This window comes from Microchirus variegatus, assembly GCF_963457635.1.
Source record: "Microchirus variegatus genome assembly, chromosome: 11".
Taxonomy (NCBI): Eukaryota; Metazoa; Chordata; class Actinopteri; order Pleuronectiformes; family Soleidae; genus Microchirus; species Microchirus variegatus.
This window is the reverse complement of record NC_139812.1, coordinates 10,796,593-10,940,771: the sequence shown is the minus strand read 5'-3', so window position 1 is coordinate 10,940,771 and position 144,179 is coordinate 10,796,593. Positions and strand designations below refer to the sequence as shown.

Genomic DNA, 144,179 nt, shown 5'->3' with positions numbered 1-144,179 from the left:
GAGGGACAATGTCATTTCACAGCCCCAATATCTAAAACCCCACCCACAGATGCAGTGATGATGATGATGATGATGGGTGCCGATTGGAGGTGAAGGGCCAATGTTGTGAAGACAGGGCTAAAAAGGCTAGAAACAAACATTGTTTTGAGTACAGTTTGTCCTCTCATGTCATCATGTTGCTTCTCTTGGCTGGGCCTTCAACCATACCACTGCTAGTAATATCACACCGTGGCACAGAACCCAGAAAAGCACATGCACACTGACACCGACACAGACACACACTGGTGGTATTCATTATCGAAAACACACACATACAGACATCCAAATAATCACACATGTAGACACATAATTCTCGAGAACACTGGACATAACAAACCTCATACAGCAGTAGGGGCTGGGCGACGTGGCCAATAATTACTGTTATTACAGTAAAAAATAAAATTGGAGTTGAATTATTACAATAATATGTTAGATAATTAGATAATTGAAAGCCAAGTGATCCGCCAAGGGTCTTTCAATTAGAACAATGAGAAAACACCCAGAAAGAAGCATGGGATCATGGAAATTGTTGCATTGGTGTTGAATTGGTTTATCCTTGACAGCAAAGACAAGTAAAGTAGATATCTTTAAATATAAACATTGCATAGTGCAAACATAGTATTGTGTAGTACTCAATAGTACTGAAACCTTGTTATATTGTTCTTGAATTATTTCCCAGCCGTATACAGAAACAAACTTTAAGACGCCTCACTTTGTCACTCACTACTTGAACTGCTTCACCATGAGTCAATGTGATGACAGTGACGAGGACTATACAATAGGTTTATTTATGGAAACGCAGTGGATAAGCTGCGGAAACGTGTTGAAAACTTTCTCTTTGGAGACTTCGGTGTCTAAGCAGCGAGTGAGAGAGCTGCGTGTCTCTGACCAGGCTCAGCCTTCGCCGACTGATTCCATCGCCACCTGAGTTTTGGCAAAAGCTGACAGGTCCTGTCACCGTTGGCAAAGTAGGTCTCCACATGTCACATGTTTGCACCCTGCAGCCTCTGAACCCACACACGCACAGGGAGTAGATACACACAGTCTACTTGTGTGCGAAGCATGAGAACCGACTACCCAACGAATAAAGGTCAGAAATAATAAATTGCGTGTAAGACATTCATCTGTTTTGTCAGTTAGTTAAAGAGACAATAAAATGAAAGATAATTGAGATAATTGAACTGGCCTCTAAGAATTAAAGGTATCCAACAATTGTGTCCTATATCAACACAAAGCCAAGTTGCTAAAGATCACTAGCCAATACACAACTACTGAACTCTGCTGTAGGTAGGGCTTTACAAGACCCAGCCTGCTAAAGGATGGACTATTAATACATGACTGGATTTGTCCTTGCTTTATCATTCTGGTTGATCTGCAAACAACTGGAGGTTTATTTTGGCTCATGGGACACCACTGGTTTTAAGTCATGTCATGGCAGATGAGGTGAGGTGGGACAGATAATTATACGTGAGTGGATTGTTTTTTAAACTGTCGTCAACCCTAAACAAGGACCAAGAAAGCTGGTGTGTATTGTGTGTTAGACTGATTAGAAAAGAGGAAGATTTGAACAATGCAGATCACAGTGTGTCCACTCATACAGCAATATGGGGTGAATCAAACCCTCACACCTGGCTGCTGCACTGTAAAATCGTAATTATATATCTGGGGATTTTAATTTGCAGCTAATAGACCGACAGGTTGGCCTAGTCATGTTAAGCAATGGTCAGTTCTTAATTTATCTTGTTAATGAAACAACCAGATACACCAACACATGCTCTGTGAATGCTCTCCAGGGACTGATTGTGTAGATACAGCCTATGGGGAACCCAGATAAAAATGAGTCCCCTCATAAATTCACAGCTTTCCACAGGGGTGAATGTTCTTTGGGCAGATTGGGTAGCAGTAACACTAACCCTATCAAAGCAGCACAGACAGGTCAGCCTAAGGAGATACAGACTAGATAGATATAAGGCTGGATTGAGCTGCAGGGTCAACATCAAAAGCTTTTAAGAGATACATATGGGGTGTTTCCAAAGAGTGGAACAGTTTGGTTTGGTTTAATAACCAGCCCCAACCATTCCATTCTTCAGTACACTTCCCTTGGGGTACCAGAGTAATGGTATGGTACGTTACGGGTGGAGCTAGACCCACGACATCACTCCGTTACGACCTGTGTTTCTACAAGGCCTACAGTCTATGATCTTACAAAGCTTGACGTCTTGTTCAGACAAACAGCCACAAACCAAGCAGGGAAAACAGAGCTGCTGGATGTCCTCTGTTGTTGTCTGTTGTGTGTAATTCAATGTCAAATTTGATATTCGTTGATGGCGGATACGTTACGCTATGTCTCTCACATAAGGTAGAGCTTAGATTGGGCCCAAAAAATCAAGCCCGACCCAACCCGAGCCTGTGCACGTTGTGTCCGAGCCCGACCCGGCCCGATACATTGAATGTAATTACGAGCCAGAGACCGTTTTAAACCCGACAATTTTGTGTGTGAGCCGTTAATGTACACTTACGAACACGTATGTCCTCCCCACAGCGGGAGCTTGTTGTACCTGCTGCCACAGTCTAATTTACAACAATAACAGAGCCGCTGAGATCGAACTTCCACGAACGCATATGCTGCTAATGACAATACACTTCCTGGTTTTTAAATGATGCGTTCACGGCCGCAGGTTTTTACACTTTTACACAAGGGCCCGATATTTGCCCTCGATCAAGCATTTGTGTTTTTTCTCCCTCGTCCCGTTCGTGCGGTATGTTCTAGCACATTGTATTGTGGGCTCGGGCAGAGAATCTAAAATCTGACATAAGGCACAGTGCAGACCCTGTAATGGTACTGTTCTCAGTCAAAACACAAGCCTGACCGAGGGCTTCACCATTCCAAACCGTACCATACTGTACCGAAAACATATCATTGTTGGTGTGACAGTGATGATATTTGAGTCAGGATTAAGTAATGTGGCTACATATAGCTGTCTATGATTATGCTGTATAGTGTCCATTCATTTTAACACAAATTGTGGGGATTTATTTTCCCCTGCTAGGTTATTGTTAGCAATATACTGTAGGTATTGTAGCAAGTTCGTACCTGTCAATTTAACCTATTTAAGACAACAACTTCCCCAGATGATAGATTCCAACAAAGCCCCAGGGTACACAGACAAATATATCCTACAAAACTGTCACATCACAAGCACGCCTTATAACTGATTTTACTGGTAACAAACTGATGTTCTAAAGACATGAACAGGCCTGCGGCTGGCGCAACAAGGATGACTCACTTACCCATAATAACACCCTGTGCTGTGATTTGCCTGAATCAATCAAACCTCAACAACACCAGTCAGTCTTCTGTGACACTAACTGAGATTTGAGATGAACCACGTTGTGCGAGTTGTAAAACCAGTTTGCACAATGACTGAATGTGTGCACGTGACTGACAGGAACTCATAGTGCATCATGTCTGTTTGAAATAATTAGGGTATGAAATGTATGGTGTGCTAGGGTATAGGGGGTATAGGGTGCTGTGTCTGTTCTCATTTAAAAACATCTACAAAACGAGTCAAATAATATAGGTACCCATTTTGCTGATAAATAATACATTGTGTTATTTGCGTTGTATATGTTATATTATTTATGTGGTGTATAGCAATATGACAACAAACATAATCCTAGGAAATATCTTTGCAGATTGCAGGTCAATGTTATTCTATTATATGATCTATTCTATATCTATGAAATCAATCCAAATCAACTTCACCATGTGAATGTGGTAAGGCATCAGCTGCAGACCCAGGATTGAGGAAAACCATTGTGACAGAAGCTGCATTCCTGTTGTTATTGTTATGATACAAGACAAAAGTGAAACATTTTTCTTTTGGCAATGGAAAACTGCTCAGCTCAGTGCACTCCAGCTGCTTCAGTTTCCTCCCTCACCAGTCTCCCCTCAGCAAGACGTCTTTAATGCCATTGTGAATGTGACACACGCACAAACCCAGACCAGACTTGTCCTGGCACCACTGCAGCATTGTGGGACCTGGTGGGAGGACATGCTGGGTCAGGGGGAAACTCAACTGTGGCACTTGCTCCCACACCTAAAAGTTTACAGTTGAGAAAGCAAAGACAAAGGGCAGCCATGTAAATATACATTGGCCTTCTGGCTATTACTTTGTCATTATGAGTCGCTCTTCATGCCATTTTAAGTTAATTCTTACCATTTTACAGTCTGCTGGAAGCCAAGTATGTTAAGTTTTTTAAGGGATAGTAATCAACCAAGTTTGTATTTGTTTCAGCAGTGGATGGTGGGGTGCGGTGGAGGCATTAGGGATGTCAGTCATTATATAGTCGTGTACCGCTTAATCAGCATTAATTACAATATTAATCAAGCAGCCAGTATAGCATAAAGCCTTAGCTTAAAGTAAACAAGCAGAGTCTGGTTCTATGTTATCTACGGAAACACACTTCTAAAGCTGACTGTGTACGTAATACACAGCCAGCAGTGTTGTTATTCTAATCCAGACAAAGGAATTACTTTGTCACTATAATTTCAAATGTATATATCGACATTATTGCATTACACGTGTTCTTGGATTTTGCAGTTTTGGGTTTGGTGCAATCTGTGTGATTCACCAGAAATGCTTGAAATGTACTACTCTAGTGGTAGACTGAAAACATATCACTATATCTGTATTATATCCAAACATTTAGAAACAAAGAGAATTTGGGATTTTTCTAAATTTGTCAGGGCAGCCTTAGTTCGTGTTACTCCCGCAATTTTGTAGCCTACAAGTGTCATGGTAAATGAATTGGTTTAATTTAACAAGCAAGTCTGAGACCTAACAACAACACCTGTTTATGGCACATATTATGCATTTGTCCCAAGGGGCTCTATAGGTAGCAATTATAGCCACCACCCACCTGCGCACAAACTCACAGGTTTGTGTAGCTGTTCTTCTTACGACAGTGCAGTTATTTGTAATCAAATAGTGTCCTCATAGGCTACTACAGACATACATGCATACATAATCTGAGTGGTTCATCAAAATCAACGGTCATCTCTTCCCCTGACACACATATATACATATACATATACATATATACAAACTGTCAGTATCATTCTTTCTCCTAACCATGACCCCATCCATTTCCTGTATCTCCTCAACCTCCTGCTCCTCTCCAAGATAGATCAGATTACAGGCCCTTTGGATGATGGTAAACACTGTGGTTAAATGCTGGGGTGGATGTGTGTGTGTGTGTGTATGTGTGTGTGTGTGTGTGTGTGTGTGTGTGTGTGTGTGTCAGGAGAAGAGATGACAGTTGTTTTCGATGTACAACAACAACAACTCAGATTATAGGCTGTTTTGTTTTCCTCTTCTGCTGAATTCAATTTGCAGCCATACAAGCGGTCTGCGCTATGCATTTAACTCCATTATCCTGTAGGTCATGGTCTGTTCAGTCGTGACATCCAGACCGTTGTGCTCCTGCAATCAAGCCAGTAATCTGACTGATCGAAAACACAACCAAACCCCACATCACGTGTTATCTGTGAGATCAACCACAAACATTGAGGTGGCGTCTCGCTGTATTGGCTCATTCAGTGATTCATCTTTTTCGGTAGCGCTCCATTGTTATTGAAAATGACATCTCTCATTCAAATCAGGTCATTCACTGAAGCCTCCTCACTTCAGAGTTTGGGTTGGAGCAGAAACAAATACCATAGAGCTGTTGCTGTGGGCATGTACAGCTGCTGGATTTATGTGTAGCTTTGTTTATTTCAAGTTATCCGAGTGATACTTAAAATGCCAGAATTGTGGATGTTAATCAGAAACACTTATGCTTAAAAAGACTTGGGGAGAATGTTAATCACAGCCTGTATGAGTTTTCCTGCAAGAGTTTAGTAATGTCTTATTTCTTCTGACGTCTAGGTCTGTATTCTCTTATACTGTATAAAAAATAAGGTCACATTCAATATATTTTGCCAGCGATGTTTTCCAATGTATCTGGGTGCCCAAGGTTTTCATGCTAGTATTAGCATCATTTAGCTTAGCATCAGAGAGAATTGCTCTAGGACAGCTAAGGGAAGCTTTGCTGAATCAGCTATTTATCACAAGTTGTCTGACGTAATATACTTCTCGTAAATTGCCGCCGCAGCAGCACAGCGCATTAAAAACCAGCAGAAGATCAGCTTGAATTGATTTCTATGAGCTAGCACAAAACAGTTCCCGGGTGTGGGCCTGAAATTAGCTTCCCCTGTTTCAGAGGTCCGCGAGGTCTGTGAGACGTTATGAGAGGACAAGTTATAAGAGGATGTCAACTGGTACCCACATGTAGAACTCAGCACTCAAATAATACCAGGACATAGAAAGGAGGGCACATTCCAGGTTAATGTGTCAAAAAGTAATATGCATGTTTAGGATGCTAGATTGCCATGGACCCTCGCTACAGTATGAAAGGAACTGTGAGCAGAGGCGCAGCTTGTGAACAGGCAAGGCAGGCAACCGCTTGGGGCCCCGAGCTGATAGGGGGGCCCCCAACACTCGGAGCCTGAGGGCTGTTTTTACTGAAATGTGCAGTGAGCAGCCGCATCCCAGTCCCCCTTAAAAAACAATGGGCGATTTGCAATGACATCTCAGTCGGAAACCTCCCTAAAGGGGCCCCACCTCACTTTAACCTGTGTGAAGTTATCGTTCTGCAAGTTGGAAAATGAAGAGGATTATTTACAGTGTAATGCATATCTTTTTTACTCAGTTTATATATGTTTTTTTTTCAGTTATTTACAGTATTTTATTGTTCTATATATTTGTATTGTTTTATAATGTGGGTTCTTTTATTTTACTATATAGTTTTTTAAAAGCTATTTACAATATTTTATTGTTCTTTACATCTATATTTTCACATACTTTTTAATTTCAAGGTTTATTTCATTCATTTAAAAAAAAAACATATTGAACTCATTCCTTTTTTCATTGGTGTCCGATTATTTATAACATAATGGTGATGAACACTGGTTGGAAGGGCCCCCTGGGAATTTTTGCTTAGGGCCCCTACAGACTCTAGAATCGCCTCTGACTGTGAGCATGTGGGTAATGTTTCCTTTAAGTGGTATTCCCATTTATATTTTTATGAATAGACTGACAGTTTAGCATGGAGTATTTTCAAGGAGCAACTTGGAGCTTTTCAAAGTGAAACATATCAGAGACTGTCAGTGTGATTAAATTGTTAAATTATTAAATGTTTGTGTTGGATGCCTGGTCCTCTATGACACTTTATTTGAATGAACAGGTATACAGTTGGGTTAGCGTTATGTTGCCGTTCATTGAAACAAGATTCAGCAGAAAAGGCGACGATGAACACTGTTTGGTAGCAGTGCTCGTGTGGCGAGTGTTAACAGATGAGCCACATACCAGTGTGACAGGCCTGTTTCTATAAAACAGAAAAGGAGTCCTGTGATCACCCGTTGCAAAGCAGTAGAACTCTGATCTGCTGCTACAAGAGCGCTGAGAGATGGACAGATTGAGAGACGGGGGGCTGGATTCCTCAAACACAATCTTCTATCACACACAAAAACACACCTGAGATCAAATCATCACCTGCAGATAGACATGCACACACACATCTGAGCCCCTTCCCTCGTACATGTGTGCACATACACACAAGTGCAAATGAGTGAAATGGGTGTAACTGTATTGACATAAATGCAGAAACCTGAAGAATGTAACCTAATCGGCTACAGCATCAGGAAGCATGACTCAAACGCAAATATGTAATGTTTGCAAAGTATCTGGGGGTTTGTTTAAATCTGCTGGGATTATACAGGTCACGCCAGGTAAGAGGTGATATCACACACTTTCTTTTTTTATTGTGTATAAATATTCAGTAAATTATGCTAATCTTCAAGCAAAGAGCCTGGGAGACATAAAAATGTTGGTCAAACACACACAAACCCCATGGACATACACACACGCACAAACATACACACTAGCTGACTGAGTTAGGATGCAGGCTTCCCTCGTAGGCATTTCTGTGGGCAGCTGGGACTCTTTAGTGGTCAAGGCAGACGCAGACACAGTCAGAATGAGAGCGGCATGGAAATCTAAGGCCATCATTAGCACAGATGATTCAGCCCCTTTTCACAGGCCGTGTGTGAATGTGTGTGTTTTTGTGGAGGGGTGAGGGGCTGACAGTGGCCGTGAGAGCATCATTTACAAATGTATTAGTTGTTAGAAAGGCTGTGACCCCAAGATTTGCAAACAGCTCATACATTTTGATTTGTTTCCTGCGCAGTTGCCAGGAACCGATGGTATTATAAGCCTTCACTCTGTGTGACAGGGATGATGTTTTCCTCATCTAGACTGTTTATAAAGTAAAGACTTGATCATGAACAGCTTTAAACACAGAATGAGATGCACATGCAGCTACTGAAACTCTTGAGGACAAAGGTCAGTGAGGACGGCTGCAGGTGAACACAGGTGTGTGTGTGTGTGTGTGTGTGTGTGTGTGTGTGTGTGTGTGTGTGTGTGTAATCACAGAGGGTCAAAAGTAACTGCAACAATAAACAACTAGACAGAGGCAGACTGTCAGTGATGCAAAGAATAACAAGAGCAAAGAAAGGGTGATACATTTGAAGGTGATTCGAATTATACATACAGGGTGTTCTGCTTTAACAGACACAATAAAGCTGCAGTGCGTAACCTTCAGTCATTGAAAATGTATAATCTATGCTGTGACTTTTAGCTGAAAATGGACTCTGTCAAATAATGGTATCAGAACTGACTGGGGGAACAAATAAACATTTGTTAATTTTTAAAGGTTGCCTACTTCAGCTTTAAGGGATGTTGGGCTATGTCATTAACGTCATTACAGCGTCTAATGACGCTTTCAATTATATCATGACATCTGAGTTAAGTGTCCGAGCGCCCAATTAAATTGTAGGTCCTTAAATTTCCATCTTTCTTCTTTTTTTCTGACAACTTTTATTCCCTGTTGTCTTAAAACTTAGCAATAAAGATGTTCCTCTCGGTTCCTATTTTGTCACTCTTTCAAACCCAGTGTTGTGTAATGAGCACATCTGTGTGGGGGGAAAAAACATACTGTAGATGGCCAAAAGGATTTCAGAGAAAGCAAGTCTCATAGTGAATTACTTTAAACATGGAGGCTGTTTTTCTATCACTGTAAAAAACATGAAAATTCTGACTAAAAGGGGATCTATTTGAGCTTTAAAGACCCTTCTCTCATCCTGGTGGGGCCGACTTTGCTAGCGTCTTGCCAAATACAATATTAATTATTTTAAACGCAGTTTATACCACGATTATGACTCTGAATGAAAGGGATTGTATTTGGACATTTTTTAAGGAAAACGATAATAAGAGCATGGATGAAAGGAGGTTTCTAGTTTTTTTTTTCTTTAAAGGTGGCAGTGGGGTTATAAAGAAACATCCGTCTTGCCTTTTCTCTGCAGGTGGGATGGAGGCTTAACTTAATGAAGTATCCTTCCTAATATATAGCACTTTTGCTGACCTGGGTAACCTGAAGCTAACACACACACACACAGTCTTCTTCCTTGCTGGTCTGGTCTGGTCTGTCTACCCAACTACCTGAAGCAACGTGGGATATTGGAAAGCCACCCCCATCCTCCCATCTCTTGTTCTCCTCTACCCAGCCCCATTAAAAAAAAAAACTTAAGCTCCTGGAGGAAACACCCACTTCCTCCACATTCCTGAAGGGTTTTCCATACAGGGAATAGTAAACAAACCAGTGAACAAAGAGCGAGGGGGGCAGGGGGGCGTATGAACAAGTTAATGTTATTTCCTTCGTGTAGTAAATCAAATTAAAAGGGGAGAAGGAGTGGTGGGGGTTCTTTTGTGAGTTGTTGGAAGCGTTTACCATCAGCAGCGATGGCGGCAACAGTAGGATAGGGAACAAAGGCCTGGGCCAAAGCCTGCATCACCCTCCTCGTCCTCCCTCAGCTGCTTGGTACACACAGCCCCACAAACACACACACTGGCTTTCAGTGGGAGGAAGGCCTCCTTATCAGCTTTCAGCCTGAGAACCTCTGTGTTGTTCACTGACTCATGTCAAAACCTTGGCCTGAACTTGACGCAGAGGGAGTGCTTTTGTGTGTATATGTGAAAAGGAGGAGAGAATCTGGAGAGACAGGAAGAGAAACAGTCTGTCATCAACTGACAAGTACAAACAGCCAGTTAGCCAGTCGGCCCAAAAAAACAGACAGACCTCTGGCTTATTAGTGGGACTGATAGGCAGGTATGAACTGTTAAGTGATGTGTTTGCTTAAATTAAGTGAAAGGGCAATATTTGGCATTAACCTGACAGAGCAGGTGAGTCTGAATCTTCCAGTGTGAATGGGTGACACTGGCATCCAGCTGTTGACTTTATAAATAGCTGATTTGTGCAGTTGTTTCATGCCAGCACACATACACACAAGACTTTGCCCACACGTACCTCTTGGGCATATTTATTAAAAAAAAAAAAAAAAAAAAAAAATCTGTTTCCTTCCTTAAAGGTCACTCCACTCAGTGTTGACAGCTACTGAGGGCATGTGAATTTGACATCCACCTAATGTCCAGAAACAATAAAAACCTGTTCCAACCTTAGACCTTTGAGCTGTAGAAGAATGTCTCCTGTGCTCATATAACACAGGAGGCACCGTTAACCATGTTCCAGTGTCATGGAGTCCAAAGCAGGATGTGTGAATGACTCATCTTCTATCCTGCTATCTAGCAAGGGCCCGCTAAATGTGAGTCCTGACCTGCTTCTTGTTCTGACGACGTCCCTCTCTGCTTAATCCCTCTGGCAGAGGCCGGCCTGTAGTGGTAGATCCTGCCCCAGCTTGCACACAGGAATGTACTATTGAGAAAGCGCTGTACCACAAACCCTCCCAGCCATTCCAACCCGTAATCAGATCCAGCCTGTCATCCCCCATCCCGTCTCCAATCTCTCTCTCTCTTTCTCCTTCTCCCCCTAAATGACATGCACACACGCAGAAAAACACCCACATACAGAACAAGCACTCAGACACCCACACAGAATCGCAGACACCAATTTGTAGACATGTAAGCTTGTGCAAACAGACTGCTAAAGTCTCCGAGTCTTTATCCTGCGACCAGAAATTGTAGCTCTACAGGGGTAAACAAACATTGGTTGAATTTGCACTACAGAGAGAAAACTGTAGAATAAACTCATACCAAATTTCAATCAAACATATCCATCTGTAACTGAGAGAAATAAACAGCCTAAAGGCCTGGTAACACCAGAGACTAACACAAATGAAGTTCTCCAAACAAGTGAGCTTCTAAAATTTCGGAAAGCTTGTTGGTTAGAACGTTTTGTAGCTTCATCGCAAACAGGAAGACGACTATTAAAAAGACGATGTTTGTGCCATCAACCTTGGTATTATCGGTGTCTGTAAACTACCTCTATAATCCAAGAGAGTTCATCAAAGGTCAGCACTTTCAAAATGGCTTCCTCATGATCATATTTGAGTTCATCAGCGTTTATTGTGAACACATCACCAGTCTCTGTATGATTCTGACTCATGCATAAATGTATCTGTTGCGCTTCCTCCTTTCATTTTCCCACTGATTAGCCCTTGTACAGACTGGTGGTTTATTCCCATGATGCCATACTTGTCCATTGCATTTCCCAGGAAGCAAATATTCTAGATACATGTCCACTTATAGTCTTTGTCGGGAGTTTCAGTTATTTAACAATCAGCAATCTCTTACTCCCTCTATCTCTAACTACATAATCTCCTCATCTCTTTCCACCTGACTGGCTATGATTGCTGCTGATCCTTCCCTCTTCGTCTTCAGTCCTCCTTCCCGCCTATCGTCTTCTGGCTTTTCACTGAGGCGGGATGGGGGATATTTCTCTAAAGCTTCATTTTCTTTCTTCTTCTCTCAGGAAACTCTGACTGTGGGGCTGTTTTGCTGGCTTTCAATAAGCTCTTGGATCTTGTGCCTCTCTGAAAAACCACAGCTTCGATTACACAAAACGAAGCACCACACAACCCTGGGCAACTGAAAGGTGTTTTCAATAATTACTTATTATACGTGTTTGGCGAATCAGAAACATCTGCGGTGAATTTAACTGAAAGAGCCCCAAAACATTCCTAAAATAGGAGTGACGCACGCAGGCTCTGAGACACAAACTGTCTTTCAGACACACGCACACACACTGGAGGGCTACACTGCACCATTGTCAGAATGGGTCTATTTGCAGGGCTGTTTTTTTAGCTGGCCACAGCTGCGGAAATGAATATCAAATGTGGTTCTGCTCCCATAAATCAAAACCGTTTGCCGTGTTCTGACTCTCTTTCCCCCGTTTAAAGTCAATTCACTGGGGCAGTGTGCATTACACTTGCACCCGACAGCTTAACTCTTTCCTCTGAAACAGGGAGCTGGACGTATGGGGGATCATTCTTATTAAGGTTGGGTCACACTAGCATTTACAGTGACAGCATTTTGTGGCCACTCCAATAAAATTGCCGCAATCAATGGATTTGCCCAGGAGGGCAACGTAAATCCACGGCAAGTGATTTACATCATATTCAACTTTGTTGACCTTTGACGAGCATTTGTGCCATTGAATTGTTATCAATTAGTTGTGTTGAGTGCACTGACCTACAAAGAAGCTACGGCAGCTTTTCGTATACTTTTTATCAATCTAAGGATAAATTATTTGTTCTTTTTCCACTTCAGCAGGGTAGTAGAGTAAATGGCAGAAAATGAATACAAAGAAGTTGTTATCGCTATATGCTATGCTCCTGACAAGCTTGTCAGTGGTAAACTATCCACCTCCACCTGTTCAGCCACACAATCAGTCACTTTCTGAATCACAGATTTGTGTAGACTCGTAGATGCACGCCCCTGATCCACTGGTGCAATCAAGTCTTTTAGGTAATGGGAGACATAATTGCTGATGTTTATGGGATCCAATCATAACACAGAATATGTGTGTGTGTGTGTGTGTGTGTGTGTGTGTGTGTGTGTCGGTGAAGGAGGGTGCAGCGTTGAAGAGCGCCGGAGGTCCTGGACTGGGCTTTACCTATGCTTTTCAGGGATTAGTGGGGATCCAGTGCTGTCCAAATCTTATCCTAACCTACTGTCCAGGCCAAACCAACACACCAACTCCAGATGAAGCTGTGGGACAATAGACCTGGCCGTGTGTTAGTTTAACGAGTCTGTGTGCTTGCTAAAAGGGGGATTGGTAAGGCCTGCTCTGATGTCCAAAAGCCCCAGAGGGTGAAGGAGGGAGGGGGGGGGGGGGGGGGGGTGAAACGTTGCCAAAAGGGTAATGCGTTTGTGACTGTGTGTGCATGTGCATGTGTATATTCAAGTGGTGAAGGGTCACACGAGGCCTTGAATGTGTGAGTGTGCGGTACAGTGGAATGTGGAGGAGGAGAGGGGCCACATGCAGCAAGGGACATCCCATTAAGCCGAGACCTAATCTCCACCCTGCATGCATACAGTGCACACACACAAAGGATAACAGTGATAGATAGAGGAAATGCAGTATTTTCATTCATAGTTGTATATGTTTTTTAATAGTTTGATATTTTCTTTTGACTTTTACCACCGTGTATATTTTTGCTACCGCATATCTTATTGATTGTTTTAAATGAAGTTAAATATGCAGGCCATGTGCACTACAGCCAATCAGAGACCGGGACGGAGTGAAGGCATCGCAAACTCAAACATGAATACAACAGCTATGAACCAAAAAGTAGAAAAAGTGCTGCTTCAATTAAAGTTCAGCGGTCGACCTGTGGATATGAAACAAAGCGAAACTAAGCCTGGTGATCACCATTCCGCATGGCATGCAAGCATGTGTTTTTGTGACAGGACTTACACGTTTGTGGGTTACTAACTCCAAGTGGAACATCACATAATGAGTGATTCCTTGTCACCAGTGTAGTGTCGGTTCATTGCAACATCGACACCCATCATCACGAGTGAACAAATCCTGTAGTGTGAATTGCACCGTGTTCGTAAGACTTTGAAAGTCATGTTGTGTGAATATGGCTTAAGCATTATCACATGAGAGAGACACAAAACAATAACATTTAGCATAAAGGATAACCTTGTGTATGTGATGACTTCCATGGTTTGGTCTGTCGATGGTTGTCACACCACTTTGGTTACTTGATCTTTTCCACTTTCAAAAACATACTTTTTGTCTCACTAGACCAAATTGAGAATTATTAAATCAATTTCAGGCCTTTTCATAGGTCTAACAGTTTTGAAGAAGGTCTTTTCCCCATTAGCAAAACTCTAAACTTTTCAAAACATATGTGTGTAGGGATGGTTAAATAAATTCCAGATTACACCTTTAGACTCCATTCAGTCAAAATGAGTGTTTCAACCGCAGGGTGCTGTCAAGCTTAATAAATTTACCCTGAAAGCATGTTCTCTTCATGCAGCATAATGTGTTTAAGCCCTGACTCTGGGCAACATGTGTGAGCAAGTGCCTACTTGTACCCTTGCACACACACACACACACACACACACACACACACACACACACACACACACACACAGCTTTACATTGAGATGTGCAGATTTACAGCTGATGCAGAGCCATAATTGGCAGTTTCTCCAGGAGTGATAATGCAGCTGTGTCATTCCTATACTCTGTAATTAAACTGAGAATTATCTTTGTGTGTGTGGGGGGTGTACGCGTGCGCATTTGTGTGTTTGTGTTTCACGTTGATGTATGTGCGAGAGTCTGTGAGCCAGTCAGCGTTGACTGCCTGTATATGTTTGCCTAGGCCGGTCTGTTTATCTGCTTATGTGTATAAATGACAGAGCCCCCTGTCATGTCAAGTCCCTTTGAAAACTTTTGCAGTAGCTCCAGCTCCTCTGAGAATGGCAACAATAACAACCCCCATAGCACTGGAAGAAGTGATGTCAGCCTCTCCCCTCCCTTCTCACACACACACAAACAAGCGACACCCCCTGGATCGCTCACATCAGACACTGGCACAACATAGCCTAACTTAGCCAGTCCGTACAAAACACACACACACACACACACACAGCTTCTGTCGTTTTTACTCCCAAACTTTTCTTCACACCCTGCGCTGAATAGACACATTCATCGCCGTCTGCAGCGAAACATAAAACAGTGTTAATAAATAAGCAAGGGCCTGCTGAATTACACCTGCCTGGCTTTGCCAATGTACACTTAAGCCCACTCCAGCAACAAGTGTTATCATAGTCAGCCCTGAGGAAGGTGTCATAAAAAGTAAGTTTAAATATATGGATCCTGGAGGGCAATTTGTGTGTGGCTGGAGGTAGATGGCAGTATATTGAGGTTTGTAGGCAGGGCAACAAGTGTAACAGTACCTTTAGCCAGGTGTTAGTGCATGGACTGCAGGCTATAAACACAGAGTATGGAGAATCAGAGGTGATAGCCAGTTTCTTCATAGGGCACAGCAGAGTGGTGCTACATACTGTACAGCGCCAATGGAATAATACCAGTGAGAGAACTTCAGAGAGCTGCTGCTGCTGCTGCTGCATGGAGTCAGTGGAAAATGAAGCTATGCCATGCTCATGGAACAGCCAGACTTGAGAGGAGAGAGTGAGGTTCAGAAGAGAAGAAGGGGAGCCAGAGAAAGATCAGGATGATGAAGAATGAGAGCGTGCATTGTACATAACCAAACAGCGGTTTTGTTTTGTTTTAGGGGGGAGGTTTCAGCAGAACTACATGAGTTCCATATGGACTGGTAAGGAATACAAGATTGGTTCATACACAGTTTTTCACTGCGCAATGTGCGCATACTACTTGAACTTCATATTAACAAAGATTTCTACATGCACGTCACTTTACAGCATTTCACTCCATGTCATCCATCAACACTTCGCTCTCATTGAATTCATAAAATCCTTTTTTTTTTTTTTTCAACAGATCCATCCCGGAGCCTGAGCACTATGCAGCACCTGTAAGTCCACTTGACTCCCTGCCTGTAACCACAGGCGAGGACCGGGGGGGCTGCAGAGTTTTCCCAGGCTCGGCCAAGGTGAATATAAAGGCAGCACTGTTCACTCTGTGCCTGCATCTCCTGCTCCATCTCTTTGAACTGGGCGGTCATGTCAGCAGCTCCCAGCCCCCAACCACCATAGTGCCCTTCATGTGCCCACGGGGAGCGATAGGCTGGTCACAGACGCAGACAGATCCACACAACACCCAGTCCAGTTACACACACACATACAGACACAATCACACACACACACACACAGGTACATACATGTGCGTGGTTGTGCCCTGTCTGCTTAGAGGAGAGACATGTGCAGTAGTCATTAGACAGAAAGAGGGAGGAGGAACGGGTCATTGGCTGTACTTTGAATTTAACAAACACGTGATTTGAGCCCAAGATAACCGTCGTAATATGTAGCCCTCAAAAAAAAAAAAAAAAAATACCTGTTCTGCAGCCAGAAGTCTTCCTCATAAAATCAAGGGCAGGACAAATTCATATTAATTAATAAGCTACTGTATAAATGCTTGCCAAACTATAAATTATTTTTGACAGTCAAGAAGTACAGGGTAAATGCAGGAATCCTGAAGTTGATTTCAATAACTTTTCAAGACCGTCTCCAAATATTTTCAGACCTTATCGTCACGTCAAGCTGTAATCAGCGACACATATTTGACTTACAAAACAGTTTTAGTTTGCAATTAAATCTATAGAGCACAGAACATTAAAAGGAACAAAGCTCAGAAGAATAAATTAAACTCAAGGCAAGGTTTATAAATAAACAACAAGTAACACTTTGACTCAAGTATTCACGATTTGGGAGTTTGTTTCGTGCGATTTCAGATACTATTTCGCACCAGGAGGAAGATGCGTAACGTCACATGTATGCGCGCGGACCCGAGCTGATCTTTTTTTTAACAAACACTGGGAGGAAAATAAATACATTCATGCATACTTTTTGCAGTCAAACTGTATGGAGAAAATGTAATACCTAATGAAATTGTGATTAAGACTTAAGACTTTAATTAAGACCCCGCAGACACCCTGAAGTAAACACTGATTTAACAGTGTGAACAAGCTCAAAAAAATTGGTTTGTAGCACCAATGATGTCCTAGATATTTTAAAATTTACTAAAAGTAAAGACTAGCTAAAGAAAGTAAACAAAAGTCCCTTGAGGCCCATGTCATACTTTCCTCCTCTGCCTGTCCGTAAAAGGTCCACTATTTGGAGTATACTGCATATGCAGTGGTTATTGCACCCTTGTCTTTCTCAAAAGAGATAACAAAAACGATCACTGCCACTGTGATGGAATGAGTATGCATGTGTGGAACGCTGGACTGACACACAAGTATGGATCCGACTCCCCCACTACAGTCACCTGGTAGCAGCTATCTGAGTCAACCTTTTTAACTGTAAATAATTGAACAAGTGAACAAAATCCTTATAAATAAGTGGCTAAAACTCATCAACATGTGCAGATATACACATTTCCTCTTATGCAAACATACAGTAACTATTCAAATACGCACTAATCAGCAGCTCTTTCTCCTTTTCTGGCTGTGGCAGCACTAAGCTGGCAGGTACGGTGTACAGTCACACTGGCACAAAATGAAATATTTCCTCTACCAAAGGTCATCCTGTTATTTATGCAATCCTCATCTGAGTCATACTGGGATTGCTACACAGTGAGCAACGACACAATGGAAGAATTATAAAAAAAATTATTGACTCCATACCGAGTATTTGAAGGACTGATGAAACACACCTGCCGCATGCCAAAATGAAGATTATGGTGTTTGTCATAGCAACAAAGCTGTAAATACAAAAGTCATGGTGACTGCAGGCAAGTGCGTGTGCGTTTATGTCAATGTCTTCTGTGGCAGAAGCAGATGTTTTGGAGAATTTCGAGATGTTTAATGTGTGTGTTTGTTTATCTACAAATGCAAACTGTTCATGGGAAAAGGCAAAGCAACAGTAAGAGAAATAACTGTGACATCAAGACAAACATTGGACATAATGGAATGAATATACATAAAAACTGTTCTTTGTCTTTCTACCGTGACTTCAGCTCAGTCCATCCAAAAATACTGCCTGGCTTGGACTCTCAGGAAGGACCCTTTTCACACAATCTTTCTCTTCCAGAAGGCGCTGCACACACATAAATCAAACATGCTCCCAGTGCTCTCCCCATTATTTGTGACATCTATCTGGACGGGCAGCCGAGTTGTACAGGATGTGGTCATTTACCAGGCTGGGCCAGGGATACAAGCGAATCTTGACACGCATACACACACACACAACTTTTAAGTAGTACCTGGCTCACCGGGCTCAGAACAGTGTTGAGCACACACGAAACCTTGGAAAATGGTACAAGTTTCCAGCTGCCACCTGCTGCTGTACTCATTTTTCATGACTCCTGAATGAGAAAACACTGCACAACATTTAGGAATCAGCAACCTTTCATTTATTTTATTTTTTTTAGTTTATGTAAAAAATGACAAAGCTAATGTGGAAATGAAGAGGTAAGATTTACTCTTGAACTTTAGAATTCAAACTTCATTACAACCAACCAAGGAATATGTCTGGTGTTTGAGTTAGAAAGGCCTTTCCTGAAGACACATTGGTAGAAGCTTGTGATGGGTACCAAGTGTGCTGAACCACACACATACAGTGGTGAAAAGGAATCAGAAACTGGTCAATCAATAATGACTTGTTGCAGAATAACTGAATTGAAGATTTCATGATTTTATGGTGACTTGATTAAGGCATCATTTTCTGCCCCAGTGCAGTGAACTGGCAGGCAGCAATAGTGCATTAATAAATCAAATAAATCCCTATATAACTGACAATGACTGGTAACATTCTCTCTAATCCTTGTGAAAGTGCCAGCATAGACCAAACTGCTATTCGCTGGGTTGTGCAATCGAATAGACCTGAAATTAATTTCTGTTGAAATTAGTTTCATTGCTGAGCTACACACTCACACACAACTTCTTAGGACATTGCATTGATTTCCATCCAGTCTAATCAAAGCATTACCCCTAACCCTAAGCATAACCAGTTGATGACTTACCCTAACCTTATCCTAACCACAATTATAAATCTTAGCCTTAAACTTCATCAGTTCCTCTGAAATGAGGTTCTGCCTCATGAGGAACCAGGTTTAGGTCTCCATGAGGACTGCTGGTCCTGACAAGGTCAGTGTTTATACCGGATAAGGTCTTAAAGAGGTAACAAATACAAGTACATGCACACAAAAAAAGAGAGTTATTAAGACCAGTTGCTGCTTAATATGATGATGATGATGATAATGATGGTAATGATGATGATGATGATGTTGGAGTGTGAGAGAGACATTCACAGCTTGCCTTGTGAAAGTGGAAGTGAAAAATGTAAATGACACACCTGGGAATTCTTCACCAGATGACCCCCAACATTCACACACTCTCCATGAAGAACAGTCAAATTATTGGCGTCCAGAACAGAAACATTATCACATGTGTTCCTCAGAACTCCATCACTTCCCCCATGGGTGTTTGCTATTTTCAACACACGCACTCATGCAAGCTAGCAAGTAGCACCTCTGACCTCAGAGTTTGCTGGTGAGCCGCTAGGCAAAATGACATCACTTCCTTTTGGCAGCTTGACATATGCTTCATCAGTAAAGTTGCCCCAGGCTTGATAGAAGAGTGGAAGAAAAAAAAACAAAAAAACAATAATGATAATAATTATACCTTCACACGTAATGAGCAGAGCCCATGGGCCACAATACATAACAGCTGGGCCTGGGAGCTGTCACACAGCAAGATAGCGAGTGAGGTTTTGCAGTGCTAACCAAAGACAGATGTGAATTATAGCTTGTGACACATTATCTGTATGATTAGTTGCATGTTGGAGGCAGGTCTGGATCTAAGTACCTTCTCCTGTATCATATACTGCAAAATGCTGCCCAATATACTGAATCGCTGAAAGTATATGGGGCAAAAGGTGTTGCAATTGCGTGTTATTGCTTCGTTTAGGAGGGTATTTCAAACCCACGCAAAACCATTTTCCATTTCAAAGTGTTTCTGCGGGACATGATAATTCTTAACAGGCAAATAAAGGCTTCATTATAACCACTTGTGGTTAGCCATCATTACAAGTGTATATGATTCGCAGTTGATTGCGCACATCTGTGTGTGTATGTGTAAACTTGCATTAATAAGTGATGATAATTGGCCATTGCAGATTATTAAGACATGTCAGAAATGGCACCCAAACTCTTATTTGTTTATTGGTTATTTGATTTGCTGTCATCGCAACAAGGCATCTTACTTAAAGCACTTTGTCCGCTCGCTATTTCTCAGTTTTTAGAATTCATACTTGTGCACAAACAAGTTATCTGCAAGTTGTTTTCAAAGCGTGACAAACCAAAGCTATTGTACAGCTTTATGATAGTTTGCTTTCATATTCCCATAGCAACAGAGCACAGAATAGGTTTTTTTTCACTATGGTGAGCTCAACAATGTTTGGACAAATGTGGCAAAAGTGTCACTTCCGGGGAAGCTCAGCTTCTCTGGGGAGTCAATGGAGCAGTAGGCTAGGCTTCTGCATGATGATTGGAGGAACTGTCTGAAAGGCTGAACCATCTTTTTCTAAAGGCTGAATAGCCTTTTCTATCTTAGTCCTGTGTGGATTTTGTGAGGGAAGTCTGTGATAATATATGGTCATTGTGTGTTATTTGCGAGGCGATATAGACCATTTTTGTTTGTACATACTGTAAATAAAAACACTATGATGATACAATTGTAGTTTTACATAATTGCTGTGTTTCCTTGTTCTGGTTGTTGGTTTGTAGAATTTATGGAAGAATAACTGGCCCTGAAATAAAAGACCAGCAACCCCCACTAGTCCCAAGTGAAATGTATTGGTTGATATAACCCTGGAAACAAAACCAACACTATGGTTATCCCTCATTTAATAATAGACTTAAAGGTGCCATATGTAAGAATGTGGCCAAAAACAGTTACTACATTCAAATTCAAAACACCGAGGTCTTTTAGGTTTCGTTTTCTGACGTAACTGGCAACCCGTGGTTACTCGGCAGCTGAGACTCACCTGACTGCAATGATGGGTAGACGGCGGTAGGTGGCGCCACATGCCAAAACATGATTTCAAAACATAAACATGATTTGCAGTCTGCAAAATATTTTTTTAATGCAAATATTTTGGCTGTACTATTGTTGTTGGTGAGTTCAGTTTGTGATATGAACATTATTCCTGGGTCTCTGTGACATATTAGGAGGATTTTATGGCCATTTGCTTTAGATTTATTACATAATGCACCTTTAATAGGCAGTAGTTTAAAAATATGTGCAGTTTATGAACACTAGTGTAAGTGCATGCTGCTATTGTAGTGAAGCAGTCTCATCAGAATATTTGTCAACTGAGAAAAAAAAAGTAGTCAAAAAAACAACAATTAGCTCAAAGTACAACTTGGGTGTGAAATAAACATAATTTGGAAAAGTCCCTGTCATACGATGCTAACATTTTAGCACATGCTATGTATATATATAGACAGTAGACTATGCTGACACGCTAAATTCTCAGCCAGTACTATTTTTGCATTCTTACCAGACAACAGACACCATGCTAACACTTTAGCACAGTTGAGATACAATTATACTTAATTGTATTGTTAATACTTTGACATGCGCTATGTTGAGATCCCATAAACTCCATTCTAATACCTTTACCCTCTGCCTTGACACATAAGGAATGTATGCTAATTTTACACTAAACTAAGTGACAGTCTTCATGATTAGCTTTTTAGCTTGGATGGTGTTCCCTAACTTCCTCTGCATCACTCTGTTGGATGTGTTTTTTTTAATAACACCATTTTACTCTTGCTTTAGTTTTGCGTTCATTCTTAAAAGATAATGAATGATTCAAATAATAGCCTGCAGGCAGAATGAAAAGACTCCCTTGCAAATGCTTGCAAGAAACAGTGCGATTAACATTTAAAAAAAGGTGGTTTCTCAATTAGACGTTTACAGTTTCCTATATTCCATACTATGAATAATCCATAAATGGATAATCAAGTAATCCATGTGAATACAGACGCACACCAAGTTTTTCTTTTGGGCAATCTTTTGTTGGGTTTTTATGACACAAAACTTACTCTGACCTTTTTGAAAGCACCTAAAAAAAAAAACACAACTAAATAAAACTAATGAAAAATCCAAAACTATTTTAAACACAAAGGTTTCCATGACTTCAGAGGACATTGCATTCATTTCCTGGAGACTTACTCTAACCTTAACCATAATAACGACTGGCCTAATCCTAACCCTGACCCAATTTACCTAACCTAAGTCTAACTGGCTAGATCAGATTAGCTGTGTGCTTTAACTTGTCATTGATATGCACTCACCTTTGGGTTAAGATAGTTGAAACCACTGTGATTTACTTTGCATTTAATTTCTTCGATGCCTTTTATCTATCAATCTATCTGTTGGCATTCAAACTTATTCATATCACCAACACTTTCCTCCTATTTTACATAAAAGTAACCACATTAACGTGTACAGTATTATATGCAGGGATTGACAAAATAACGTTTTCCTCAACATGCACTAAAAAAAACGATGTATTCAAAAGATCCATGTGCGCAGTTCATGCTGTTGTTCCACGACATAATAAAGTCAGTGTGTGTAAAAAGTACAGAGAGATGAAAATACATAGAGTGCAGAAGTGGGAGGACCAAAACGAAACCAACTGTTTTCATTCAAACAGTTGACACAGCCACTCATATTTAAGCAGCTACATCTGCATCATGGTGGGGAAAAAAAATAAAAAGTCCAAAATATCCAAACAGTGGACAACACTGATCCCTAGTGGTAGAATAATAGACTCAGTTAATACTAAGTATTGAGTACAATTAACAAACTTCACTCACACTGACATAATTTTAATCCTGGGTTTATCTAGGATTACCTATTTATGTTAAGATAAGATAAGATAAGATAAGATAAGATAAGAAGATAAGAGGGCTATAGTTGCGTAAAAAACACATGGGGGAGAGAACATCTCTATAACTCAGAAAGCCACACTTTAATCTACGTCTCTGCACTAGGTACACTGAGCAGAGGAACATTTTGTTTGAAAAAGTCCAGGGAAAGAACCCTGATTTATGTTGGCTATTGCGATGTGTTCAATAGTTAATTAAGAATGAGATCTATACTTTAGCCAGATGTATAGAAAATGCATGGAGAATGCTGTTTGCAATTTAATGATGACTTTTTTTTTTTGTCGTTTCTCTTTGTACAACTACAAATATGACATTTTCAATGCATATATTGTTAGATGCTATGTGGTCATCTTTGTATCCTGTTTGTGGTGTCTTATAAGCCCTTATGAGCACTATTGGGGCACTATTGAGTGCATGACACTTGAATAAACAAATAAATATATATCCATATATAATATCCATATATTAATCAAATGTACAGCAGGATTTCACCTCATCACTTACTTCAGCCATCTCAATCACAACACTGCCAAATGGTAAGCTACACCATATAGTGAAAATACAGCAAGAACAAATCCACAAAATAAATCTTACAAAATTCATCTAACGTAATCAAATCAGTTGTGAAAAAGTTTGCTTTTCCCTTGGGGCTTAAACAATGCTATAAAATGAATAAAGGCAATTTGAACATAATGCTTTTACATGTGCAATATCTAAATAAAGTATCTCAATCATCCACATCATCCACATATGATCTGACAGCCATGACAACTTTGATATACATTTTTAAATTATTTGTCCATTATTTCTGCACAATGCAAACATGAAGTCAGAATGTCCTGTACACTACTTTAAACGCATGACTCAATTGGTTTTTTTTCCCCACCTGTTTGTTTCACTGGAACAGACATGCAGATATGGGGAGATGCTGCCCCCTGTTGTTGGGATAATTGAAATACTATTCAAGAGGTTTGTACTTTGGTTGTTTTGTATGTCTTATAAAGTGATTATTTTTTTCAAAAGAAGCGGTTTTAATGTATGAAATGTTTAAATCAACCTCAAAAATGTAGGGAATAATGACCCAAACACGGTATATAATTATATAATAATAAAGAAATTCCCAAGTGATTGAGTGTATACTGCATATTATATATATACAATGTATATAAAATGTCTATTAAACGTATTTAAATGACTTCTTATATCATTTGTTTACTGACAATGAGCATGTTCAACTCCAATCGCCCTAAATAAATCTATTTGCGAAATCGGGCTGGTAAGCTGTACGTTGGCTGTCGTTTGCTTCCTACGTGTCGTCAGAAGAGCTTAATCGTAAAGGGTTTTCATTATTTGCAACACAAAAGAATTTTAAGCGGCAGATATCGCTTGCTGATTCAGTGTAAAAATACTGCTCCAGGTGAGGCTCGAACTCACAACCTCGGCATTGCTCTACAATGTACTGTCATATAAGTACCGCGCGCTGACCGATTGCGCTACTGGAGCCCGGTAAAGGGAGAGCGCAGTTGGGCTTATAAAGGAAGACGAAATGGCGGTGTTTGTTATTATTGCGTAAGGTTGTAGTAGTTAGAGCAGGTGTCTCTGTTGCGATCAAAGCCCGGTAACTGTACTGCTTGTGTGTTTATATACAGGAAAATGTGAAAAGTTGAAAGCACTTTGTAACACGAAAGTCTGAATGCTCGTGACGACACGAAACAGGAAATGTAAATAAAACACGCCAATATCAGCTACAAACCCTGCTGAATGTAAATAAAACACGCCAATATCAGCTCCAAACCCTGCTGAATATCTTACTAAAACAGTTTGTCAGTGTAGTTTGCTGTGTCCTGTCCGTCTGTCTCTGGGCTGTACACATGAATGTCTAAATCTATGTCAACGACTTATCTCTTGGTAACATAATCTCGTCGTAGTGGTCTTGCTCGTGTGTAATTAAACAGTCACTAAACCTATATGTCTGAAACCTATACGTCGTAAGACTTGTGTTAGTCTGCCTTGTTTGGCATTTTAATGTCTGACGCGAACATTATTTAAGACTACTTACTGTGGACTCTTCATCATCAACCGAGACATGCCTCATTTTTAAAAGCCTTGTTAGTAGTTGTGACGTAAGATGAAAGTTCATCTTGTCGTTTTCACTTAGTTACACTCTTAGTTGCACACATTCACAAACTTGTTTATATCCGGCGTTGACAGCATGGTAAGTCATTTCTGCCGCGTCCAAAACAACTTCCGCTAAAATATAAGCCACCCCCTTATTTTCCGGTCATGTGACATGTTGCTAAGGGTAACCTACTGGCGATTAGGGTTAGGGATTTCGTTGTTAGCCCGGATGAATTTAACATGATCTAAAAGGAAAAATGTGTTCACCGTCGTGAGGAAAGAGCAGAGCACTGCTGTATCCCTCTGTGCTCCACTTTATATTACTATTTCTGCAGACACTGCATCTTTGTCTGACAGCTTACCAGAAATAGCAAGACTGGCTAACAGTAAAACCAGGCAGGTGCATTATCATCAATTATTGTGAGGTCGAATAACTGTTGCCTTGAATAGAAATGAGAATATCTGTAGATTTAAAGTGTTGGATTTATTTATTACACTTTACATTATACTGATATAATCACTTAACTGAAAAAATTATGCATACGTTCAAAATGAGCCTCAGAATGGGAGACGGGGGATTTAAAACTCCGCTGTAACATTTAGAGAAGGTGTATTGGCAGAGATGTAATATACCACCCACATTATATCCAATTACGTATTTGTGTATCACTTTAAAAATAAATATTGTTTGGTTTTTGCGACCTTAGATGAAGCCGTTTATATGTACTGAACCTCAGGAAAGGGCCTTTCATTACAGAGAAAGCCTTCGTGTTTCGAAAACAGCCAAAATGAACTAACTTTTCAAATTTTAAAGCACAAGCTTACTATACGAAGGATACATACTGTATGGTTTGCAAAAGCCCTTTTTTTCATAGTCTGCAGTCTCACCGTTAAACTGTGTTATTTGGCTGAGGGGCCCCTTTCAGATATAAGTTGTGAATAACATAAACTGTGGTCTATGATTGAGTGGAGACCTATAAAGATATATCAAATAATATAACCAGTATTATGTGGCTTCAGGGCCCGATTAAAATATTGGCACGAATAAAGTAAATAAGAGTAAATATCGAGAGAGAGGCTTGAGCAGGTAAATCTGCTCATCACACCACACTCAAACAAATGCACACACACAGTCAGACGAGTCCATTGCTGTCTGAGGAGGATAACCTTGGCCAGCTCAATAACTTTATGGTCAGTGACTCTCACAGAGTAGCATTGTCCCCCTTTTCCATCCCAAAGGTGTGTTTCCCAGAACAACTGGACTCTGATCTCGAAGTCCAGTTTCCTTTTAACTGTTCTCTTTGTATTCACAGAAAGCAAACACACATAGAATCAGACAGAGGCACCGTGTCAGGACTGACTGGAACTGTTAGAGCTCGGTGTCCATACAAGTCAGTCTTTTTATTATTGTAATTTCATATGAAAATAAATGTTACTTAATAATTAATTTGCATTGTCATCATTGTGCTATGATGATGATGACTTTAATGTGTCTTTGATATACATTTGGATGACATGTAATAGTAGCAATATTCACCATTTTATTAACGTGATAGAAACTTGCCCATTAACACTATATAACACATTCAACCCATGGCTATATGAATCTTGTCTGTTTGGCAGGTATTTGGCCATAAACTCCTAACTAAGTGCATCTACCAATACTTAGATAAGTTGTGAAGGCACTCTGGTAAACTGCAGTGGGCATGAGGGAAAAGTCAGAACCTCTTATAAGTAGATAGATAGATTCCACCTACAACCATACAGCCAGTTCTGCACACATTTAACTGTTTTGAGAGGTCATTCGTGTACAAATTAAACAAAATAGAGGACATAATGCTCCCTTGCCTGACTCCATTGCAGACCTGAAAAGGAGCAGACACACAGTTATCCCATTTTGACCTGCACAGTCTGATGAAAAGTCTGTACCAAATATAATTACAAAGGAAAGTTTTAACAAAATGTTATACTGACCGACAGACCATCATCGTTATCCACCGAGCAACTAAACTCGGTTCACTGATAATGCCAATGTTGGTTTACAACATTAAATATACAGCATTAAATGAACACAGCCAAGTTTGCACACATCGATGTACTTATTTGCACACTTACTGTATGCTCAATAGATAACATTCAAGCCGTCAGTGTGGGATCAATACCGGGTTTGATAGTGCACACGTGCGCACATATGCGTGCACGCACACATATACACACATAGTTTTTGGTCCAGGTTCACTTCCTGCCCCTCTCTCTCCAAGTTCACAACTTTAACTTGTGACAGAGATATTACTGTCTCACTCGGACAACATGGGGCAGCTTAATGTTTAGCCCACACACACACACACACACACACACACACACACACACACACACACACACACACAGGGAAGCATAGGGATTACAAGGGCACATAGATCCATATGCTGCCTTGGGATGGAGACGAGAAAACTAAGTACGAAGAAGACTTACGGTATCTATGACCAAGGTGAGTATTATATTCTTAAATTGATAATTATAATTATTTCTAAATGGACTCTGGAAGACAGCCTGTTGGACACTGTTGTCTATGTTGTAGTCCTAGTGAGTGAAATGGTGCAGTTGTCAACGCTATTGTTTAAATATTGTGGATAAATTACATTGAGAAGCAATACATTGAGACTCACAACTGATGATTTTATATATATATATATATTCTTCTTCTACACAATTGTCTGAGTCACAAATGAAAACCTGTTGGAGATATTCTGTGCCTTTAACTGACCTAAGCTGGGCTATTAGCCTGTTAATCCACATTAGAGATTACACATTGTGTTCTGTGGAGAAGGGTCATATGAAACATTTTCATTAGATCTATATCTAAATAATAATAATAATAATAATAATAATAATAATAATAATAAAGATGATATATGCAGGGAATACTTAGTTGTCTATTCAATGAATCATTAGACTGGATAATAAATTACTGACATTATGATGCAAAAAATTATATTAAAACTATAGAAGTAAAGGTCTTGAATAAAGGCAGTGATGCCTCTAACTTGAGTCAGAAAAATCAACTATGCTAAACTATTTATTTCTCCTGGGGCTCCTGAAAAACACTTTTCATCAGTATAATTTTCAATCATAGACTGAACATTTGGAAGGAGTGACAGGTAATCACAGTATGTGCTACTCAGCTTCAAAGTGATAACAGGTTTTTAAACTTGTCATTGTTATGTTACATATGATTGCACAGTGATGTTGTCACAGTAGATCACAGGTGAACGATGGTTCAGTTCCATTAAGCTTTCTCAGTTAGGGTGTTTTTGTTGGTTCACTGTCACACACTGTCTTTACTCACATGATCTGATCAGAGCCTTTGTTTATGTGATCAGGATAAACTTGGGATATAAACGTATTAATCTGATAGCTGAGAGTGAATTAGATCACTTGATAGGAAACTGTAAAACTACAACATATGGTTAATCAAATTTAATTGTGTTGATTGTGTGCGACTTTTTTCTCTGTTGGTTATGTTTTTATGTCTCACTCTCAACTAAGAATCTGTGCTAAAGCTAAAATACAATCATCATGCTTACAAAACTATGAAGAGGGCCACAAATGGACATTAACGACAGTTTCTTTGTGGCAGGGACCAGAGGTGGAAATGAAGCCCCAGCAGAAGAACACGGCAACAGCTCCAGCCGTCCTTTCTCTGTTTTAGTACGTCTGTATGTGTACGCACTGCACGGCTGCCTATGTGAGGTGGCCTTCACTGCCGTGTGGGACTGGTGCAGAACCCAAGACATGAGGCTGGCAGGTCACAGCAGTCTGTGGGCTCTGCCCATGTACGCCACTGCAATCTATCTCATGGAGGGCCTGAGAGCATGGCTGCTGAGTCAGCGTCATCCACTGCCTGTGCGGCTGGCGGCCTACACTCTGTTCATCTACCTGTGGGAGTTGAGCTGGGGGGCAGGGCTCAGGCTGCTCAGGGCTTGTCCCTGGGACTACTCAGGTTTTAAGTACAACCTGGGAGGATTGGTGACTCTGGAGTACGCACTACCCTGGGCTGTGGCAGCGTTTATAGCGGAGCAGCATGTGATCAGCAACACTCTGAGAATAAGAATGCTCAACTGAGCTGGTATCAGTTTGTTTCCAAAGACGACCGCAAAACATTGACAATTTGTGGGAACTTTCTTGTTCTTGTTCATTTCATGTTGTGACCATCTCCACAGACAACATTTTATATTACAATATTAAAAGAAAAAAACAACAAGTGTGTTGGCCATGATGATGATTTCAAATCTCCAGCTGTTTATTTGTTCTTTGCTTTGCTTTCAGAGTACAATTTGAAATCAACAAAGGTATATTGTTTTATTTATACATTGTATATGTTTTAAGACATTTGACCAAATATGTATGTAACTAAAAAAGAATGAATTGAGTTCTTGTAGGTTCTTTTCCTTGTAATGGCAGTCTGACGGTAGGAGCTGGAAGGCCCCATGTAGTGGGTGGATTGGATCTTCTGTGTTTCCTTTTGACTGCTTGGATATGGAGTGCTGACAGCTGAGTTTGTGTACTTGCTTGAACCCCAAACCTTATACCAAGGTTTGCAGTATAAGAGCAAAGTTCATTTTCATTAGCACATAACAGAAGCATGTAACATATATCAGTGATTTGATTTACATATATGATTGCACTGTATTTGATGTTACATAATCTACTCATACATCAAAAGGTACAGTAGTGCGTGTATTTGTAAAATTAGACATTCTCCTCCCTTAAAACACCCTATAATTGTGAATGGACAGCTCATGGTCTCTTCCGCTCAGGGTTTTGAACCACAAACAGAGCAACTGTCCCCTCATCTCTCTGCCACTGATACCTACAGAAGAGGAAACCAGTGATCAGTTATTCAGGTCAGTGTTCAGACATGGAAATTTCAACATTTTTAATCTCGTGATGTGGATCTTCAGTTTGTCATAGTCATTAATATTGACTCACTGGCTCTGTTCAGGAATAATGAAACTGTCTCCTGCAGAGAGAGTGAACTCCTGCTTATTCATAGTTAATCTGGAGGATCCTTCCTGAGACACAGAGAGAGAGAGAGAGAGAGAGAGAGAGAGAGAGAGAGAGAGAGAGAAAAGGCGATGCGAGCGTAGAAGAAAGATGGACAAAATACATTGTCAGACATTGATACATCACACTCTTGGACAGCAGCACTAAAACTGTTAATGCTTATGAAGTTACAGGGTAAACTGCACATACCAGCTGCCAAATCCACACATCACTCTGTGGCACTGTTGTTTCTGTCTGTCCTGGTCCAAACGCCACTGCCTGTTTGGGTCATAAGATACTCAAAAATAATATAAACTACAATAAGATGATAACATAGTTTTGGATGGATATTGTGTAGACAGTTTTTTCATTTTGATTATTTCATTTACACAGAAAGAATAGGTTATGTTTATATGTCAATTTATTTGTCCAGTTTTTACACTAATTCATCTCTGATTCCTCCAAGTGAACTGCAAAAGCCATTCTAAAGCGTTGCCTTAATGAGACAATAGTAAATATTAGATCTTAATGTGGCTGCTACAGCATCGTGAATACCTCTGTCTCAAACGGAGTTCCAAAAATCTCAATGGATGTGCCTTTGGACAGAAATGGCCTCTGTTTGTCCAACCAGTCCTTGAAGGAGAATGGCGACATCACATTCATGGTGTTCATCTGGAATGGAGGCTGTCTGAACACTTCATCTATTTACCAAATGACAATTTACAGCATTTAGACACAATCTCATAGCAACTAGTGGAAATGTGTAACAGGAATCACTATTTCTTTTTAGACCAACTCACTTGGATCTGGCTTTCCTAATTTGCACTGCATGGATCCCATGAACCTGTACATACAATTTTAACAACAATACTGGCTGTAGTCCAAGAAATAATATGAGCGCATGGAGATGGTTTATACATGTGTTGGAGGAAAGACATCTCACTCTGTGATTATCGGCACCAGCTGGGTCCCAAGATTCTGACAATAAAACCATTTCTCAAACAGAATATCAGTGGTGTTGTCCACATAGTACCTGAAAGCAGCAATACACAGCAGTAACAGGTGATTAAGGCCACTTTGATCAACTTAAATACCTGCAAGAGAAGAGAAGAGAAAAGAGAAGAGTGAACCTCAGACAGTCGGTCTCAGTCAACAGTCGTTTTCTCTCCACCACCAGTCCCACAGTGTTGGCCTGTCTCTGTGGGGAATGAGGTATCCGAGCTGGCAGCAAAAACATCTACAAATGAGGACGGAATGTATGAGATAGGAAAGAGTAAGCGTCACAGGAACCATTAAACAAATTCTACTGTCAAGTATATCTTTATTAATAAAAGAAAAACCTATAATCCTTGAAAGGAGCAGTGACAACAGTAATATGTACGACTTTAAACTTGGACACTAGGAATCTGATTTATTATGAATATTATATTAAAGGAAGGGAAAAAAATCTCATAACTCACCTCTCCCTCTCTGATGTGCACATCCTTGTGCTTTCCATTTTCAATCACCTTCAGACACATGTCGCCCTTTAGCTGATAGAACAACTATTTCAAATTGGAAGCCAAGGACAAAGAAGAATTAATGGAAAACCCTGATGATGTCATACATTTTTTCTGTTGGGGATACTATACATGGATTAGGTTTTTTCACAAGAAAGAATGTGTAGAATACAAACTATGAATGATCTGTAACTTCATTAATTGTATTACTAAGTGTGCACTGCAGAACTGGTGTGTTTCAACATTTTGAAATACATTTTTGAAGTAGTGCAGAAAATCAAACACAACTCAAAATGTCACTTTGGTGTCATTCATTCTCTCCACCTTGAAATCATTAACCTTAAAAATGCAAAGGATTCTGACAACAGTAGGAACCCACAAAAAAAGAAGCTATAACAGTCTGTTGAAATTATTTGACATTGAAGTATTGCAACATTGCAGTGGAGTTTGCCCCTGGCTCAAGGGGGAATAGTTTAATATAACTTTTAAACAAATACGGCCAGAAACAATTCTCTCATAGCAGCTAACTTTTATGAGTTTTCAACCTCTTTGTTAATCAAACTTACTTGTATTTGCCATCAAGTGAGGTTAAATACAAACATATACTACTCACTTTTTAAGATTCAGATAAGGCGAGAAGCACACTGCTCTCATAGCATGAAAGATCACTCAGCACTAATTATGATAAACTACCAAACAAATCCACTATACACATTTAGCATATGACAAATTAGAACTATCTTCTTACCTCCTCCCCCTCCTCAATATGATAATCCCTCCTAGTATTTGGACCTCCAACAAACATGATATTCAACTGCATAAAGTGCCTGAGGAATCAAAAGACAGAATCAAGCACTCACATTGGCATTGGCAATGAATTGTTGAGTTAAAGCACAGGTCGCTCCTCACATTATTTAAGCCTTAACTGTTGCAAAGAGAAACATAATTACACACACATGTGACAATGAGGCTAAAATTACAAGCATAATGTAAAATCTTGTACTCACATGAGCTTGTTGCACACTGGTGGCAGGAAAGCATTTTCGTTTTCTGCAATCCACTTGTCCACATTCACGAGAAAAGAATTGTCGCTCATTTTTTTTATTTATTTTGACCGAGTTCTGTTTTGTACGAATCTATGAACAGACTGCAAGTCTGACCGGTTCAAACAATGAAACTGACACTGAAAGTCCAAAATGCAGAAGTGGTTGTAGGTTGTAGAAGTGGGGAGGAGCTTTGTTACCTAAACAGGTCGAAGGTTGCTTCTACTGTCTTAACTATTAACGTGTTGTCAAGCTGCAATTCTGCAGATCAAGAGGAATGCAGCTCTCTTGAAGTCAAACTGTGCCAATGCAGTAGGTGTCTAGTGGAAAGCCCTTACGGTTAGATCAACGTGTGACAAGAACAGCACTTTAGGACCTTTTCTGGCATGGAAACTGAACGATGGGACCAGTAGGCCTCATGGAGGCCAAAACCTGGTCCTAATGAGACAGAATCTCATTTTTAAGGAACTGGTTAATTTTTGGGTTAAGATTTCAATCATGATTAGGTTAGGGTTTGGGCTGGGCATTAACTGGTTGCTGTTAAGGTTAGGTATAAGGCTTTGTCAGAATGAACAGCATTCCTGCCCTGCCCCCCACATAAAAACAAGCCCACAATTCAGCCCACATTATATTAATGTTAACAAATGAAGATTTATCTGTCATATTAATGCAAACCATATAAAAAATAACAACAATAATTCCTTTCAACCCACTGCATCTTATGTAAATACTTTGTGTTTGTGATACTGTATTAGGTTTTTATTTTTATTTTCAAATTTTACTTCATTTTATTCTATTTAAATTCACCAAAACACCAGGACTAACTCCTTGTATGTACTTGGCAAGAAAAAAAATGTCTGATTCAAATGAATGAAAGTCAATGTGAGTACTTAAAAGGATGGCTGCACTAAGTGGGTGTGTGTTTGAAAATGGTTAAACAAGTGACCTTTTTGTCACCTTTAAAATAAAAGAAATATCTTACAAATGTTATTTATTCATCCATCTGGTTGATTTCCAGTTTCCTTCCATCTACCTTATTTTGTTTTTCTGTGAATAGATGCACCCTGGTGGACACAACAGTACAAAGCAACAAACAACACAACACTTTATTCACATGAAGGCTTTATTTGACCTACAGAATATAGTTTTTACATTACATTGTCTTGGTCACAAATGTCACTGTATAATTGTCATTACCTGTGTTTAAGGAGCTATGTTAGTTATGAGCTCTTCTACTATTAATAATAATTAATAATCACAGTTTGAAGTAATTTATCAAAGTTCTCAGTTCTTCATAACCTTTGAATCAGCCTTTCTTCTGACAATACTTTCTGGCAGGGGGTTCACACCAAGAGGTTGAATGCTGCCCTCCAAAGTTCAAAGCTCCCAATCACAGTTCTCCTTCATGCTCATCCTCATTATTTTGTACTAATATTAATGCCTTAATTGTGGACTCTTCCTCTCTCTCAATGCTCCTCTCATCTCCCCAGCTTGTTTGTTCTTGTCCGGCATCCCTTAATTTATTAGGGACTCCAAAATGTGACTGGGAACGCTGAACTGTGGAGGGTAGCGTTGGACTTCTGAGTACACAGCCGACTGGAACTTACTGGTAGAATTTATCATCTAATTTCCACTGCAGGTATGATAGATGAGGGGGCTCCAAGCCATGTCATTTTAAGTGATGATGACCTTAATCTGTATGTGATGTCATCAAAATGGCTTTGAAACAAAGAATGCTGCATTCACACCGGACGTGGCATGTCAATTTGCAGTGTCACCGTGTTTGGTGTCACATATTTACAAATGGTGAGTCCACATTTCAAATAACTGAGAACAAGCACAATAACGATACCAGGAAGCAGATAGCACATGTGACAGGTCCTGTCACTGCATTTTTTTTTTAAATTACCATTTTCTTGAGTAAATAAAGAAGTTTTCACGACAGCCAAGCTTGGTTATTGGAACCACGCTGATAGGAGGCATATCCTGAAGAGCAGGATTTAAACTTTCCACAAACTTTGCAATTTTTTATCCTATTTTTAAGTCACTGAGACTATTTATTTTAATGTACTTTAACAAATAGGACAATAACATTGTTTTAGTGGTTACGTCGATTTAGGTGGCTCTCTAAAAAGTTTTTTTTTTTGAGGAGAACCACTTAACATAATTTGTAATATGCTGTATACAATTGTTACAACATGCTAACAACAATTACCCAGCAGTTTATATTAATTTACTTACGTACCGTAAGCCCGATGTATAATGCATTAGCTTTAGTGATTATTCACTAATGCCTTGTTCATGCATCTCGTATTTTACTGTATTTTTACTCCTGACCTGACCCACCTTGGCGAGAGAGGTGTCATGTAGCAGCTACAAGCTAACTACGCTAACTGAGCAGCTCGCAGCATCAAGGCCTCCTCAGTAATCACGTGATTTGTGGCCTAGTGAGGAGGCGCCTCCCAGGTGCAGCGCGTGCGGCACGCAGACGCCGTTAGATTTGTAGTTTTGAATAAAACGTCCCGCAGCATTTAAACTTTTGCTTAGCAACTGGCATTCCAAGCCGCCCGTGCGTTTCGTTCACCGCTTGGATATGAGAGTTCTCTCAGGGTTACGAACTAGCGTGTTATCTCACAAGAAGTGATTCCGGTTCAGTGGGAAGGTTTGAACGGCTCTCTGGAAAGAGACCATTGTTGTAATCAGGTCGAGGCTGCTTCAATTTCCACTTGCCGACTCTCTTAGTTTTTGTTTTTCTTGGGTTTACAGCTGGAAAACTGGACGAGTGTTCTAGAGTGTCATGAGAGAGATGTCAAGGTAAGCAATGCACGTGGTACATTCTCCCTTGATGAAGGTTTATGTTCGTGTTACTGAAAATCCTGAAGAATAGGCTAAAAGCTAACGTTAGCTAACTGTCACAACAACCAAACAAGGCCTGTGGCCGTTGTTTCTAGCTAGCCTCGCTTGTTGCTGGGTAACTTAAGTGAAACATGCCTAAATTCGAGTACACTTGTTGGTTATGTTTGATAAAGTATACACTTGTAAATACGTACGACCGGCAGGCGGGTCATTAGTCAAGCAAATTATTCCGTATCGACCAGCGAACGTTTGCAAACTTGCTAATTTGGCTAACTTGGTAGCGCTTCCAGGATGTTTGTAGCATCGCAGCTAATGGTAATTTGCCACCCGCTGACGTTAAATAGTATTTTATTTACAACACGTTTCTGCACTTTATGTTAAACCCATTCTTCGGATTTAGAGTGTGTCCGTGTGTGTTAAGTTGTTGAGGTGCTTGTTTAACTAATGTAAATTGAGCGTATCGGTGTTATAGCATGTAGCTAAGTTTTTAAACATGGGTTCGCGGTAATAGGGATGGGAGGTACATGTAGTACCAAATACACGTTACACATGTGGCCTGTTGATTTGTCAGTTCCCCGTCTTGTTCATTACACCTGGTTAAATTTAAGAAATTGTGACATCAAATGATGACCGTAGTAATAGTGTAGTTGTATAGCAGCTGTCATTTCATGCTCTACACCGTGTTTCCCTGTTGTGTTCCCTCGCAGCACCATGCCGGGTGGGCAGCAGCCTCAGAAACACTATGGTATCACTTCTGCCATTAGCCTTGCACCGCCACGAGAAATTGACCACCAATACACCAAAAAACTCTGTGATGCTATGAAACCTTTTGGGGTGTTTGAAGATGAAGAAGAATTGAACCACAGGTGAGGATCAGTTCATACAATTGTGCTTTGTATTATATGCCATTTCAATCTACATAGTGTTTTTAAATAGCTGTATGTGTAGTTGCTGATTTTTATATTTACTTATGTTTACATTTGTGTGCCATCTCCTACTAATTATGTTATTGGATACAATAATATCTAATCATATTGTATGCTTTATATAGGGCATATTAGCTGTATGGTGTTAACTATTTAAATGGATGCACTTACAGTATTCATTGTTACTGCTTATTTTGCATGCCTTGCTGCTTTGACATATAAGACAACCGAATTTATAAATTTGCAAAGTTGAGATGTCGATATGTATGTTTGTCTCTTGTAAATGTGCTCTACGTGCCTTAAATTGCCCCTCGGGGACAAATAAAGTGCTTTGAATCTTGAGATTTGTGGCGTTGTAGTGAGTGGTGGTGTGGGGTTCAATTCGAACACATTAGGAGACACACATTTGGTCAAGCACAATTTTCGGAAAAAGTAACAGCGCTAGTGCAGAGTCTCTTCATTTCAGTTCATCAGTTTGACTGTAGGTTAAAGGAGTGCATTATGATAATCTCCTGCTTAAAATTGTATCTCATTTCAGGCTTGCAGTTCTTGGAAAGTTAAATAACTTTGTTAAAGAGTGGATTGCAGAGATCAGTGAATTAAAGGTATGTTCTGTGGTATTTTATTAAAAATCCTAAAGCAATATATCACACATTTTTAATTTCTCCTCCATTTTATGCTTCTCCACAGAATCTTCCACCATCAGCTATTAGCTGTGTTGGGGGCAAGATATTTACATTTGGCTCTTATCGTCTTGGTGTGCACACAAAAGGTATTTGCGGCTCTTGAATCAATGCAGCTGTCAATCACTGTCACTACTTTATGCCATGACATTGTTAGAGAGTATTAAACTGTGATTAGAACATCAACTTCTTTACATCTAGATTTAAAAGGAGCAAAGAGTAAAAGACATAACAGGTCATTACTGCCACACAACACTTGACACTGTCTAAACATGCAAGCAAAATTTTTTCTTGAAAAGCTCATGCTGACCACACCAAAGCACATGGCCGGCATGGTCATAGTCACCTGCTGTTGATGTTTTTTTTTTTTAAAAGACTAGTTTGGGGTTTGACTTCTGCCCAAACACTACATTCGGCTGATGGCATTGGTATAATTGTGTCCTTGTGTTTTCACCTACATGGGAGAAAATGTGTTTGACACTTACATTTATGTGTTTGACCATTTGACCAACACTTACCTGTTGTTGCTGATGCTCTGTTTTCTGTAGCCAGTTGCGTTTCTGGATAACATGAATGTGAAACCTGCCCAATCATTTTCCCCTTAAATGTTGGAAATTATTTATATCCCAGTTGTGAGTCATCTTGATTGTAGAGGAGTGCAGACAAAGAAAAGCTACTGAAAAAAAGTTGGTGCATAATATCTACTAAAACAAGTATAGGCTTTAGTTTCTCATAATCTTAGTAGAGCTGTTTACCCTTGATGCTTCACTACACTCCCTTCTACTGTGAAGGGAGTGTAGTGAAGCAACTTTCTTTCTTGTATTTATCAGTTTGATAGTGAAGTCCACCCACCATTTAACCTACTAAGAAACAGATTTCACTGATAAAAATAACTGTTTGTTACAGGAGCTGATATCGATGCCTTATGTGTGGCTCCACGTCACGTAGAGAGAAGTGACTTTTTCCAGTCTTTCTTTGAGAAGTTGAAACAGCATGAAGAAATCAAAGACTTGCGGGTAAGTCTATGATGCTTTTACAGCGTTAAAGCACTGTGCAAGAAATTTGTCTGTAGGTTTCAGAGACAAAGTCTTTTAAAGGATGAGGTTTTCATTGTCGGAGTAATGAGTTTGCTCTAAAACAATTGTAACAGAACTTTGTGTTATAAACATTTAGATAGTTTTTTTTTCATACGTGTCGTCAAGCCAGCCGTCTATTGTCGACAGTGTCATGGGTCGATGCAAGTTTTCCGAGGGCTGGCTTCATTAAAAATGAGTGAAGGCTTTCTACGACCATTTATTTACAAAACAATTGGTATTCAGATGTTTAAAGTTGATTGAAAAAATCCTCTGAGAAGTCTGGATATTTGAGTCTGGAAAAGTATGGAATTTTGAAATAGAAAATGTGTAGGAACTCTGGGTATTTCATATCATAATATTGTCAGCAGCTTGATTGTTTTTGACATTGTTATCTTTTGTTTTGTACAGGCTGTTGAAGATGCTTTTGTACCTGTGATAAAATTCAAGTTTGATGGAATAGAGGTAAGTTACTGTGAAAACCATCATATGTTCTCAGTGACTGATTATCATATTACAGGTTTCAATGTTACCTAGTGGAACATATGGATAATGCATAACCAAATACAGACTGCCTATTAATGATGTCATTGCCATTTTTGAACAGATGTAGGTCAGTATTGTTTTTTTAATGGCTATGCTGTGTCTTCCTGTATTTGTGTCATTGTAGATTGACCTGCTTTTTGCCAGACTGGCCTTACAATCCATTCCAGACAACCTGGACCTGAGGGGGGACTCCATCCTGAGAAACTTGGATATTCGATGTATCCGCAGCCTTAATGGTACTGATTTTATAGACTGGCATTAGACTTGTTGTTTTAGCAGCGCTACAATGGCCATACTGTATAATTATTTCTTAATCACTTTACTTTTATAACACATCCAGAACATATGGGAAACCTATTGTATTATATTGTTTGTTGGGATTGACATGATTGAGCAGTGTTACTCAAGATCTCTCTTGTCCTCAAACATGGCTTGTGACTGGAAGAGAAAAATGTGCATAGATTGTCTTAAGGGTTGCTCTACATTGAAATTAGATTCTTGACATTATTTGTGGTGCACCCCCAATAATAAATCAACTTTTGAGAAACACCAGTGTGATGCTTGTTTAAGATTTATATTTAATTTATTTGTTGTTGTTTTTTTTTTGTTTTTTTTTTTTAATTACAGGCTGTAGAGTGACCGATGAAATTTTGTACCTGGTGCCAAACAAAGAAAACTTCAGGCTGACATTGAGAGCCATCAAACTATGGGCGAAACGTAAGTGGATTCAGAACTACTTAAATTGCAAGTCTGCTTTTACGGTTCCATGTGTTGTAAGCATTAGCCCAAGTTTGAGGAATTTAAGATATGTTAACCTTCAAGTAGCCCTGAGTTGTTGTTTTTAAAAAGTGATATTACGATTGCCTCCATTGAAACAAATTGTACTTGATACAATGAAAACGCAGACTTGTTTTGATAAACAGGCACACTTCTTGCAGCAGCAAAAAAATCTACCTAATGAAGATTTTTTTTTACACTAACACTGGCTTGTAATGATGTGTTCCGACTGCAGGTCGTGGCATCTACTCAAACATGCTGGGTTTCCTGGGTGGAGTGTCATGGGCCATGCTTGTGGCCAGGACCTGCCAGCTCTATCCCAATGCTGTCGCTGCCACACTCGTTCACAAGTTCTTTTTGGTTTTCTCTAAATGGTAAGAACCTGATTCTTTCTAACTTTAAGTTAATGTTTGTACCACTTGATGGCAGCATTGCATTGCATTAGCTTAACCCTACTTTCATCATTTCCATCCTTCAGGGAGTGGCCAAATCCTGTGTTACTGAAACAGCCCGAAGACAGTAATCTGAATTTACCTGTGTGGGATCCTAGAGTGAGTATGACGCCACTGTCACATTTCCCTGTGTTAATAATTTTGCTGTGGTTGTGTGTATTGGTGTGCATGCACAAAAAATACCATCTGGTTAGAGAAGAGAGTTATGAATTTTGTTTGTATTATATAGTAAGTGAAATAGCTATAAGAACACATACCTTTATTAGCCTTTTTCACTGCAGCCACTTAGACACTGGTGGAAAAGCGTAGGTGTTACTGATTACAGTAACAGCTCTTTTCAGTTCAAGTAGTCAGTGTGACAGTGAGCACCTTGAAACTAAGGAGGCTAAATGGAACCCAGCCATTATTCATTTGATCATCTACACCTGTGCTTTTCCCTTGGTGTGATGTCAAAAAGGCTGCTGTGAAAAAGGCCAGTTGTCTTTTATTTCTTTTCTCCTCATTCCTTTGTCCTCATGTGACCACGACATTGATCGGGTCACCCTTCACGAGTTCCAAAGCTCTTAAATCCGCTCGGAGGATGCTTCCCAAAGCAGCTTGGAGCTGGGAAGACTTCCTACTTGGACATCTTTTCAGAAAGAGGCATCCCTTCAGTAAAACGCATAAGCAATTTAATGGCACAGCAGATTTGATATTTGTGTTAAAATCGCTTCACTGTACAACTGCAGTGTCTATAGGTGAATGTTTGTGAAGGATATTCTCATGACGTTAACTCTTGTTTGATGTGCAAGACACGCTACCATTTGATTATTTTCGGGTCCAGGCTTTTAATATATTTATTTGAATTTGTTTTCAGCATTTTTCATAATAAATCAAATTAATCTCTCCCAAACCTATGTGTCTATTGCATTAACTGAAAACACGTGTCATGTGTGTCATGTCCCTTCAGCAATAAACACATTTTAATTGTCAATTGTTGTCATTTTAATGCAGTCATAGTCCGGCCAATCTAAAACTGAAAGTGTAGTTACACAAAGTAAATCAATTCTCAACTGTTTGCTATGTAATTAATCCTGTTTAGTATGAGAAATGATAGCATAAATACACAAGAGTGTTTTGAGCTGACGTGCACAATATATTTATTTTTATTAATTAAAATTAAATGGCGTAAATCCTTATAGAACTAACCCTGTAAATTGTGTAGTTTGTGCTTCTTTATCTTTCTACTCGCTGAATAAAATGCAAATGCGGGGATATGAAGACCTCCTCAGTTGTATTAGAGATTAAGTAAATTGGGTGTGTGTGTGGGCATGAGAGAGAGAGAAAGAGAGAGTGACTGGGATGCCAGGCACTTGTCGCACTTGATGAATGTGCTCACACGAGTTGAAGGCTTGTTTCCTATTCCAAAGCCAACCTTCCCTCCCCTGTACCATATTTTTAGGTGAACCCATCTGACAGATACCACTTGATGCCCATCATCACGCCTGCCTATCCCCAGCAGAACTCCACATACAATGTCTCCACATCAACACGCACCATCATGAGCGAGGAGTTCAAATATGGTAATACAGAATGTAGTGAAACTATGCTGCACATTATATTCTTGCATCATGTTAATTAGTTTTGTCTGCATTGGTGGTCTTTAAATGTGTGTCTTTGCCACGACCAGGACTCAGCATCACAGATGAGATTCTTCAGGGAAAAGCAGAATGGTCCAAACTCTTTGAGCCACCCAACTTTTTCCAGAAGTACAAGTACGTATTGAAACTGATATTGGTCAAAGCTGGACAAATAGAACGTGTCAGACTGCATTTTTCTCTTATTTATGTTGCCGCTCATTGTCAACAACTGGAGCCGCAGTCACCAGAGCTCTGATGTGATGGATGTTCACTGTGTAGTACAAGAAAATGATGCTGAATCATGATTATGAGTGAACACTAGGGTCAAGATTGAGGAGTTAAGCTATTAAGTCACCAGATATTTATACCAGCACAGCAGCCATGTAAGCAATAATAATTACTGTATTTTGGTAGAGTTTTTCAGTTATGAAGGAACTTTTGTGTGGTTTTCACAGATACAGCAATCATTGGTCTAATCCATTTTCTGTTTTTTCTGCAGGCATTACATAGTACTTACTGCCAGTGCATCTACAGAAGAAAACCACTTAGAATGGTGAGTGTTGAAGGACTAGATCTCCTATGTTGCATTATTACGTTTCAGCTAAGACAACTGGGACAGTTGTGCACCATTCCTTAAAGCAAGTATCTGGAGATAATGTGTTTATTAGCAGCACTAATGTAAGTTCTTCGCAATGTTTTTCCCCTAAGGATCGGTCTGGTGGAGTCAAAGATCCGCGTTCTGGTCGGAAACCTGGAGAGGAATGAGTTCATCACTCTGGCTCATGTCAACCCCCAGTCCTTCCCCGGGTCCAAGGAGAACCGCAATGAGTGAGTTTACCTGTGTCTATAGATGGATAGAAAGTAACTTTATTGATGTGAAATTCAAGTGTCCAGCAACATATTTATAACATATTTAAGACCGAGTGTATTGATCCAAGATGCCTATAAGGCTAGTGTGGTTTGTTAAATACTGAAATCCACTGTTGTCAAAGTTTACTTATCAGCAGGCATATGTATGCATTTGTAAGTTTATGCATCAACCCAAGGCCATAAATGTCTTAATTTTGAACATTGTGTTTTTCTGCAACAGGAATGACTTTGTGTCCATGTGGTTCATTGGCATTATCTTCAAGAAAGTAGAGAATGCAGAGAGTGTGAACATTGACTTGACGTATGACATCCAGTCCTTCACAGACACTGGTAAGTCTTATAATAGCAAAAAAGCCATACATGTATATATCGTTTCTGTGTGGTAATCAAGAAAATATGAACCTTTTTAAGGATACAGTATCAAAACATTTTTAAGCCTTTTATTATTAAAATATACTCCAATGTTTTTGGTAACTACAGAAGTGTGTCAGATATAGACATCTTTTTCACATTTTTCTTTTGTTGGGACAAATGTGTGTAACTTGTATTTGTAAATGCCGTGTTCTCTACAGTGTACAGACAAGCCAACAACATCAACATGTTGAAGGACGGGATGAAGATTGAAGCAACACATGTAAAGAAGAAGCAGCTCCATCAGTATCTTCCTCCTGAAGTGGTGCAGAAAAAGAAGAGGGTGAGATTTCCAAGCTCATACACATTTAGACATAATAGTCTTCCAGTTATTTTCTTTCCCTGTTGTAAATGTCATGTGTGTTTCTCTCCCTGTCGTCTTTCCTGCAGAGCATAGCAGAGTTGAACCGTAGCTCTAACGGCGGGAGCTCTAAGCGGATGTCTCTGGACAGCAGTCACCTGGACAGCTCCAGAGACACAGACTCGGGGACACCTTTTAGCTCCCCAGCCGAGAAACCTTCCAAACCTGCATCTGACACAGATGACAGGTACTTGAGATTTATGTTTCCTTTTATTGCTTTACTCTGTGCATCCAGTGGTAAATCCCCCCCCCCCCACTACTGCTATATCCATCTACCATGTGACATACACTAAATTTTGTTGTTTTATTTTTTCAGTGTCAGCCCTCCTAAGCAGCTTTTTATAGAAGGCTCCCCAGCACCCAGTGCAGCACCAGCTGCTACAGACCAGGGGATGTCTATTCCTGTTATCGGCTCAAGTGAGTCACTGCCACAGTTGTTAAATATAGACAAGATATTTTCCTGTCCAGTGTGTTGTTTGGATTATGTGGTTTATAATTGACAGTCGTGTTTCTTTGTATTGGGATAATGTTTGACAACTCTACTAATTCAAGGGAATGGGGATAAAAACATTTGAATAATACATTATAATCCCTCTTTTTCCTCATTGTGAAGAACCTTCAGTTAAAGCAAAGCCTCCTTCCCCTCCAGCTAGCAGTGCCGTCACCACAACCACCACCACCACCACAGTGCTTGGCAGCAGTGAGAATCCCAGTGCCTCCAGTAGCCCCAAAGAAGAGCCCAACGGCCTGGAGGATACGGAGGTCAACGGAGCTGTCACCAAGAGACCACACTCACCTACACAAGAGGACCTGGCCAAGAGGCATAAAGACGCAGAGGTGACGAGGCTGTTTGTAAATGTACACTCAAATTTCAGAGTATGATTTACAGGTTTCACTGAGCAGAGTACAAGTTCTGATATGCACCGTTTTTGCTGCAGGAGGTGCCCAACGATGACTCCTTATTCAAGGAGCCGTATCCACCATCCTCTGACTCTCACGCACAAGGCGATGGACCTAATGTTGTAGGTGTCATCTTGTCTCTTTGTTTTCATTTTTATTTACGTAAATCCACACTGAAAAATGCATACATTTGCTCATATTGTCTCTCCATTATTAGACCCCTCTTTCTGGATCAAAAGCTAAACCCATTCCAACAATTGATACCTCAAGAACACAGGTGACGGCTTTGTTTAAACCATGTCATACTTGAATGCTTTGATAATCATGACCCTCTGTGAAATGGTTACTAAATCTAAAGTGTGTTTGTGTTTGCTACCACAGAGACTTCCCAGCATGGAGCTCCCAGATGCCTCCTCCCCACTCCCAGCCAGCAACAGCTGCCGCGTCGTGAAAAATTCAATTAAACTGGCCCTCAACCGCCACAAGTGAGTGTCCACTTTTGTTCCAGCAGCACTGTGTGTTGATTGTGTGTTTTTCCTTTCTTTCTAAGGTGTTTAATTGTACATTTCCATGTCACGCAGCATCACACCTCCCAAGGCCCCAATTTTTGAGGGTACCCTTGCCACGGACACTCCTCCTACCAGTGAAGAGAAGGGCATGTCCATTCCAGTCATTGGCTCAAGTGAGTTGCATTGAAGTCATGCATGTGCTTATTAGTATCTTTTTCAAAAGTGTTATTTTAGGACGATTTTACTGGCTACCTGTTTCCAAGACATAAACGAGCCTAAAAAATGAAACAAACATTGTTTAATATTTAACACTGAGAAGAAAAGCTATTGTGAAATGTAGTGTTTTTCCAATAGCAAATAATATTCCATAATAGAAATATGAAATAAATGCACAGCACAAATTCACACCTATGCTGAATTGCTGGCTTGAGCACCAACATAAACAATATTTTTGTCTTTTGCCCTCCCTTGCAGAACACGTGTCATCCAAAAACGTGGTGCCCCCTGTCGGCAGCTCCATCCCCACGTTAGTGAGTCGAGGAGCTGACCCGCTTAACGGCGCATCTTCCAAGAGACCCCTCTCCCCCACTCTGGAGGAGCAGGCCAAGAGGCTGAAAGAAACGGAGAAGGCCAGAATCCACATATCCTGAACACGACTAACAGACTGGATATACACACACGCAGGTGGGGCTATACAGTCAGGTCAAACACAGAGACAGTGACTTTACACGAGGACAGGGAGTGCGTCCTGATTAGTTAGTCTCGAGAGTGAAGCAGCAGGACAGACACCTCACCTCAAATCTTCACGGATTACAGATTTGCCAACGGATTGGTGATTCGGTCAATGTTGCCTCTGCCCTGCGTCACTTTCTGCGAGAGGGCATTTAACACAACTTCATGGAGAAATCTTGACAAGAAATAAGCAACATTTTTTTTATACTCTTCTTTCCATGCATACACTGCAGTAATGAAAAAATTACTTATCTTTATTTTCCCAGTTAACACATTTAAAAACAACCCAAAACAGATCTTGCTATATGCACTTCTGGTTTATGCCAATTTTTGTTTTTTTCCTCGTCTCTCCCAAACAGAAACTTGTACAGTAAATGTTTATGTACATAACTTTTTTTTTTTGTCTTAAAAAAGAGCAAAAGATGACTGTTTAAGTCTTTTGAGCATTCTATTGTAGTTTTATCTAAAAAGTAAAAAAAAAGTTTAAAAAATTGTAATTTTTTCCCCCTGTACTGCTTGTGCAAAAAGTGTCTCCAGTGCTGGATATTTTTTGTAAACATTGTATAGGTTTGGATACAGTTGCAGGGGCGGATTTATGGATGGGTTTGCTTATGACAGAACAGCCGCAACTCTTTTGGGCCCCTCATGTTCCCCCAAAGAGGACTCCAGATTATTACTGGAATTGCGGCGTGTTGGTGATGATAGATGCCCAGTGACATCAGTGCTTCTCAGGTCAGACCAGCAGGAGCAAGAATATAACGAGTGACAGCAAATGGAAGCATTGTGGATTGTTTTGGAACTGAACAAATGGGTCTGAAATTTTATTTAGCTCTTGAAAGGTTTAGTACAGAACATTAGAACTATGTCAGAGCGCTCCGCTAATCGTTCCATTCAGCATCACCGGTGTCACGCCAACTGTCCATTGCATAAAAGAAAAGGGTTGATGGGTTTGCTTACTTTTCATGGCGTGTTAAAATCCAGTGTCTGATCAGTGGTTGTCACTTATAGTGAAAACGGTAGTTTTGTGTTTGAACAGATGTTTTGGTCCTGCAAAGTTCCCCTCCAGTTCAACAGGATGACTAAACAGTAAAATCAGTTCAGGATATGGCTTGTACCAAACCCCACACCACCTCCACCACCAACTCTTGAGCACGGTTTGTTTGCTCGTGGTGCCCGATCCCGACCGAGCCGAGTCCTGATCGTTTTTCCCCGTTCGTCATCCATGAAAGAGTTAGTGGTGCTACGTGATGAATGTTTGGAGTCTTTTTTTGACAAGTTGCGACAGTTTGTGTGCGTATGCATGCGTTTGTGGTCAGCAGTGTGTGAGCGTGCATGCATAGACGGTGTATGTGTTGGAGAGGTGGAATTCCCTTCGTTTTGGGTGTTAACTCTCTGCGCCTCCTGTGGAGGTTCTTAAAGGCATCTCCTGGGGCCACAGGTGGGGGTGGGGTAAGGAGACAACTTTTTCCTGGCCTTGGCCCCGACCCTCCATCTTCATGGTGTGAAGCTGGGTTTCTCTGTGTTGGCCTTCAGCACAGAGCTTATATGTATAATAAGTGTAAAGTGATGCTAAAGAAGTGCCCTCTTCATTGGAGCAAGTAGAGAGTAGGGATACAGGCTCTTTTTCCAGCATCAGTTTCCCCAACAAAATGTACAGAAAACTTTTCTTCTTTTTTTTTCAAAACAAACAAACTCATTACTGGGGGTTTTCTTATCACTTTATTTATATTTGCATATTTGTATCGTGATCTTTTTTTAATAGCATTCATAGCAGGTAGGACTTTTTTGAATGAAATCTGCACCACTCTTTCAGACGACCCGTTTTTCTGCTCAGAAACATTTAACAAAACAGGCCATTTAGATGTTTGTTTCTAAAATGTATTGAAAGGGTATTTTTGTATGTGTTTATCACTTCCTTTAAATGAATCCGTACACCAATTAAACCCCTAAAAACTACTCTGGAGTCTGTCTTTTTTGCTATATTTTTTTATTACAAATGTTATGAGGGGATTTTGCACTTTAGTTTCACTCATTGGGATTATCAGAAAGCAGCATTTCTGCTGTGTACCACATGAAAAAACAAGAGGTTCTCTCTTGGAAGATTGTAATTCACCTAAACAGCTATTTCTGACGAGAGCAGATTATTAAAACAAAACTGAAATTTACAAAAATAGAAGTCAAATATTTCCAATGAAAATTGGTTACATTTTCCAAATCCAGTCCTTGGTGTATATATATGCATTTTCACGATAAACAGCATAATGTACAATGTCATACTGACCGTAACAGCATAATTTATGGACACATCAAATACAGACACCACATTTTAAATATGTCAGTTTCCCTGGATTTCTTTTGATATTTTTGCAACAAATGGCTTCAAAATCCTTAAATAGGTGCAAAAAAAAAAATCACCTAATATGTGAAATAAGCTGCCAATCAACTAAAGGCATTTGCGCAAATGGCATGAGATGATATCAATTCACAAGTAGTGAAAGGCACAGTAAACATATTTTTCATAGAACACACAACCCCATGCTTTGTTAAAGCGTCACAGTGCAATTAAAATATATATTGGCACACAAATAACTGGTGTATATTTTCATACATCAGCTTATGAACTTTCTTATTCTGTATATTATACTGTGAGATGAAATATAGAGAATACTACATTTAAATAAACCCTTTTTAATACTAATAGTGTTTAAATGACATGTCTCCTACCTAGAAAAGTCTACCTTAAGTGATTTCCATGAGATGACTATTAAAGTAAATAAAACAAATGATTTAGCAGGAGAAACACTGACCAAAATTAAAGTTTTCTGAGATTTTACACAAAGCATCATCATGTGATGTGAACTGAGAGAATTTTGACATGCTCTATAATCTTCTGAGCATTGAAGTGCAAATGCTGCTAAAATTGCTGTTTGACCATTAGAGGGCAGAAGCTACCACTTGCATGACTGCAACTATGATGTGAAAACAAGGGCAAAACCACTCAAAGATAAATATACACTAATATCTCTAAAGTGATAGTCCTCCTGTAAGGAGATAAAATATCTAATTTTCAGAAAGCAGTTCTTATCGTTTCAGGCAGGACTTGGTTGAGATTTAATGTAACAAGATTCCTTTTTTAAAAAGTAAAAAAACAAACCACCTTACTCTAAGTTTGTGTGACACTTTTTGTGTGACACATTTTCCGATTTACTCAAATGTGTTGAAGATGTTTTGAAATGCATGTCTGTTCCCATTTGTGGCTGCAACAACACCCTCTTCTTATAGCCGTCTCTCATTCTCTCCCCTCTTTTCTTTGGACTCTTATTCATTCTTCCTCTCTTCTCATTTGCGTCCTGCTTTCAGGTTGCTTATGTAGTCTCTGACGGTGTTTTCAATGTTGGGAACAGCATAATTCTGTGCTGCATAGATCCCTGTACATGTTCCTACGGCAACACCCAGCAAAGCTGATGAGCGTAGCTTAGCAACAACGTACCCGGCCAGAAAGCCCTTCAGGAAAGGAGAGGCGAGGAGACTGCCTCCCTAGAGAGGAAAGAAGAAGAGAGATCCGATCAGGTACTTGGCAGTGAGAGCAGTAGTTTCATATGTACAACTATACACTGGCATCAGGGTTTTTAGTTTATAGAGCTGCCTGGCTCATGGGCACAACTCACGGGAGGAACCCCAATATTTATCTCATCCTCCACTCGTCTCTGAATGTCCTCCAGTTGATCCTTCAGCTGACTCAGAGGATCCTACACACACAAGCATTAACAGACACAGACAAACGGTTACTTTTGGTTTAAACAAATTGTAGATCATTATATCAATTCATGAAATATTTCAGATATAAAGTAATGGTTTCTGTGTGCTTTAATGTGCACAATGACCAATGTTCTATCTGGAGCGCCCTGCGTGGTTCTTTAGAGCAGCTAGTACAGTCATAACATCACAATTTGTAATGAACTACACCCATCAGCCACAGCGATAAATTTAGTTAAAAGTTTTAATATTATGTAAAGTAAAAAAAACTGACTCTGAGACAAAATGATTACTGTACTGAACGTTTTACACATTTACACAGTATCTGTCTTATTTAGATCACTTTATTTATCCCCTTCAGTTTCCACAGTTTCACTGAGAGAACATAATAAGCACTACATTTAATGTAACTGGGTTAAAAAAGGAAAATAACTAAAAATACAGGGAATAAAAGAAAAAAAAATAGTGATAAATACCTAAGAATACACACATAAATACATAAATAAGTTCAATAAATAGAGCCCACAGGAATATTGTGGACAACACCCTTCAAGTTAAGTTCTGCATTCAATTCAATGTGACAGCAGGAGAAAATGACTTCCCAAACTTCTTAATAAATGCTCAAATTAAAAATATGTAATTGGCCTGTTAAGCTATGTGTTATCATCTGGACACTATCATATCCTCTAGTCGATTTTTGACGACTTTTAAGTGTTTTATATGACACAAAAACACTCGTATACACCATGTACAGTGTGTATATGTTGGTAGGCTAGTTGGCTAACGACCATTAAGCTAAAATAGCTTGAAAACTGTCTGCCTGTCATTTCATTTTCATTCACAAGCGAAAGTTTATCCATGCTTGTGGAAAGGCAGAGTAAAATATGCGTATTTGATGAATAAACGGGCAAAGCTGATAAAGAACAGGAGACTTGGTTGACATTAAAAAGTTGCGGACCGACCTTGCCATTAGCCATTGCTTCCGTAATGTTGTTGTGCCACTGTCTTCTTCTGGTGTTTCCTCTACTTTGTTAAGAAATGAGCTACCGCCCTCTACTGGTGACACCAGTAGAGGGCGGTACTGCACAGTGATGCTCAACAGCAACTTCATCAGTCAGTTCAGACACCAGGGGGAAGAGACTGAGGGGAGTTTAAAAATAATTGTGAGGGGGAAACCTTTCTTAGAGTAAAGATAATTGATTTAACCTTGGAAATTTTCTTCTGAAAGGTTAAAATATATATTGGATAAATTGGTTCGATAATTAGAGAACAAGTTTTCAGATTTTTCAGCTTGCTAAATGTGCTCCATATAACAAAGAAATCATTCAAACTGAAACATTTTGGTTTGTGAACAAAACAAGACATTTGAAAGCATCATCATTTCCAGGTTTCTGAAATTTTATGTTACTGAAAAACATTTTTCTCAGTAGTTTTCTTCCAATGCACACTATTTAAAAACAGAGACAAGGACGATGCTCAGTTTACAACATTATAATCTGCAGGTCAAGATTATTAGCCCTTTTGACAGGCTTCAAGGTGCTGCCGGCTCACTGTCACAGTGTCCTGACGTCCGCGTTATGGTTCTGGGATTTTGCAAATTAATGGTTATTATTATAATGAGTGCAGGGTGTTGAATTTGTGTCGCTGACAAGGGATAATGAGGTCTGTGTGCTTTACACAATTAAAAGACTCCATAAACAACCGAAGAGGACACAGCAGTCCTTGTTCCTCGGACACACACGGAGCAGAGTGACATACTGTATTTCTTGGTGCTGATGAGCTGGTGGCTTAGCAACCAGATGTCACATGTTACATGACATGTCACAGTCATGTAATAAATGTCCTCTACAGTTTATCCTGCATAATCATAATAAAAATAGATTTCCAACTAGGAAGAAATAAAATAAAAGAAGAGATGAAAATTGAAACAGATTAACACCATACTGCAAAAATAATAATCTCATATTGCACATTATGTTGCTCAGGGATCTAATTTCCAACATTAAACTTAATTTTTTTTCCAATATGTCTAATTAATTTTTTTTAAATACTGGTGCTGAAAAGAATCACAGGACCACAACAGCCCGAAGAAGAAGGAAAAGATTGTGATAATTAAAAAAAAAGTGAGTTGGTCTGAGTTTGCAGACACAACAATAATACAATAATATGCAGAATACATGACACAAAACAATATACAGTCCACTCAACAATGTGTGGGAAAGCAGAGCAGAACATGATGGCTGCAGAATGTATGAAGAGCAACACATGTTTAGAGGTTAAACCTGTGAAGGAAAAGATCAAATTAAAGGGTCACTTTTTCAACGCTAGGACTGAGAGCTTGGAACGCAGTGAGGAAGTACTGAGAGACTTTTCAGAGAACATGAGCGTGACAGATAACAGGAGGACCTGGATGTATTTTAAAAGACATGTCACCTCGACGAATGATTACTTCTTAACACAGGCGATCTCATCTACTGTACTGTGTTGCTCTGAAGGGCCTTGAAAGTATATAATCCTCATGCGTGTCAAGACAAGGGAGTCATTAACCTTTCTTTGTTCAGTGTAACTATAGAACACGATATTTAATTCTCCCTCCAGACTGGCCCGGGATTAAACAGTTTGCATCCTTCCCCTCTTCCAAACGACTGAACAGCGGCCTGCTGGCGTTCAGGAGCTGAAAGGATTGATGGAAGTGAGGTCTCACTGATGTTCACTGCTGTTGATGGTTTAGGGGGTTTATTGATTTTGGCCCAGAGCTTTTTGGCTGACTAATCCTTGGACTCAACTGTAAAGGGAAGGTCATTGAAGCATGTGGTGCAGTCACTACAGCGATGTGCTTTGGAGTAATGTGTAGAAACAGCAGCAGCAGACCATGAATGTTGGTCTGTTTTGACCACGAGCTCGATTTGAAACGAGACTGTTGTCCTAAGATGCAGGGCGTCTGGAATAAGCTCTGAAGCAAACATAAAAGTGTTAATACTTGATGAAATAAAGCTTAATCTATTGTTTCATGTCCAGCTGAGATTGAACTATTGTGTAATGATAGTAATTGTAAGGGTTGTTTGTGCAGATGTGGCTTTTATAATTCACACGGTGGTATAATGAATAGTCTGGCAGTTCCAGGACATCAAAGCAGTAAGTACTTTCAAATTCAACGTATAATCCACAGAGAAAATAAACTACATCACAGAGTTGTTGATCAGTTGCTGCCTCCATCAGTGAGTTCATATTGAGTTATTATTATAATATATACAGTGAGTTATTTTGTGACTCATCAGTGGCACAAACTTACCACATGAGGCAGCAGTTGACCTTTACAAGCTAAAAATTAATTTGGTTTTGGGAGTCAAAAAAAGGATGTATAATCTGCAAAATAAAGCAAAGAACATAATCTGAAAATAAAGATTTTATTCTGTGTGTCCCCACTCAACCTTGTATAAAGTACCTTAAAGGGATACGTCATTAAAAGTACAAGTATTTCACCATAAAATGACTTTGGTAGAAGTTGAAATCACTTAAGTATAAAAGTATATGACATTTACTGTACTTTTATTAGTCATTTTCAGATATAAAATGTACTTAAGTTTTAGAAGTAAAAGTATTGAAAAAGGAGTTAGGATTGAGCAACGGTAGCTCGGTGGTAGGTTGTGGGTTCAATTTCTGTTTCTGCTAGTCTATATGTGTCCTTGAGCAAAACACTTAACCCCATGTTGAAGTGTGTGAATGGGTGAAAACTGTAGAATGAAGTAGCTCAAGACTAGAAAAACTCAATATAAATATCCAGACATTACCAGCTCTTCTTCTTCTGATGTTATTTGATTGTAACAAGTAACAAAGGTAGTTAGATAAAATGTAGTGGAGTAAAAGTTAAAGTTGCTAGAAACATAAATACAGTAGCTACAGATATGTGAATTTACAGTAACAAGTATACCACACTCAAGGCCATGTTTTCAGAGAGGGTCATTGCATCACTACCTCATACAAACCACAATTTAATAAACCTTGTTGTTTTAAGCATCAGCGGCTCATACTTTATCTTTCTTTCCTCCGACAAAACACACTCTGATTAAAAAAGGCACAAAACTCGTTAAATAGTTAAATGATAAAAAAGCTATATCTTGGAGGGAAAATCTCATTGGTAGCGCTTATTATTGAGTGTGTGTTCATGTCTAAACCTCTTAACTATGGGTACATAACCTGCACTCTGCAGCGTCCTCTCCTGCAACCTGGCTGGTGTTTGTTAGCCGTGATCACTCACATCTTCCCCTCAATGAAACACCTGCCATATAATGGAAAGCATTTTCCTGTGACTTAAGCCTTTTATCCTGGCTCTGTGCTCTTTGGCCCATGTTCAGCTAATTTTCCTCATTAAACCCAGCCTTCAGTATTCAGCCGGCATTTCCACTGCTGGCTGCTCATGTTGTACAAACCACCAGCAGTGAAATGTGACTGGAATTCAACAGGACTTAATATGATGGAATTAAACTGAGATTTATTAATTTTAATATCAGCTAAATCACAAATGCACATGACGAGCATGATGAGATGTGCATGTGATGCTAATGTACAAGTAAAACATAACAAATCTCACTTGCAATGCATTGAGGTCGAGCAAGTGATCGATTTAACCCCATGTTGCTCCTTGTTTTTAGATATTTTGCACTTGTCAGGCAGGACTGTGATATGAAAAAAGAGGGCAGAGATGCAGCAAAGAACCACGAGTGGAATCAAACTCAGGTCACTGCAAAGGCCCTTTGTCCTCCAGTAACACCAGCTCTACCAAGTGAGCTATTTGGTGCCGCCTCACTCATATTTTTTACAGGAATTTGACCAAGAGGCTGTCAGGAAAAGATTTGAAAAATGTCAGGGAACATTTTTGCATCATGTGCAGACTTCGGTGCATTTGTGAAAGCAGTTCAGGATGAATCGAATCAACAGAACATTAGGAATGTTTCTAAATGGCAAATTATACTTTGTTCTTTACATACAAAGACATTTCGTTCACATGTCAGTAATGGGATTCATGAATTGCCATTGACACTATCATATGTCTTGCTATTCTTGTGTTTGCAGGTGTTTAATCCAGCCTGTTCTCAGGTATGTGTCCACTCTTCATTGCTTTGTGGGAATCTTCAAGAGTGTAGGCAACTGGCAACCGAACAGTTCCTTCTTTAATTTTCAGGAAATTAGTACAAATTGGGCATACAATTAATGTTTGGTTTTTGTCCATGAATAACAGAATAATGTACTAATAATTAACCATTTTCTGCTAAATGTGACTGATAGAATGATGAAGTGATGTTTTTAAACACACAATTATATTTCTTCAAATAAGAAGTGGAAGAAAATGAAGAGAACTGGTTTTCTGTGTCAGGCGGTGAAGCCTTTTAACAGCAGTTCCTGGGAGCCAAGACATGCAGTTAAAATAGATTACTTCCATTTGACAGAGTTAAGTTGTCTGTTTGCCACTAATGAGTTCACCATTTAGACAGTGTGTGTGTATGTGTGTGTGTGCGCGTGTGTGTGTCTCGCCCATTTGCCATCTATGAGCCAATTAAAGATTTTAAGCTCTGTTGCTTCTCTGTCACACTGAGCCAAGTCAAGGTAAGAGAGGAGAGGTACTGCAGCCTCACTGCACCACTCTGCTGTGGTGTGCCAGGGTCTGTGGTGTGTGTGTGTGTACTGTATGTATGCCAGAGTTACATATGGGACAGTCAGTCAAAGAGGAGGGCAAACTGTAGCTGAGTGAGAGATGGAAAAATCAATTGTAGAACAGAAAAAATAGGACCTGATTTAAAATGTAAGCAGACAGACAGACAGAGTTGGAGAGGCGCGGATTAGACTGTGTCCATTTACTGTCTGTCGGACAAACTGTTACACTCAAGGAACTTCCCTTTCTCTCCTTCTTCTGCATCAGTATCACCACAACTCTCTCTCTCTCTCTTTGTCCCTTCTCTCTTTCTACCACTTTCTGGAGTTTCTCAACCCCTCCCTCCAGTCCTCTCTCCCCCTCTTCCTCACACACACACACACACACACACATATAGATACACGCTCCTACACTAGGGATGCCTGAATCGGTGGAAACCCTGATCGGAGTTGTCGGAGTTCCTGGTCAGTTGAGACATGAGACTAACAAGTCTGATATTGGCTGTCATGGAAAGACGAAGACCTACTTTTTTTTTGGAGCAACACTGACTGAGAATTCCCTGCAGCCTGTGGAAATTTGCCAACACTGGTGAAGACAGGGATGTCCCTCCTTTATGAGCGCATGGGTATGATATAAGCTTTCCATTGATTATTTTTGGAGAAAGTAAACCTTAAAACTCTTTTATATCTTTAAGTCAATTGTTGAACTGTGGCCAGGAGAAGGATTTTGAAAGCTTTGTCATATACTTTATCTGTTATCTCAACATCCTCATGGAAAACAGTTTACCGGAGTTGAACATCAACAGCAAAAAGAAGAAAACCAACTTTTTCCTGGACAATTATATGACTGTATTAATTATTCACTCTATGCAACACAAAGAAAAGGTGCAGTCGGACCAAATATACATGATGCCTCCCAAAAAGAAAGCATTTTCTGATTATATTGAGATGAGATCAATACGTTAAGAGGTTTCTTTATCGAGATTGAAGACCCCTGTGCCATCCACTCAAGTATCGAGCTGTATCATGGAACTGCACGGGATGCGTGGGCCCATGGATCTGAGGGGTCAGGGGTTAGGGTTTGGGCTCTCTGCGACGGCAATTCCCACCAATTCGATAATAACAGCAGTGCAGCAGCAGGAATACTCAGCCAGCGTGTGGCTTCGCAGAAGGGACAAACTGGAACACGTAAGTTTCAAAACATGGGAACTGGAGTCAGATGGAAGTGCTGTGATTTGTGTTAAAATATTAAATCCTGGTTCTGCATAACTAGAAAGCACACTTGTAAGGAGCAACTGCAGCAAGTAGTTTTGTTGACATTGTTTTTTAATAAAACTATGTTGAAGAACTAATAGAGGACTCTGTACCCTTGTTTGAACAAGACACAGCATACGTTTGTAAGATCTGGATCAATCTGCCTTCATTTCATTCCTCTGTTGTATTCAGCACTTCATTAACAGATGGAAGTTGCTGCTTGCAGGTAAACAGTATTAGCATTCAAACGCCGAACGTCTACAGAGATGTAGTGTCGGGATGAGGAGTGAAAAGGCGTGCGTTGAATATTTGATGCTGAAAGTAAACAGCGCAACGTTCCAGAACGCTCCTTTTCTAAGTGTGTCTGCAATAGGATAATGTATGAGCCTCTGCCCGTTGTGCGGACATGCACATATGCACTCACACACAAGGACACTTAAAGTGCACGTACGCTTGTTGTTGGTGTTTTGTGTTTTATGGCAGTTGGGATCAGTGATGTTGCATCGATCCTTTACACAGACACACGTGCCACGGACTAGTTGTTTTTCATTCAAGTCTAAAGCTGCTGTTTAAGACAAGGATTCTTTTGCAGGTTGACAGTATGGTAGTGTTTAAATTCAAATTCAAAACACTTTATTTGTCCCCACAGGAGGAGATTCAAAGGAAGTCATAATTAAGAGTCAAAAGCTAAACAGATCTCCTCTGATCTGGCAACATTCCCACACTGCACACAGGAAGTGGTGTGTTTTGACAGATGTAAACGACTGCAACATTGTGCTGGAGGTTGGATTATGACTGAAAACACAACACCCACAACATTTACAGAAGTGAATTGTACTGCCTTTTCATGGGACAAATGATTGGCCCTGCATTGCTGGTGTATACACACAAATGCTCCCTCCCTGAGTCAGGACTTGACAGAGCCTGTTTTTCAGATGAAGGGCGCAGAATACAAATGATGTTCCCTCGTTTATGTTCACAAAGACCAAACAAAGGCTGAACGATAACAACAAAAATCACCAAAAGCTACAGAGTGCAGCTTGAACACTCTTTCAACAAGTAAAATATAATGCACGTGTGCACATGCACTTTGGTATTGGCAGCAGTTGCTTTTGCACAGCAATGTAAGTGCATCTGAGCGGATTTAAAAGCATTAGCAATTTAGTTAATGACTGTATGCATAATCCATTATTATATGTACTGCTTTGATTTGCACTTAATGGTCTCTGATGACTACTTGTATTTTGAATGCTAGGTTTTCAGACGGACACTTCACTGTAGCAGGGTGTGTTAACTGTGTACTTTTGATACACTTTCAGAAAGAGGAAGGATGATGCAGCAGCTGGCAGACGAGACAGGCTAGGAGAGTAACATTTAAGGCATATTTATTAGATTTTGTTTTTGGAGATTTTCTTTGGAATCTGGCCTTCTAATAGAACAACAATAAAATAAGCTGACATTTCATTTGGGTCCAAAGGGTCCATTGAACTACTACAAATAGTTAAATCATCAAATAAAGATGCAAAGAGTGACATTTGTTTGACTCCATTACTACACTGTAGATCAGATGTAGTCCTAAAACTGCTTTATTTGATTCATAAATTAATGTCTTTCACATTTTCCATCTTTCGTTCCGTTTCTTATTTGAAAACATTACATAATCCTCTGTGGGATTTGCTGTATCTTGCGCAAATTATATTGATCTAATTTCCATCCAGGTCATTACTGGAAATAATAGATGTGACGTCTTCCTGTAACCGCTCTCATATTTATGTGACTGTTTGCCTCGTAGTATTTTCATGATTGCAGTGAGAGTTGAATTAGTTGCATAAATGAAATACACCAATAGCTGCTTTGAACACAGTGGGCATTTCTGAGGAAGGATTTGTGAACTGCTGTTCAATCCTATGGGTTTTGTCTCCACTTTCACAGCAGGACAGATCTTATAGTTGTGTCCAGACAGGAATTATCTTGAGATTTACATGCACAATGTCTGCTGTAGTTAACCTGAGGCATAAAGCGACTTCCCCACAATGCTGTTAACATATCATTTATCTTTCAGTAGAAATGTTCCAGTGTTTGCTTTGGGACATTAATCAAGAGACAGTTACTTTCTTTTGTCGAGCAGACACATTATCTGTGTGAGTGATTTGTTAATTATGGTTGGTTTCTCATACCAGTTACAGAGGATGCTGTGTGGGAGCAATAAGAGGAGCCATTTCATAACAGTTTCTCCCCTTCCTAACTAACACTGATCCTTTGGCAAAAATTCAGAGGAGAGATTTTGTGAAAGCAGCTGGTGCCAACACACTCATATTTTGAGGCCAGAAAACAAATGCAGAGGGTATATAGAGTATGTGCCTTTGGCCAGGAGCCTACTACCATCAATCACCTGTATCATTGCATTCAATACTGGATAGTGGGCACCAATTAAATTGATTGTTTCCTTGTTTGACAGTCTGGCTCGAGTTCAACTCCACTTTACTTCAGCAGCAACTTTATTTAAGGCTTCTGGCTTTTGTTTAAGTTTTCTGCTCCAGCGAGTTCACTTTAAAAGTTTACTGCTTCTGTTCAAGACTGTTTGATTCACATTTAAAGCACTGTTCTTTTGCGCAGCTTTCATTACCACGCATGTTACACCTACTACAGCTAGATGGACATATCCATGTGCGAATCCCTGTGCCACGACTGCAGACGATTTATGAAAGACTTGTCACAGTTGTGATGACAAACAAAGCCTGATAACAAGCAATTCATTTGAATCAGGTGTTTTGTAACAGGGCACGTTCTAAAACATGCAGGGAACTGGGTCCCTGAAAACCAGCATTGGGAAACACTGGTTTAATGTGTTAAACAATGTCAGTCTCAAGCAAAAATAAAACAAGAGCTAAGCAAAGCAGCACAGGGGTAAAGTTAAAACGGCAGATATCAAAACCACCAGGGAACAGCACACAAGGAGCAAACCAGAAGCAAAAGCAACACAGACAATCTGACAGAACAAAGGGAGAAGAGGGAGTATATAGACACACCAGGAAGGGAGAGACAGGTGAAACTAATTAGGGCGGGGCAAGTAATCTACAAGGCGGGAAATTCACAAAAACCAACAAGGACAAAAACACAACAGTAGTAGTCTATATGCAAGACAAAAACAACTCTAACCAAATCATGAAAATCAAAGTCCAAAAAAATCAAAAAACTAGTGCAGGGACTGGATCTCTTCTGTTTATACATAAAGAACAGTAGAGGGAGTTATTGCCTCAAATGAAAAAAAAGGAAGTCTATATTGTGTTTTCCACTGCTCACATTTGACTGTTGCACTTGTGATAGTGTGTTATATTGCAACACCCAATAATTGAATGTCTTTCCAGGATTTGAAGGTTAGATGTACACGAGCTGTCAGTTTTTTTTGGTGTTGTTTTTTTTCAGTGATCATATTCGATTTGGCAGATATTTATTTTTACAAATGCTCTTCCAGACACAACTCTTTCAACCCTAGGCAATGGTCTGCCCAGCTGTCAGTTTTGAAATCTTTAAATTTCCTTAATCTAATTTAGGCCAGCCTCACACACACACACACACACACACACACACACACACAGACGCTAAACTGAACAAATGGTGAAAATCCACTAGATGCCACACTCCTCGTGAGGTAAATTGATTATGCAATTAGCTGCAGCGCATTAGACTGTGAGCAGACAAGTTATTATAGTTGAAGAAATGTCACATGACTGTGGTGCTCGCTGACTTGTGAAAAGGCCATATGTCCTCTTAGTTTAAAAGGAACCCCGGCTATAAGACTTGTAGTTCTTAAAAGATAAATGTCAGTATCAGTTATAATAAATTGATATAAAAAACCTTCTTGATGTCTTCGTTTTTATAAAATTTGTAAAAATAGTTTAACTCGTAGGTCGCCATTGTTGTTAACGTCACAATGCACTCTGGGTAGTGACGCAAAAAGGTTGTACTGGGGGCTTCGGGACCCTGTTGTGACTGTTCAGCATAAACATGTCATCTGTTCAGCCTTTTCAATTTGAACCCGAGCGAAACATACAGGAGGAGGACAGCACTGACAATGTTTCACAAAACGAGCATCAAAATGAAGAGCAAGAAAGACGGGATGAGGCGAGAGTGGGACAAAACCTGTGGTGTACGTGCGGCAACTGCGTCTCCATGGTATATATGGATATACAGTGAAGCGGCGACTGCAGAAGCGGGTTGTCTGCTCAGGAGAGCATCCAGCGTCTCTTGTCTCTGGCGCTTTTTAACGCAAATTTCACTCGCCTCACGCGGGCGTTTAGGCTCCTTATGTGGGAGAATTGTCGGACAGGCATTTGGTTTAAGTCTCCGTTTGTATCCACCCGCTCCGGTGAGGTCTTTTAGCAGCTGTGGTCGACTTTCGATTGGCTTTTTTCGAAAGACAACAAGGGAAGTGCTGTGAGTTTACACAGCTTTCCCACTGACAAGAAGAGGAAAAAGGAGTGGGAAGATGCCTGTGGAAGGACACAACTTCCTAAAGATCCGCGGCTGTGTTCTCGACATTTTTCGCCAGAAGCATTTGAGGCTTTTAGTCGACCACAACAGGGTCCCGAAGACCTCAGTACAACCTTTTTACGTCACTACCCAGAGTGCATTGCGACGTTAACAACAATGGCGACCTACGAGTTAAACTATTTTCACAAATTTTATAAAAACTAAGACATCAAGAAGGTTTTTTATATCAATTTATTTTAACTGATACTAACATTTATCTTTTAAGAACTACAAGTCTTATAGCCGGGGTTCCTTTTAAGAAAAGTTACTCACTGCATCTCTTCTCTTCCTCAAAAGCTCTTTGAGTCTGTTGAACACTTTACATCACTGAGAACATAGTAAATCAATTAAAAGCATTTTCAGATAACATAGGAAACATTATTATGTGTGATATTCCCTCTAGTTTGCCTTTTAATATGCTGATTTGTGGAAATGTTTTGTCTTGAATTTCACAGAGGAACAAATTTACAGCCACTGCTATAAAACTGGAAAATTACTACACTCTCGAGGATCAAACATTTTAAGTAGATAAAATAAATAAAGCTCTGGATTCCTTTCAAGCTTTAGGCACAGTACTTTTGCATTAATGTGCCCACTGGGATGTTTACTTACTTTAACACGTCTTCCTTTAACAAGTGTGTGGTTGTGTGTTTTTGGTTTCAAAGTGTGTATTGAACTGTGTGATGATTCATAGTTAAGTTAAACTAATGTAATGCTTGGAATCAGCAATAATCACATTAGGACATGTGGGTTATTGTAAGTCATACTATGCATCTTCATTTGATTATAATAACAATCATCATTTCAATAATAATAATCTATATTTACATAGTACTTATGTACATGTGCTTCACAGTAGAAAGACAGAAATGAGAAATAAAACCTTAAACCAGGTTCAGTGGATTTCAGGTAAATCCATTGAAGGCTCTGCAATAAAAGTGTAAAGTAGTAATTATATAGTAAATATAATGAGTATTGTACAGTATGGCAGTGTTTCTCACCCCTGGTCCTCAGGGAACACTGCCCTGCATGTTTTAGAGGTTTTCCTGCTCAAACACACCTGATTCAAATGGGACAGTGGCTCTCCAGGACCAGGAATGAGAAACCCTGATCAAAAAAATGCAGGGCATTGATCCCTGAGGAGCAGGGGTAGAAACATTGCCGTATAGTAAATAGAGTAAAAGTAATTATAACTTAGTAAAGGTGGTTTCACAGCTGTAGACATACAGTACAGTAACGTACAGTTTATATGACTCATAAGCACACTCTTTCACATGTAAGTGGTAATTTATGGATTTTGAAAACTCTCTCTTTCAGAATAAAGCCAAGTAAGATTATCAGTGTTAACACAGTCAATGATACAACACTAGAGTTGAAGTTGCACTACTATGATAACGTGTCTCATTTTCTGTTTTAGAAGTGTAAGTTAATGTTCTTGGTCAGTTTAAGGTGCATTTCAAAAATCTCTCATGTTTTTCCCCCTGAGCTGCATTACTAGCAGCTCTGTACTGTGAAGAGTAACAGCGCCCACTGTTGGCAATTCTTTGTCAGCACGCAGCTGCAGGGTCTTTAAAATATTTACTGTACTCTGCCTCTGAACAGGAGCTGCTGTCTGTGCATGTGTATGTGTATATCACTATTACCACTGCATAACAAAAACCTCCAACAATAACTTAACAATCATTCACAATGAGATTCACACCAGACAACACTGCAGCATCTCCCTCTAAACCCTCAATCTTTCCGTCTCAGTCGCAAATCTAATCAGAAAGTGGGAGGCATTTCCTGTGTGTGTGTGTGTGTGTGTGTGTGTGTGTGTGTGTGTGTGTGTGTGTGTGTGTGTGTGTGTGTGTGTGTGTGTGTGTGTGTGTGTGTGTGTGTGTGTGTGTGTGTGTGTGTGTGTGCCTACACCACATGTGATCCAACAGTAAAGGGCAGGAAAAACAAACTAATGAAAAAGACACAGGAGAAAGGTGTAGCTAAATCAATAACATCTTGTCATGTACATTTATTTTCTCTTTAACCCAATTCATCTGAACAAAAGTGGACCAGGATTGGAAAGAATGGGTGTGTGCAGATCAATGAAGCAAAAAAGCAAGGGTTGGGTATAGCTCACAGTGATGCACAGCAGGGAGAGAGAGACCAGGCGAAAGCAGGACAAGTGGATGGATGGACAGTGAAAAAAAGAGGAGAGCAAGACCATCTATTTATTTTGTGTCTGCATGGGAGAAGAGAGAAATGTGAGCTTTCTATTAGAGAGAGAGGATGGAGAGAGAGAGGGGAGAGGGAGAGCGAGTGTTAGAAGTAGGTGGACGTACACATGATACCGTGAGATGAAAAGGAGAGGAGGAAAGTGAGACTGGAAAAGAAGGGAGGAAAGGAGCACCGGAAACATTCAGAGAGGAAAGCACAGGGAGCACAGATAAAAGAAAAGATGATAAAAAAACATTTAAAATAACAAATAGACAGATTCATTCATTCATACATACATACAGGGGAGGTTAGGAGGAGCCACACTTTCACTCTCCAACACACTCACATGCATTTACAACACACATTTTCGCTGCGGAGAGCGACGAACTCCCCTCCCCTGAGACTCTTAAGGAAGAGGAGGGGAAGCGGCAGATTTCATAGCTACAGACTGACACACACACTTTCAATTTTTCACACACACCCAGAAAAGCACATGTGTTTCAGAGTGAACTAAGCAACTGAAGGATGCACCATGAAGGTGAGCTCCTCTTATTTCAACATTATCTATCTATCTATCTATCTATCTATCTATCTATCTATCTATCTATCTATCTATCTATCTATCTATCTATCTATCTATCTTTGCTGGTGTTAAACAAACAATAATGTATGGACGATAAATGAGAAAAGTGATATTTCTCAATGGAAGGGTCAGGTGTTCTGACTGTACTTTGGCTACAAATGCTTCACTCTCAATGGGCTTTTCAAGTGTGTGTGTGGTATTATTGTGGGGACCTACACAGTCACATTATGGGGTCTTACATTCCTTATGGGGACAAAAGGCAAGGGTTAGGGCTTGGCCAGTATATTAGTTATGGTTAAGGTTAGTCTGTCTGTTTATGACACGTTTATGTCAATGCACTGTGTCTTTTTCCTTTGCTTGCATGTCATCAGCGTTCAGCTGGAAGAAAAATAACTTTTCCTATATCTTCTAATGATATTATTTTATTTACTGTGATTTAATTTCAAGGAGATGTGGATGGGGGGAATATTAAAATGCGAACATTTGTTGGAGGTCATTAAGAGGCAGTTTTACCACCAGAGACATTGAGAAGTGTCATGTCTGCCTCTGTGGGACATTTTGTTTCTGTACATTTGGGCTCACCGGTCTAGACTTACACTGTATTTTGTTGAATCTACATTTCTGTTTTGGGTGTCACTTGTTAGGATTACATTATTTCAGTCATCATTCTCCATTTCATTTTGTATTAATTATCTTGTCTCTTTTTTGATTGTGTTACTCCCTGTATCTGTTCTGCTTCACTTTCCACTGATTACAAACCTCACCTTCATCCAGTTCACTTGTGTCCTGTTAACCACTCTCCCTTTAATTATTTATCTGATCTGTTTGTAAGCATATATCTCCCAGTGCATGTTGCTGTTCTTTGTCTGCTGCCTTTGTACGTATGTTTGTTCTAGATTGTTGTCCTGCATGTTGTAGAAAAACCCCTCGCTCCAACACACCGGATTCAAATAAATAGGTCGTTGTCAGGCTTCTGCAGAGCTTGCTGATGAGCTGACCATTTGAATCAGGTGTGTTGGAGCACACAAAACCTGGACCAGGATTGGGAAACCCTGTTCTAGACTGCTTTACTGTGTGCTGATTTTGGATTTTCTTATAAGCAAAGCCGTTTTTGAATTGTACTCATTGCATTACATTTAGGTCCTACTGAGGACACATGGCCAATATATGTTCTCACTCAGGACAAATCTTGGTTCTTTGAATACAATAATTAATGAATTATTGTTTCTAATTAGGGCCATGCAAGTTCTCCCGTTTTCTCCCACAGTCCAAAATCATGCAGTATGGGGATTAGGTAAATTTGACACCCTAAATTGACCATGAGAGTGAATGGTATGCCTCTATGTGGCTGGAGAACTGTCCAGGGTGTACCCCACCTATCGCCCTATCAGCTGAGATTGGCACAGCCCCAGTGACCCTCATGTGGAGGATAATGCGGTAGAAAATGGATAGATGGCTGGATGCAACAACCTCAAAAATCAAATATTGGTTGGGCTAGGGGCTGCACGGTGCCGTAGTGGTTAGAGCTGTCGCCTTGCAACAAAAAGACCTGGGTTTGCATCCCGGTTGGAACAAGAGTTTGCATGTTCTCAAAATGTTTGTTCGGGTTTTCTCCACAGTCCAAAAACATACAGAGGTTAATTGGACACTGTAAACTGACTATAGGTGTGAATGCAAGTTGGTGGTTGTTTGTTGGGCCTGCATTGGACTGGTGATCTGTACTGGGCGTATCCCTGCCTTTCGCCCTTTCGAGGATAGACAATGGATGGTTGAGCTACAAAAGTAATCTTGGCTTGTCTTAGAACTGCATACAGAACACTATACACTACACTATATATGAACTACTCCTTTAATAGAGTACAGCATACAAGACTAAGCTCACCCTGTAGCACTGCACTATGACTGCCCAGTTGCCAAATATATTACATTTCCGCAATGACCTACTCTCAGTGGCTGTTTGAGAGTGAGTCGCTGATCTAGGCACAATCCATGACTTGGCAGTTGCTTTAATGTAATCATGTTTTATTGAGTGTGTGTGTGCTATGATCAACATTATGGATGAGTACATCGTTGTGACTACATATTGCTTTACCTTTACCACTTTGGTCTTTTTCTATAATTCTTCCTCCTCATGTCTGTCCCTAACTGTTTCATGGTTCCTGAAGTCTTTCAGCCTGGGTGCACTGAGCAATGGCAGAATAGTGCTCTGTTGGGCCAAAAATGGAACATACAAGTCTGACCTACGACACTCAGACTGAATCTGTGGGGACGAGATAGGAGAGAAGAGTGGGAACACGAATGGAAATAAAAAAGGAGATGGGAAAGAGGAGGGTAGCAACATGAGAATCTTGCAAGAGAAGAGAATCATATGGCAGCAGAGAAAAAAACAAACTTTCTGTTAACAGACAGCTCTAGTCTTCTGTATTCTGGATACACACACACCTCGAGTACATACATTCACACATGGTGCAAAGCGCTAGCAGAGAGCAGAACACAAAACACCTGAAATGGTATCCATGGCAACCAAACTACTGGATACTGCATGGTATAAAACAATGGTTCAGATCAAGAGACAGGTCTTTGACTGTCATAATACTTACAGTAAAGCATGTGTATGTCTGCCATTGAACAACTACTCTAAAGGTTCATCACCCCATGTACATTTATTGGAAATAAAATAGTTTAAATAAATGCACAACAACAGAATACAACAGCACACAACTGATTCTGTAATCCTTTTTCTTACAACTATGTAATAACAGAAAACGTTTAAAGGGACGTTAACTGGCACCTGCTTTAGAAAAAAAAAGCAACCCAGCAAATGTAAAAGCTGATAAAGCTGACTGGGTAATGACATTCATGAGTTTGGGAGTAAATCCTATGTGCTGGAATATTCTGTGAGAGAGAAAAAAAGATATCAAGTGCCTCCTCCTTAATCCATTAACCAAAATTTTACACTAGGATGCAATCATTTGTACCTTATGTGAAATTCAAAAAGGATCAGTTTGTTGTTATGAGAGTGTTAGTTTGTTATCTGCATCTACCACATGAAATGGAGAATTGATTGAACAAGTGAAATAATACATTCTCAATCTCTTATGGGGCAACAGTGATGAGAGCAGAGGGAATATTGTCTCTGCTGGCAACGCACAAACACACACATTTTTGTACAACATTCTTAGTGAGGACACTCATAAACATAATGCATTCCTTAGTCCCTTGAACACAAATCTTTCACCAAATTCTAAATATAACCTTAAGAGTCTTAACATAAAAACAACCCTTTTGAGGTATGACAGAACATGAGGGCCAGCAAAATTGTCCTCCCTTGCACAAAAAAATGTTGTCACTTCCTGTAGTTTAGTATTTTCATAGTGTTCTTTGGTCCTCACAAAGATATATAAGTACACACGCACACACTTGTGCCTGGTGGGTAGACACATTATCCATCATCTTGTGCTAATATGTTTTAACCAGCCAAAACAAATGCCACCTCTGAACATAACGAGAGCCAAGCAGAGAACATGGTTGGATTTATCAAAACATTAATTATGGATGGACGTTTCCTTTTTTTTTTGGTCAGTGCTAAAAGGATTTACTCATCTTTCTTAAAGTGATAGTTCATGTTTTTTGTGAAGTGCAATTTTATGAGGCACTGACATATAGTCTGTACTGACTGTGTGTGTGTCTGTGTTCCTTTTTTTCCACCTTATCTCATCATTGGACAGCCTGAATGGAAATCTGAAAACTGTTCACTCTCCCACACTATATAAATAAATCACTGCTTTTAGCTTCAGGGACATGGGAGCTACTTTCTACTGCTGCCTCCATTGGTTTGTTTCATTGACTTAACCCCCCCCCCCCCAAAAAAAATAATGATAAATCAATGAGGCAGCAGTGGATCTGCAACTCCTGTGTGCTGTGATTTAAAATGGCTGATTTTGTCAACGGCCTTGGCTGCGAGGAATGAATAGTTACAAACTCACTTTTTTTCTTTCACATATTACAATATATTTCATTTTATACTCCCAACACTTTCATTAGTTAGTGTATTGGTATGCATGAACCTCTTTTGACACAAGGTTAAGACAGATTAAATGTCACAACAGTAATAATACATGAGTATTAGTCTACAGATTTATGGCTACTGTCTGGGTGATAAATTGCAGTCAGGAAACTACTGGTGTATATTTGTAACTGCTGTAAATCCTGAAACTTTCTAAAGTCTAGGATGAGCTTGTCTATGTATGTCCTTGATTTTTGTGTGCAAACTGAGCACAGATGCCACTGTCACATTCATGCACATGTAGTCTCGTGTAGATACTTTAGCACACAATTAAAATGTGTAAGCTCATCTTCAGCTTCTCTCTACTATTCTCATTAACTGTGCAATAAACTGCTATTTTCATCTCAGTTAAATTAAGTAGGGGAAATACAACGCGCTGAGATCATTAGTTTGACAAAACAATTATCTTGAATGATTAATAGGAACAGTGGGTTCCATAGATAAGGGAAAAGTTTGTCGTTTAGCATTTTAAACACTTTATCAGAGCCACTTTGACTGAAAAAATCCACAGATTTTAAAAATGACCTTGTCTTTGTCGCAGTTTTATATGTGGGTAAAAATTGTACTTTTTAATGGCCACATCTGGAGGGACTCACCAGGGATGTCGGTGATAAAACCTTTATTAGCAGTGTTGCTTTCAGGGCAGAAAACTCTAGATTCAGTGATGATATAATATTCATCTCCATGTCCTTGCATTACCTCTGCCACTGAACTTCTTAATGGAGTAGGTCATTAAGAAGCTCAGCCACAGCAGCCCTGGGTATGAGGTCCATACAAATAATTACATTCTTAGTTTATACATTGCCCAAAGGAAAAAGCAAAATGTGTTGATCAATAGTTAACAACAAGAATTGCATAATTTGGTTTAATTTGAAGATAAAATCCATAGCCATGGTAATTGCTCTGTGCGGCTATGCTAATGGACCAGCAACATTTTAAGATAAATGCTACTATAACACAACTGCACTTACATTTTATAATCTTAGGCACCATTCTTGGCACCATGTTTTTGCTGTTGTTTTGGAAATTAATGCAAGTTATATACTGTGTATACTTGTATGGTGATCATGGACCAATTAGTCTGGACCAAATTGGTGGATAAACCTGTCAAGCAGCTTACAATTGCCATTCCTAGAGTGGTGTCACCAGCTATACAAGTCATCATTAAATAAAAAAGATAATGATGATGTCTTTCTTTTCATTTTGTTTTCTTTTGTGCAATAATCATTTGAAGAGGCACTTCTCTGTGCTTTTATTATGAAATGATATACATACACAATAAATCCACATGCACAAACACACACACACACACAAATGTAGAGCTGTTGAGGTCAATCAATCAAGCACTTTACCTTTCATACATACAAATGCAACACAAAGTGCTTTACATAAAAACATCCTCCGCTCACCCCGTCTGATCACTTACTCGTTGACTCAAACACACAAATATATATACACACAACCAAAAAAATTGAGACCAGGCTCAATCATACATGTAAAAGGACTGAGGAAACGCAAAATAAATAAAAGTATAACTAAAATCTTAAAACTAAATCAGAAAAAAATGATTTAGCAGAATTAAAACAATGTAATAAACAGCTTGAACTAAAAATCTGCTAAACTACATAAATAACGATAATATAATAATCATAGTAATAAATATGCTAATAAATGTGTAAATGAAGTAGTAATTAAAATAAATGTTATAAAAATGATGTAAAACCCAGCCACATCCCATATACTCCTATGCCAGTCCCAAGCCCATATAAATGGGGAGAGTTGCATCAGGAAGAGCATAAAACCTTTGCCAAATCAGATACACGGATCACTGAAACACTGAAGCTATCGCACTAGATCGGTCAAGGCTCGGGTTAACAAGACAAAGAATGAGAAGAGGGGGGAAGGTGTATTAGGAGGTAGTGAGACAGAAGGAAGTGTAGGAGTGTGGAAGTGAGAGAAGATACTTTAAATGCAGGGACTATGACTGACAAAGGGAGAGAGCAGGCTGAAATAATGGAGAGAAGGGAGTACAGAATATTGTGTGTGCAAGAGACCAGGTCTAAGGGAAGCAAGGCCAGGAGCATCAGAGGCGGATTCAAACTGAATCGGAATGGGGTAGGGGTCATTTTGAAGGAACAGTTTGTGAAGTGTTCTGGAGGTGGCAAGAGTGTTGTTTGTTGACATAATCATGAGTATAAAGTGAGACATAGAAGTTGTAATGTTGAATATTGTCAGCGCTTACGCACCACATGGTTGTCAGTAAGAAGAGAAAGAGGAGTTCTGGAATAATTTGGATGAAGTGGTAGGGAGTGTTCACAGGGGAGATGTTGGTCAAGGGAACAGATGTTACAAGGAAGTGCTGGGTATGTAAGGGGTTATAAGGAGAGAAATGTGGAAGGACAGGTGGTCATGGATTTTGCAAAAACCAATCTGAGGGAGAGAGGAGACTGCAAAGTGATGCCAGGGAAAACGTGTTTGGGCAGCATTGGATTGAATAGTAGTCTGGAGGTTGACTGTGGAAACCAAGAAGAGAAAGGGAGTGAAGGCAGTGCCGGGGTTTAAATGGGGGAAGCTGGAAAAGAAAGAAAGAAGCCCAGAGTTCAGGGAGGAGCTACGAGGTAGGTTCTGAGAGGTAGTGAAAGGTAGTTACCCTATGACTGGGAAAGAACAACTAAATTGATTAGGGATACAGCTAAGAAGGTGTTTGGTCCTCTGGACAGAGGAAAGAAGACAAGGAAACTTGGTGGAAAATAAAGGTGGTGAAGGCAAAGGAAAAGGCTCATAATTGTATGTTGTATGGAAGGCTGGACACTAAGGATGGAGAGAATGACTTGGAGACAGAGCTGGAAATGATGTGCAGCAGGTTAGAATGTTTAAGGACAGAGATAACAATGTCCTAACAAGTGAACAGAGTGTGTTGAGATGGATGGTCCAGATGACATACCCGTGGAGGTATGTCTAGGAGAGAGCAGTGGACTTTTTGACCTGATTGTTGAACATGATCCTGGAGGGCGAGAAAATGCCTGAGGAAGAGAAGTGTAGAGGTATCGATCAAGAGCATGGGTGATGTGCAGGACTGTAGTAATTGCAGGGGTATAAAGTTGAAGTTGCCAAGAAAGAGCACCACAGATGTATTCGACTATGATTAGGTGCCAAGAGACGAACTGTGGCATTTAATGAGAAAGTCTGGAGTGGCAGAGAAGTATGTGAGGGTGGTGTAGGACATGTATGAGGACAGTGGTGAGATAAGGGTGGAGTGATGGATGGGTTCAAGGTGAAGTTAGGATTACATCTGGGATCAGCTCTGAGCCGCTTCTTGTTCGCAATGGTGATGGATTGGTTAACAGATGAGGTCAGGATGGAGTCTCTTTGGCATATGTTGTTTGCAGATGATATTGTAACCTGTAGTGAGAGTAAGGAACAGGTGGAAAATAGCCTGGAGAGGTGGAGTATGCACTAGAGAGATGAGAAATGAAGGCTAGTTGGAGCAAGACAGCATACCTGTGTGAATGACAGTGAGACAGGTGGTACGGTGAATATGCAAGGGGTAGAGGTGGCGAAAGTGGATAGGTCCAACCATGCAGCACAATGGACAGTGCACAAGAAAGATGAAGAAGAGTACAGGCAGGGTGGAGTGGGTAGAGGTGAGTGTCAGGGGTGATGTACGACAGAAGGATAGCAGCAAAAGGGAAAGGGTCTGCAAGACAGTAGTGAGACCTGCTATGATGTATGGCTTGGGCCAGAGGCAGAGCTGGAGGTGGCAGAGCTAAAGATGCAGATATTGGACGGGATGGACAGGATTAGAAATGAGCACATTCAAGGGACAGCTCAGGTTGAAAGGTTTGCAGATAAAGTAAGAGAGGCAAGGTTAAGATTTTGGACAAAGGCAGATGAAGCTGCCGGACAGTAGGAAAAGAGGAAGGCCACAGAGAAAGATCATGGATGCTGTGATGGAGGACATGAGGACAGTTGGTTGACAGAAGAGGACACAAGAGATAGGGCAAAATGGAGGCAGCTGATCCACTGTGGCGACCCATAAAGGGGAACCCGAAAGAAGTATAAAAATTATGTAAACATGCTAAAATATAAACAAGGTGAAAACTAAATATAAATTCAATTAAAAGTCAAACTAAGTGGGTGTTGGTTTTGAGTCTGCCTTTAAAAATATCAACACTCTGTTCTGCCCTGAAGTTGATACTACACAGACACAGACCAAAGACAGTCACACAGGAACCAATAAATACTCATACTGTATCAGCAAACTTTTGTGTCTTAATGTGTGTTACAAGGACACATTTATAAATGTATTGTAATTGCATACAGACAAAAAACGGCAAGCACAGATGACAGACAGAAAAAAAGTGCTGTGACTGTTAGTTGTACATAATAAACGTTTTAGGGTCTATGAGTCTCTGAAAAAGGTAATAGTGAAGAGTTATAGCTCGCCTATATTTTAGCTGCACTGCGACATTGTGCTGTAGCCCCTTTTGGGGAGCAGTTACTCTCTCTGTCCCAAAGGTTTTAAGTTTATTGTAAAAGAACCAACTCTGACTAAAAATAGCAAAGACGTGTTTTAATACAGACGTCTGCCTTGTCAATTTTCTAAATCAAACCTCCTCCTTAAAATTTACATACAATACATATTTTAATATGTCTTGATTGCTTGAATTAAACATGGGGGGACACAGCTGAGTCTTTATTGTAAATAGAGTCATGACAGTCTTCCTCTCTCACACTCAGTTGCTCTTTGTTCTCTGCTAGTTGTAATTTAGCCAAGGCATGTGGCTTGTTGAGGGATCAAGCCAAAGCAGCATGACCGGCAAGGCTTTAATGAAACGCTTTTGCTTCACATAGTGTGTGTGCATGTGAGGGTTTGTCTGGATACACCAGCTGAGCCAGTGTAATTTCCTGCTGATTCCCCACACAACAAACGCACCAGCAGTGATGTGTAGTTGGTAATGTTGTGAACAGTGGCAGTAGGACACAGTGCTGCAGTCTACAGATTATAGATATACAGAGCGGAGCGGTATCAAAACACCGCTTGATGGTCGGAAGTGTGGAGAAAAATGCTTTGGTCTGCAAAAACATTTTCAGTAAGACAAGAACATTGTGGTAGACTGTGTATTACTGTAGTCAACATAAAGTGTGTGTACTTGACAAGACAATAGAGAGAGTGAGTGAGAGTGTCTTAGATGAACACATTAACACAGCAAAGTTGTTCTACTATGTTTAAGATGTGCATTACATTGCATTAAGGGCCACGAGGTTCTCCAGGCTGCAGGGGAGTCGGGGGCACATCATACACTGTGTGTTTACAATGGAAGTCTGCAGGCCGTGTCTGAACATTGTCATTATGTGGGCTTCGGTTGACCAGAAAATGAATGCATAGGTTTAGTAGCTGTCCTTGTTTATTCAGCGAAGAGGCCCCTATGGGGGACTGAAGATAAAAGACCTAATAAGGGCAGGAGGTGATGTATAGCAGGATGACCAACTATGCTTCATTTCCATGTGTATAAACTAAATGTTAATATAGTTATTTTTAAGAACACTACCTGTGATAGGCTGGTGACCTGTTCAGGATGTAAGCTTCCTCTCACCCAATGTCAGTTGGGATTGGCTCCAGCTTACCCCACGATTCTCCAAATGGTTGGATAGATGGATGGATGGCTCATTATTTTCTCATTTAAAGACCCTGTAAAGCAAATACAGAGTTTGTCCTCTTCATACATTATAGGGTTATAAAATAGTGGCTGAGAATGTGAAAAAATTACAACTGTGGAACAAGTAATTATGGAGTAAAGAACAAAAACATTTATTTTTAGTGTTCTGTTCAGTATTTTTTAGACGTGTCTAACAACATGACTCCATAGAGCTCTGGACATTGACGTCACAAAACCAAAGTAATGCATCAGACACACCCACTGGCAGGAAAAAAACGCAGCTCATCACATTGACTTACAGAGAAGACATAAAGTACATAAATCAATATCTCAGAAAACCTCTCTCTTTACCGGCTGATTTCATAATAAAATAGAACATTTTAGATAGACAGAGACAGGCATTTTACCAGATCCCCGGTATAGACGGCGGAGGTGAATCACTGCTATGAAACATGTTCATCAAGTAGAAGAAGACAGAGCGATGGGAACACAAGCAAAGGGTTTGTGGTTAATTCTAGGCAAATAATGGACTCATTACAATATTACACTGCCCGTTACCAATGCTAATGTTGTGCTCGACACTTACCCGTCCAGTGACAACAACACTCCAGCATTGAATGTTTGTCACAAAGCCAAATCCATTTGTAAGATGAAGGGAAGTTAATCAGGAAGTTGAAGATGTCGGGATCCTGCAGGTCTGTAATAATGTCCGTTATTAAAACTTGTAAAAAGCATTATCTGGATCTGGTCAAGTTTTGCTATGAACTCCGATCTCTGGAGCTTTAACGTGTGCAGTTAAATCTAGCACCAGTCCCATTCATTTTGTGAATGTTCAGTGCAGCTAAAATAGAGCTATAGCTATTACCAAGCTATAACTACTACCTTTTTCAGAGCCTCATAGACCTTAAAACTTGTTATTATGTACAACTAAAAACAGTCACAGCACTGCCAACATGGCGGCTCATTGAAACAGACTCACGTGATCGCTAGCATAGTAACAGCACACAACTGCCTTTGTTTTGCTAGATAGCTGAGATGTATTTGTCCCAAAAATATCTTATTTGGATGTAAAAACACACAGAAAAGTTCTGACACTTTATTTAAAACACCGAAAGATGAGTAGAGAAAAATACCTGAAAGAGGAGACGACTCCTGCTGTGAGGCTGCAGGTGCTGCTGATTAAGAGGTAGTGGGGGGGAGAGAGAAAGGGTGGGGGACTGCTGCTAAATTACCTCTGTTTATACGTAATATGTCGTTAAACTACCACCAAAATGAGTGAAAATGTTTATTCTCCGCATGTTAGCGGAGCGTTGACGTTAATATTCTGTACAAACACTGACTCACCGCGACTCTCACGGACTCTGGTCGCCACTTGAGCGTGCACACCAGAACAGTGTGTGAGCGCGTGCAACGGCTGTAGTGGCCACGCCCCCACAATCTCAGAGCAGAGAATGAAGATTCATTTTACATGATTTAAAACGGATTTTTTTTTAAAATACTTACCAGCTTTTTAATACCTCAAATTTAGTAAGGTGGTTACTGGGGGCAGGGTGAAAAGTGATGCAGATATGTTTGGTTTTATTTGAACTGGTTTAGATGAAGTCTTCCTTACTAAAAATGCATTGTCAGGTGAAAGCAACTGTTGTTTGTGGTACAGCAGTGGGGTTAACATTTGGGGCAGCACCCTTGATATACAGCTGTCAGTCAAAGTGCTTACTACACAAGAAATAAAGCAAGCAGCATTTGAGCTACTGGCCCTAATGTCTGTCACACAATATACACACAATATATGCTACAATAAAGCAATAATTCTACCATTGTTATTCTGCAAGGTGTCAGACCAGGCAACCAATATAACTGTGGCATGTCAGCAACATATGACAGGTATCTTCCTCTTCCTGACTCTGTACTGTCTGTGCCACTGTAACTTCTGCAAGAGCTGATGTCAGCACATCACTGTGAGCATCAGCATCCCCTGGTGATACTGACATCTGACAACCATCAGGGTCATAAACTCAATAAAGTCCCTGTCAAAGTGTAAAAAGTGGTGTCAAGCAAGAGCAAATCAGTGTCAACGTCAGTAGCAGTGGAACAACACAGAATGCCCACAGTAAACAGTGGGACCATTGTTTACTTCTTTGAGACTAAGCACTTTCAGCAATGCTTTCTGCTCTGAGTGGCAAAATGTTAAATTTCATGGTTGCTGTTTTCAGTCTAAAATTTCAGTCTAAAACTCAAAATTCACACCTTGGCACGAAAAAGAACACTCATAAACATGTAACTCTGAGACGTGGGAAAACCCAGCATGGCTGTAATTCCTTCCTCTCTGAGGAGTTCAGAATCAATACAAGTCAGGTTACCAGGAGAACAGCAGCACATCACGTTATGTCTGTAACTGTAACTTTAAATACACCATTTTGTCATTTTTTTCCATCATGACTTGTGACTTTTCCCTTTATTGTCTCACACCTAAGAGTGTCTTTCTGCCTTGCGCTCACAAACAGTGTAAAAGGCGTATATTTCATCTTTCAGTTGCAAGGCCATTACTGGTGTTTGTCGACAGCAGTAGACGCCAACCTTTCTGAATTAGGTCAGTTCTTGAAAAGGTCAGGGAAATGATCGGCCAAAAGCTTCGGTGAGGGAATGACATCATTGCCTCGTCTGACAAGCCCTTAAAAGATGCCACATAGGTTGCTGTAATCGTGTGTTTGGATATTTAGTATAGTGGTTTTTAAAATGCAAACACATTTATCCAGATAAATAAAAGCTGCACCAGCCATGACTGAGTTTCTGAATCAGTCAGTTCTGATTGGCTGGGACACACGTATCAAGTTTCTACCAGGAGCTGTAGTTTTTGAATAGTTCATAGAAACCAGTTCTCATGTTCTTTGGATATACAAATGTGCATCACTGACTGTCACTCCTTCTGTCACTGTCAGACATGATATATTCTGCAACTGTGGTGCAACAATTTAAAGATCACATAGAGTGGTCCTGTTGCACATATATGTTAGTTATGGAGGTCTACTTACATACATTTACTTGTTTTTAGGGTCAAAAACCTCCTAGTTGCTGTAAAGGAGCCGATAGAAATCTCTCCTTACTGACGCTCTCCTCAGCCGCGGTGTTTCAGACTGAATTCTCACACCCAGAAGACAGACTGTGTTGTGATTGGCCAGCCAGCGTAGAGCTTTCCCAACTGTCTTGTGATTGGCCAATACCCGGAAGTGACATAATTAGCACACCAGCTCTTAGAAGTGCAGCTCCCCCCTCTGGAACGGTGGATGCACTGCTACTCATTATCAAAACATTGTATTAACAGTGTTTAAAAATAGCTTCTTCACGACTCCCCACCGCAGTCTTTTATGACTTTGACCCGGAGTCAGACCCAGAGTCAGAAGAAACTGTCGCTCGTGAAAAACCTCCACAACGGACATTATTCTTCTTCTGCGGTACAATTTACGCAACCGGATGTGCCCAGACTAGTGCCCGGAGAAGGAGGGTCTGCTGTTCAGGAGAACCGCTGTTTAAGTAACCAGAAGGGTTTTTTTCAGAGATCTCGAGATTACAATACAACACAGCCATCTCAGCAGTGGCTGAACTGTTTGTTTCGAACCTTCAAGACTTCATGAACGAGGTAATGTCGCAGATACACACCAAAAAAACAGCGTTAATTGGAACTTCCGGTCTAGGTCCGCTTTAAATCAAAACTCATGGTTTTCATTGGGAACAAGGGTAGCTTCTGTATCCTAGAGCCTCTATAGTCAAAATAAAACGATGTGGTTTAAACTGGACATTTCAACAGGCTTCTGTAATATCTGTTAACTTTCAGTGTTGATGAACCTCAAGTGGGAAATGGGGAATAGATCTAGAGATGAAGGGTGTGGAACGAACAGATTGAGAGGCAGGAGAACAGTTCCCAGCTGGGCAGGAATTGATGAGTTTCACAGAGTGTAGGTGTGAGTGTGCCACTGTCAGTGTAAATCGGGAAGAGATCTGCTGGGATTGTTTATAGCTCATTCCGTTGAGAAGCGATGAATGACTTCGACTGCAGCTTTCGACGGATTAATACAGTCTTTAATTGACATAGAAGCATTTTAGTTTGGAATACCTCAATGAACATCTGAGTCACAAAGTGAATTGGAAAACAATTGATTTATACAATGCCAAAAGTATTTTTATTTATTAAGTCATTCATCACATCAACATTTACAGTGTCAACTCAAAGAAACAGTGTAATTGCATGTGTAAAGATTAGGACAGTGTGATTTAGAGCATGTTAAATGAGTTACAGTATAACATCTACTGACTCAACATTTCCCAGCAGGCAGTTGTTTGAGTGACTGCCATTCTATCATTAAACAGTTCTATTACCTCACTGCTTTGATGCGCTCTTGTATAAATCTCCCAAAGAAAAGCTATCAGGAATAAGGGGAATCTTTGCACAAGCTCTATTCTCAGTAAATATATATACAATTTGGGGAAAAAATATCAAAAACCCAATTACCCATGTTATGCCTTGTAAGCAGTGGACCACCTGGACCCTTGGGTGCATTACAGTGGTTTTTAATCACATCTGAGATCAAAACACATAAAAACCTCAAGCACAGTGAGTAATTACCACAAAGCTAAGCAATAATAAAGGGGCATGTGGTCTAATAAAGGGGGAGTATAAAAAATACAAATACCTCCAACTCTAGCATGGCATTCGAGTTCACTGAATTGTTTGATGACTTTGAATATGAAATAAATTATGTCTTATAGGCTTCACAATCCCCAGATTGCATTCCAGGTGAACAGCTATGGTCTGTACGCCTATAGTAAATGGTGCTTATCCTTCCTGCAGAGTGATAAATCACTTTCCCACGATATTTAATGGGTTTTCTTTTGATTTGCCATCGGTTTGACTCTGCATCACAGCTCATGTCCTAAGAACCAAAAAACAAGTCTTTGAATCCAAATGGATCCATGAAGATTTCAATTTGGCAGAGCCAGACGAGCTGTTTTCCTCGAACAGCTGACAATTCCCCGACTTCATATTCAGTGCACATCCATGAAAGTAGCATTGATCTTGTTATCAAACTACTGTAACAAAGCGATGTGTTTCTCAAAATGTCCGACTACATCTCTACTCGTACATTATATTCCAATTATTCACAGATCCCAGAGAATTCCAGCAGTGTTTCCAACATGATGGATGTTAATGCCAGATATGAACGTAATGCATTTTAAAACATACACATATTTGTTTGGATGCTGCCCATTTACAAGTAAAGCACGATAATAAGATAATAATGTCACGGATTGATTGTGACATTAAAGGGGCCATATGTAAGAATGTGGCCAAAAAAATACAGAGGTCTTTTAGGTTTCGTTTTCTGACTTAACTGGCAACCCGTGGTTGTTCGGCAGCTGAGACTCTACTGACTGCAATGATTGGTAGACGGCGGTAGGTGGCACCACATGCCAAAACATGATTTCAAAACATAAACATGATTTGCAGTCTGCAAAAGATTTTTTTAATGCAAATATTTTGGTTGTACTGTTGTTGTTGAGTTGTTATGTTATATGAACATTATTCCTGAGTCTCTGTGACATATTAGGAGGATTTTATGGCCAGTTGCTTTAGATTTATTACATAATGCACCTTTAATGCACCTTTAAATGCAGACCTCGAAATGATGATGTTCTGAAATGTCATATGTTGTCCACAAACCAAAATTCTAATTCTCTTTGTTATATGGAGCAAGGAATCCAGAAAATACTTACATTTACTTACTTACAATTTAAGAAGCTTAAACACATTCTGTACGTTTTTAAGCTTCTAAGAAGCTTAAAAAAGACAGTGTGTTTCAATTATTTAAAAACACTCACAAATGATTTTGTAATCCATTAATAATCAATTGTTGCAGCCTCATATTATAGTACAACAGCTGCTGCTATGTTCGTCAAAATAACCACAACAATCTAGTGTGATTGTGTAAAAGGTTATTTTTAATTTTTACGAACAAAGCAGCAGCTGTTGTACTATAATATGAGGCTGCATCAATTAATCGGCCATCACACTGCATTGCTATTTGCATGTATTTGTAAATTAAATCCTGTTGGTTGAATTAATGATGGCTATACATATAGACTTCTGGTAACAATTTCCGTTCCGCAGTCATCAACATAAAAGTGAGCACATCCATAAATGCACAAGACAAGTCAAAGCTGTCAAACAGATTGATAGTGGAAACTTTTCAAAGACAAGTAGCTCTGGGCTTCCAGCCATTACCACACAGGCACCAAGAATCTGGCCATCCATTCATTTTTTTGACATTTGACCATTGGTGTCAAGCGGAGATGATCAGTACATTTTCAAATAAACCAGAGATGGAAACAGGGCCTTGGGCCAGCGAACCACTGCACCCTGTAACTCAGAGTCAACTAGCTCTGCTTTGATGACATTTCCTGCTCACTCATTCAAACACTTCTTCTTCAGTTCCTGGTTACACTGAACTGCCTGTGCTGCACTTGATGAATGCCCAGTTGTCACATCTTTATAAAGCTGCTGTTTGTTGTGATTAAGTAAAAGCAATTGTTTGACTGATCATCCAGCTGGTGGAGTAGACGACAGTTTCCTGCTAGATTAAATTTGTATGCACTCCTGAATACTGATCCAGGTTACAGTAACATTTTTGGTCATGTTTGCTCTGAAATCCTAGTCATCAAAGTCAGTATTTTTGAACACACCTTCGTCCTCCTTCAGCTGTGACGAATTCCCCGAGCACTATGCTCTCTCCTCAGCCTCAGTTTCACCGTGATCACAGACAGAAACAAAGACTTATGACACCAGCTGAAAAAGACAAGCCTCTTTTAACCTTCCCTTGTTTAAGTCTACACAGCCAGCTTGGGATCAAACATCCAATCTTCCCGCTCTGTGTCAGGACATCACATCTTAATGTAAGGGTGACTGTAGTATAGGTGGACAGCGCTATGATATGGGAGGTAGGATTTTATGGACCTCTCAATATCTCCACACAAAAGTGATTACCTGGATGCCTCAGGCTCCAGAAGCAAGCATGTCACTTAAATAGGGATCGCACAAGGTCACACAGCAAAGAGTGTATGTGATAAAGCCTGTGGTTGTCACATAAAATACTTTGAACCTGGATTTACTTCTTGCATTCCGTGTGCTGCACCCAGAGAATTCAGAGTCAATGAATGTGTTCTCTCTTTTTTTGTGTGGTACTTGTGATGAAAAAGTGAAGTTTTCATCACAAGGATGGAGACAGGAGAAAGGAGATTGATCCAGACAGGATGCATTATGGTAATCATTTTATAAACTATATTGTAACTCACGACAGAGAGATACAAAGCTCAAGAAATGCAGAGACAGAGAGAGAGAGCCTGCATAGGGTGGACTGGAAATTACATGCATTGCGAGCACACACACAAACACAAACATACACACACACAATGAAAGTTGTCTCCTCAGCACAACATGACAGCTCCCTGCTCTCTTACTGTCAGTCATTCTGCACCACTGAGGTTTAAAAGCTCCTGTACTTCAATGCTGTAACCCCATTGCAGTCGTATTAGTGTCCTATTATTTTTAATCACTATATGCTGGTCCCCCGTCAAGTTTTTCATTCCATCTCAGCTTTTAGCCTTAACCACATGCAGTCTTTGTTTGATCCCAGCTAACTTTGTCAAAGACACGAGATACTGTAATTGTATTTTCCCATCCACTTGCAAACCTGCTGTGGCTCAGCTTCTTTTAAGAAAACATTGCCTCAATCCCTCTGTTAGTTTTATGCCAATGTCTAAGCTTCAGGTTGTTTTTTTTTTAATCAATTTTTTTTTAGAAAATGCAATTTCTACATAACATTTGCTTTCATGTGTTATAGAAGCATCTTTGAGAAGTTTCAATCAGGTTTTAGAGCCTTTCACAGCACAAACACTGCACTCCTAAGAATATTCAATGACCTATTTTTAACAGTAGACGGGAGGGCACTTGATTGATTTTAGACTAGACGTGTAATTCTTAAATATAAATTATTGTCCACTACATTCAAACCATTGCCAACTCCACACAAAGCTGATTAAACAGCTCAACATGACTTTCTCTGTGTTTATTATTTTAGGGCGCTTTCACACCTATAGTTCGATTGCTTTGGTACGCACCAGTCAGAAAAATGTTACAATGTAGCAAACAGACGTGGGTACGGTTTGCCGTAACGCGCCCGGGGGGGATTGAAGCTGGGCTAAGAACGGCGCAAAACCGTCCCGCTGAGGTTCCGAAATCCAGGGTTATCCCGTATCTCATACCCATAATGCATTAAACTAGACCGTTTCGTCCCATTTGGTTTGGTTGCTTTCGCACCAGAGGAACCGTACCAAAGTAGGGTGGATAAGCGGTCCGAGACCACCCCTTCAGGCAGGTCTCGGTGCTAGTAAAGCGAGACGACTGCATACAGTTGGACTATGGCTGAAAATGCCAAGATAATAACAATAGATTTTATTTGAAGCACTTTTCTAAGTATTCAAAGACACTTTACAGTACATCGATGCACCCATGAAAAGTTTTAGAAGTGGCTTCCACTGCTAAAAATAAACTTTAACCTTCAGTGCAGCTGCTAAATCATATTTCAATTCCAATCACGAGTTTGTACTCATGATGAAATAAACATGACCAAACAACCTTCTTCAAAGCAGTGTGGACAAGGAGACTAGTCTTTTAGCAGCAGTTGGAACGCAGTTCATTAGAAGATGGTACTGGGAGTGACACACCTCTGTGTTCCCTGCATTCCAGTAGACCAGCGTTAAACGTATCTTGGTCTAGCCATTGTTGGCCATTGCTGAGGGACCCCTGAGCTAGGTAGCCAACCTCAATTGATCCCTGGGCGCTGCTCAGTAGCTGCCCACTGCACCTGATTCTAGGATTGTTAAATGAGAGAGGTTTTTCCATCCATCCATCCTGCTTTATCCTCCAGCAGAGGGTCGCAGGGGGTGCTGTACCTATCTCAGCTGATATTGGGCAATAGGCAGGGTACACCCTGGACAGTTCGCCAGTCCATCACAGGGCCACATATAGAGACAAACAACCATTCACTCACACCTACCACCTACGGTCAATTAAGAGTGCCCAATTCACCTAATCCCCATATTGCATGTTTTTGGACTGTGGGAGGAAGCCGGAGAACCCGGAGAAAACCCACACACACACAGGAAGAACATGCAAACTCCTTGCAGACAGGCCCTCGTTCCGAAGTTGTTCCAAACAGGGCTCGAACCCAGGAACCCGGGTCTATTGTCTGGAATCCCATGTCGGGGTTGGCGAGGTTGCTCCGAGTTTCTGAGAGTTGGGATGTTCCCATATGAATGGTTGGAATTTGAAACACATCAAAGCCTGATGCTCCCATTAGAATGAATGAATGCGGAGTTGTCGTAGCAGCTACCTTTGCTTTATGCATGGCTAATCAAAGCAGGACTTCGTTATGATCACTGTTTCGTACAGTAGTTTAGTACTCCTTAAAAAGTTTAGTAGTTTAGTACTCCTTAAAACTCTATCAGCATATAGAGTGGCTCGGAACCACAAAAAGGAATGGTGTAGTGTGACTTTTTTTTAAGTGTTTCAAATAACCAATATCAAGGAACTCTGAGGAACAATTTCCCAAGGGTGGCTTGAATGGGAAGCATAGATCAATGACAGACATTCTCATAGCAATGAATGGGGAGTTGTCTTAAAGGGGTGGCACTGCCTTTGATCTGTGCATGGTATATCTAAGGTGGCCTGCATCATAGTCAATGTTTACTTAGGTACCAGCAGCCTGCCAGATATTATTAGAAGCACTTCGGACTGTGATTAAGAACTTTGAACCGTGGAGGGCAGCATTGCACCTTTTAGTGTATAGCCTGCTGGAAATTATTAGGAGAATAAGAAAGAGAACTTTGAACTGTTGAAGGACTTTGAACTGCAACCAGAGAACCTTTTACCTGTGGACGGTAGTATTGCACCTCTCTGTGTACAACCTACTGAGAATTGATTGAAGAGGAAGAAAAAAGCCACAGCGCTTAAAATTTCTGTATAAATTATTAATATTATACAGTATGGATCAAAATGTAGATGGACCTTCTGCTGAGGATGTAGAAAAGAAGAGTTTTAGTCGAAAACACCAGGATCAGCAACAGCGCATCTACACTGTAAAGAAGCACCAGTGTGCCAAGTGTAGGAAAAGTTTCACTGCTAAACTGAATCTCAAACAACATCAGTTCATTCATGCCAGAGAAAAGCCATATGTCTGTGCTGAGTGTGGGAAGAGTTTCACGCTTCAGTCTGATCTCCAGCAGCACTTGAGCATTCATATCAGAGGAGAAAAGCCATACGTCTGCACCGAGTGTGGGAAGAGTTTCACTCTTCAGTCTGATCTCCAGCAGCATTTGAGCCTTCATATCAGAGGAGAAAAGCCATACGTCTGCACTGAGTGTGGGAAGAGTTTCAATCTTCAATCTGATCTTCAACAGCATCTGAGCATTCATGCCGAAGAAAAGCCATACGTCTGTGCCCAATGCGGGAAGAGTTTCAATCGTCAATGGAATCTCAAACAGCATCAGATCATTCATATTGGTGGAAAAAATCCATACGCTTGTGCTGAGTGTGGGAAGAGTTTTACTCTTCAGTCGTACCTCCGAAAGCACGAGAGCATTCACGCCAGAGAAAAGGCATACGACTGCGCCGAGTGTGGGAAGAGTTTCACTCGTCAATGGAATCTCAAAAAGCATCTGAGCATTCATGCCAGAGAGAAGCCATATATCTGTGCTGAGTGTGGGAAGGGTTTCGCTGCTCGAGGGAGTCTCAAACTGCATCAGTACACTCATAATGGACAAAAGCCATATGTTTGTGCCAAGTGTGGGAAGAGTTTTTATGACAGAAGCAACCTCAACAGACATCAGCGTCTCAACTGCAAAAAAGCCATGTCTGTGACCACTGTGGAAGATCCGTCCTGAGTGATGTAAATTATCTCTGTAAATGACAGTAACTTATTAGTACAGTAAATTGAGGTAATTCATTCCACATAACAAATAGGGCCCTGTTGCACTGAGCGGGGCCTATTGTTAATTTTACTTCTTATTTTTCTTCCAAAACTTGACTTCTCTGAATGACACAGTCATTGTTGTACATGTATCTGAGAGGAACTATCAGGAGTTCAGGAAGGTCATTACTAACTTTGTTGAGCGGTGTGAACTCAACCACCTTCACATCAGTGCCACCAAGACAAACGACATGGTTATTGACCTTCGGAGGAAGGTGCCTCAGAACACTCCAGTGAGCATCCAGGATTTGGACACTGACATCATGGAGAATAAATACATGTACCTGGGTGTTCACCTCAACAACAAACTGGACTGGACTAAAAATACAAATATACAAGAAGGTCCAAAGTCGTCGCCACCTGCTAAGGAGACTGAGGTCCATCAGTGTGGGACTTTTTATGACTCTGTATTGGCGTCTGCAGAGGGGGACAGGAAGGTACTGGATACGCTGTGTCCTGGACTGTCTTCTGGACTTCACAAGATCCATCATGGAAAACACCTCTCACCTCTTACACAATACTGGCCTTTCATCCACACTACTATGAGACTCTGGAGACCATGGAGAAACACTGAAAGACACATTCTTATTGTCATTCTACATTGTTTTGCACTCTATATCATCACTGTCTAATACATTCACCTGTATGTTTGCACTATTCTGTACATCCTATAATTATATAACTCTTTCATACATATTTTTTACACTCTTTATTTTTATTGCGGCAGCTTTTTTAAAAAGGTTTGTGTTTTTTTTTAAGGCTTTCTATTTTTAATGAGATTGTAAAAAATAGTTTACTTTTTGTCATATAATGTAAAATAAAAGGCTAACAACAGGCCTATACTGACTGAGCAATATAGCAATAAATCCACTTTTTGCAACTTTATTATGACTGCACCTTCGGTTTCTGTTTCATGATGTCAATGATTATCTCCAATAAAAAAAAAAATCTTCAAAATGAAAGTACACACGTGCTCAGTTGCGACCGACAACTTCCGATGTAAATTTAAATGGAACGCACCATTAGTCTGACTTTGAGAAATGATTTAGTACAATTTCAGTCTGACTAACATGTTTACATGTCCCGTTTTAGTTTAGACTAACACAATAATTAATTTTAATGTCATTGTGGTTCTGGTATCCTGCAGTACCTACAGTATCTGGCATAGTTCCTATTTGTTTATTTCAGATTTATCTCCTCATTATTGTTAGTTGTGAAGGCTGAGTCAGCATATCCAACTATTGTTTTCTCCTCCTACAGTTTTCAGCCGATTTCAACAATTCATCCAACGAAAAGTTGGGTTCCTTATTAAAAAAAAACTCTGACTCATCATCAGTCATTGTGATGATACTGAATGAATTATTAGAAAGATGTGTTCAGTGTCTGATTCACTGCTCTGCTCTTTGCACTCGCCCTCTGCCTTCAGCATATGACTGCTGCTTCTCTCTTCACACTGAGCAGTATAGCATAAAGCCATAGTTTCAGTCACAAACTCCTCAAACGTCTGACTGACAGAGTGCAGCTCTTGTTAGAACGGAGTGTTTTCTGTGAAGACATGAGTTGAAGAGGCAGACTTGGTGTCTCTCAGTAAAAAGCCTGTTTGGCAGATTAGAGTCTCCTGCTGCACACTTTCTATTTAGTCCAAAGGAAGAGCGACTGGATGCAACAATCATCAGTGTTCTTAATATGCTGTTACTTTGATGCTTGTCATTGCGTCCACTCCAGGAGCTCATTAGACAAATTAGAGCAGAATATGTCTTTAATAGTTTACTCAGATTTCCGTTGTGAGGTTAATGTAGTATAAAAACGCCCCCTCTAAGCGATATGGCTTCTTATTCTAACCATGTGTCGACAAAGAGGAAATGACCACAAGGAGGATGCATACGATTATGATGTAAAGCCGTACCACGGTGCTTCTTCCGTGCAGCGTCCCTGAAAAAGAGTTGATTTACTGTCAGTTCGTTGCACGATTTTTTAAGTGTTGCTCTGCTTTGCCTCACCGTGTTTAAATATAGCAGCGCTTGGTCATAAGGAAAATAGTGCTATACTTCCAGATGAGACTGTCTGTTCTCAAACTCTGCAAAGACAATGAGCTGAATATGTCAGATCGTCCCTGTTTAGAACATCGCTCCCCCTGCAAGGCGTTCACCTTTCTCTGAGGGAGACATTAACACTGGATGTGTATTTGTTTTTCTGACTGGCATTCTGCCATCCACTTTCACAGACTTTTTTTTAGATGGACTCTTGAGGGCTTTTTAATACAGCCAACAAGGAGTCTTTAACATTTTAACGTTTGTTGCAACGTCACCCAAGGATATCTTTGCTTCTGGTGCCGCATTGGACATTTTCTTTGCATGCGTCAATGAAAGTAACGCTTAGTCTAAACAGACATGGTAGGAGATGATGAACAAATTATTTGTAGTTTGTTATTTTATAAAAAAAAAAAAAAAGAAGAGACCAACGAGGCGTTCAGAGATTCAGAGTTGTATCTACGAGCGTTAGACTGTATGACTCAGTTTGCACTGACGCAGAAATATGTCAAAGGTAATGAGCTACCGCAGAAATGCATTGGTAAAGGCACAGTGCACTCAAATTACAAACAGATGCACCTTAAATGGGATCTAGTCTTACATATGCCGAGGGTTTCTGAGATTTCTTAGTGCAACACCCTTAGTGCAATAAAGGTAATTGTTTGTGGTGTTAAAAGCACTGAAGATAAGAATAAAAGCTTCTACTTTTTTCTGGGTTTTGTTGACCCATAATATGACCATCTTTAAACAGTCTTTGTATTTCATGAGCAGTAAATTCAAGGCCCACTCCTTCCTGTAATTGAAGGTGTATTGATCCCTAACTGTGCTCCAGTGTCAGGTAACACCATCCATGGTGTACACTAAGACTCTGACCTCTTCGTGTTACTGCCATAATGCATATGAAAGCTGCAGCTTGTATGAAAAACTAGGAACGATAGAGGGAACGATGGTGCTAGAGTGTCATGCTGTGAAACCTCCGCCTAATGCTTGCTTCTATTTCATTTCATCTGGAGCAAGGTCGAACAGATGAGTGACATGTTTGATTTAACTTCCATTTACCCAGTGCGTATTTGCAGAGTAGGCTTTTGTGAAGTGCCTGGGTCAGAGAGACGATAGAGATGAATGTTTTTCCCTCTTTTCACCTTTGTTTTTCCAGTCGAGGCAGTGGATGTCAGCCAGTAGCCGTATGGTCAGCAATTTATTCATTTTCATCTCCATGCAGCTTCAACAGCAACATCAGACACAGAGCAGGGAGAGTGGGAACGACCTGGTTGACAAGACTGTGGCTGCAAACATAAAAAAAGGGAGTAATATTCCCTCTCAACAGTGCTCATGAAAACATTATTCCCAAGTCAGAAATCAACTCAGACTGATGGTTGTGTGAGGAGGAAAATGAGAAGCTGGGTGTCTCTGCCAGCGTCTGTGTCATTCCACTGGGGACGCTCCATTCACCGACTCGTAGATTAATTTAATTCTCACATGAGAACCTATGGACAAGGATGTCTTAAACTATAAAAGAGACACAACGTAATAAGATAAGCTACGTGTTTGTATGGTTCACAGAGGTCGGCAGTGTGTGATATGAGATCATTCTCTTGGGATAAGGAGTGGAGCTGACTGTGCTAATGATCTACCACATTCAGTGATAATTAGTTTGGGCTCCTCTGGTGGCTTTCAGGAGGATCGGGATACATTTATTATTGTATCACAAATAGTTGAGGTGTATCCCAGTTACTGGGTCAAATGTACTGCACATCAGAAATATGATTCAAACATGACTGTAATAAAATAAATACTACATAATTACATGATAGTGATTGTAAATAAGGCTGCAGAGTGGAGCAGTACACGGCTTATGATTAATAGATGTTATCCAACAAAATGTTAACACAGAATATATCTTAAAGCGTTTGTTTAGCACCGTGATCTTAGCGCTGAAAAAGCAAACACTCACTTATTGAACGCTCAGTATCTCAACAACGTCCCAAAGCAATAAGAAAACTAAACAGCATAATACAGTATTTACTGACAGCAATTACACTGTCTTGAGAAAATATTTTTTGGCAAAACACATTATTAATACATAAATCTAAACTCCATGCATGGAGAAAAGAGGACCATCCCAGCACACCAATAACATGTAAGTGATCTGAGTCGATGTTGGAGATGAGATTAGAAGGTGTGATGACATGAATCTGCTTAAAGTACAATGTTAAAAGCACTAAGGTACAGTATGCAAAAAAAGAATTGCTTTCATTGAGTAGTTAATCCACATATTTGTGCTGAGGTCTTAATATAAATGTAAATGTAAATGTAATAAAAGGCCGTTTCTGCTGTAGGCTATTCATATTTTTGCTGAGAGTCACAGGTACGTTTGTTTTCATGACACAATGCGACAGAGACCGTTGCACAATCTTCTGCTGCCCATCGTTCTTCTGGACTTTGAACAAATCAGGGAAATTGTCTTTCCTGTCAATAAGACTGCTTAAGATTGTGCAATTTCGCAACCAGGGAGATTATTAGTCTGAAGGTTTTTCTTTCCTACAACTGGTCGACAAAGCGTGTCACATGAGACAAAACCACATTTTGTCAATAAAGGGTTTGCGAACACTCATCTTGGAAATTCTCATTTGACACTGTTAACTGTGAAGGGAGATGGTAAAGTTCTGTGTAGTCTAAAAAAAATCCCTCTTAAAAATGCCTGTATACTGTATACTTCTCCTCTGTCCTTTAATTCCTCCTGTTCTTTATAAGAAAGCCTGTCACATGTAGACCTGAATGTGGATCATACTATGGTCTGCTGATTTGTGCATTAATTAGGAGATGTGAACTAAGGCAGCTAATGGGGGGGGGGGAACCAAGGTTATGGCCTTGTTTACAGAGAAATGATGAAGAGTCCAAAAAAAAGGGTCCTTGGAAATCAATGTTGCTTCCCTTCTGTCTGTACCTTGCAGTCTCAGCAGAAGTGCATCGTGATCTTTGCCTTGGTGTGCTGCTTCGCCGTGCTGCTGGCGTTGATTTTCTCGGCGGTGGACGTGTGGGGCGAAGATGACGGGATCACGGAGGAGAACTGTAGCAAGAACTGCAGGTGAGAAATGCAGGACCACAAACACACACAAGGTTAATGGCTCCACTGTACACAGATCTGCTGAGGTGAGAAGTTTTTCTCTTCACCACAGTATTTGATCCAAACTTTTTTGTTTCTGCAAAAGTAGCACTTTTCTGTCTCTCTTCCTCTTTAATTATCTAGCAATGCCTTAGATTTATCTCCCTGGGTGTCTGCTTAAAGAGTGTTGCTGTAGGTACTATTAGTTTGAATGAAGCCTACTTCTTTCTCTCTTTTTTTGCCGTTCCACATTCTACTGCTCGAATCTAATTATTTAACTCACCTTTAAACATGAAACAACATCCCAGTCTGTGCAATGATACAATCTGGGATGTCTAGAAGTATAGCATTGTCTGAGAAAATATGTGAGCATAAAAGAAGATAATTCCCCGTCTCAATCTCCTTCAGTTCCCCTGCTGCTCTGACATGATTACCAGACAGTTCTTAAAGTTACTTTTTACTCGACTCTAGCAAGTTTTTATTATTTAAATTTATGAATATGGATCTCCAGACAAAGAAAAATTGTCTGAAAATCACTGGTGCAGCAGTCAGTGTCTTAAAGGTCCAGAGTGAAACTGGATAATCAGCAGCATATGGCTGATGCAGCACTTCCTGCTGTCTTTTCCACTTGGTACTGGTTCCTCTCATCAATGTAGCATTCACCCCCCTATAATACAATCACGTCTGTCTCCATCTTGTCTCTCCTCCTCTTCAAATCAGCCATTAATTGCCTCCCAAGCTGCAGTGGAATCCTCCTCTGAAGGACTCGAGGAGCTCGAGTGTAAAACATTTAGATAAATTCAAGGTTTATGGAGGGTTGATGGAGCAGGAGAGGACCAGATGGAAGAGGAAGAAGAGAGCAGATTAATGTTTGAGATGGGTGAGAGCTGAATGGATTAATCAGCCGTTATTGGCACACTCTTCTTCCAGATTTAACTCCAAACATATTTACCGAAGTGTAGCCTAGATTTCCAAGTGTCCACAGTTAGTTATATTCTACACAGTTAATGACGAAGTGGTTATGCATCATTTGAAAGACATAACGTGAAAGCCATGCAAAAGTGTGACTAAATAAATGATTTCAGATCTTGTTTAATGATTTACAATTCATGAACCCACCATAAATGATTTCATTATGCAGATAAATTACTATGCATTTGGCACTTTTGAATTAGAGTGCAGTGAGCCTTGTTAATGCTCGCTCACTGAAATGGTGCTTAAAATGTATCCAAGAAAATTCTTACAGCAATTGTTTACACTGAGTTTAACTTAAAATGAAAACCAAGATTTTCCTAGTATAGGTGATCACAGTATATTATAATCATCACCCCTGTATTTGAATGTAGCATATTGTGGCCAATAGTCGGCATAATACAACATCCTATCTATCTATCTATCTATCTATCTATCTATCTATCTATCTATCTATCTATCTATCTATCTATCTATCTATCTATCTATCTATCTATCTATCTATCTATAAAGCAAGTTGCGTCTGTTAGTCTGTCTGTGTGTCTGTGACAGGCATATTTCACTGAACGTTTGTCAGATTACCCTTTGCATATGGTTTGAGCATGGGCCGATGGTGTGCATCCTAGATTTTCAATTTTTTAGAGGAATTTTAATTTTAACTGATTTTTCACTCTGCACCAGGCAGGCAGCGGCTCATCAGCAGCTGCTGTGCTGTCTGGAGCGGGGAGGAGGGAGAGGGAAGAGGCTGTCCTCACGGTGGGTGAGACATTTTCACACGGTTCACCGCAGAACATGGTGTTCATTCACCAATACGCGGGCACATATTTATTTTTGCATTAGCATGCTACTACTTTGCGGTTAACTTGGCAAACCAGTTTCCAAAGGTAAGCTAGCGAGGCTACGATTATCATTAGCTAACATAATGCAAACACTGTGCAACATCATTAGGCACAATGCAAATGTTTTAATTTTCGAAACAGCTAGTGTTTGTATTACGTTAGCCTTTACGTTCCTTATCATGCATTACCATAACTGAAAAATATTTTTCAGCTCCCACTATAAGAATATATACTTCCTACAGGCACTGCACTAGTGTTATTAAAGCCTAGACCGGAAGTTCCAATTAACGCTGTTTTTTTGTGTGTATCTGCGTCATTACCTTGTTTACGAAGTTTCAAAACAAACCGTTCAGCCACAACGCTGTGTTGTATTGTAATCTCGAGCTCAGCAAGATCTCGGAAAAAAACCCAGTCCGGTTACGTAAACAACGGTTCTCCTTAACAGCAGATCCTCCTGCTCCGGGCACTAGTCCGGGTGCATCCGGTTGCGTACATTGAACCGCAGAAGAAGAATAACGTCCGTTGTGGAGGTGTTTCGCGAGCGACTGTGTCTTCTGACTCTGGGTCTGACTCCGGGTCAAAGTCATAAAAGGGACTGCGGCGGGGAGTCGTGACAAAGCTATTTTTTAAACACTGTTAAAACAATGTTTTGATAATGAGTAGCAGTGCATCCACCGTTCCAGAGGGGGGAGCTGTGACTCTGAGATGTGGGTGTGCTGACTATGTCACTTCCGGGTACTGGCCAATCACAAGACAGTTGGGAAGGCTCTACGCTGGCTGGCCAATCACAACACACTCTGTCTTCTAGGGGGTGAGATTTATGTCTGAAATATCGTGGCTCAGCACAGCATCAGAAAAGAAGGATTTATATCGGCTTGTTTACAGCAACTAGAAGGTTTTTGTCCATAAAACAAGTTAATGTATGTAGGTGGACCTCCATAACTAACATATATTATGTGCAACAGGACCACTCTATTTGAGCTTTAATACAAGGGTGGTTTATTTAATATATAAAGTAATGAAGCAGAATCAAACCCCATGAGTTCACTGATAACACTCAAGATCAGCATCGGACACCACTGACTGCTTTAATGAATGGATTGGTAGTAGGCTTGTTTAACCACTGCATCCATAACAACAAAGCCTGTGTGGCTGCCTGAATGACTCAGAATCACGACTCATCATATACCTCAAACCCATTAGAATGGATTGAGAGGATTGATTTCAAAATAAGAAAACAAACTAATTATTCCTAATTATTCCCTCTTTTGTCTCTTTTCTATCCATCTGTGTGAGGGGTTTAATATCGCTGACTGTCCCAGTTTTTGGCATCTTTTCGTGCCAACTTTGTAAGCTTTTCTATAATTTCATAGCAGCTCACTGCAGTGGTCTTTCTTAAGTTTACTCACACTCTTAATTTTACTCACTCATGGCTGTAATAAAACCCTTAGTACCACATTACCAATCTTAACTGTCATTCTCCCAAACCCTGCTTCACCCAACATATTGACTGATGCTTTTACCTGAGCAAAAAAATTGCATGTTATCACCGCAGAGTGTGTGTATAAATCCTGCAGTTTGACCCTTGGCCACTTTCCAAAACCTGACCTGGCTTCACTTCACTACAGCAAGGAACATTGTCCAGCTGGCAACTTGACTCTCAGTGTGATGTCACTCCATTACTACCTGCCGCACATCCCCATCCCACCGTTGTGCCCTTGAGTGACGCCCTTGCTCGACGATGAGCGGTTACATTTTGGCTGAACCTGTGGTCTGACCAGTCCGAGTACTAAGATACACTAACATTCAAACGTTTGGGTCACTTAGAAATGTCCTTATTTTTTGAAGGAAAAGCACTTTTTATTCAATGAATATAACATTAAATTAATCAGAAATACACTCGTTACATTGTTAATGTGGTAAACTACTATTCTAGCTGCAAATATCTAGTTTTTAATGGACTATGTACATAGGTGTATAGAGGCCCATTTCCAGCAAACATCTCTCCAGTGTTCTAATGGTACATTGTGTTTGCTAATGGCGTTAGAAGGCTATTGGATGATTAGAAAACCGTTGTGCAATTATGTTAGCACAACTGAAAACAGTTTTGCTGGTACGTTGAGCAAATCTTGTCAATGTCTTGACTATTTTCTATTCGTTTTGCAACTTTGAATAAAAGTGTGAGTTTTAATGGAAAATACAAAAAAATTATACCCCAAACTTTTGAACTGTAGTGTATATTCTGTATTACAGAACGATAAATAATCTTATATTTAGTAGTATAAGTTATAATGCATGGTGTAGTTACTATATAATGCAGTGACTATCACTTCATTAGCTATATTGCAAGCTGGAATTCTTATATGCAATTTGGCATTTTACCAAAAAGTTGATTTTATCAGGTATCTATGAGCGAGAGTCAAATACTCAACCGCAATGAAAACACTGAGCTTCTGCGGGAGCTAATTTTAAAGCTACCCTAATCACGTTTGCCAATGTCAACAATAGATCAAATGACTGCGAGTAATGTGAAAGGTGTCACTCAGCTGATGTGTTCACACACAACTCCCATTCTTGTCAGTGTTCAGCTCGTTGTTTTGGTTTTACAGGCTGTTTTGGTCTCACGCTGGCTCTAATTAGTATCGTTTCCATGATCGCTGTCAGTTCACGTTAAAGTGTTAATTATGATTAATTAAGGGCCAATCTTAACATGTTTTTTTTCTTGTTTTTTTTAATTGCATTTATCACACGTGGCATCTCACACACCGTGTTCGCACAGTGAGTGTGCCGGAGCTGCTTGCTCAGAATCAAAAATTGCTGATGATCATATACAGTACAAAAAATACTGTGGATCAATTGCTTGAGTCGGGAGGTGAATTAAGTAAAGAAGTGACAGGGAGAAATAATTCTGCTGGTTTTCTGTGTCACAGATCCACTCCTGCCTGTGTCATTTTAGTTTTGCATGAGATACTGCTGCAGCCTGATTCATTTATCTGACAAATACAAAGCCTGTATGAAACAGAAGTCAACTGAAATCTTGTTATTATTTTTGTTAGATATGAAACAATCAATTACATCTCAAATTCAAGTTTTCTTTTTTGCATTTATTTCCCAATCTCAATAAAGATGCATTGTTATTATGGACTTAAAAACTGTTGCTGACCAGATTTCAAAGGGATTACGGCATCTTAGATGTTTGAATATGTCATCTTTATAAGATTCTAATTCCACACAGAATAATATTCCGATGCATCTGTAGTTAAATAAATAAAAATTGGTATTTGAGAGGTTTGGAACCCGCAAATATAATTGTCCTTATAGTCTTTTATTATCAGTGACATATTGAGATAATGAGCAGTTTGGCATTTCCACTGCTTTCAGACTTTCAAAATGAGCAGCACAGTATAGGTTGTTTGTCACAGGCAGCGGTTAAATCTATCCTGTGTTTATAAGTGACATCTGAAGTACCATAAATTCTATATCCCCTCACAAATGAATGCCTGTTTTCCCAGGCAGTATTTCATTGACAGCCTTAATCAGCCACAACAGAATTTATTCTATGTCTGCGCTGTTCAAATGAACCACACCTCAACCCAAACCCCCCCGCCTGCACCCCTGTCTCAAAAACCCAGTTGGCAGAAATCAATTTCTGGGCCAAACACAGAAAGACAGCAGTGAGCATTTGAGCTTGTCATTAGTTTCTATGCGGCTGCAGGTCTGGGTCTGCCAGAGCTAATCCAATTTGTTGACTCCAGTGGTAATGTCCTGGTCATTTTCATGCATGGTGGGGTAAAATGGGAACTGGAAAATGCATCAGGGAGGTCTGAGAGCCGCTGTTAGCCAGATCGCTTGACATCACACTTAAGCAGAAAGTGCAGGGAGATTCACAGTGATGTATAAAATAGAGTAACATGGAAAACAGCTCACATAGAGACGCATTTTTCACACCATTAACCATTTAGGTTAGGAGGTACATTTTTATGATGAAGCAAATAACCACAACAGCAATCTTCCACTGCATGTAATCTTCTCGATTTGACACAGAGATTTGTTTTTTCCACTATTCATGATTTATATTGTGCCCGCCGCCGCAAGTATAAGTGTATCACGTAGGACTGCTGATGATGACATGAAATGCACCATGTGATGGTGGTGTATATAAGAAACCAGCAGGAATACAGCAAATGTTCATCCTTTTCCCCCTGACTCAGTGAAATTGAATCTGTACAGCTGACTGCTCAAACCATCAGCCATCTCTTATTCTCAGCTTTCGCCAGAGGCAATCTATATACGAGACCCTAATGATGGTCTGGAAATCTTGATTTCTCTTATCAACACAGTATAACGATCCTGACACAGAGTAACAGCGATGCTTTGTCTGTCATTGAGTAGATTTTACTGGCTACGAAAGGAATAAAATCATGACTGCAAAAAATGTTCAAGCTCATCATAATTCTGCCACTGATGCGCATATATAATGCACACCATAATTTCTACTTTTTTACATTAATGATCATTTCTGTGGCCTATTCTACTGAATGTAAAAAGGTTTCTTCTTTCTTGTCTACAAACAACTTTTCTCTCATTTTCCTTTCCACAGAGTGGTGCTTGTTGAAAACATCCCAGAAGACATCTCCTATTTGGACAATGGTACAGCCCACCTGTCTCTCACAGTGGGTCTGTACAACTTACTGGACAAAGCTATCAGGGTTGTAGAAATAGTTTCCCCACTGTGGCTCCTGAACTCCTCCGATTATGAATCCAGCTTCCAGCCTGCTGCCAAACAGGTAAAACCATAGTGGACCAACAGAGACTTTACTGAATCTATGACGTCTGTTTTGCTTTATTTTACCACTATGTTGCCTCTAAATGGTATCTGTCTGCACTCCACCTCTACTCAGAGTTTTGGATTCACCTACAATAAGTAGATCGTTTTCACTTAGAATAAACACAAACTTAGAAATGTGATCACAAGCCTGTGTTCTTTAGGTATAATTATTCAAGTCTTCAATACATATTTGCTATCAAACACTGTTGTCAAAAACGTTGTTTTGATGCTAAAAAGCTACCTGGAATGATATATATATACACGCTGAGAATCAACTTATTCAAAGTATTACACAGACACAGGTTAGCTTGATTAGTAAGTTATCAAACCTAGTCAGATGTTTTGAACTCATGTTAGCTAGCAAATTTGCTATTATAGGCTAACTTAGTTGAAACAAAATATCAAGAAATGTTACATTAGCAAGACATACTTTTATCTTGACGTTTTTTTCTCCTCCTCCTCCTCTTTCTTCCTCTTTCTTTTTTCTGCCCCTGAAAGATAAGTCCTTTTTTGCAACATTTTTCCTGCTCCTAGCTCCTGGATGCACACTGCGCTGTGCACACGTTACTAGCTGACATTTCGAGCAGAGAGGAAGTAGCAAATTACATTCACTACACATGATTTTTTTGCTTTTTGTACAAGAATGTACATTTGAGGATATATGAATCATCACTCACATGGGAAAAAAAAAATATATATATATATATATATATATTTTTTTTTTTAAGTTAATTGCTCTTGGGGGCCCTCTAGTGGTCACAGAGCCCTAAGCAGTGGCTTGATTCGCTTATGCCTTGGGCCGGCCCTGCATTTGATCCCAATATTCAACCACAGCAACCATGTCTTAAAGGCCAAGTCCATGGTCAGACTGCAGATTATAACAAAACAGACGACTCGTTTCCCACGCGCATCATAGCTTTAACTTACCAGCAAGTTCACATGTTGTGTTGTATTGTACATTCACTTTCATGGTCTAATTAACCATAAAAACAAAGAAAGATCTTTATATCATTGCCACTGCATGGATGTTGTGTGTGTGTGTCCATTAGGGCAGAGCTCTGCTGTCCAGGCTGCAGGGACTGAAAGCAAGAGGAATCCAGCTGAAGATCTCCAGCGGCATGGTCGACTCCACTGAGCTCAGGATGCTCGCCAGACACAGTCAGCCCTCACTCTCGCCGTATTATACATTCTGTGTGTTTGTTTGTGTTCAAACATGCTGCAGCCAAACTCCTTCTGTTTAGTCTATCCTCTCTCTCTCTCTCCTGAGTCCGTTCAGTGTCTCATTCACTTGCCATCTTTTTTATCTGCCTTTCTGTCTGTTTATTCTGTAGATTTCCCTCTACGTTTTCCCACGTGTACCTTATTTTCACATCTTCTACGTTTGCGTTTCTCGCTGCTTTCTCTGGAAACCTGTGTTTCTCTTCATCTCATTTTTCTAGACGCTGAGGTCCATTATGTGAACATGACAGCGCTGACCAAAGGCCACCTCCTCTCCTCCTTCTGGGTGGTTGACAGGACACACATTTACATCGGGAGTGCAAGCATGGACTGGAGATCCCTGGCCACAGTACCATCACATCAACTAATACACACATAGCCTGCTCACACTGACATGGTTCCTCGTCCTGAACTACATGTTGAACCGGCTGGAGCATTCACACTAGAAATATTGTTTTTTATTGTCTTATATCATTAGGGGGCAAATGGGTGAAAATGGCAATGGCAGTTGTGTCCATAAGATGGAACTTTGGTGTCGCTTAACTAGTGTGAATGTGGGATGGTTCGCTGAGAGCACTGAGGTTCAGAACAGGAACCATGCTGGGTTTGCCAGTGTGAAGGAGCTAACAGAAACACCCCCACACAGTCCTGTACCACATTCTTTTAATTGCTTAAACTGTGCTGAACCTGAAAATGACCAAATCTAATTTTACATCATAGGTTATATAATCTATTTCCTTCTTCTTTAAGTAAAGCTTTGATAAAGTTTTTCTAGGTCACACACACATGTACAGCATTTTACAGTGAATAACCACTTTGACTCAGCAGTGAGGTTTAAGGCTATGTATGAGAGTATCTTTTTTAATATATCAGTGGATATATACTATGTTGGCATGTGCCATATGTGCACAATTGCACAGAGGTTATGTCTTAGATGGTAGCATCTCTTCCTCAAGTAGTTGTAAATCGGGGAGTGGTGATAACTGATAAGTCAGGGCGCGCAAGATGATGGCATCCAAAAATAGAAAGTGTCCGTCCTTTCATCTCTCTCTTCAAAGCAGAGTATCTGTGTTGCTTTATTAAAATCCAGACTCATTTGTTTGGCTTACTATCTATCTTTAGACACCCAAATATCAAAGAGGCTCAAATGAGTTGCAAAGGGCTCAGTGAGGCCAACACATTGTTAAAGTTGTGTTTAATGCAGAGGTGGAAAGTAACGAAATACATTTACTCAAGTTACTGTATTGAATACTTTTTTTGTGTATTTTGTAGTTTTTTAGTACAATTTAAAATCAGGATTTTGTATTTTGCTTGAGTACGTATTGACTCAAGTATTGTACTTAGTTACTTTATAAAAAGTAAAGTAACTAAGTAACTTTTAATTAAAGTACATTTCAAATCAACTACTTTTTACTTCTACTTGAGTAATATTTCATCAAAGTATTGGTACTTTTACTTGAGTACAATATTTTAGTACTATTTCCACCTCTGCTTTAATGCAGTGCAGAGATTCTTCAACGTAAAAAGCAGTGTGGATGATACAGTGCATTTCCAGTGTTAATATATGTGTGGGTTTTAGTCAGATAAAATAGGTAGAACAGATAAACTGTTGTGTTTTATTATTTTACTTTGTACTGCAGAGGGAAATAAAAGGAAAACTGACAAGAGTAGTTTGTTCAATTCCTTACTATTGCTTAAGGAGAGTTAAGTGTGAGCACTAAGCAGGCTGGTTGAAATGACATGGACAGGATATCTGATGGAAATAGGATTTTACAAATATTTGTGAATGCTGTCTGCCTCTGAAGTGACGGGATCTTACACAGGACTTGTTGTTTGTTGTCCAGAGGAAGGAGCTGGGTGTGATGGTGTACAACTGCAGCTGTCTGGCTCTGGACCTCCACAGAGTGTTCATGCTCTACTGGGGGCTTCAGTATAGAGACTTCATCCCCTCCTTCTGGTCCAAGCGCCTTTTCGCGCTCTTCAACAAGCACGAGCCTCTGGAGCTCACGCTCAACAGCACCAAGGCTCGGGCCTACATCTCTGTGAGTGTCATTTTCCAAAAAGAATACATATGCTAGCACTGTTCCAAACTTAAAATAACTGTGTGGGGTTTATCTTGGGTGTGCAAGCTCCTTAATTGTTAGTCCAAATATTTGCCGTGAGACGGTTTCCAACACAAATTTAGACACCGGTACGTGGGCTTGAAACTAAGAGACGCTCGAGCACAGCCACATCTCTAACGGAGGTGACACGGGGGAGTGCATTTTTCATACACAGAGCCTCTGCAGGAGTCTTTCACCATCGCCTGCTTCCTGGAGATTGAGTGATGGTGACGTCATCCTATACCTGCAGCAGTACCTGTGTTAAGATGAATGTCAACACACACACAAAAGCACTCACAGGGTACATCCATATGTGCCTGTCGACATGATGGCAAAAAGTCAAATTTAAATGTTGTGCTTCTACATTCAAGACGTTTCTCACATGTAAAATACATACACAGCATTCATAGTGAGGACCCTCGTAGACATAATGCAGTCCCTAGCCCCTTACCTTAACTTTAACCATCAGAACCCAACTAACTCTAACCATAAAACCAGGTTTTAACCCTGAAAAAGCCATTTAAAGATGTGAGGACCAGCCAAAATATCCCCACTTACCCAAAAATGTTCTCAAACCATAGGTTATTTGGTCCTCACTAGAGCTGAAACAATTACTCGATGAATCTATTATTAATCGATTGATTATTAATACGATTTTTAATCATAATTAAAATAAGATTTCTGATTGTGTTAGCTTAAAAGAATATTTTCTTTGTTTCTTTGCTCCATACAACAAAGAAATCATTAAAACTCAGTCATTTTGGTTTATGGACAAAAGAAGACATTTGAAAATGTCGTCATTTCCAGGTTTGACAAACACTGATCACTGTTTTTTTCTCTGACATTTTATGCACCAAACAGATGTTGATATTAAGTGGGGGGCCACATGTAATCGCCACATGTGATCGATCAATCAACCTTTTTTTGATATTAATACATCATTTTGCATTATAAATAGTATTATAAAGTATAGGTGTGATATCACACAATGAACAATGTTATGCATTATTCTTTTAACATAACATCTTCATGTGTCTTATACTGCATATTAGAGAGGAGTACACAGTCACTCGTTGGGCATTTTCTGTTCAGCCAACACCAAAGCTCGCTAATTGTCCTTCCTCTTCTGCCGACAGAGCTCCCCCGACGTTTTCATCCCCAAAGATCGCAGCACTGACCTAGAAGCCATTTCCTGGGTCATCCAAGAAGCTCGCCATTTCATATATATTTCCATCACCGATTACCTGCCCCTGCTCAGCAGCAGTGCCCTCAAGTAAGAACCGTGTCAGGCATAATTCATCAAAAGCACCAATGCCTTGCTTTGATCTCTCTTGTGCATGCCCATCTGGCGACGTGCCCGCAATTACTTGTCCGTGTGTGTGTGCCAAGGTACTGGTCTCGCATCGATGGCCTTATCCGGGAGGCTCTGATTCTGAGGAAAGTGCGGGTACGGCTGCTGATAAGTTGCTGGGAAAAGACTCAACCTCTTACGTTCAACTTCATCTGGTCCCTGAGGAGTCTGTGCATGGAACAAGCTAACTGTTCCCTGGAAGCTGTAAGTACAAGGTCACACTGTACCACAGTATTTACAACTCTGGAGACACACTTCATCAGTCCTTTGTGCGCCCACTGTGTGTCTCTGTGTGTGTCTGTGTCTGTGTGTGTAGAAGTTCTTCAACCCCAGAGTGCAGAGGGATGGCAGTCTCCAGGGAATAAACCATAACAGGTTCATGGTGACAGACAGAGCCATATATTTAGGTGAGCTCATCGACGAGACACGTTACACAAATTTAATTTTGTGGTTGGTGGTTTCTTTTCTGTCTTAGAATTGGATAAGAGGATCCATGCAACAATATGTGTATTGAATTACTTAAATCCTGTATTTAGAGCTCAGATATAGAGAGATTAGTGAAGTTTAGCGTAAATACTGGAGGCAGGTAGAAACTTTAAAGATACACCTACCGTCACCTCAAAAGTATATTAAGAGTGTACATATATTAAGACGTTTCATCTGCTATGAAATTGCACTTTAAAGCAAATGCAGAGAGGGAAGCTGACTGTTTCGTCACTTGCTTATCTTCTTTGTTGGTCAAGGTCATTTGAGGAGAATTGTTGATACTCATATTGTTGATATGGAATGTTCAACTAAAACAGACCCTCATTTTAAAATAAATGGAACTGCATATGCAGATATGTGTGGCACCACTGACCTTAGTATGGTATTGATCTGGTCTCTTTGTCAGATGTGGGATTGTGTGAATTCTACTTGTTTTTCAGTATCTTCTTTATTGTGCTGTCATATTTTCCCTCTTGTGTCATCACAGGTAACCTTGACTGGGTGGGGAATGAGTTTGCCTTTAACGCAGGAGCAGGTCTGGTGATCAGTCAGCCCGAGGGTGTCGAGGAGAGGAACTCCACAGTGGTGGAGCAGCTACGGGCCGCGTTCGACAGGGACTGGTTTTCGCGTTACACGCGCTCCCTGCAAGCCAATAAGGTCCCCGTCTGTAACAAGCACCAAATCAACAGGCTGGTGCCAGACAAAGGCAGCCACATAGACAATGGAGCAGTGCCTATCAGAACAGGCCAACACAATATTGGACCTGTGCCGATGAGAAACAGTCACAAAGACGATGGGCAGGTCTCGGTCAAGTCAAGGAACCATGACGACGGACTCGGCAAAGTTAGCCGCCAAGGCAAAAACGGATTGCTGCCAATTATAGACAGTTACCAGGACAGGGGACAAGTGAAAATAGGTCACCTTGATGACAGACAGGTGCCAAACAGGGGTAATAACCATGACAATCCAATAGAGCTGCCCAGTCAGTCAGCTGAGAGCAGCGGCAGCAGAGAGATCGCCAATGGATCACTGTGACGGTGAAGCACGGACGGATTCCTTTTCACCAAATACGACGTTTGGAGAACTGCTCTTTTCTGATGACAATGGACTTACAACACTGGGTGTTTGTAGCATTTTATTATTGTCATTTTTTTTTTAAAGAAAACAAACAAAACAATATGAAGATTTAAGTTATATTTGATTTGCTGGAACTGATAAATAATTGGAGGAACTCAGGTAGGAAAGTAGATCCTCCTCTGCAGTCTGACTCTTTATGAAAGAAACAAAACATTTCCATGAAGAGGAAATACTGATTAGTATACTGTAATCATTTAAAATCGTGCTACTTATTCAAATGTTTTCCCCCCTCGTTGAGCAAATGAACCAGATGAAATTGCTTTGATTGCCTAACTATTATTACTTGATTAATCACAGTCATCATTTATCGTCCTTTAAAAGGAGGATTTGCATTCCAATGCAGAGATGCTAGGCTTTTGTCTGCACGGAGCTGCACGAGCTGCGGAAAGAATTCGAGATCTGAAGTGGTGAAAGATTCATCTCTCAGCTTTTTCGTGCTGTTGATCTCTGTACGTGCCTCAGATACTCCCCGAATTATAATGGAACCTTTGAGCGCCCAGTTCACGTACTGTGAATTGCCATAACAGCCTACTTAAAAAAGATATACTACAACTATAACTCCAAACTTAAATCCAAGACCAAACCAGCCAGAAAACATAAATTTCATGGAAACAGTTGTACCTGGTGAAATGGAATAAATGGAGGGAGGCAGCCTCATTTGGCCCTAATATAGTAATTTATTCAACTGTATCACTGGACACAAGAATACAAAGCATTACATACTAATAAATTGCCACTTATTGGGAGCAACTTAAACCCACAGTTAACGAACTGGAACAGCAAAGGCATTGGTCAACTGATGTAACTGTTCAGTGTGTGGGATTTAGTGGTACAAGCATGCTGGAGAAACGAGAGCACAGTTTGGTTTGTCCACTCTGGGCTACAGTAGAAATATTGCTACATTTCTGCCATTACGCACATTTAATCTTAATACCGGTGCACATGTTCTGCTGTGGTGAAAACATCAAATATCTTCACACCTCCATCCTTCATTCCGATGTTTTACACTGATGGGAAAGGGGCTATCGATCTGAAATGGTCCTTGGACATGATCTTAACTGGTGCCATATACAAATCATAGGAGAAGATGGTTATCTATGGCATACAGTGTTGTGACTTAATGAACAAATACTAAGGCATCAGTTTGAAGAAGGGGCCAGAGGCCCTGTCAGCCGGATCAATACGATGAATTTTTAACAGCGCTTGACAGTTGCTGCAGTTTAACCTCAAGGACACTGTTGCCTGTGTAATGTCATGGCTGTGACAGATGACATATACAGTACATTACCTTTTAACACATGGAATCAAACCTTACAAATACTATATTGTTCGTTAAAGGGAGGAAAGGGTTAATTTATAGTCGCCTGTAGTAACTTTCATTTGCATTTTGAATGACTGCATGTCACCTTGAGACTTCTACCCAATCTTTCAGTGCAACCTATAGCAACAGTGCTTGCAGATTTATATGGTAGAGGCATTTTTAACTTCCAAAGCCATTAATCAAGGAAAACATAAACAGAGGGCGCTGCATAGTGTGCGTCTACACCAACAGCTTGCAGGGTTTAATCAGTTCTTTGTCAAAATTATGTTAGCTGGATGAATTAAATAATTCATTTCTGCTGGAAAACACACAGTCATTGTTGTAAAAAAAATGCCAAACGGAGGCAACGGGTTGTTTTATCATCCCAAAGTCAATCTGGTTTTTAAGATGAAATGCTGTTCCATCTTCAAACGTCTTCTCTGATGTTAAATTGTTCAGCTTCTGGATTAATTTTAAGACTCAACAAAATGTGTATATACAAGGTTTTTTTTTTTTGTCTGACATTTAGTGGACCAAATGGATTAACTGATTAATCTATTTGTTAAACGGCAGCTTAATCGATAAAAATAATCGCCTTAAAATAATGTAGAGTGAGATTTTTAGTGGACACAATTTAAGGTCTAATCTTCAGTATGGTGTGCAGCACAGACGGGTTTGCGTGTGGTGATGTAAGCCACTGCAAAGACTCTATATGCTATCACATATATGTGATCTCTGCAGCACAGACGTGTGCACTTGAACCACTCACACCAGTGGAATAACAAACGTCACACACACTCACATGTTATCATCTGCATTCTGGTCATGATGGATAACTTCTGCCATCTAGAGGACGTCAAGAGAAGGGACATTTCGTCACACTAAATATGACAACAACAAAAAAGATTAAATGTGTAACTAACACACAGAAGACACATTTAAATGTACTTTATTTGCTGCTGTATATGTGCACTTTAAGTCCTATAAATTAATTCATAAAGCAAACACGGCCACCAGTCATTTGTAGAAACGTGTATGTACACAGAATGAGTAGAAGTTGATGAGTATTATCTCAATCACAGTGTCCATGTATTTTATTGTAAAGCACTATGTCTCCATGGTGTGTTGCTTGTAATCTGTACTTTGATTCACAACATTATGCTGCTATTATATAATATGTGAGGGTATTGGATGCTGCTAACACACCCTCTCACCCAGGTCTGTGTGCAATTTGCTTTTTTCTATTTAAAGGAACATTTCTATTTTTAAAAACAATTACTTTTTATGAAGTTAGCATGGAACAGGACTATACCTTTAATGCCCCAATTTGCAAGGGAAAGTCATCGTAGATGTTGAGGTTTGAAATCGGCATCTGTTTACGAAAAGAAAATCCATGCAACAATAACATGTTACCTGTTATGCACTGACAGCTGCACATCCCTTGACGTCAGATTGGATACTCACTGGATTTGAGATCGTTGCATATTAAAAAAAAAAAAAAAAAAAAAGGTGATGCTCACGAAAAGCTTTTAAATGTTGCCTATGTTTAATTCTGTTCTTTTTTTATTTTATTTTTGGGCATGACTGTTGCTTGCATGCCTTTGCCTTTATAAACTGTGCACAGTAGCCATGAGCCTTTCTGGAGATTATGATACCATAAACTCTTATATACCTTTAAAAATGCAGATGGGAATGTATATTTATTGAATATCCTTGTTCATGCACACAACTGAATTGTTTGATCCCTACATTTTTACTCTTAATAAAAAAGAAGTACTCTCATCCTTTGTGTTTCTCCTTGTGTTTTGTGTGTTTTTGTGTGTGACACAAAGACTGTTGTTGATTAAAACCAAGTGGCTTATTTACTCTACAAGTTAATCCTGAGTGCATCACTTCTGAATCGACCTGAAGCAGAGAAGCATCATGTTGATACGGGGGACATATTGACACACTTTTGGGCAGAAAAATGACCATTTATATTTATATTCATCTTTGATTCATGAGTTTACACACAGAGGGAACACCAATGTGTTAATATCTGAAGATGATATGATTGATTATGATTATTTAAAAATTATAATAAGAAGAATAAATCTGTATTTATTACCTTACTGGCATACGGAATTCAAATATTATTGCAGAGTTTTACAATTTATGGTTGGCATCAGTGAATTACAGTTTGGTAATAAGACAACTGTGAATGAAGTTTAAGATTAGGGTGAATAGAGGCAACATAATGGAAATAAATAACCGAGAACAAGGGATGAGGAGAAGAAATTACTATTAGCAGGACGATTTATGAAGTATTGCATGATTGATTCCAGAAGAAGGCAGCAATGCAACGAAACTAACTAACTAACTGAGTCTACATGTATGACCAGTGTTGTAATACAACATAAATACAAATACTTAAGTACAAAATTCACGTATATTTACTTTACTTTGTCATTTATATGTTTAGCAACTTTTACTTTTAATCCACTAATTGTCATCTAACTGTCTTTGTTACTTGTTACTACCAAATAAAATCAGAAGAAGAGTTGGTATTATTGTCTGTATTTATATAGAGCTTTTCTACACTCTTAGAAATTACAGTGCTAAGTAGAACCATATAAGGTTCTTTGGCTTTTTTACACCAAGAACCCTTTTAAAATCCTTTAGGGTTCTCTGGATCAAAATGGTTCTCCATGGAACCATTAATGTTACCAAGAACCCTTGAAAAACCCTTTCTTCAGGAAACTGTTTTTCAGAAGCAAATTGTTCAAGGTTGTTCTCAGCCCTTGTAGAAGGACCCTTTTGGAACCCTTATTTCTAATAGTGTATCTTGAGCTGCTTTGCACTAGTTTTGCCATTCACCCATTCACACATCTTACACATCCATTCACATGCTGTAACATGGGATTAAGTGTCTTGCTCAAGGACACGTATAGACTAGCAGAGCAAGGAATTGAACCCACAACCTTCCAGTTGATAGACAACTCACCCTACCACTGACCTACCACTTAAAAAAAAAATACTTTTACTTCTAAAACTCAAGTACATTTTCGATCAGAAATTGACTTTTGATACATAAGTACAGTAAATGTCATATACTTTAAGACTTTTACCAAAGTACTATTATAAAAAGTGACTTCAACTTCTACCAAAGTCATTTTATGGTAAGACACTTTTTCCTCCAGTATCCCTCACTGGGATCTACTGTATAACCTGACATGTCTGGACCAGAGCCTGGACTCAAGCAGCAGCTCACTGACGTAACTGTTACCCTGGCAACCGATTAGGCGTCATCACTCTCGCCTGCAAATTCATGAGTTCGCATATTGTCTCCTCTCCCTCTCGGAGATCGTCCAGTGAACATGGTGAGGAAGAGCAGCCGCTGAGTCGCAGCTTCGGAGCCTGGTTTATGAAGCACAATAAACCAGATGTCTGTTCTCGTCTCTTCGGGCTGTTTGCGTTCGTGTCGACCTGAACAACATCGCCGTGCGAAGACTGCTGCTTCTGCTGTTGTTGTTGTTGTTGCTAACGTTCCTCCTCCTCAGCTGCAGCCAACATGGCTGAGGATGACTGTGAATGGGTTGTGGAGAGCATCGTTGGCTACCTGGGAAGTCCCGAGTGGCTCATTCCTGTCACGGATTTTATGGAGAACAAATGCACAGGTAAAATAAAAGGACTGTCGCTCTTGAATGTGCACACACACACACACACAGAAGTGTGTGAACTCTAAACACGCTGCGGTGGCTAAGCTAGCTAGCTAACTTGTGCGTGTTTTGACTGTGTTTGACGTTGTTACAGAACATTGAATTGATTTTACCACATGATAAATCCAAACTTTAACGAATATGTCGAGTTAATCAGAATTTCAGGACATTTGTCTCCGCATTTAGCCACAAAGTACACACGCTCTATGTTGAAAACAATGCCAAAACAGTTAGCTCGGTAGAAACCAGGGATGGGACGATACCACTTTTTTTTGTGTCAGATACCGATATCACAAACTCGACTATCTACAGATATTATTTTAGACCATTCATTATTTTAAACTATGAATCTTTCAAAAACACATTTGTGCTGAGTCATTTCAAAGACACAATTCTCCAACTGCGTAACACATATTGTTGTAACAAAAAAGAAGAAATAAACAGTGCAAGCATGACTCAGCTAAAATACTTTTGCTGATTTAGCTGTGCATATTGAAGCATGCGAGTTATAAAAGTTTTTATACCATTAAATATATCATGCTGTATTTAAACACTGTTGAAAGGTTACATTTACAGTAGTGATTGTCATTCTATAGAGAAAGGCTGTTTGGTTCTCAAAGTGTGGCCCGCTAGCCAGTGGCGGCCCGCAGAAACATTTCTGGCGGCCCGCAATGAATTATAGTTGATAGTTTTAATCCAGGAGCTACAAAGCTTATTAAATGTTTATTGGACATTACTGGATACAGAAAAACAATTGTAAACTGTTTAACTGCAATCTGGTCATTACAATTATTAGTATTTATTAAAATAAATAAATAATTATTAACAGGATTTCTTTCTGGTTTTTTTCCTTTGGCGGCCCTCAGTCCAATGTTGGGTTCCTAAATTGGCCCTCAGGTATCAAAACCCCCTTTTGGCCTGACAAGTATATGTGTCAGGCCAAACAAAACACAGAACTCATTCATTTATTCATTGATTTTGTTCATATGAAACAATATAGACTCAATAGTTCATCAGGACATAATGAAAAATACAAAAAAAGGAACTGAGAAAGACGATATAACAACTAGAACTAGGCAATAACTCAGTTTAAGTTTCTAACAAAGTTTATGCATTATGCAAACACCCTTTCGGGCAGATTAAATGATATGACATTTATTGACTTTGTAACTATTATGCAGTTTTGCTTGATCGTTATTGTTTGTATGTATGTTCTCCTTTTTCTTCACTTCAGAGTCTTTTTTATCGATAGTTGTTCCCCCCCCCCCCCAAAACTAAACAGCATACAAATTGTGCACATTTACACTATGTGTACACTATGTTTAGTTTAGTGTGTTTTTAGCGCGTCATACTTTGCGTTTTGTTTGCACGGGTTACAGTGTTTGTGTGCTTCTTTGTGGTTTGTACATCCTCATGCTATACATCTTTTATGAATGAATGAATAACGTTATTCATTTGGTTTTGCTTTTTAGTTTTTGATGATGAAGATGAAAATAAGTTGTCCTACACAGAGATCCACCATCAGTATAAGAAACTGGTGAGTACAGTCTTTGCTCATTTCCTCATGGGTGGTTTTATGTTGCTGATTACACAAGTGAAATGAAGTGCATGTGGCTTAATGAATGAAACTGAAATAACATTACAGGTGGAGAAGCTGTTAGAGAATTATATGCAGGAGGTTGGGATCAATGAGCAGCAGTTCCTGGATGCGTGTACATCTCCTTTTGCCAAGTCCAAAACTCTGCAGGTATCACTCCTCACACACCGCTGTCTGCCTGCCACTTACTGAAATAGAAATTGAAACTCCAGTTTGCGTTAGGTATGGGATGATACCACTATCACAAACTCCAGTATCTACTGATACCAATATTAGTCCAATACAGCCATGTTAGAGAGGATGCTTTAAAAGCACAACAGGGTGAATTTAACTTGAGATATTTATTTTAATCTTGCACCAGCTACAAAATTCAGTTGTTCTAATGTTATACACGTTGCTAGCAGCAATCCCACACTGTCTAGGCATAAGTAGATTTATAAGAAGATGATTCTAATAAGGTTTATTTGAAGTGTTGCTCGAGGGTAGAGTAAACAGTTTAATGGAGACAAATTATTTAATAGGCAACAGAATGTTGGCATGTCTTCATGGCACACTTCACTGATGATGACTGGCATCAGAACAAAGCACATGTTTAAATATCAGCACTCACATATGTTGTGCATAAAGTATTTTCGAATCACTGGAGGCGCAGTGTTTGTTGAAGCCAAAATGTGTATTCAAAATATAGTTTTGGATTAATTATCATTTATCTTATTCTACAGATTGAAGAGAACATCTTTGTTTCTCACATATCTGCACAAATATCACACAGTATTCATTTTAAATTTGTTTCTTGAATGAAAAAGAACAGTGACCAGTGGCATACAAGATACAACGATGCATGCCATTTCCATATCCAGTGATATAAGCGCAGTGCTACACAGTGTCTATTTTCTTTAGATACAATTCAGGGGTATTCATGAAGAAGAAAACTGTTTGTTCATAGTGTCATTCATTCATCTTGTGGGTGAAATGACGTTTCATTATCTTCTATGTTGTTCAGTCTGTGTTCCAGCCAGTCCTGGCTACAGATGACTTCCAGCTGTTTCGCTCACTGATGGTTCAGAAGAACACAGAGCTGCAGCTTCAAGCCCTCCGGGTCATCAAAGAAAGAAATGGTACGCCGGACACTGACAGATGTAAAATGTACACACACTCGTGTGTGTGTAATAAGCCTTTTGTAAATGTGTGTGTGTGTGTGTGTGTAGGGGAGCTCCCAGAGTGTCTGACCGATGGTGTGGATGTGATGACGGAGTTAGAGCAGCAAGAACTGAAGATCCTGCAAGAGGTTCTCAAGTGAGTCTCTCTCTCCATCTGTCTTTTAGTTTATATATATATGTATATATATATACGTATATATGTATATTATATATGGAGGCAAGTAGTTAGTTGATTAATAACCAAGTAGTTCAGTCATAAATTAATGAGATGTGATTTTTGTGTTCATGTTTTCTTTCATTGCCTGCATGTGCCCAGCTTTCTAAAAGCTCCTGCCACTGCTCTCTAATGGGATTTTGCACATGGCAGCCTCAATAAGTAGAACACATTGAGTCTAATGGAGCCTCAGTTAAGCTCCTTAGGTTTCCAGCTAATTTAGGTTGGAGAGATTGACACCAAACAAGAAACTGAGAAAATAGTAATTTTATCCCCTTTGTCTTCCCGGGGCTATAATTTGGCTGCTGATCAGAAACAGTTTTATCCAGCATTTCCATATATGTCAGTACTGGTTAAGGTTCATCTCAGTTTCATCTGGAAAATGAATGTAGTTTGTTCTGTAAGTTTTCTTACAAGATAAGCTGACAATGCAAGGCTTTGTATGCAACTGTCGTCCCTGCGTCCATCAGATTGTTCTATGGAGTGATTGTTGTCCTCAGTCCCAACTGCAACTTGCAACACACCTCAATAATCTTAATGATCTGTCATTGATGTGAATAATTTGAGTTTAAAGTTGAATTTATATTATTTTATTATATGATATGATATATGAACGCAACAGTATAACATTAATTAGAGCAGTGACTCTCACATTTTCAATGTGGGGATTAACTTTTTAAAGATGTCTGTGCATACTACATACTTTTTTACTTTTTTACTACACCAAGTATTATTTTCACTGGCTAAAGCAGACATTTCCAAGAAGTATGTTTCAGTCAGTCAACTGGATGTTGTTTTAACGGCCACATAAGCAGGTGAAATGATTGTGTTTAAAATACTGAAATGCAGCTTTACAGTCATTTACTCAGTATCATCACACTGTGCTCTTGTTGACGTACACAAAAGCCAATTACTAAAGCGTATATATTTTATTTTCATTATTCACACGTTCTTGGCTCCAGCTGGATAAGTGTGAGCATCTTTGAAGCTTTATGGCAGGGTTTCTCACTCCTGGTCCTGAGGAGCCACTGTCCTCCATGTTTTAGGTGTTTCCCTGCTCCAACACATATGTATGGTTAATATCTTAAATGTCATAATGACATGCTGATCCTGTTCAGATTGTCTTGCAATAAGGACAGTTATAGACTCATCCACTTCTTGCTCTTTTACTCAGTCTCTTCCTCTACCTGTGCCTACTGGTAAATCTCCTTTAAGACAATCAAAGTTGTTAGATAATTCAATTAAAGGATTTGCATGTGGTGTCCTGGAGAGCAAGCCTACACCACATGGAAATCCCTGATGTTCTTGTCTAATTCTACTATCTATTCCATTGGTGCCAGACGTTTAAAGGCTAAATGGACAATATCATCACCTGGTGAACCCAAGATTAACGTGGCTATTATCACACCTGGGATTCCACGCATACACACATGCAAATGTAGCAGGATCACTGGGCCTTATGTTGAACGGTTCTTCTCTCCCCGCTGCTCTGACGTCAGAAAATCAAAAGAGGAATATGACGAGCAAATGAGCAGGAGGCTGCTGCTAGAGGAGGAGCTCGGTTCTACCTCCAGCTGCCGCCCAGATAAGCCAATGGTCGAGGGCAGTGAATCCACGAATGCCATTTCTGCCTCGAGCCAGAAAAGTAACACTGCCAAGGTAAGACATCACCGACTGTTGCTGCAGATCAAGATCTTTGAATCAGCTAAACCACGGTTCCTCACTCCTGGTCCTGGGGAGACACTGTCCTGCATGTTTAGGTGTTTTCCGTGGTGTGTTTGAGCAGGAAAAATATCTAAAACATGCAGGACAGTGACTCCCCAGGACCAGGAGTGAGAAACCCTGAGCTAAAAACATACGTCAACATACATGTGCTGCTCAAACACAAACCCTTTGACTCCAACTTTTGTGTGTGTGTGTGTGTGTGTGTAGCGCCTCATGCTATCAATGCTTAGCAGTTATCGCCCACTACCTCTTCCGCCCTTAAGCCCCTCCCCCATGTCAAACTATATGTCATTAATGTGGTATTTATTCCATGTTAAGGCCAAAGCTGAGGAGAGTGGTGAAAACAGCAGCATCAGTAATGGTCACCGCACACCACTATTGAATGGAAACACAGCCACTGAATATATTCTGGTAATTTTTACACAGCCGTGTGTACGTACGCCACACAGTTTCCTGCTCGGTCTGAGTATGCATCTGTTCCATTTGAGCTGACTGTAACTTTTAAAACAGACAAATCTGGACTTTCTCTGACACCATATTATCATACGTGGTGTACTTTCAAAAAACCAAGGTGTTAGTGCATCCTGAGGACACATGGAAACTGTTTCATAGCCTCCTGTCGTAGCTCTGTAGATTTAATGCTTGTAAATTAGTTTGCACATGTTCAATTCAAAAATGTATTTTCAAGACAGTAAAAAAAAGTAGGGCGTGTGTATTTTTTTGTTTTCTAGCATTTTGCAATAGCGGGCTGAATTTGATGCAGCGATTGTGTCATCTGTGCAGCATGTGTCAATGCCTGTGGGTCATTTCCTCCAGGTAAACGGTAACCCTGTCCGAAAAGAGGAGAGGAAGACCGCTGTCCCTGCAGGTGGACAAGAGAAAGGTGCAGCTAAAAGCCAGGCCTCATCGAAATTCAGCCCAGGTAACTCAGAAGTGCAATGTGTTAATTAAAACTCCCCCCTTTACCACTACTGTTTTCAAATCCTCATTATAAGGAAAGTGTTCCTTACAGGCCTTTTATAGAGTGAGGATGTATTGGATTTACTCCACCAATAGCTGCTAAACTGATCCAAGCATGCATGTTCAGATGTTGGCAGCAGCAGCGTGGAGTCCAGAGTTCTTCCAGCAGTGAGAGGTCCAGTAAAGTGCGGCGAGTCCTCCACCAGCGCCAGTCTACATACCAAGGAGCACAGCAGCAGCAGCAGCAGCCAGACTGCAGTAGCGACGTGGCTCGAGGAGGCGCACAGAGAGGCCGGCTTCTCTAAACCATTCACTGTGAGTCTGTGAGTCTGCTGCTATTACCAGAGTGTTGTGTACATCTTGCAACATCTTGGTCCCGCAACAGCAAAAAAAAAAAATCACTGAGCAGTGTCCTTCATACAAGCGTGTTTGACAGATTTAAACAGCAAAAAAATTACAACTACCTTCAACTTAACCCTTTAACACCTAAGCCTCAAACTGTCAGTCTGGACTTTTTTGCTTATTTTAAGCATAAATAAAATGGCCACCAAATGTGCAGTTTTGGTTCATTCATGGTTTAAGGACCCTTGATGACCTGGTCTTAACCCTTTAAAGTAGTCACATTATACCCTATTTCTGCAAGTTAACCTTGTTCCATGGTGTCCAAATGAACATGTCTGTGACATGCTTTGGTCAAAATACCATAAGGATGAAGCACCAGTAGCAGTTCAATCACCCTGCCAAAACAGCCCTGTTCAGAACACTCGGTTAAGTAGTATCTCTTTAGGTCCACCTTAAAAAAAAAAGTAAAACGAAACTTAAGGGACAGGAAATGACATCAGCCACAGAGGCTACTGGGAGCTAACAGCAGATCGCATTTGGAAAAGTGATCATTTGCAGGCTCCGTGCCTGCTGGAGCCTGCAAATGATCACTTTGTCGTCATATATAACATGTATCCACTGGACAGATAAATCCTCTGAGGTTGGAAGTTTGTGTAGGACTCTGTGCTGCACTGTGGAGCCAAGAATAGAACTTTTCACGGACTTCCCATTTTCGGATACCATTGCCCTCGCCAACACTGTCGCGTGTTTTACGGACAAAACGGACAAAACAATTCCAGGCATTGAGCGCATTGTGACGTCCCAGTGAGAGCGGAAGTCAACATCGTGTGTTTTATTTCCTGTATTTAGACTGAGGAGGACCACGAAAACACGAGTGAGTCATCTTTTTTCACACTTTGCCGACTGATAGGGTCTCTAGAGTCCCAAATATAGGTATTACAATTATTAAAAAGTTGAATTTGCATAATATGTGCCCACTGAAAGTATCGCAGACGCCAGGTTTGCGCAAGCACACTTTGAGTTATCGTAAATTACGCTACGGTTTGTGCCTTGGGAAAAATTCCAACAGTTTCTGAAAGCTGAAAAGTTCCAAGTCAAAACCAAAATGTGGTTATTACGGTATTTTCACTTTCGCTGTTGCAGGAAGCCGGCAAATGAAATTGTCTTTCAATCAGTCTTTCAATCAGTGAGAGTTGGATAAACACCTGTAGGTATTTTCCATTTTTTGCCCTGTTTGTCTCGATGTCCAAAACTCAAACAAATGTTATTTTAAATTTCAAATTTAACATGCAAAATCTGGTGTTCATGTACAACTACAATACAACATTTTGTTTTTCTTCATTTTTAAATTGTTAATACACCACTTTATAACATGCAGTAAATTGTAAATAACTCCCAGATATAAAAAAAATTGGGCAAAACATTTACTCACAGGACATTCTGGCTCCTTAATGGTTTAAAATAAGCAAAAAAAAAAAGGCTTATCTGTCTTCACTGATCTAATGACCTGTTCAGGTTTGAACAACCTGTCCTGAATGCGTTGTCAGATCCAATCACAAGGACCATGAACGCTGTCCATCCTCAGGATAGATTAGAGACAAACTTGTCTCCTCCACTGATGTTTGTCTGATACACGGGGTTTTCTTTATTACACACTAATTAGGTCTGAACGGGGCTTAGGTTGTACTTACACTTCACCTGTTTCACCCTCCCCTCCTCCTCTTCTCCCCCGCAGGAGTTGACAGCGTCTCAGCAGGAGCAGCTCCAGCAGAGGGCAGTGTACCTGCGGCAGCAGCGGGACAAGCTGCACGCGCTGAAGAAAGAGCAGCAGAAAACCAAGCAGACGGCCTCCTCGGATGAGGCTCCCTCCAGCCCCACACCAGCGCCTCCCACCACCCCGGTAAATACATGGTCTGTTCCTTCCAGAAAAAGGTCAAAGGTCGGGATTTGTGGGCAGATTGAATACCTGTTGAGTGTATTTCCGTGGTGTTTCAGATGGAATATTCGGCTCAAATTGAATTTGTGATCATCATTTTTGAGTTCCCATTTATTTTACCATTTTAACTTAACACAACATCTTACACCTGTTTTTCTTTCTCTTTTCTTTCCTTCCTCTTGACTTATATATTGGGTTCTCATTCTTTTACCCCCCTTTCCTGCCTGTGTTTAACTTGGTCTGGCCTGTCAGGAGGCAGTGGGACAGTCCCAGAGGAATGGGACCTGTCCCCCTCCTCATCCTCTTCCTCCAGCACAAAACTCCACTAACCCCTCCAAACAGAAGGTGATCTATCAGCTGCCTCTCCCCGATGTGTGCACACTTGATGGCTGACGTGTTGCTGTGTAGTGCTCCGCTCTCCCCTTTTTGCTTTTGTTGTGCTCTGTCTCTTTAAATCCTGCAGCCTGGCCCCTTTTACTCCTGTTAATTGCATATTAAATTCACAAAGTTAATCATTCATTCATACTGTGGATATTTACATTGCACTCACTGAGGAAAAAAATGCAGTATGTTGTGATGATCATTTACCTTTTTGAATACCCTTAAAAGTGTGGTGTTGAAACATCTGCTGCTTTTATTTAGTTTGACAGTTAAAGGTCCAGTGTGTAAGAGTCAATAAAATCTAACAGTGGGACTGCAAAGAATGACAAACAGAGGACTCTAAAGCTGTGTTTCTGTGAGAACAGTAACTTAAGCAGGGTGTGCACTTTGCCCAATAGCGTACCGTACCATTACTCTGGTATCCCAAAGGAAGGGTTCTGAAAAATGCGATTGTTGGGGCTGGTTATTTTGGTACTATTTCTAATGGAAAAGCCAAAAAAATGTGTACTGTACAGAACCAAACTGTTCCATACTGCTCAATCCTGTAGAAACACAACAGCCTCTTTAAAGCAAGGCCCTTGTCCGACGCACACACAGTATAAGACATGGTTCTTCAATCCTGGTCCCAGGGGACCCACTGCCATCCATGTTTTAGAGGTCTCCTTGCTCCAACACACCTGATTCAAATGTTCAGCTCATCAACAAGCTCTGCAGAAGCTTGAGCATTTGAATCAGGTGTGTTGGAGCAAGGAAACTTGCAGGGCAATGGGTTTCCAGGACCAGGATTGAAGAACCCTGGTAAAAGATGTGTATTCTGAGGCTATGAAAACCAAACAAAAGCCTTTACACACTTAAAAACCAACATACTTATGACTAGCATATTCTCTTTCTACCAGTAAACCCTTCTAAATGTTACATACTGGACCTTTAATACATTTCTGCAGGTGTGCTTTTTTGTATTTTAGAACTCTTCCTCAACCTCAGCATTGTGACACAAGCCACTGTCAGTGGTGGTCATGATGTCATCTGCCAGGTTGCTGACTCTTGGTCTCTTAACACAGGAGATATCTGCTGAGGAGAGAAAGAAGCTCCAGAAGAGAAAACATCTGGCTGACAAACTGAAAGAGGAAGTGATCAAGAAGTAACTCCCCCTCCTCTTCCAAATGCCAGTATTCTTGTTCATCTTTGCTCCTGGAATCAAATGCACAACTTCCTTTGCCACCAGGCAGATAATTCACTCCATGTAAACACATTTCAGGGTGGGGTGTTTTTTGTGTGTGTCCCAGAAGAAATATAAGAGGTATGAGAATTTCCTTCACTCGTGTTCTTTTCATGGCCACCTATCTTGTTTTTATTGTACCAGAATGTGGCAGTCTCCACTCTTAACCTGTAACCAGGGTATTCTCAGACCAAAAACACGAGGACAAGTGAAATGCAGGGAGACGAATCAGACAATAATATTATCTGACTGTAACTAGACTGAAGCACAGGACCCGTTATGGCTTTGATTTGACTTTCACTCATTTGCCACCAAGTGAACAATATTTACTCTTGACACTTAGGACTGTCTAAGACAGGGTTTCTCACTCCCAGTCCTGGGGCGCCACTGTCCTTTATGTTTTTGATATTTCCCTGCTCAAACACACCTGGTTCAAATGGTCAGCTCTTCAGTAAGCTCTGCTGAGGCCTGATAAAGAGCCATTTATTTGAATCAGGTGGATTGGAGCAGGGAAACACCTAAAACATGGAGGACAGTGGCTCCCCAGGACAAGGAGTGAGAAACCCCGGTTCAAGACAAAGTGCAAGGTTTGAGTGATATGTCCTCAACCAATTCACTCAGTGGAGTAAACCCTGTAGCAAATCAGCTAACGACCCTGATTCGATGAGAGTCTCATGTTAAGTTGAACACATCATTAGCTGGGTGGTAATGTCTACCGTCATGTCATGTTTTCCTCCTGTTATTACGATTCACGGAGGGAGGAGTCAGCGAACACTGTAGCAGCTCATTGTAGTCGGTGAGTCATGTGGAAGTGATCGGGACGATGTCACTGTGAAAAATGTTCACAAAAAGAGAAGAGCATGTCGCTTTCTACTAGGAATACCATAATATGCAGTCTTCACTTTAAGCAGTCATGGTGCAGTTTCTATGTAATATTGTTATTACATAGTGTTATTAAGTATGCTGTTTAATAAATCACATTTTATAGAAACTATGTTGGGATGCCCGAGTTTGAATATATGGAACCTGAAGCTATTTCTGTGATACACTTGTTGCAGGGTTTCTCACTCCTGGTCCTGAGAAGCCACTGTCCTGCATGTTTTAGGCGTTTCCCTGCTCCAACACACTTTGCTTCAGCAGAGCTGACCATTTGAATCAGTTGTGTTTGAGCAGGGAAACGTCTAAAACTCGCAGGACAGTAGCTACTCAGGACCAGGAGTGAGAAACCCTGATAGAGTATTGATTGAGCCTTTCTTTCCTCCCTGTAGAAAGCTAACAGCAAAATGGTATTATTTTAAGAATTGCTGTGGCAAGTCTTAGGAGATATTCCCAAAATATAACAATTTTCAACTAATTAAAAATATTCCATCCCCAGCATTGGTTTATTCCATCTTGTATCCAAATCAGCTATTAAATCAAAGCTCGATTCACAATTTCAGTGTCAGGGTCACATTTAATTCCAAAACTTATCAAATTCATACAAATGTTAAGAATGGATAGTGGTAGTAAATGCACTTGGTACAACATCATCAGTGGAGTGCATGTTGTTGACACTAACAGGAGGAAAGACAATTCACTGCTTCAGTGCTGCTGATTTCCTGAAAAACCACATTGGCAATAATTTCGCTCGAGTTCCAACCTCGTCGATTAGAATTTAGCTGACGTTTGAAGTTTGTGATCAAGCATTTTCTGATTACCTGTCAACGTGCTTGTCGTGACCTGGACAACACAACCCAGAAAATGTTTCGACCCAACACTGAAATGTGTCGTTGACCTTTGACATAATCAAACCTGCAGTTCATGGTGGAAATTCTCAGCCAGCACAACCCTTTTAATAGCTGCACCGTATGACCTCTGGGGTTAAATCATCTTTATCATAACAAAAAACAGCTTATTCATTCATGACATTTGAATTAAATTGTTAATAAAAATTAGTTTACAGATTGTGATAACAGGCCAAAAATAGCACTATAATCCAGATGTGAACTGTGGAACTACGCTGAATCCTTCAAAATGGATTAAAAATCGTGACGCCTCATGCCCCTTTAAACTCATGACCATCATTCTTCATTCGCTAATAAACCTGAGATGTTTCACCAGCTTGCAGTGTTACAACACACACACACACACCAGGGTGGGCAGCTTTTTGTGTCATATCGAGTTGTGAACCTGAGATCCATCTGAGAGGAAGGTGACCAGACTCAAAACTTAAAAAATAGAAAGTGTGGACTAAATCTACTCGTCAACACACCAACTGCTCAGGTGTTTCACCCAGTTAAGAGTGCAGCAACAAAATGGGGCCACTATATTCTTAAATCCATTAAAATACAAAACTCCAGACATTCTCAAAATGTTGGCTGCAAAAATGACTTTACTGCAGTTTAATGTTATTTTTAAAACCAGCATTTTACATTGAATCAAATGAATGGGGCTGAAAGGACGACCAGAGACCCCGCCTTTTGTGCAACAAAAAAAAATACACTGGTAGGCGGGCATCTCTCTCCCCTTCAAATTAGATCAAGGGCAAATGATTAAAAAGAGAACAAAAAACATCTGTACAGTACTTTTTAACAAAGACATGAAATAAGAGGATTTCTGGCTAGCACAGTCCTGTACGTGAGACATTGTGTTGTGTTCTGTGTGCGCCTTGGCCAAACAGATGCCATGGCTTCTGAGGGTATGAGTCCTGCTCCTCTGGATCTAAGTCTCAAATGTTTTCATCCTGGTATATTTTGACACGTCACCATTACCTCCTTTGTCTCTCAGTGTTTTGTTTTTCTTCTTCCATATTGCCTCGGTCCTTCTAGCCCCCGACAAAGGTGGACAAATCTGTGGCAGGGCAGCTCACACGCTGCTTCTGCCAGTCAAGCTTTCTATAACTACAACGGCTAGTCCTGCTAGCCTGACTGGCCTGCTTCACAGTTCTCACACTGGGCTGGTTGTGTTCTGGCTTTCTCCGTCTCTGGAACTCACTGGTCCGGGTTTGAAAAGGACAGAAGGTACAGTTCAAATGAGGACGTGTGAGGGCTCCTGTGGGACTGCTGTAGTACCACAGGCTTCCTTGCCACTGTTGCTATAGCAACAGTGCAGGGTTAGGCCTTGGCACAGATTTTCATTGCAGCCCCTCTGGTCGGTACATAGGATGATGGAGGAGAAATGAGAAAGTAGTTCAGAGGATTGAGCTACGAGAGTAGGGGAGTATGGGGGTCAATTTTCGAAATGATCAGGACTGAAAATGGGAAATTTGGGGATTTCCTGAAGGAAGCTGTTGGCAGAATAAAAAGTCAAAAAATAACGAGGTGAAGGAACACTAATCTGTGTTTCTTTCCAGTTTAAGAAAAGCTCTCCATCTCCTCACACTGAGAGAAAAGAGGAGCAGAGATCAAAAGGGACTGAGTGAGTTGGGAGCTCAATCTTTGCCCATCTCCTCAGCCAGACCAATGGGTGACACAGGTTGGCCAAGGACCCAGGGACAACCAAAGGAGAGAGGACTGGAGGGACTCCGTGTCTGTCCATCATGACCAAATAGAGGACAAGTAGCCTTAAGAACTCAGACGGGGACGCTTCCTTGGAGACTGCTCTTCCTCCTCGTCTTCTTCCTCATCATCCTCATCGTCTGGGTAGTCCACCAAACCAACCAGTGCAGTCTAGGGGAAAGATAAAGCGTTTAACGAAACAAGTGATGAGGAAGAAAGTAGGGATGCACCGATTAATCGGCCAGTGACCGGAACCGGCCGATTTTCACGTGATCGGCCGCAATCGGCGACCAGCCGATCAGACAGAAATATTCCGATTTTAATAAGCCGATCAAATTCGCCCGCATCACGCAGCAACACACATGCACGCGGCTACATGCACTAGAGTGTAGGGCTGGGCGGTATACCGGTTCACACCGAATACTGTTTTTTTTCTCGTTATGTTTCAATCACTGAATGAAGCCTGGGACAAGAGTCAGGACCTTAAATCACTTGCACAAAACTTTTGATCACCACTCAGCATTTGTTTGTTTGTCATTTAAACCTGTGTGAGGAGAGAGAGAGAGAGGCATTGTTGGCATGGGGTGGGAGAGAGTGGGAGAGAGAGAGAGAGAGAGAGAGAGAGAGAGAGAGAGAGAGAGAGAGAGAGAGAGAGCTCTGCGCTCTTGGTCATCAGTTCATTTACTTATTTGTGTGTAGGTAATATGTTGTGAAATACGTTTAAACTTAAATAAACTACACATACAGGTAGTGATTCGTTTTTGTATTTTTAGTTGGATATTGGATGTGAACTGATTGTATTTCTATGTTAAAATGTTCTATTAAAGAAAATATGCAAAAATATATATATTTCTGTATGCTGTAAAGTGGTTTAAAAAATTGAAATCGGAATCGGCTAAAATCGGTATCGGCAGGTCAAACTTCTTGAAAAATCATAAATCGGAATCGGCAATTGGTGCATCCCTAGAAGAAAGCCATTTAAATACAGGTTCTGTGAACCAAAAATGTGTTTACTGTCACATCAGTTTTTCTCCTTACATGAAGAAATACATTTGCAGCTGTTTTTTAATTAACACATTCAATTTAACAGAACCTAATTTAGGACTTGATACATTTCAAATCCCACCTTTTACATGTTAAATTAAAGTATCAGTATAAAGTATCAACTGCAGATCAGTAAATAATTGGATTTGTGAACAGCAAGCACTTATTGAGATGCAGTACCTTAACAGCTGGTGTGGCAGGAAGAGCTACTGTTTTGATGGAGGAAGTTGAACTGTTGTTTGGAGTGCCAGACGGTGATGAAGGAGAAATTACAGCTTTCCCATTGTTGGCACCATTCGCTCCGTTGGCAGCTCCTGCATCAACAGTGAGAATATCACACTTGAAGAAAAGAAGCAACGAGCGGATAATTTACAGCAACTTAAACACAGCACTACTGCTGCAACTTACCTTTTTTGGCTTCCATGTACTTGCCATAGCTGTCGGAGAAGTCGTCCTCCATTCTCTTTTCCACAGCCTCTCCGTCATCATCTTCATCGTCGTCATTGAACCACAACTCCTCGTCCTCGTCCAATGACCGCGCATCTCTCCGATATCTTACCAGGAAATAAGCAGCTTAATGTTAACTCACTATGACTGATAAATCTTTCTGATTGCACCTAGAGGCAGTCCTGAAAGGTTTTGGTGATAATATTTGTCCAACCGTTCTACTGACCTGTTGAGTCTCTGACTCTGCCTGTCTTTTTCCTGCTCGTATCTGCCTTTCAAGCCCTTGAAAGTCTGGACGTACTCAATGGATTCAAGTGCTTTGTAGAAGTTATCCACGATGTGAGCAATGAGAGATTTGACGTCCTCCTAGAAAGAGAAGATCACACATAATAACCTTCATCTTAGTCAAGAAAATCAAAAATTCTAATTAAAGAAGTGTTTGTGTGTTCCTCACCACTTTAATGAACTCAAAGAGCTCGATGATGGCCGAGTTGAGGAGGTTGTATCGGGTGCCATTGTCAAGCAGGGCATTAATGACAGGCTCAAACAGGTTCCCTTTGATGATGTAGCGGTTGTAATACTCATCCTTTAGACCAATAATCCGCCGCATGAAACGCAGGGCACCTTGAGCAAAAACAGGTGACAACTTTATGTAAATGAAGTATGTATAGTAGTTCCTACACAGTCATTTAGGTAGTAGTATCGCCACTGAGAGCATGAAGAGAAAGTAAAACAAAACATGTGCATGCATATGAATTCTATCGTCCATGTCGGGACTCACAAAGGGCGAGGAAGGTGTGCTTTGAGTTCATAAGCACCAGTACTCTTCTGAGAAGATCTTTGTTCATGATGTAAGTCTTGATGTGGTAAGTGTGGTGCTCCACGCAGAAGGTTAGAAGCTCCAATATCAGTGCAAGCAGCTGAGCTGTCTGAAAGTTATCTACACCAAAAACAAAGCACAGATGCACATGAGACCAGAGGAAAATTATACATATATAGACAGTTAAAGACAGTTGATGGTTTGAGTAACAACAGTCACCTGGACAGACTGGGTTGATCTTAGTTGATCCCTCCTGTAGATCTAAGAGACACAGGCAGGATAAATGTCAATTTCTGCATTATTGTATGAAAACATTTCACTGACAGTTTAGTTTCTATGATGTCTCTCACCCAGATCACCCTTTGAGTGTTTGTCATGTGCGGTGTTGGCCAGCAGAGGAGCCGTCAGGACATGCATGCAGTACTTGTAGAAGAAACTCAAAAACTCTGTCTTCTCTGTTTTCTACAAGGAAAAAAAATCAAGTTCATGTCGTTAAGCAGAGACATGGTTTTGTAAAACTGATTGTACATCAATCATAATAATATCTATCACTTGTCTAGTTTAGAAATCTTATGCAGGTATGAATGTTTTACATTGGTGGAAGCCAGCATGTTCTCAGGGTCAATGAGTGTCCTGAGCAGACCCATTAGCTGGACGGCCCCTCCCAGCTCTGGGTCAGAGTCACAAATCATCTGCTTGATAACAACATTTATCAGCAGAACATCCTGGAAAATAGACACAGAGCGAGAGACAGAACACAAGGTCAGCATGATGGAGATTTCAACAGCATGCCTAAATTATTAACAAAAATTTCTCAGCAGGGTCATGGACACCAAACGCTTATGCACTGACCAGCTTGCTTTTGTAAAAAACATCAATGTAACCAAAGAACTACACTGTATGTATCATGTTATAAATGCAGAAATGCTTGCAGACTGCATTGTCAAGATGCTTACGTCGTCTGTCTGCTGCGGTTCCTGCATGACAAATTCCCGGACCATGGAGGGGCTGAATTCCACCAGGTAAGAGAAGATGTCTGTAGCTGCTGCCCTCACTTGCAGGTCATCCATTCCCTGAGAAGGAGAAAAGTCATAGAAATTAATAAACCCTTGTTTACCCAATTCAGTAGATCAAGAAAAACTACACAATTAGCATATATATTCCTCTAACATACCATGACTATTTCAAGAGCGGGTAAGATGCCTAGATTTGCCAACGTTTTGAAGAAAGCATCTCTGTTTTGCGGCTGCAACGTTTGAGAAAAAGCACAGAATTCCTTGACAAAGTTTACCTAAATAGGGGGAAAAAACAGAAAAGACAGATTTAATGATTGTTCAGCATTTAACACATTGGTGCAAGCAAACTCAGGACACACCATTTCAGGATGCAAACCGTTTCAAAGGTTAAGTGAACAACTACATAGACTGAATAATCTCCAAATTAACTCTCAGTGAGAAGAGAATGAGGGCCACATATGAATTTATTTGGAAACAAACAACAACAAAAAAATTTAAAAGTCAGAATTCTCAGAAAAAAACAGGAATTCTGACTTTATTCTAAGAAATCAGGCTGTCACGTTCACATTTTATTTTATGTTTGGCCCTAATCCTCTTCCATGGTGAGAGGCTATGGTGCTGAATAAAAAATATCTGAAGTCTTTGCACTACAAGCTGGTCAACAAAAGAGGTAACTTGTACCAAAATCATTGAAGAAATCGATGTGGAAAAGTCAGTAATTTCCCGCTTTGAGGAAAAAAAAAACAGGTCAGACATAATTGAGCTACATTGCATAAATGGTATCTCAGCAATAAAAGCCAACATTGGGATATGGTCAAGATTTTTGGGCCTATAGATTTAAAACATCAATCGTCCAGATATTACACCTGTTTGACTTACAAGTTCTCTCCTTTTACTGTCATCTGTGGCTTCATCTGTGAGCTGTGCGAAGACTTCTGTTAAAAACTTCTCATCCTCCTGTAGTGCAGGGAAAAGTTTAGTTTAAATGCAATGAAACAAAGGATATATATAGCTTACTTGTAGAAGCATAAAATGCATACAAAACTTCTTAATGGTTTGTACACACTTTCAGATCTAAGTGCATTATTCTTTAGAAAAACAGTTCTGAAGACTTTACTTCCTGTTAACCTTGAAACACATTTATTGGATACCACAAAGTTACCAAAATGGATGGACTGGCAGTTTCTGAGATATTTACTGGGTTAGACTGTAATGCAATTTGGACTACAGTAATAACTGTATGGTAGAAAATTAATTTCTAATTAACACACCTCAAACAAGCTCCCATTAATGACCACTGGTAATAAAATGGACTTCAAACAGTTAACTAACCCATCAAACGCATTTACTACTTTTACTGGATCAATCATAATACAAATAGACATCACTAACAAAACTTGGCATAAAATGTGAAGCCTCCAAAGCCATGGTTATTTACAAGTAGATAGTCACAAACTGTTTAATAGTAGTAGTAAAGTGTGACCACCTTGCAAAGGTCTGTAAAAAACAATTACATTTGGGCTTGTTGATAAATTTTGCCAAAAAGATTAATACAAGTTACAGAGTTTGGGTCCTCACCTGCAACATACTGACAATCTCCACCTTGTTGAAGAAGATGAAGGAGTTGAGTGTGGACAGGAAGTTCTCCTCAAAGAGAGATGGTGTGGGCAGGATGATGTCCTGGATGTACTGCACACGGTAGGTCTGGTGGATCTTCTGCCGTAGCTCAGAGTCTGTGATGGGGATCACCTCCTTAAACTTTGCAGTCTTGGTCAAGAATTCCCGGTGCCGTTTAGGCTGAACCAGTGCTGGGTCATACTCAAGGCAGCCAACCACATCCATGATACAGTCATCAGAAAACATCACCTCGAAGAGGGCTGCTTTATTGAGGAACAAGACCCCTCGGACAATCTCATAAAGGTGATGTAAGCCCTCCCTGTTGTCCAGGTCCTCACATACTCTGAAGAGACCAAGGAGTTTCTTAATGTAGCCCTCACTCATCAGGGCTAAGGCAAGTTTTTCCCTACGAATGGGAGAAGACAGGACAGAGGTGACCAGGTCAGCTATCTCTTCCAGTCGGCTAAGCTCGCACGGAGGGAGCTCCACCAGGTGGCTTGTCTCTGGAATCTCCTCAAATCGCTCCTCCTCCGACTCATCGATGGGGTCCTGTGTGATGTCAAGGGCAGGGTCCTTGCCTTGAACCTAAGTATTGTATGGGCAGAAAATATAAAATGAAAAACAAACCAGCACAAGCACTAAAACAATGATCAAGCTTTCTAAAACTGTGTTGTTTTTACCTGACAAATCTTCTCCCAGATCTCATCACAGCCAGCCTTCTCTTGGAAACTTAGAGCAAGGTCATAGTTATCTGCTTCTGACCAGACAATTAATGTGTCCTTGAAAGAGAAGGACAAAATATGAAATTGTGCACAAAAAATTATTACAGGACACACTGAATCATTATATACACCCTCACATCGAGGTTACATATAAGACAAAGTGTTTTTTTTAAGCTATACACAACTCACACAAATATTTTGAACAATAAATGCAGCTTCTCCGACTAAACAAACATTATGCTGCCCTCTATTAATACAAACTACATAACAAGCTTCTGCTACTTCCTCACAGCAAGGACTTTAAACCGTAAAAAAAAAAAAAAGAAGCATGACTGTGTTGCAATTACTACTGATATGTTGTAACATGCCTTCCTACTTTCATGTTTACTTTATGGCCAAACACTGAAATAACACTGACTAGACCTTCTCAAAACAAAACAATCACAGTGACTGGCCAGCAATATGTTCTAATGCTCAAATTATTACAATTTGACACCAACATCTGAGAATGAGAATCGACTCCTGTACATACACATGCCCTTTGAAGCTGACGCAGACAAATTAAGTCGGTGTTACCTGTTGTTTCTGATATGCAGTGTTCGGGCTTATCTTGGACTCCAACAGTAGCGACCCTACAACACAAAATTCCCAATTAGTTTGTAAAATGTTGCAGGAAAGATTACCAAATAATAACAATCCCTTGTTTGCAATGGCCCATTGTGACACGCGAGCATTTCACAGAGAACCGATAAAGTAAATACAAAATAGAAATCTAGAGAGCTCATATCCCCCCCAAAGCAAAGCCAATTATTAAATACATTATATGATCCGTGTACGCGCACAGCATATTGTTTTACTTCTCTGTGTAATAAGCAAGTACATTTAAGACCAGACTTTGAGGCCCCCCATGCTACTGAGATCCAGTCGCCTGCTTGACAAACGAACTGGCTCACACCACCTACTCACTACATTAATATCGATTTAACCTCAAACAAATCTATTGTTGGCATCGGCGTGTAGGTGCCATTGAATTAGTCTACTGTGGCCATTTCTAAAATAGCAAGTTAATCAAGTATACACAGCCAAACGAGACACTGTGGCCGAGAAACCGAGTTAGCGCGCTAAAGTTAGCTACTGTAACACCATAGCGGCAATGCCAACTGGGAACTTACCATCCGATTCGGCACGAACTAATAACGAGATTCCTTTCAAACGTTCGACAAAGGTCGAAGAAACGTGCCCGGTGCCCCGGTCATCCCATTGTCGGTCTTCGTTTAGAGTATATACTTTCACTCGCCGCCGAGTGTCCGACATGGTTAACCGAGTCGGAGCTAGCAGCTAGCTATGTGCTAACAAGCTATCACTTCACCCCGTCTACTGTTTTCCTAGCCTCGATCTGTTAACTTTGTTTCCACCCGCATGTTACAAAACATGCACGTCTTAGCAAAGTTCACAATAACAATATGTGTACTCGTCGCTATTCACAGACGCATTACGTTTACGCTGTGAAACAGCTCAAAGGGGGAGGCTTGATAATAAAGTATAAATTCACACTAAGCACAAGAACTCCTATGGCCTCCTTGCTAACGTCCACAGACCGCCATCTTGTAATCCGATCTTGTGTTCTTTTTCTTCCTCGACGTCAATCAAGCGCTCGCTGCTCCGGGGTCTCCCCCTCCCATCGAAACCATCCAATGGCAGAGCTGCTGCTCCACAGGTACTACGCGTCACCTACAGGGGAACAAAGTAAAAATAAATAAATAAATAAACAACAATAAACAAATAGCAGTATATATGTGTATTGACGTTAAAAACAGATGCTATTTCATGGGAATATTTTTTTATTAAACACTGTGACAATATAGTACTGCTAAACTGCTTAGATAGATAGGTAGATAGATAGATAGATAGATAGATAGATAGATAGATAGATAGATAGATAGATAGATAGATAGATAGATAGATAGATAGATAGATAGATAGATAGATAGATAGATAGATAGATAGCGAACCATTGGACAGATAAGTGAATTTAGAACGTGGACAATATTGATGTGGCCAGTTTGTCTGTGTGGACCGCTGTCAGAAAATGACGGCACAAGATGGTGGCCTTCGCAAAAGTAAAGTCCTACAGTGGCAACAAAAAGTCTTTCTCTTCTTCTACTTCACTTTCTTCCTCCCAAGTCATTAAAGTTATTTTGCCTTTGAAAGAGTTTGGTGGGGGCCAGCGTATGAGAAATGAGCAGGAGTGGCTCGTTATCTGTCACATTTCTACTGATTTCTCTTGCATTTCTTGTTCTAACACCACCAACATTGGCACTGCACACACTGGTGCCCTGAGTAAGACACCTGCCAAGTCTGGAGTAGTGAGAGCACAAACTCCTTACAGAAAGGCCCTCAGTCCGACTGGGTCACTAACCAAGGTCTTTTAGTTGTAAGGCAACAGTACTAGCCACGACACTGTGCGCCCACCACAAATGTATTTCCCCCTCGAAAATGTAAAATAATGCTCAAAACATTTCCTGTCCAATGTAACAAGGACATCCCTAGCAAAATTATTATACCACTTAGCATTATCTTATGGTGCAGAGGCTTTAGTGTGTATTATTCAGAATAAAATCCAGTTCACAGCTGTGAAATTGAAGATTTTCTTTTAATATATTATTTACAGTTTATTTAAAGCATTTTTCAATTACTTGGAGGCTGCATCTTCATTTAGTGGCTGCTATTAAATATGTAAATTATTTTACATATGCATGGTCACTGGTCAGATACTATTTACAGATTCAAATGCATCTCTCAAACACTCAAAACATTTCAGTACATTGTTATACAAAAATTTTACAGTCTATAACCTAAATCATCAAGAGGCACCAGTTCCTGACCCAAGAGTCAGAGCTGTACATCTCTCCAGTGTGTGAAACTGTCTTCACCAGATTATTTCAGCGTCTGAGGACTAAATCCTCCACGTCTGGAAGTTGTCATCATGGGTCTTCATATTCTGTCTTGTCCCTTGAATGTGTGTGACCCCCGCCACGCAGAATTGTATTTGTGTGAATACAACTAAGAACATTTAATTTTGTTTTCAGTAGATTTTGAATTTGCAATACACTAGTCTACAGACAATTTCTTAAGGTAAGATACTCCTTAAAGGTAAAGTCCAGTGCGTTTGTCAGTTAGAGTTACCAGGCAAGGTATGTACACTCAACAAAAATATAAACGCACAAAGAAAAACTTGTAGTTATTGTTATGTCACAAAACAGAGTAACTATCCAAAAATAACAGTACAACTTTATCAATAAAGTGGCTTTAATTTGCGAGCATTAGGATCAATTAAAAAAACAAAAGTCCTGGAGTAATGGCAGGAAGAACACAATGGGGGTCGATGAGACAAGTTTACAAACTTTAATAACGTGTGTGTCCACCATTAGCCTCACGCAGAGCGGTACACCAGCGATGCATGGACATCACCAGGTTGTCGATTGTGGCCTTGAAATGATCGTGGAATGATGCACATTCAGTTGTGTTGCCACAGCTGTAAACGCTCAACCCAGCACTCAGCATGACAATGGCGTGCTCCCTCATGATTTGTGACATCTGTCCACATTTTGGTGTGCCCTTTTATTGACCAGACCATAAGGAGTGTCTGTGTACTGGTCACGCATATTGACCACCACTCTGCCATGCTCCATGACTCTCGTGAGTTGAAATACTCAATCTGAGATCGTAGTCAATAGGAGTGACAAAGTGACACTGGACTACTGGGTTTGAGCAAAACAAATCATTCCATAAACAGATGCATCAAGAATCTGAGCAAATGTCATGACATTCTATTTTTGTTCACCATTTCAAGTTTGTGTGTTTATATTTTTGTTGAGTATACCTGTAATATTGTACAGTTTAAATGTGTTGTATTCATTATTTATTGGCTTTTGTACATCAAAGATTAGAAATTTGAGTCAAAATCATATAATTTGTGCACATTTGATATTTCTTGCTAAGCGTGACTGACACTACAATGCAACCGGTCATTATTTTATTTACGAATATTGAAAAGGAAAAATAGAGTGAATGTATAAAACCATAATTAGACACTTACAGAATACTAGAACCACCAAATATGGAAATCTGGAAAGTACCACAAGAGACATTTCCACAGCATTTTCACAGACTTAAATCTTCTGTCAGTTTGTTCCATGTATGCTGGGTAAACGCTGATGGATGACTGTGTTGAGGGAAGATATAAGAAAATCCAACCAGACAAACAGATGCTGTGAAAATAGGCCACCATTAAAGTGTGTTTTTAAAAATACAACACGTCCCACTCATTCTCTTCAAAGGGTTCCTCTCAGTTTATGCAGTTTATGCTGAAGCCCAGTATAAGTAGGACGCTCTGTATTTTCGATGAGATGCACTTGATTCCAGGAGGTGACTTCACGTCCATTACAAAAACAACATTCTTTAGATGAAACTCCTGATCAGTTTGTGGCAAGGACTGAAGATCTTGGTTTGGTATATTTTTCAAAAGTCAGTTATTTAAAACTATGTTGGCAGGTCACAAATCAGTGTTGGTTGTGGAGCTGTTGCTTGAACCCATGGAGATGCTCTGCTTTTCACTCATGGTCTTGACGACAGTTGCAGCGGGAGATTGGAGCACCTTGCGTGAAAGTCTCATTCTGCCGTCTGTTGGGTCTCTTCCAAAGTACTTGACCTGTTAGCAGAACTCCAGTTAGAGACAGGCAGCCCAACGTGTGAACACTGAAAGCAAATTTTGAGACATTTGGACACATACCTGTATCTGCTGCCCCACCTCTAACCCCAAAGCAGTTGGGTGTTTGATCTACAACAGGAAAAAAAAGTAAAAGAAATTACATTATTATAATTATTAAGTACTGATTCTTAAAACACACAGGCAATTGGTATACAGACGTAAATCCACTGACCCTTTTATGGTCAAGTTGCGAGTTGTGGAGTAGGACAGCGTTCATGTTGGGATACAGTTTCACCATCACACCAATGTCCCTGTAGCAGGAGCAGGAAACACTATTAGCAGCAGTTTGAGGCATCAACGTGTCAGGGATTTAAAATGACTGGTTTAAAGTAAATGATACAATGTATTAGTTTACCTTATTTCTGTGATTGTTGCTGTGTAGATAGAACCAAACTCCAGCTGTAGCTCTTGCTGAAAAACAAAACAAAGAAATACAAATGTTTTATTACACCTATAGTACAGGGTTTTTTGTCAATCCTGGTCCTGGAGACCCAGTGGCCATCCATGTTTTAGGTTTTTACTTGGTGTAGGTGTAATTCCAGTGACTGTGCAGTGGTGGAGACTTACATCATCTTTGCAGATCTCACTGATGAAGTCCTGAGCTTCGTTCATGGCTCCCGGCGATGGAGCAAACACAGAGAAAGTCTCCTCATCCACCTGACTTATTGTCACACCTTAACAGGAAATACAAAGAGTTTTTACTGTCTTTTCAAAAAGAGTATTTTGTGTAAATGAAAAAAGACTAATCTAATGATTGATGCCACGTTGTATCATACCCAGTTAGTTTTTTGATTAACTTAAATTTAGTAACACAACAATTACCTGTTTGAGCCTGTAACCTACGAAGGTTGTAACCTCCTGGACCAACAAAGCGAGCTCGTCTAGACACTGGCACCCGGACGTTTTCTGGAGCAGAATCAGCAGACAATCATGTTTAGTTAAATTTGCTCCAAGTAAATCCTTCCTTCTTTAAAAAACAAATTAATTCATAAATATGTAACGCAACACCTACCAACAACAGGTCCATTCTCTTTTCTAGTTTGCCTTGGCTTTACAATACATTTGTTCATGATGCCTAAGATTTCCCTCTTTGCCACTGAAACGGTAACAAAGAAACAAAGGCCATCAAAACACAGAACACACACATTGTGGAATGTGAAGTTTCATTGCCTTCTGGAATTACCTGTGGCCTGTTGGATAGCCTCCATAACCACCTTCAGAGGCAGACCTGGAATCTTCACATCAGCCTGAAGGACAGAAATATTATTATGCGACATGATACAGATACATCATTTGAGTAGAAAGGTTATTAGCCGAACCTGCAAAGCATTGATGCCCTTGATTGTTCCTGCCAGTTTGAAGTCCATGTCTCCAAGGTAATCCTCAATTCCCTGTTTAAAATATGGTAATACGCTTTTACTGAGCATCTTTAAAAATAACTTAAGCAGTAACATTTTTTATTTACAATTTCAGTTTCTCTCCTTGGAGGTGATACATGATTGGTCACACATTGTGCTACAGTGCTGTACGTACCAGAATATCAGTTAGTATTCTGTAGTCTTGGATCTCAGCAGGTTTCTCTTCACTGGCCTGAGAGATGAGGCCAATGGCAACACCTGCTACAGCAGAGGAGATGGGAACACCTGCGACACAGATATGGACACGAGAGCTTCAAATCACAGTATGACATCACATAATAACTATCTATTCACATTTAAATGGTGGTGTCTGTTTGCTTTGAACTGTATAATAATGAAAACAAAAACAACAATGTGATCTTGCATAAATAATCTTTGCACTTTTGTTTTTCATGATGGGTTAAAAATAGAGGTTTTATTACTGGAAAATTCACCAGCATTCACCTGAAAAACACCAGACCTGTAAATGATTTGCTGAGATTAAATACACTTGGTAAATATTGTAAAAATCGGAAGTGCAGTACATTAACAGGGCATGTGAATGGGTTGGCTTATACAAGCACACCATGTGATGTGTCCTACCACATTTTGGTAAATGTACTTTTTTTAGTATCTCAGATTTACTGTATTTTATTGCAACAGTTAAGTTTGGAGAGAAACACAAACAAACAATACAACAAAACAATATCAGTCTCTGATACCTGCATCCATTAGTGCCAGGCTACCACTACATGCTGAAGCCATTGAGGAAGATCCTGAGACAAGAAAGAGAGAGAGACAGAGAGGGGTGAACATAGATGAAGAGAAAAGCACTTCAGACACACATTGGTCAAATTCCCTGGGTTGATTGTATTGTTTTGTCACCATACTCACCATTTGACTCCAGCACCTCAGCAGTTACTCTAATAGTGAATGGGAAGTCTTTGGGAATGACAGGCCTCAGTGCCTTTTCAGCCAGTGCCCCTGTGAACACATCAAATACATAAATAAATAATAACAAATAATCACCGATAAGGGAGAAGCAGTTGCTTTGCCGACACTGAATTCCTGTCAAATATGCACTTTTCTTTAGTACAAACCGTGACCAAGTTCTCTCCTGTTCATTCCTCCCACCCTTCCAGTTTCATTGGTTGCATATGGAGGGAACTGAAATGAAAGATAATATTGATTTTCAAGTCTAACAATTACAGTTGATAACCTATGGTACTTGAACCTATGGACAGGTTTGACCTCACCTCGTAATGAAGCATGAAGTTTTTGTCCTTGATGCCACTGCAGAGGAAAGAAAGCATTGGGTTAAAGTGTCTTAGTTTATTCAGTATGGGTAATTTGCCACACAGGACAATAATTATCCAAAGACGAGACAATGATACCAGAACTAGTTTATTCATACTCATACGCAAAATGTCTGAACTGCATGAAAGTGTCTGCATTGTACCTCAAAGCTGTGGTGATAATGTCTGCTTTGATACTGGATTCCAGGGAATCGAATGTGATGCTGCACAGCACCTACAGGAAACAAAGGAGCATAATGACTGGGCTATAACCTATGCTGAGCAACAGTGCCCCCTGTAGCCAAAAATGTTAGGAAAGTTCTCATGTACAAGAAACAAATAATTCCAAAGTCTTGGCCAGAGTTTAGACTGCAAAGTCCCACTTATTCAACTGAAACATGGTGCATGTTCTTCATGATCCCTTCCCCAGATTGAATGAAGTGTTGAATGAAAAACACGGCAAACTCTTAAGAAACCCAGCAATTACATAACATTGTTTAGTTGCTTTAAAATGCCTTTCTAGTTTAACAATTGTATGTCTTCACAATTACATAAAAACAAAGAATTCAAACACATTTCTTCTGGATCTTCTGGATAATGTTTCTAGTTAAAGTGAAATGTACATGGTCTTCATGTGCTTTACACACCTGTGTTTGTCCTCTTTGAAAGAGAGCTGAGCCATGGAGCGGCTTAAAGAGGTCTATGTCACAAGAAATGTTCCTCAGAGCTGTCAGTTCCCTCCCGTCACATCTTCACACACAACAGAAAGCAGAAAGCACTGATATTATACACTGTAATGCCCCATATGCATCACTTATGCAGGCATATCAGGTGTCATTAGATTATTAATTTCACCATGACCAGTACTTACCTCCTGTACTCTTTTAGCACTAAATTACGGAAAACTTCTCTGCTCACAAAGTTGAAGGACTCAATGACTTCAAAAGCCTCAGCCTGAGGGAATTTTTCTACATAAGAAAGAAAAGATTTTGTACACATAAATTTGAGCTATAATAGGAATGTATTGTGCAACACTATCTAGAGAGAGCTGCAGCATTATTTGATGCCGGGTATGACTCACCTTTTACCTCTTCTTCTGTTTCTAGTCGAATTTTGTTGATGGCTTCATCTCTAGAAATCTGTAAACATTTTTATTAATTACGAGATGAGGCAACAACAACAAAAAACAACAACCCCATGAAAAGATTCACGCTGCTTTTAATTATCAATACACTGACAAGAAAACATTACCCGGTCCAATATCATCACATGAGAAATCTAAGTTAGGATCAACATACGGTCAGGGGTCAGACTTTACCTTATCATGGGAGTAATCAGTGAAAACTTCATAGATCCTCTCAGAAGATAATCTGCAAGAAAAGAAACAAATATTTTGAAAAGCTTTTTAACTTCTGTTCATCTAAATCTATTCAACTCTAAGCCACTTGTGCCAGTTCTGATAAATAAAGTGCCCACACTGATCTACATATACAGTCTTGTTTAAATCACTTTGATCACACTGAACCAATGTAAAAATAGCTTCATTATTGGTCTTACTGTCTGACATGTTGCACAATGTCAGTCGGGGCTGAGAAGACCTTAACTGGGGTGCGTTTGGTGACCTTCTGTTCTCGGGCCAGCTGCTGGATGGCGTGTATGATCTGCTGTGTGTGTTTGACGCCCACCTTCAGCGCATGGCAGAAGTCCTGCTGGAGCACATTCTCAGCCGATGCCTCGATCATCACTGGCAGATAGAGACTTACATTAAAGAAGTGCTGACTAGACAAAACTAAAAGGTTAATAGTGTGTGATAATTGTATTTACAAAAACAGATGATCAAGCTTCAGCCTTGATTTTATAATGATTGCCAACTTACCCACTTGACTGCTGGGAGATCCAGCCACAATCAGATTAAGAGTGCTGGAAGTCATCTCTGCCCTGGTGGGGTTGATCAGCAACTGTCCGTCTAACATGCCCACACGCACAGCACCTGTGGAAAAACAAAGTCTCAAGTAGCCATAGGATGTATAAACCAAAACATGTGAACGGGCATAATAATAATAATATTACGCTCTTCTCACCTATGGGTCCATTCCAAGGGATGTCAGACAGCGCCAGAGCAGCAGAAGCTTTAATGAAAGACAATAATGTTTTAGCTAATACTAATAATAATGATCACAGTGATGAAAACACAGAGGGCAGAGTTTGAACTCACCTGCATTGATAGCCAGCACATCTGGATCATTGACACCATCAACCGCAAGAAGGTTACAAAGGATCTTCAGGAAACACACACACATAAGTGCATTAGATGGACAATACCATTATTGTTCAGCATGTATTGAAGGTAAAAAATACAATAGTGGTGAAGGAATGTTCACACTGAACTGACCTGAGTGTCATAAAAGTAACCAGAAGGGAAAAGTGGTCTAATTGACCTGTCTAAGGATGAGAAACAGTTCACAGTTAAACTTCCGTACACATACCCAGTCATCAAAGACACACGTGACAAAACACATCTGTATCAAATCACCTATGAGTCTGCTGGTGAGGATCTCGTTATCGGTGGTGCCCAGCTCTCGTCTCAAGTAGTTTGTGGGGATTCGACCTGCAGCAGCTGCTTTTTGTCTATAGTCCACCTGTCAATCAAAAGATGCAAAGTCTGTGATCATCTAACCAGTAAGAAAATATTTTTGTTCATTAGTATTATTTCCAGTTCAGACCAACATCCCTGAATGATCTCAGTCATTTGGGAGTGTTATTTGGAATCCTTACCACAAGAGGCATGAACTGAGCCACCGAGGGCTTGGTTTTGCTTACAGCAGTCGCCATCACGGAGGTATCCCCAAACTTCAGAAGGGAAGACAAAAAAACAGTTTCATAGATCAACCCAAATCAGTTGCATTAAGAATATGTTTCTGAATTTGCAAGATTGCATTAATAACTTCTATATTCTACATGTATTGTGAATTTGTGAAATATCTGAGGGTCACACAAAATCAAGAAAAGATGATACATTTGGACAAATGTGTAGGGCAGGTAGTCAATCAACAGATGTATACAAAGGGACAGAATTAGGACTAGAATATAAAAAAACATGTTGCAAAGAAATATGACAAATTATGAAATTTCAGGGGCTGCCAAGAACTTGTTTGGGTCAAATGTTTATGTATTTTTCTGTACCTGTACCACAGCAGATCCATCAGCAAAGCGGGCAAATTTCCCCGTAGAAATCTCCAGCTTCCTACAGAAACAATAAGATTACAGCAAATCATGAAACGCAAACCACTCTTTTGATCACATGCAGTCTCTATAGTTGTGTACCTTTTTTTAGAATATGGTGGATTTTATGGTGCAAAGTGGTAAACACACCACATGCAGCAAAGATGTATTTTTTTGATTTCATTAACTTCAACTGAAAAATGGCCCAGTGTTTTCATTACATGAGCAAAGGGATGAAGTGATTCTTTAAATATCAGCAGGTTTTGAATGAAAATGAAGCAGAGACTTGTTTCTATGATACAAAGCAGATGATTCAACAAAACTAACTAACCTGTCTTAACTAACCACAAACCATGAGCTTTTAGAACGGCTCCTGAGTTTATCCTTGACCAGACTGATCGGCGAGTTCATACTTGTGTTGGGTGATATATCTCACACCACGAACTTAAGGTGCTTCTTGGTATATTTATGGAATAAAACGCAGCAGTAAATTTGCCTTTGGGGTTAGGCTAAACCATAATATTTAACGAAATACAGTACGTATTAAACCCGTAATATAACAAATACAGTATGTCTGTCTCAATTGGTTTCGGTTAAAAGAGTGAAAGTGTTTTAATAAATCGAATTCACTGCTTGTTTATTCACAATTACGAACAGAAAGAGAATCAGAAAGTCAACTCACTTTTCCCCAAGGTCCACTGCCACTCTTCGCGGGTTTGCATGGCTGTTATAAACACTCTGGTGGCACAGGCGGACATGAATGCGGGCAAACGAAGGCCCCAGCCGCAACAAATAACTCATATTTACAAGAAATCACGAACAAAAAAATGATCTTCACAGTTTCGATATGCGCATGGAGGCTTCCATGACAGTCCACAGCATGTACAGTATGACGCATGCTGATTGGACCAAACCAAGTCAAGGTGTAACACCAAAATGTGTCCGTACCACTGGACGCGGAACAGTTCCACTTTACTTGACTTTGGATCGTACGCTCTTCATTCTTTATTTAAACACAGGCAACTCTGTTTTAAGCGCACTGCGGTCATTTTAACTATTCTTACACCGTTGTTATTTAACATTACTCTACATATGTGTGTTTGTACACATTTTAGATTACAGAGTAATTCAAATTTATGCTGATTTTGAATGTGGTTTCTCATTGACAGCACAAATGTGGGGGCATAATAATACTTTTTGAGTCGGTTTTCATGATTTGAACAATGATTCTGGCAATTTAAAAATATTTTTTTTCCCAATAAATCTTGGTTCGCTTTATTGGTATTTTTACACACCGATGCCCCTGGCCAGCGGCAAGGTAATACTGATTCAGCTTATGTAAGTAAACCTTAATGTGACTTGACACCCTTTGACTTTGACAACATTCAACAGATCATTTTTTTTACTTGTACATGATACAATGATAAAATAATGATAACCAGAGCAGTTAGGTGGTGGCAGAGAGAAGGATTAGACCTGGATCTTGTGGAAACAATGAAACAATCTGAATGTGGATTAAATCATTGCTGACTTCCATACAAGGTGCCAAAAATATCAGAGAGAGCAAGTATTATGAGATTTGGCACCTTGAAGATAAATAAGTGGAATCATTGTTACTTGAGAAAGTGTAACTAAACATATTAAAAATTGAGCATGCAACAAAAAGTTTGAGATATTGGATAAAAACAGGAAGTTTTGAGAAACTCAAACGTCCTGCTTTTCATCATCTCAAATTGAGATGATGGGGGAAATGGTGGTCATTCAAAATGTTGACAGCATTATGATCGGCTAATCTTTCTCCAGTGACGCCAACATGTGGTTTCAGCCAGGTTTGCATCAATGATTGTTCCATCTAATAATTGTCTAGAATAGGTGCTCATTTATTGTTTTAATGTTATTGACAAACTGTTTGTACATATATTAAATATGGTGGGAGCTACAATCACTGCAACAATGTAAATGTAAATGTACCAATTGGGCAGTGAGTCAGATATAACCCTCATGAATCAAATAAAGTCAATAGTGAAGCAGAAACAACCTTTAAGTCACAAAGTAGGAGCAGCAGTCGACTTTCGATGCAATTTTAACATGAAATTCGAAATTTAACCTGCAAAAGAAAACAACTGAAACTGCCCTTTAACAGGTTTTATTTGTGTTGCTCAGTTAAATGGGGAGTTGTTCCTGTTAAACAATATAACAATACTTCACCCCTTCAGTCAGACATAAACAGTCGGCTTGTTCATTGTTTCAGTATCTAAATATAATGATTAATGTAAAGAGACAGTGACAAAAAAAAACCCATATACTTATGAAAAGCCTCACTGAGAAACAGGATGTCACATGACAAATCATGAATAATCTTGTAAATGTGATATTGATGGAAATAATAAGACGATAGCAAGCACATGCATGATTATTCTTTGGTAATATATCAGCTGTTCATAAAACCCCAGTTAACTTGAACTGAAGAAATAAGATAATGACGACCCCGTTGCTGATCTGAGAAACAGAAACAGAGAAATAGTGAAAACATAGTCAATTCAAAAGCAACTGAAAGTAGCCAAAATATAATATGTAATGCAACAATATAATGCACTCACCACTCCATCAAGGCATCGGCATGTGGCATGGTCAACAATTTGTTCAAAACATCTACAACGACAGATGTGTGACCATCAACAACTGTGCACTTTAGTTACGTTCCCAAAAGAATCATCAGCTTTTCGTAATGTATTCAATATTTAGAACAGAATTTAAACTTTTATAATACTATATGCTAAAGAATTTCATATGGGAAGACAATCCAGTGAAATCCAACTTACTTTCCATGAAATCAGGCACTCATAATGATTTACAAATGAGCAAATACAGGAAACTCAAGGAGGTTTATGACTATGATATATTTTTGACTACATTGTACAAAAATCTAAAACCACTCATAAAATATGATGTTTAAAAACCGCACATCACGTTGAACAGTGTTAGTTTTTCCATTCGCGGTCTGACTTTCGACCAGTTATCTCGTCTCACCGGGACAGCTGTTCCGCCCATTGCTCAGGGTTCCAGAGATCTGCTGCCCATCGACCCGATTCACACACCAACACACTGTCATGAAGCACTGAAGGGCCTGGTAGTGGCCCTGCTCATCACAGACAGGGCGGAACCCTGGCACCGGCACAGCCTTCACGCCAGCAGCTTCAAGTTGGCAGTTGGTCACTGTGAGAGGAGAGATGAGTCATATATATGTATATACATATTTATATATGTTGTTTATATATGAGAAGGGAGAGGTAAATACCTAGTTTAACTGGGGCTCTGGTGGAATCATCCTCCTGCAATCAGTACATTTCAAACAACAAATTCAAAAAATTAAACTTGATTTTAGACACATATGACTTGATTCAAATGACTGAAATGAATAAAATTAAAGGTGACTGTATTAAATTTGAATTCATTTTGATGAAATTCAAAGAATATCAGATCATATTAGCTTAAACACATCAGCATATGTCATCAAAATGCTCCCGGTGCTCTGTTCATGTACAAATAACACCAATACAATCGTCCAGACTATTTTACCTCGTCCAGTGTGGACAACATTTCAATGGGCTTGGGCAGTCTCATCGGTACAGAAACTAAAGAAAGAAATTAAGTGAAGGGACAAAATGTTAGAAATGTAAGACAGAATAAGTGAGAAACACGAGTGTGACTTTAAAACTACTATTGACATAACTACTAGGTTTTCTTTTGTCATCCAATTTGATATTTTTAGCTGATCACTGTTGTTGACAAAATCATTTATCCTCATTAAAAGGCCACAGTGTGCAGGTTTCCCTCCTCACCTGATCGTCCCTTCGACATCTGTGCATCCAGCTTATTGTTCTGGTCCTCCAGATTTTTAATCTCATGTCTCTGGTTGAGAAGGAAGTAGGCGACCATTGCTTGGCTGACAATCAGGACACAGGCCAACAGCGTTATACCTGCCACCTTATAGGCGCGGGTGGAGCGGCCTCTGATGACATAGAAAGGAGGGAGAGCAAGTGAAGCCAGGATAAATGGAATCAGAAGTAGAAAAACATACTTATGGACCTTGAAAATGTGAGACGATGAAGAGGCTTTGTAGTATTGTAATACTTTTGTCATCGCAACCATCTCCCCAAGGCTCTGTACTTGGCCCCATCCTGTTCATCATCTATCTCCTCCCCCTTGGTCAGACCTTCCGTAGAATCAATATCCACTTCCACTGTTATGCGGACGACACCCAGCTCTACCTTTCTTCCAAACCCACCTCCACCTTCCCGCACTCCTCCCTATGTTGTTTAACATTCTCTTCCAATTTCTTGAAACTCAACAGTGACAAAACTGAGGTTCTCCTCATAGGTTCCAAATCCACTCTCACCAACACTCCAAGTTTCACCATCACCATCGATAACTCCTCTGTTTGCCCCTCCCTACAGGTTAAGAGTCTGGGTGTCGTCCTTGACAGTACTCTCTCATTCCAAACCCACATCAATAACACCACTCTGTCAGCCTATTACCATCTACGCAACATCAACAAGTCCATCAATAAACTCCAATTGGTTCAGAACTCTGCCGCCCGCATCATAACCAGGATCCCATCTATCAGTCACATCACACCTGTTCTGCAACAGCTTCACTGGCTTCTGGTTAAATTCCGTATGGATTTCAAAATTCTGCTTCACACCTTCAAGGCCATCCATAACCTCTCTCCCCCAAACCTCTCTGACCTCCTTCACATCAACACCCATTCCCGGACACTCAGATCTGGCGATCTATCAGCCTCATTGTGCCTCCTGCCCGTCTGACCACCATGGAGGCCAGAGCCTTCAGCCGCTTTGCCTCCCGCCTCTGGAACTCCCTCCCTCCTGGCATCAGGAACATTGTCTCATTCCCCATCTTCAAATCCCATATGAAAACCCACATTTTTCTCTCTAACTCTCTCACCCCCCCCCCCCTCCCCGACACACACACATCTCTCATTACTGATTATTATTCCTCGTTGTTGTTATTATTGTTGTTATTATTTTGTTGTTGTAAGGTGACCTTGAGTGCCACGAAAGGCGCCTCCAAATAAAATGCATTATTATTATTATTATTACTTTAGATGAGATCAGAACATGGTTATATGCTCTGAAATATGAAATTGATATTTGATATCTGCCACTGAGACAGCGAGAGTAGAGGTTGGTCAGAAGAGGAGGAAGAGAAACATCACAGATGTCAGATGTGTGTATGGCCTACAGTAAGGGAAGTATTCACGGTCTGAATCATTGTCAGATTAAATCACAGATGAACTCACATCAAAATGTCAGGAAAGTTTACTTTTCCCTTTTCAGCTTCATTTTGAAAAACCCCATGTATTGAAATGTTCACCCTCACAAAAAAAATACTACGAATAATCTACAACTGAAAACACATTCTGGGACTCTTTCTGTATCTTTGTCTGACACAGTGGTGTTTCTACAGGGGAAGCCCAAGCTGAGACCCCAAAACAGCCCCTCAAATGCTATTTTCTGTGCACTATATATTTGCATATATATACTGGAGAGAGCATTGTTAGAAACCCACTAAAAAGAACGTATCCGACCAGCTTTTCTGCCAACAGCTCCATACTTTCTTCATAATTTCAAAATACATCAGTGGTGGGTGTGACATGAATGAATTGGTTAAATGAGTTTTGTTTCTAGCACCAGAAAAACTGAATGGGCTTGTCAATTAAATTATAACAAATTGATCTTTGTAGACTAGCTAATATCTAATGGCAGATATACAAAGCCACACACACTTCTTACCTTTGTTCTTGGCTCGGTGCCCCGAGAAGAGCTTGAGTTTGGACCTCAGGATCTGACATTATTCACAAACAATCAAGAACCGACAAAAGAACCAAAAACCTGGAAACACAGTCACAAAATGAGTTAAAACGTTTAATCACTGTAATGGACTATCAATATCAGTCTTGGAAAATCATTTCTTACCTTCCTAAAGAAGAATGATGACAGGATTCAGAGAGGTGTCACCTTTATGTGTGTGAGACAGGAGGAAATGAAAGCAGTGCATGTGGAAAAACCCGTATTAAATAAAGACAATTCTGATTGGTCGCCAATGTTGCTGCATCATCAGCTACCAGGGGCAGTGTATTATGATGTTTGAGCACAGAGAAACAAATGAAATTTCTAATAGAGCTGAATTTTGGAGCTGGTAAATACTTTAACATTTGTCACTGCTGATTGACACCATTACTGTCTACATGCTTTTGTGTTCAGACAGTAATGGGTTCGGTAAAGGCAATGTATTATTGGTTTAAGTGATTGTTTTTGTTGAGATAATTGCACACAAAAGAAAAGGTAGAAAGACTTAACGAACGTCTGAACTCTTCTGTTTGGAACTACAGCAGTCATGGCACCACACAGAAAGGACTTTAGAACAAAACATTAAAACAAATTCTGTTTGACAAATTACAAAACATGTTGAGTGATGACGTGATTCTAAATAGAGTTCTTTCTTTCTAATATTTCCAATAAAATCAGAAACATCCTGGGGAAGGATCCTTCCTCTGTGGCTCTTCCTGAGGTTTCTCCTATTTGTCCCCCTGTTTTTCCCTCACTTGATGTGAGGGTCTAAGGCAGGGGCGTCAAACTCATTTTCACTGAGGGCCACATCAGCATAATGGTTACCCTCAAAGGGCCAAATGTAACTGTCATACAGAATAAATGTAACTAAATGTCACTAAATATAATGTAAACTAAAGGTAACTACTACAAATTGTAACATATTGATAAATAACTTTCTATATTTATTATTCATTTCACTTGTTGCATGATGCATATACAATGATACACTGTGATCTAGTGGCGGGGCCGTCACTTTGCGGGTAATGCAATCGCCATGTATTGTTGGAAATGTAGTTTATGGTCAACGTACGCCTTAAAGCAGCATAGACCTATTTTAACACAGATTTTTAAGACCAATTATTCACTTGCGGGCCACATAAAATGATGTGGCGGGTCACATCTGCCCCCTGGGCCTTGAGTTTGACACATGTGGTCTAAGGACAGAGGGTGTCACTTACTGTACAGACTGTAAAGCCCTTGAAGGCAAATTGTGTTTGTGGTGTTGGGCTATGTATATAAAATTGACTTGACTGATTAGATTAATTTATTCACTTTCTCATTCTTGTTTCTCTTTGTTTAGAATGTGACTGTGAATATACAGGCAATTGCAAAAACAGCTGGATAATGGAACCAGATGATGCTTTGTAGTATGACTCCATTAAGTGTAACACATGAGTACACCACATTATAATACATTAGCACAAGTAGGAAAACAAAATAACCATAAAACCTGACAGAGACATTTTTCAATGTGCACAGCATTATATAATTGTTTCTTCTTTAGGTCACAACATACGTTACAAACAACAAACAGAATCATAACCTCATTGACGGAAGTAAAACTTTCTTTGGCGCAGCCTCACTAAAAATGGGTACTTGCCCT

General features: G+C 40.0%; 9 protein-coding genes and 1 pseudogene across 14 annotated transcripts; 5 read left to right on the top strand and 5 right to left on the bottom strand.

Annotated features, from left to right (window-relative positions):
* Positions 1–27,518: 27,518 nt before the first annotated feature.
* LOC310934148 (transmembrane protein 229B-like) lies at positions 27,519–29,286 on the top strand (annotated as a pseudogene). Its single transcript has 2 exons — positions 27,519–27,652; positions 28,802–29,286. The product of its transcript is annotated as a transmembrane protein 229B-like (transcript).
* Positions 29,287–29,961: 675 nt separating this feature from the next.
* On the bottom strand, positions 29,962–32,802 carry haao (3-hydroxyanthranilate 3,4-dioxygenase; the record flags this gene model as incomplete). The annotated part of the gene is made up of 10 exons (XM_083897665.1): positions 29,962–30,034; positions 30,154–30,236; positions 30,418–30,486; positions 30,763–30,908; positions 31,008–31,051; positions 31,151–31,240; positions 31,338–31,444; positions 31,668–31,751; positions 32,455–32,533; positions 32,714–32,802. The coding sequence occupies 10 exons, from the start codon at positions 32,800–32,802 to the stop codon at positions 29,962–29,964; spliced, it is 864 nt and encodes a 287-aa protein (XP_083753791.1).
* Positions 32,803–35,311: 2,509 nt separating this feature from the next.
* On the top strand, positions 35,312–40,716 carry papolg (poly(A) polymerase gamma; the record flags this gene model as incomplete). Of its 2 annotated transcripts, XM_083897287.1 has the most annotated exons (10): positions 35,312–35,563; positions 36,313–36,471; positions 37,070–37,136; positions 37,222–37,303; positions 38,121–38,230; positions 38,699–38,752; positions 38,958–39,069; positions 39,461–39,550; positions 39,846–39,984; positions 40,089–40,716. In XM_083897287.1, the coding sequence occupies exons 1-10, from the start codon at positions 35,547–35,549 to the stop codon at positions 40,369–40,371; spliced, it is 1,113 nt and encodes a 370-aa protein (XP_083753413.1). In that variant the 5' UTR covers positions 35,312–35,546. The 2 variants fall into 2 exon arrangements, with proteins under 2 accessions (XP_083753413.1, XP_083753414.1); XM_083897288.1 differs by lacking the exon at positions 40,089–40,716 and having other exon boundaries at positions 39,846–39,988.
* A 670-nt stretch (positions 40,717–41,386) lies between these two features.
* Positions 41,387–45,968, top strand: LOC310933735 (poly(A) polymerase gamma-like). The gene is made up of 14 exons (XM_083897286.1): positions 41,387–41,624; positions 41,732–41,816; positions 42,181–42,234; positions 42,390–42,509; positions 42,772–42,881; positions 43,124–43,245; positions 43,353–43,510; positions 43,640–43,740; positions 43,973–44,160; positions 44,262–44,345; positions 44,441–44,500; positions 44,605–44,708; positions 44,805–44,905; positions 45,207–45,968. The coding sequence occupies exons 1-14, from the start codon at positions 41,531–41,533 to the stop codon at positions 45,380–45,382; spliced, it is 1,557 nt and encodes a 518-aa protein (XP_083753412.1). The 5' UTR covers positions 41,387–41,530; the 3' UTR covers positions 45,383–45,968.
* Positions 45,969–46,114: 146 nt separating this feature from the next.
* On the bottom strand, positions 46,115–50,199 carry LOC310933739 (SLC35A4 upstream microprotein-like). The gene is made up of 3 exons (XM_083897291.1): positions 50,183–50,199; positions 49,133–49,213; positions 46,115–49,001 (listed from the first exon to the last, which is right to left on the bottom strand). The coding sequence occupies exons 1-3, from the start codon at positions 50,195–50,197 to the stop codon at positions 48,804–48,806; spliced, it is 294 nt and encodes a 97-aa protein (XP_083753417.1). The 5' UTR covers positions 50,198–50,199; the 3' UTR covers positions 46,115–48,803.
* A 5,696-nt stretch (positions 50,200–55,895) lies between these two features.
* LOC310934330 (inactive phospholipase D5) lies at positions 55,896–102,203 on the top strand (the record flags this gene model as incomplete). Its single annotated transcript, XM_083898025.1, has 10 exons — positions 55,896–56,057; positions 89,221–89,354; positions 95,784–95,970; positions 97,061–97,169; positions 97,451–97,578; positions 99,074–99,271; positions 100,468–100,604; positions 100,721–100,886; positions 100,999–101,089; positions 101,656–102,203. 10 exons carry the CDS (start codon positions 55,896–55,898, stop codon positions 102,201–102,203), a joined length of 1,860 nt encoding a protein of 619 aa, XP_083754151.1.
* A 4,726-nt stretch (positions 102,204–106,929) lies between these two features.
* On the top strand, positions 106,930–117,749 carry cfap36 (cilia and flagella associated protein 36). Of its 3 annotated transcripts, XM_083897253.1 has the most exons (12): positions 106,930–107,261; positions 108,776–108,840; positions 108,949–109,050; positions 109,904–110,018; positions 110,109–110,196; positions 111,774–111,933; positions 112,318–112,410; positions 112,816–112,921; positions 113,087–113,274; positions 115,037–115,201; positions 115,490–115,582; positions 116,680–117,749. In XM_083897253.1, exons 1-12 carry the CDS (start codon positions 107,156–107,158, stop codon positions 116,761–116,763), a joined length of 1,365 nt encoding a protein of 454 aa, XP_083753379.1. In that variant the 5' UTR covers positions 106,930–107,155; the 3' UTR covers positions 116,764–117,749. The 3 variants fall into 3 exon arrangements, with proteins under 3 accessions (XP_083753379.1, XP_083753381.1, XP_083753380.1); XM_083897255.1 differs by lacking the exon at positions 112,318–112,410; XM_083897254.1 differs by lacking the exon at positions 115,490–115,582.
* A 936-nt stretch (positions 117,750–118,685) lies between these two features.
* ppp4r3b (protein phosphatase 4, regulatory subunit 3B) lies at positions 118,686–127,545 on the bottom strand. Of its 2 annotated transcripts, XM_083898177.1 has the most exons (17): positions 127,152–127,545; positions 126,556–126,611; positions 125,938–126,036; positions 125,219–125,842; positions 124,520–124,597; positions 124,322–124,366; positions 123,799–123,915; positions 123,581–123,697; positions 123,218–123,349; positions 122,975–123,086; positions 122,844–122,885; positions 122,586–122,744; positions 122,259–122,428; positions 122,031–122,170; positions 121,766–121,911; positions 121,538–121,671; positions 118,686–120,484 (listed from the first exon to the last, which is right to left on the bottom strand). In XM_083898177.1, exons 1-17 carry the CDS (start codon positions 127,291–127,293, stop codon positions 120,380–120,382), a joined length of 2,418 nt encoding a protein of 805 aa, XP_083754303.1. In that variant the 5' UTR covers positions 127,294–127,545; the 3' UTR covers positions 118,686–120,379. The 2 variants fall into 2 exon arrangements, with proteins under 2 accessions (XP_083754303.1, XP_083754304.1); XM_083898178.1 differs by lacking the exon at positions 124,322–124,366.
* Positions 127,546–130,534: 2,989 nt separating this feature from the next.
* On the bottom strand, positions 130,535–137,472 carry pnpt1 (polyribonucleotide nucleotidyltransferase 1; the record flags this gene model as incomplete). The annotated part of the gene is made up of 28 exons (XM_083898024.1): positions 137,347–137,472; positions 136,626–136,686; positions 136,218–136,292; positions 135,976–136,081; positions 135,835–135,884; positions 135,658–135,721; positions 135,524–135,571; positions 135,319–135,432; positions 135,000–135,186; positions 134,761–134,812; positions 134,524–134,581; positions 134,314–134,410; positions 134,090–134,192; positions 133,607–133,677; positions 133,404–133,440; positions 133,248–133,314; positions 133,042–133,131; positions 132,870–132,923; positions 132,284–132,393; positions 132,070–132,141; positions 131,934–131,997; positions 131,763–131,846; positions 131,573–131,656; positions 131,318–131,424; positions 131,106–131,161; positions 130,923–131,001; positions 130,772–130,819; positions 130,535–130,690 (listed from the first exon to the last, which is right to left on the bottom strand). The coding sequence occupies exons 1-28, from the start codon at positions 137,463–137,465 to the stop codon at positions 130,535–130,537; spliced, it is 2,313 nt and encodes a 770-aa protein (XP_083754150.1). The 5' UTR covers positions 137,466–137,472.
* Positions 137,473–138,963: 1,491 nt separating this feature from the next.
* LOC310934199 (uncharacterized protein) lies at positions 138,964–142,713 on the bottom strand. The gene is made up of 8 exons (XM_083897870.1): positions 142,661–142,713; positions 142,478–142,576; positions 140,507–140,676; positions 140,244–140,299; positions 139,963–139,996; positions 139,695–139,880; positions 139,265–139,316; positions 138,964–139,163 (listed from the first exon to the last, which is right to left on the bottom strand). Coding segments are annotated over exons 2-8 (558 nt in total). The 5' UTR covers positions 142,537–142,576; positions 142,661–142,713; the 3' UTR covers positions 138,964–139,162.
* Between the last annotated feature and the right edge of the window lie 1,466 nt (positions 142,714–144,179).

Bases quoted from the DNA above. Each gene is read 5' to 3' on its own strand.
- cfap36 (XM_083897253.1), top strand. From the start codon at position 107,156: ATGGCTGAGGATGACTGTGAATGGGTTGTGGAGAGCATCGTTGGCTAC. The intron at 110,019-110,108 runs GTACGCCGGACA...GTGTGTGTGTAG, and splicing joins GGTCATCAAAGAAAGAAATG to GGGAGCTCCCAGAGTGTCTG. The intron at 112,922-113,086 runs GTAACTCAGAAG...ATGCATGTTCAG, and splicing joins CTCATCGAAATTCAGCCCAG to ATGTTGGCAGCAGCAGCGTG.
- LOC310934199 (XM_083897870.1), bottom strand. From the start codon at position 142,536: ATGTCAGATCCTGAGGTCCAAACTCAAGCTCTTCTCGGGGCACCGAGC. The intron at 140,677-142,477 runs GTAAGAAGTGTG...CTATGTCATCAG, and splicing joins GCACCGAGCCAAGAACAAAG to AGGCCGCTCCACCCGCGCCT. The intron at 139,997-140,243 runs GTAAAATAGTCT...TACTGATTGCAG, and splicing joins TGTTGTCCACACTGGACGAG to GAGGATGATTCCACCAGAGC.
- LOC310933739 (XM_083897291.1), bottom strand. The intron at 49,002-49,132 runs GTGAGTTGTGCC...TTTCCTCTCTAG, and splicing joins TAAATATTGGGGTTCCTCCC to GGAGGCAGTCTCCTCGCCTC.
- ppp4r3b (XM_083898177.1), bottom strand. From the start codon at position 127,293: ATGTCGGACACTCGGCGGCGAGTGAAAGTATATACTCTAAACGAAGAC. The intron at 122,745-122,843 runs GTGACTGTTGTT...TTTTTGGTGTAG, and splicing joins GATCAACCCAGTCTGTCCAG to ATAACTTTCAGACAGCTCAG. The intron at 121,912-122,030 runs GTCAGTAGAACG...TTTCCTGGTAAG, and splicing joins CAGAGTCAGAGACTCAACAG to ATATCGGAGAGATGCGCGGT.
- LOC310933735 (XM_083897286.1), top strand. From the start codon at position 41,531: ATGCCCATCATCACGCCTGCCTATCCCCAGCAGAACTCCACATACAAT. The intron at 41,625-41,731 runs GTAATACAGAAT...TGCCACGACCAG, and splicing joins GAGCGAGGAGTTCAAATATG to GACTCAGCATCACAGATGAG. The intron at 44,709-44,804 runs GTGAGTGTCCAC...CATGTCACGCAG, and splicing joins CTGGCCCTCAACCGCCACAA to CATCACACCTCCCAAGGCCC.